This window comes from Anastrepha obliqua, chromosome 6 (assembly GCF_027943255.1).
Source record: "Anastrepha obliqua isolate idAnaObli1 chromosome 6, idAnaObli1_1.0, whole genome shotgun sequence".
Classification (NCBI taxonomy): Eukaryota; Metazoa; Arthropoda; class Insecta; order Diptera; family Tephritidae; genus Anastrepha; species Anastrepha obliqua.
In genome coordinates, this window is record NC_072897.1 from 22,366,166 (window position 1) to 22,510,344 (window position 144,179).

The following is a 144,179-nucleotide window of genomic DNA, read 5'->3' on the forward strand; positions in this document are numbered from 1 at the left end:
TTCTTGGATGAGAATGATGTCTTCTCTGAGGTCAGAGAGACGAAGAATGAGTGCTGCTGAGGCAGCCTTAGAGTGATGCAGATTAATCTGCAGCACCGTTAGATGAGCATTCAATGATTGTGGCGTTCGCGTCATCACCGCTATCTAAAAGTTTATCCTCGACCTCGAGTTGAATATTGAATAAGTGTCCCACAAGTTCGCTGTTTGATGCCGAGTCGAAGCTTGTGAGAGAGGCTTATCGAAATGCATCTCGGGGGCCGCCGTACTCTCTTCGGTGGGTGCGAGGATATTTTTCGGCTGATAGATCCAGATGGTAGTGGTGATGAACCCGAACGCCACAATCCCCTTGTGGTCGTCCAGTGCTTGAACGCTTTCCTGGTCCAGGGACAGCGTGACATGTCTGGAGTTTCCTGAAGACTCTTCCCCCTTAACTACCCTCCAGTTTTCGGTGGGTAGGTTCGGATTTGCGATCTTAAGTAGCTCCAGGATGGTTTCCGGATCAGGTGGCACTAGAGGTATTCTTTCCCTGCCGCAGGGTTTGTTGGGAATTTCACTCTTATTGACGAGCTAGAGATTCACCCCGGGCCATACCTCGCCGAGTCGGTCGAGGGCCTTGCCGTACAGGCTGACAGAGCGTTGATCTGAGCACGCGATCAACTTGACCCTTGCTTGGAACCATCCCGCATCAGAGCAGAGAGAAATTATGGCAGTTATGGCACGCGTGCAGTAACACTGCACAGCATGTTGTTCCCCCTATCATAGTTGTTGGTTGACGAGAACTAGGCTGGTTCGCGAGTAAGCTTTTACCAAGGCTATGACCTACTTAACCACAGAAGATAACTGCGGCGTACTCTATCCACCACCTCTACCCTTTCACAATAGATCAGCTCTGGTCGCAGTGCGTAATGGCCTTCTAATAATAATAATAATCCACCACCTGGGACGCGCCGCAATAGGTGCCCAATTAAAGGGTACATGGTCCTCATCTATTTTATTGTTATTTATCTCTCTATATTTCTTGTGATTCTTCCCCCCTCTTATTTCTCTAATGTGGCATAGTTTCTTCCACCTTCCAGTTCTATATCTTTTCTATTCTCATTTCATTTCTGTATATAATTTTCCTTTTTTGAACTTATTAGGTTCTGAATTTCTTTATACCTATCTTCCTGTATTTTGCCATCCAAAAAGTCAATGGGTTTATTCCTGTGGTACTATGGACTCTATTGTTGTGGAAACCTATTATCCCTATCATTTTGTCTTCTATAGTTTCATTCCTATTTCTTTCATCATTTCTTAGTAAACGTACTTACATAAGTGTTCGTTGAATGAATTGAATTTCACAAGGTCGAGCCAAGGAGCACCAGGAGATTTGGTGGCTCCTAAAACACTCAGGCTAAAGAGCCAATTGAATTTGAAGCTCTGGAAAGGGGGTAGATAGTCAAGGAGGGAAGAAGAAAAGTATCAGAGAAAGAGATAGGAAGGAATAGAGACAGAGATAGAGATAGTTAGTCCTGTGAGAATTTTCCAGATACTTTGGCAAATCTGTAAATATTCCACAGTTTTAGAGAACGAATATTACTCATTCTCATGACATCGGAACCCAATACTCGTAGCCTTGCTCTAGCAAAGGCAGGACACTCACAGCGAGAGTGCTCAGTGCTATCCGCCTCCTCCAAGCATGACAGGCATACCGGGTCCTCGATGATTCCAATGGTGGTCATATGCTGACCCCATAGGTTGTATTCTCTAATGATGCCGACCATCAACCGAATATCTTTCCTTCTAAGTTTTAGTAGAAAGTTTGACAGTTTTCTGTTCGGACTTGTCACAAAACACTTTGCAGTTCTGCAGCGTTCCAGACCGGACCTTCGCTCTTAATGTAGATTGCCTACATAACCGCTGATCCAATTCTTGATTCCTGCGGGACTGATTCCGATTATTGGCTCTGGCCCCTGTGGGGGCACCGCTGATCCACGGTTGGCCAATTCGTCGGCAATTTCGTTTCCTTGAACACCGAAGTGTCCCGGAACCCACCTGTTTTGTCTTGCGACAGAATTAAGCTTCTTCTTACATTCTTGAACAATCTTTGAGGTTTGCTTCGCGTTCTCCAGGGCCTTCAATGCAGCCTGACTGTCAGTGTTCGTTAATAGTATTGTAACCGTTCGATGTTTGCATTGGATGTGCGATTGCTATTAGATGTAAAGTTTATTTCAATGTTCTCCGCTTTCAAAAATTCTTGCACCGGAATAGCCTTAAATCCGAATTCGTTATCCCCTATAATTTTTTTACTTTGCCGTATGTATTTATAATTTGCAGTAATTGGTTTTAAACTCTGTCCAATTCCTTCCGTTAATTTGAAGGGCCATTGCGAATTCAGAGAACATCATTCACTATCATCTTTAATAAATGTAGTGTTCCGCGCATATGTACATACATATTTATGCACCGAAGCAACCATGACATACCTCACGAGCATCGCCTTATCATATTTCAAGCAATAATTAGGGAGTAAATATCCTAATGATCAAATTCCTGCCTAACAAATGTTAAAACATTTCTCTGTTGCATATGCGTGTACATTGTGTTTCAGCCTGCTGATGGCCTTCAAGGTCTTTCCTTGGATCTAGTGGTGGTAAACCAAACATAGCATCTAATTCCGGGCCTGAAGTAGTCGGAAAAGCTTCGGTGCAACAGATGGCCACAGTGCGTTGTAGTCTCTCCTGACTCCTATGAGAGAGATTCTACTCATCCAGAGCACTGATGCATAGGTGATAATAGGTCTTATCATAGCCGTGTAGATCCATAGGACCTTGCTAAGAGAAAGACCCCACGTTTTCCCAAAGACACCTTTGCACTGCCAGAAAGCTGTCAGTGCTTTGGATGTCTTTGTTTTAACGTGTGACTTCCAAAGAAGTTTACTATCAAGGATTACTCTAATATATTTGATTGCCTTGGATAGCGGGATTGGGATTCCTTTTAGCTTGGGTTGAACGAATTCATCAAGCTTCCTCCTTCTGGTGAAGAGGACAATACCAGTCTTGGTGGGACTTCCCGATAGCCCATTCGCACAGCACCAAGTGTCAATCCGATCCAGAGTTTTCTGCACTTTCCTGCAGATGTTCATAAGCGAAGGGCCTGTTACCAAGCAAGCAATATCGTCTGCATATCCTGAATCGTTTATAATGGTGAGTAGAGGATCGATTACCATGCACCAGAGCAATGGAGACATCACACCGCCTTGGGGCAACCACTATTAACCCCGGATGACACCAGCAGATCTTCCTCTGCTTGTATCGAGACGATTCTTTGGGCCAGCAACGAACGAATCCAATTCACTAGCACCCAGTCTATGCCGTGCCTACTAGCAGAGCTACACATACTGTCAAAAGTGGCATTATCAAACGCCCCCTCTATGTCTAAAAAGATGCCCATTGCGTAGTCCCTCCTGTCGATGGCCAGCTCTACCCTGGCAACAAGGTTTTGCAGTGCCGACTCGCAGGATTTTCCACTTTGATAGGCATGCTGAAACGGAGACAGAGGGTGAGCCTTCAGCGACTTCTCACGTATGCGCAATTCTACCAGTCGCTTGAGACTTTTCAGCATAAAAGAAGTCATGCTGATGGATCTTAAGCCTTTGGGGCTGGTGTAGTCGTCTCTTCCAACCTTTGGGATAAAGGCGACCCTCACCATCCTCCAAGAGCGTGGTATGTAGGCCCTTGACAGGCATGCAGAGAAGTTTTTCTTCAGGGCTACTGTCACGGACTCTGCGCCTTCCTTCAGCATGGCGGCCTATACATATGTCATTTGGGCCGGGCGACTTGTAGCCGCCAAAAGATTTAATGGCAAACCGAATGGCGGCCTCATTCACCACAGATCTGGCAACGTACCAGTAATGCCGAGAAGGTGTAGCAGTTCTGACAACCGCCTCTATCAATAAGGGCTGTTGCCGGCTGACGCTTATCTGATTACCAGGAAAGTGAGATTCCATCAGCAAGCTGAGGAACTTAAGGAACCGTCAGATTTCCTAAGTGACCCCTGCTTTGCAGTTGGGTCCCTTTTCAGGATCATAACCAATTTGGCCGTGTCACCCAGAGGTTCAATCAAGGAACGGGAGTCCGGTTAGGGAGAGGTTGAATTGGACAGGCTGACTCAAATCGTTCAGTTAGGGCAGCGTTGAGTTTCTCAACAGCCGCCTCAATGGTTAGTTCTCTTCGAAGTCTTGGTAGCATCAGGTCAAGGTCCCGCAACGCACCCCTAAACTACTGTCAGTCTGTTTTTCTGGGCATTTGTAGATCCTCGTCACACTGAAACTTAATGTACCTGTAGTCTGTGAGCCCTTGATATGTATGTCTAGGTAAGAGAACGCGATAAATTCGAATAGTCGAGAGCCCCGCCCATTGCACTCGCTGCTGCCCCAGACTGTATGCTTGGCATTAGCATCGCAACTTAGGATAATACCAAGATTGCGAACTTCACGAGACTAGTGGTGGCCCTTCCAGAGCATCGTAAGGAAAATAAGCAGATGCAATCACAAACTCCGGTCCTCCGCGTCTACCTCTATAACACACCTCAGCCGCTACTAGGTTTTGGCAACAGAATTGCTCAAGACCCGTCAAAGTGAGATGGGATTATACTATAAGATCGGTCCTAGGTCAACTCGAACCCCTGTCAAATAATAACGTGACCCCTTTCAACGTGCTTAAGCCACAGAGGCGGCCCCTAAAGACCCATTGCTGTTGACTGTTGTTATGTCACATACATTATTTGCTTCTAATCACCGACAAATTCTTATCGACCGCTGCTAAATTTACATAATTCAGTCCCTAACTGTTAACTTTTGGTGAAACATGTGCCTGTGGTGATTAATCTTCGTGAAACGAGTACCCCTCAAAATTCCACACGTTCCTGTCATTGAGACTTCTCTATACATTTACGTTCTCTTCAAATGCAGTAAACATAAACAGATATTTGGAAAATTTTTAGTCTCAGGCCTCACAGGGGAACTACCCCCTGTAATAATAAAAGGAAAACTTAAATTTATTGTGGACACTAGCGCCACACACTCTGTAGTTATTCCTGGCCTTTGTGATCCAAAATGGAAAATGAAACTCACAACAATAAACCTGAAAACTCTACAAAATAGAGTTAAAACTGTAACAATATACAAAGTACCACTATTTGGAGAATTGGGAAATATTTACTTAATAGAATGCAAATTTCTTGAAACTTATGACGGACAATTGGGAAATGACGTATTAAAAAATTACAAAGTCATATTAGATTACGACAAAAATCAATTGATTATGAACAATAAAATTATTTCACTTAACTTTCTGGGTCTAAATACAATACTATAAAATTCATTACCAGTACCGAACACGGTTTGGTTCATGTAAAAATCTGTTATAATACCAAGAGGGAACTTATACTTAAAGAAGGGGTATATGATTCACAAAATTTTGCCGTAACTCTTGACAACTGTCATCACTGCTCTGCTGTGATAAAACTAAGCCCTCAAGATTATTGTCCTCTAACTTACGAAAATTACTACATTTATGATGAAAAATTATACAATGATTTCCCAAGGGATCCACCCTCCAATTATTCAATCAGAATGGGCCACATGAACTCTGTAGAACGTGAAAAATTCTGCAAATTAATAAAAAAATATGTGGATGTATTCTATGATTCCAATTCTAAGTTAACATTTACGAACGTTATTGAACATCGAATAAACACAGTCGATGATAAACCTATCTTTACAAAATCATATCGCTACCCCTATATCGACAAACAAGAGGTACAGAAACAAATCCAATAGATGCTGAATAATAATATAATCCGACATCCTACTTCACAGTACTCAGCCCCTATTTTGATCGTACCAAAAAAGGACGATGCAAATGGCGTGTCGTAATCGATATCGTAAACTGAATAACAAAACTTTTGACGAAAAATACCCCATCCCTAATATGGAAGAAATATTATATAAACCAGGTCGGTGTATGTATTTCACAACTCTTGACCTTGCTAAAAGCTTCCATAAAGTTGAAATAGACGATAGAGATATGCACAAAACAGCATTCTCTGTGAAAGGAGGTGACTATGTATTTTTAACACTAGATTGCCCAAGGAAGTCATTTTGACTGCCTTTTTAGTTTCAATTAGAAAAACAATTACATATATAATGACACAATTTCTTAGAATTTTGTGACTTTTTGTACAACATATTATATATAGTAAATGCATTTCTTAATAATTGTAGTTACCTCCCCCTCCTTCATTTCCGTTATATTCATACGTGTTATACCTATTTTGCCGAAAAGTAGTCATTTTGACTAGTTAGGAAATTTTAAATAATCAAATGACTCATTGAATTGAGTAAATTTCTTATATGACCGGTCCGGCTCTGTACTGAAATAACAGTTTTCATTTTACCGTTAGAGCGTTTTTCGGTTGCCGCCACATGATAATTTGTCGGTTTGGCAGAATACTTGATAAGTTGCAGTTGCTCAATAAGCTAAAGTAGTACCTGTTATTCGAATCTTTATACAGTGATACTTGTCCTAAGAAATTGTTTATTTTATTTCTTGTGTTCCCTAAATTCATGAAAGAAATGTCGAATAGAAGTGAGTTATTGGAAAAACTAACGAACATACGTGAAGAGTGCTCCGATATAGAGTCAGATGCAACAAATTCTGAACTATCATCTGAAGATGAAGCGGACTATATTCAAAGTGAAACATCGGACACTGAAGATAGTGATGAAGAGTCGATCACCAATAATGGAAATAAAAGTGTCATCAATATGCCCAGGAAAAGGTGTAGGGTGCTAAATAGTGCAGACTCTGATGAAGAAACTGAAAATATCTTTCAGGAGACCGAAACAGCTGCGGATGGTACTGTATGGTCAAAATTTGACGAAGGTGGTATTCCTAGAAGGTTACCATCTACTTGTATTTTCAAGGAACATTATGGCAGATAATCCTATCAGTGCATTCTCGTTGATAATAGATAACTATATTATCAAACATATAAAAAAGTACACAGAAGAAGAAGGCCGCCGAAATTCGAGGAACGATTGGACAACATCATTACCGGAAATACATGCATTTATTGGGATTTTATATGCTCGTGGAGCTTACGAAGCAAAAAATTTAAAACTGAGTTATTTATGATCAGCAAAGAGGGGTCCCGAATTTTGTAGAAAAACTATGCCCAGAGAAAAGTTCAAGCAAATCCTACGATTTATTCGGTTTGACAGAAGAAGCGAAAGAAGTAGACGCCTACAAACAAATAATTTGGCCTTGGTTTCGGAAATATGGGACAAGTTCATTGAAAATAGTCAAGCTTGCTATCAACCAGGGCAAACAGCAATTATTTCCGTCAAAAGCCAGGAGCAGGTTTACCCAGTATATGCTTAATAAATCCAACAAATTTGGCATCAAATTCTGGCTTGCATCAGATGTAAGTAGCAAATATATTTTAAATTGTTTTCCTTATTTGGAGAAAGATGAACAACGACCATCGTCAATGCTTCTCAGTGAACACGATGTTCTGAAACTTGTCGAGCCGTATACAAACTGTGGAAGAAATATCACGACCGATAACTTTTTCACTAGCTTGTCACTCGCGACAAAATTATTGGCCAAAAAACAACTCTAGTTGGAACTATTAGAGCAAACAAAAGAGAACTCCCAAAGCAGCCAAACAAAGGAAGGATAAGATGCCTCGTTTTTCCACTCTGCTATATAAATCAGAGAATTGTGTTCTTGCACTATATAAAAGCAAACTAAATAAAAGAGTAGCTGTTCTAAGTTCTAAGCATAAATTTGTGAAAATTGATAAAAGTAATAAAAAAATGTTACCGGAATCTATACAATTTTATAACAGCACAAAATGTAGAGTTGATATGACGGATCAAAAAATGGCCATAAAATACACAGTTAAAGCTAGTTCTCGTAGATGGCCCCTCCAAATATTTTTCAATATTTTAGATTTGGCTGCAATAAATGCTTGGATCCTTTACAAAGAAGCGACAGGAATACAAATACAGCGAAAAGAGTTCTTCCTTCAATTGGCAGAATAGTTTTCCACTGAATACAGAGCTGCAAGACAGAAAAATTCATCAGAACATGAAGACCCACAAAGATCAACTGCAACGTCATAAAATGCAACGCAAAATTTGTCAAATACGACTTTGACACAAAAACAAAACAAATAATATATGTGCAAAATGTCAAAAATATGTTTGCGGAAGATGAACACATAAAAAGATTTCCACCTTAATTTGCATAAAATGTACAAATAAAAATGAATAAACTATTTTTTTTCCAACTGAAGTAAATTTGTTTTATTGTTAATATGTACCTACTAATAACTGTAAATAATATAAAAAATATTAAAAATTAACTTTAAACAAATTTCTTTACACATTAGTTATTCTTTCATAATGCAGTCATTTTGATTGCATTTGGGCAATATAGGTATATACAAACTTTCAGTCTTTCTAGTGTTAAGAATACCTTTCGGCTTAAAAAGAGCACCAGCCACGTTCCAGCGCTTGGTGAACGTAGTGCTGGGTGAGTTGTTAGGAAAAGTATGTTTGGTTTATCTAGATGACGTTATAATTTACTCTACGTCACTTGAAGAAAATCTGAATTCAATCATATTGGTATTAAACCGTATCAAGGAGGCCTACTTAAAAATCCAACCAGATAAGTGTGAGTTCTTGAAAAGGGAAACGGAATTCCTAGGGCATATGGTAACCCGAGATGGGGTAAACGACAAAAAGGTGGAACGCCTAGTAAACTACCCATTACCAAAAACCCCAAAAAAAATTAAACAATTTCTCGGACTCAGCGGGTATTACCGCAAGTTTGTAAAGGACTACGCAATGACTAAATACCTTAAAAATGACGTCAAATTGAATATAAACGACCTCGAATACTTAAAAAGTTTTAAAAACTTAAATCTATGCTGCCTAGTATCCGATTTTGATTTATCCAGATAATCACCCAATCTGCTTTGCGAGAAGAACGCTCAATGAGCATGAAATAAACTACAGTACCTACTATTGAAAAAGAACTCCTAGCTGTAATATGGACAGTAGGGTACTTTTGCCCTTATTTGTTTGGTAGAAAATTCACCACTCAAACTGACCACCAACCCTTACAATGGTTGTTTTCTATTAAAGAACCAAATTCCAAACTGATAAAATGGAGGCTGAAATTGGAAGAATACGATTACGACATTGTTTATAAACCCGAAATCAATAACGGGAATGCCAATGCATTATCCCGAACTACAGACAACAATCCTCAAATTAATACAATAGAAACCATTAAAGAAATTAGAGAAGTTGCAACACCGATAAATTTCTATAAAAATCAAATTATCATATCCAAAATTACATCTGGGTCTACCAGAATACGCATTAAGAAAGTATTCCGAAATACCAGAAGAACCTTTCACTTTAAATAACTTGACAATGCAACAGTAATAACTTTAATTAAAACACATTTTAATCCAACCCAATTAAATGCAATAATTGTAGACGAATCCTTTTTGGAGACATTCAGACACAGATACAATGATGCATAGATATATTGTATATACATATATAATTGGCGCGAACACCCTCTTTTAAGTGTTTGAACGAGCTCCTCCTCCTAATTTGTGGTATGCGACTTGATGTTATTCCACAAATGGAGGGACCGACCACCAAAAAAACCATATAAGATTACCGAAAAACGAAATAAACCAAGAAAATTGATTCATATTGACGTTTTTTATACTTTAGAGAAGAAGCAAATTTTTAACAATGATAGATAAGTTCCCTAAATGTGCTTTAGCTTTTCCGATAAACGGAAGAAGTTGTACAGAATTTAAAAGTAAAATATTACAAGTTATAAGTATGTTCGGAAAAATCGAAAAGATAATAGGGGACAACGAACTTGGATTTAAAGCTGCAGAAATACAGAAATTCTTAGAAAAGGAAAATATTACACACATATTATCACACATCTAACGCAGATATAGACAGATTGCATAATACTATAAAGGAGCATATACGCCTCTTGAGACATGATGAAAGGAATAAGGATGAAACAATGGAGGAAAAAATGATAAGAACTATAGGGTTCTGTAACAATATTGTACTATTCATAGTACCACTAATAATAGACCAATAGATTTTCTAATTGGTAAAATAAATCAAGAAAAGTATAAGGAAATACATGATTTAATTTAACAAAGAAAGAAAAATATATTAGTAAACTTAACAAAGATAGGACAGATATACAATTAGAAGAAGGAACCAATTATATTAAGGAAGTGAGAGGTGGAAAAAACCAATACAGGAAAATTAAAGCCGATAAGATAGACGATGATCATTTACAAACTGAACGGACCAGACACAAATACTACAAAAAACACATGAAACCTAAATGAAAATATCAAGACAGAAACAACCCTAACAACAATTGATAAGCTAACCAATTTTCTTTCAGATGACAAACTTAATATATACTTACTTTAACATTTCTCACAACCGTCACATTGCAATCAATAGACATTCAAGATTTAACTAACAATGACGTATATTTACCAATGAAAACAGATGAAGTTAAAGTCATAGAACATTATAGCAAAATAATCCACATTGTCAATACAACTTCCTATAAAAAGACTTTGGACTTAATATTGAAAAATATAATTACCTTGTATATAACCAACACCCAATCAAAGACCTTACTAGATACGACGAACAAAAACTTCCTTCTACTTGCAACTCAAATAGAAAACCTTACCCCACAGTTTAGAACAAAACGAGGACTTTTAAACATTCTAGGAAATGGTCGGAAACTTATAGCAGAAACTATGGATAGTGACGATGAGACCCAAATCAACGAATCCTTGAATGCAGTTTACAAAAACCAGCAAACTCTAACTGACATAACGGACAGTCTAAAATATTTCAATCATATGATGACCACTTAAATACAGAATATTACAAAATATATAAACAAAAATCAATTTCTAATAGAATATCTAAAAAACTTTAAAAACTCCCTACAGAATGGAATAGCAACTTTAGAAATAGAAGTCACATTTTTATCACATACCTATTTACCAAATAAACAATGATATCTCACTTTTAACCCTTTCGGCCCGAACGGGACTTATATGTCCCGGCAATGTTTGAAGATACCTACAATTTTGATGGGACAAAAGACTTTTATTTCACCCATTGCAACTATTAAACATATAAAATAATTTGTATTTCCGTTAGCGGCTTTCCGTACCGAAAGGGTTAAGAGACCACACCGATAATTATATTTTCCAGTAAACTTAGAATTATTCCTTCAGATATAATGCCAAAAACTGAACTAGACCTAATTAATGACTTCAGGAGCTACGTAAATATAAAAGTAGCCGTAGCTTTGCAAGGTTCTAATATCCTAATTATTCTCCTGATACCACAATATTCAAAAAATATTCTTTCAAAAGTCGATTCGAACCAACTCTAAATATTGATAATAACTCGGTGGCATTAAAAAATAAAGAAGTGCTTGTGGATTCACAAAATAATGTTTTTAATACAAATGTAACAGATAATATGAAGAAGAATTAAATTAAAGTAAACGATACTTGTTTAACAAAAATAATAAACGTTAAACAACCATTTTGCAATATGGAAAAACTGGAACAAACAATTTTAACTGAAGTCACACCTGGCTTTCTTGAATTCAAAAACTTTTTCAATAAATTTACACACAGCTGTAACAATATTATATGAGTATGACAGGAAATTTCTTGTTGAAATTTGAAAACTGTGAAGTAAATGCACTAAATACAACATTTCTAAATGTAAGAATTAAAGTTTATGATAAATTTATATTACCTAACATAATTACAAAAATTAATAAGAAACCAAATATTAACGCCAATTTAAAATTACAATCATTGAATATTAAACAAACAAAATATGAAGAAACTATAAAAACAATATTATATTATATGAGAACAAAAACTCAAACATAATCAATATAAATATAGATGTAATAATAATTACTTTAAGCATAATATTTTTGTAAGGAGAAATATGTCAATCTTAAAAGTTTCGTCGGAGCCTCAAGCTAACGGTGGGGGTGTTATAGTGACACCTAATCTCTATACTATATAATATAGTACCACCTCATTTTTTTTCTTATAAATAAACGTTTCCCTAACTTTCCGTACACGCACCAACATATTTTTTTTTTTTGGTTCACACGCAAAATTCATTAAGTTGCATTTTTCTAATTTTTATTTAATTTATTTTAATTGGTAAACAGTTCAGGGAATTGTGCAAGTGCATTGACATTTTCTTTGCAAGTTCAATTTTTTTTACGTTTCTTGTTTACCAAATTGCAAGTTCAATTTTTTTTACGTTTCCGTTGTTACCAATAATTTTGCAAAAGTAGTAAACAATTCACTAGAATTCACTATAATTGTTTACCAAAATAATTAATTCCCAGACATGACGAAAATGCTAAGAATGACATTTTGTCTTAATAAAAGACTTTTGAATTAATAACAATTGAGTTCAGTCTTCGTTTATCAATCATGTATTTAGTTATAAATAAATAAACTAATAAGTATTGTAAATAAAGTAAATTAAGATATTTTTCTTCTAACCGCCGCCGCGATGTGGTGAAATTTTTAACCTAGGTGATTACAGTGAATTCTCTCTCTGCACAGTTTTTGGCATCTGTAGGAAATCAAATTGACGAATGCACGACGACATTTTGCAAGGCATTTGAATGTGCATTTCTATGTTCCCTTAACAAATGAAATTTTAATCAATTTATATTTCCAAAAAAAATTAAATGTACATTCAAAGATAAACATATATTTGAATTATTAGCGCCAACATTTACAATCAAAGTAACTTTAATGTTCGTGGCTGTAATTTAAAAAGAAGATTACAATGTAAACAAAATACATTGAAAAATAGCCTAAAATAATTATTACACAGGGTGAACGATGTGAAGTATTACCTATTCAAAACACCATAACTTTTTTGTTTGAATTAGTTTTTAAATTAGTAAAATGATTACAATTTTAACATATTACTGTGGGCAAAAAGTAAGGTGAATTTATTTGTCAAACTTCGCGGGATTAAAATTTCGCTCTAGTTATTTTTTTCATGGGTTGGCAGCACTGTTAATAACATCTGGGACAACTTTCATGTGAATATCATTATCAGTAATATATTTACGCTTGTGTTTACCAAACGACCAAGAGTGCATTTTTCGATTTTTACAATGTCTGATTGGATTGAGCAGAGAAGTGCCATCAAATTTTGTTTGCGGAGTGAAATTTCGGCTGCGGAAACGTTTAGCATGTAGCAGAAGGCATTTGATGATTCGACCATGTCGCAGAAAAATGTTTATAAGTGGTACAAAGACTTCAAAGAGGGTTGAGAACGTGTTGATGACTTGGAGCGCTCCGGACGACCATCCACGTCAACAGATGACCAACACGTCAATAAAGTGAAGGAGTTAGTGCTCAAAAATCGTCGGTTGACTGTTAAAGACCTTACTGATATGATCGGAATATCAAAAGGATCTGTGAAAACCATTTTGAAAGACCATTTGGGCCTACGAAAAGTCAAATCTCGTTTGGTACCGAAAACTCTCAATTTCTTGGAAAAAAGTAAATTTCTTGGAAAAAACTTGTGTTTACCAAACGACCAAGAGTGCATTTTTCGATTTTTACAATGTCTGATTGGATTGAGAAGAGAAGTGCCATCAAATTTTGTTTGCGGAATGAAATTTCGGCTGCGGAAACGTTTAGCATGTTGCAGAAGGCATTTGGTGATTCGACCATGTCGCAGAAAATGTTTATAAGTGGTACAAAGACTTCAAAGAGGGTTGAGAACGTGTTGATGACTTGGAGCGCTCCGGACGACCATCGACGTCAACAGATGACCAACACGTCAATAAAGTGAAGGAGTTAGTGCTCAAAAATCGTCGGTTGACTGTTAAAGACCTTACTGATATGATCGGAATATCAGAAGGATCTGTGAATACCATTTGGGCCTACGAAAAGTCAAATCTCGTTTGGTACCGAAAACTCTCAATTTCTTGGAAAAAAGTCGTCGCGTTGATGTGTGTGAAACAATGCTTTCAGACTATCAGGACAAGCTCAAATGCATCATTACGGGGGATGAGACTTGGATTTATACTTACGACCCTGAAACAACCGACCAATCAAGCGAATATCGTGCTAAAGGCGAGGCCAGACCGAAAAGAGCACGTCAAAGTCGTTCAAAAATAAAGGTCATGATGACAGTTTTTTTCGATTTTCGTGGTGTGGTGCACTATGAGTTCCTTCCACCTGGCCAAACTGTTAATAAGGAATATTATTTGAGCGTTATGCATCGTTTACGTGAAGCAATTCGTCTAAAAAGACCAGAATTATGGGCCAACAACTCTTGGTTAATGATAATGCACCGTCTCACACTGCACTCGTTCTTCGTGACCGCACGAATGTGATCTTGAGGTATTTTGGCCCATTCTCGTATAATCGCCTTTTTCAGCGCATCCATACTGGCTGTTGACAAATGATATTTAAAATTTGTAATAAGTGGAATTACAACCCTGCTTGTGAACCAAAGTTGCGCACTCATTCTTCTTCGTTCTACTCTATTTTTCATTTGCATACGATCAGTCGAGGAAGAAGGGGTGCAAAACTGCGGTAAGTTTCTATATTTTATTAAAATACAGAATGTACAATATTAAATTGAATTTCAGAATAAACCATTCTTTGCCATTGAGTTAGTAGCAAACCCCTTTCATCTCATCGTAGCCGCGACATCTTTATTCGCAATTTTGATTATTTGCGATTAACTGCGTATTTTTCCCTGCCGTAAAAGAGTGAAAGTTTGGGGCCGTTTAAATGAATGATCCGGAGGAAACCATAGAAAAACGCTGCAGTCCTCGGCTCAACAAATTAGGACCAGAGTCAGGTGAAGTTCAGCCGAATTCCACCGCCATCATAATCGACGCCGCCTCCGCCGCCACCACGCATACCAACGCCACAACTGCTGCCAGCACGTATACAAACGTCACAAATATCGCCACTCTTCAAAGACAACTGGAAGAAGCACAGGTAAGATTAAGTGAACAAAACCGCCACTGCCAAAGGCTAGAGATTGCTTTGCGTAGCTTAGGTCATTTAGATAGTGCTACATCCATAGCCACGACAACAACAATACCCGTCGTTGCGTCATCGTTAGCACCCGCTATAGGTGCTCCGTTATATGAATTCCCAAATTTTTCATGTACTTCACGTATGCAAAAATTGTCGGTTAACGCAACAACAAATAACATCACGCCATCGACCATAAACAGTTATGCACATTTTGCGACGTCGACTATCACGAGCAGCGCTGCCAGGCCAGCAAGCCGCTGAAAACGGTGGTAGTTTTTTTTCGCTGCCGTCCTTAACTGCGAGCGCCGTCTTTGCGCCAACGTATTCAATAAAGGGCCAAACACACGCTACACTAGGTAATTCTGGCGTGCCGTTTACATCGTCGTCGATAATTTCGCCCCCTGTTTTTAATAATTATAACAGTATTGTTCATGGTCCTATGCCAACAAATGACTTAAACAATTTTTCATTTTTAAACAATTCTGCAACAGTACCACGGAAGTTGCAAGATTTACCCGAATTTAGCGGCGAGCCAGAAGACTGGCCAATTTTTTATACAGCCTACGTCCAATCGACTTCAATGTACAACTACACTAATCTGGAAAACAATCAACGGTTGCAGAAAGCTGTTAAAGGAGAAGCGCGGGAGGTGATTAAATCGCTTTTAATTCATCCAGACAATGCCAGCGCCGCCATAGAGCAACTCCGTTTTCGCTTTGGCCGACCCGAACAATTAATTCAGAGTCAGCTACGTCAAGCGAGGGATTTGCCTAATATTTCGGAGAATGCATTGTCCAAACTGGGACCCTTTTGCCACTGAAGTGAGAAACCTAGCAACATTCTTACAGTCAGCGAATGGACAACAACACATCGCCAATCCTACGCTATTAGAGGAACTATTAGCTAAGCTTCCTATGAGTAAGAAACTGGAGTGGGCCAGAGTCGCCGCCTCAATACAGCCGTATCCGACAATTGTACATTTTAGCGCTTGGGTAAGTGAACTTGCTAATCTGATATGTACAGTGCAAGACATCGACAATAAGGATCAAAAGCGTCGTGCGGTGTTACATACATCCGAAAAACAGTGTCCAGGTTATGCAGGTGTAACTCCCGTTAAGTGTCCATTATGCCAGGAGCAACATAAACTGCAAGATTGCCGTCGTTTTTTAAATGCTGCAGTGTCTAATAGATGGGAGTTCGCGAAGAAACATCGCGCTTGTTTTTCATGCTTGAACGTGGGCCATAACACGCGTAACTGTCGCCGTAAAAAGCTTTGTTTAGAAGAAGGATGCCAGCGTAGACACCACAGTTTATTGCACGAGGCCAATGCTATTACGCCGACCCTAAGTTTATTAAAGGAAGAAAAAGGTGACGTACGAGGAAACGTGTTGAGCTGCGCAAACGTTAGCAGCACTAAACCCAAGCTGCTCTTTCGTGTGCTTCCGGTAACCTTGTATGGCGATAATAAGCGCATCGATACGTACGCCCTATTGGATGAAGGTTCTTCAATTACGATGTTAGACAGTGATTTGGCCAAGGAGTTGGGAATACGCGGCCGTCGACATTCGTTAGATATACAATGGTTTGGAGGAAGAACAGCCCAAGAGTCGACTGAGGTTTTCAATATTGAAATTAGCGGTGTTGGTAAAAATAAGCGCTACCTACTGCGCGACGTGTATGCCGTAGCTAATCTAGGTTTGCCCATGCAGAGTTTAAGTCATAATGATTTAAAGAGCAGTGACAAATCAATTTCGTCTCTGCCTCTCCAGACGTATTTTGATGCTGTGCCTCAACTTTTAATTGGAATCGATCATGCACACTTAGGCTTGCCGATTGACATAAAAGGGGTTAGTCAGCAAGGTCCGTACGCTTGCAACATTAAACTAGGGTGGGTAGTTTTTGGTCCAACCAGTCGTGCGTCGTTAGCAACCCGCTCTTGTCTTTTTTTACGTACCCAAGAAATGCAAGAAGAAGAAGACATGCGTCAACTTGTGTTCGACTATTTCAATATTGAAAGTCTTGGCGTTAGATCTTCGCCACCTGTCGAAAGCAATGATGACGTCAGAGCTAAGATGTTACTTGAAAGCACAACTAAACAAGTGGGAGGCCGATTTCAAACAGGGCTATTATGGAAGGACGACAGCATACAACTGCCCGATAATTATACGGCTGCTCTACATAGGCTTGAAGGAATTGAGAGAACGCGACGAAACGTTCGCAACCGCGTACAAAGAGATCATTGATGGGTACCTAAGTAAAGGCTATGCTCGAAAGCTTACGCCCAAGAAATCGAGTATAACTTCATTCAGGAAATGGTACCTCCCACACTTCGGTGTCGTCAACCCAAATAAACCTCAAAAATTACGCCTTGTTTTTGACGCAGCGTCTCGATTTGAAGGGGTATCTCTGAACTCCAAGTTATTGAAGGGACCACAGCTCTACATATCACTACCTTCGATTTTATTTAATTTTAGAACACGTGCAGTTGCAGTTTGCGGAGATATTAAAGAGATGTTCCACCAGGTAGCTATACAGCCAGTAGACAGGTGTGCACAGCGTTTTCTTTGGCGTGATGGCGAAAATACTAAGCCACCTGAGGAGTACGAGATGCGAGTGATGATTTTCGGCGCCGCGTGCTCGCCTTGCTCGGCGCAATATGTCATGAGGCTGAACGCCAAGGAGCACCACAAAAGTCATCCTCGTGCAATTAAAGCTATTTTTGATCATCATTATATTGATGATTTTGTTGACAGTTTCGATGAAATTGAAGAGGCCGTAGATATCTCAAAGTAGGTTCGTGACATTCACAGCGATGGTGGATTCGAGTTACGTAGATTCGTATCGAACTCAGAGAAGGTAGTTAAAGAATTAAATGGTAGTACGGCAACGAAACAGATCGCAGTCGGTGAGAGCACAGAGAAGGTTCTTGGGTTATATTGGGAGTCAGCAACTGATAATTTTAAATCCAACCTGAAGTTCCATCGCATTGAACAAGCAGTAATCACAGGCGAAAGGAGTCCCACAAAAAGGGAACTTCTTAGTATTATTATGTCAATATTCGACCCGTTGGGATTTTTAAGTCACTTTACTGTTGCAGCCAAATCTCTAATGCGTGAAGTATGGCGTCGTGATGTCCGTTGGGATGAGCCCATCCCAAATGATGTGAATATAATATGGGAAAGGTGGCGCCAGCAGATGCACAAAGTAGCGGGATTTCGTGTGCCGCGATTCTACTTCCCACATGGTGCGCCTTCGGATTTGGAGCTGCATGTGTTCGTTGACGCTAGCGAATAGGCCTTCGCTGCTGTCGCCTACTGGAGGTCAAAAAAGTCGACTGGTGAAATTGGTGTTACGTTAGTTTGTGCGAAGACGAAGTGCGCTCCACTGAAGGCCGTAACCATTCCACGCCTGGAATTGCAAGCAGCCGTCTTGGGTGTACGTTTACGGAAATTGATATTGGAAAATCACCAAATACGCCGTGAACGATGCTTCCTATGGAGCGACTCCAGAACTATCTTGAAGTGGATTGGAAGCGAACATCGATGCTACAAACCGTATGTGGCGCACCGCGTTGCAGAGATTTTAGATGGGAGTGAAGTTCGCGAATGGCGATGGGTGCCAACGAAAGACAATGCAGCCGATGATGCGACAAGAAGCCGTGGGAGTGTTGATTTCTCACTAAAATCTCGCTGGCTACAGGGACCGAATTTTCTGAGACGCGATGAAGAGACGTGGCCTGCTGAAGAAAACATCAGCAAGATCTTTGTGGAAGCAGATGAAGAGCTCCGTTCTAAATTTTCTTTAATTGCCAACAACTATATTTTTATAGATTACAATTGTTTCTCAAATTTACTTAGATTAAAAAGAGCAGTAGCGTGGGTGCTTCGATTCATAAACCGCTGCCGTAAACGGGAGCTAAAATATCTGGAATATGGACTTACTGCTGTTGAACTGGAAGCCGCGGAGCACCTACTATGCCTACGCGTTCAATCGGAATCATTTACTTCGGAACGCAACAGTATCGAAATTGATAAAGCCATTCCAAATGACAGCGCATTAAAGGAACTTTCGCCATATCTGGACGACAGGGGGCTACTTCGTGTACAAGGGCGCATAGATGCAGCTAGCTTCTTACCGTATAACATCAGAAGGCCGATCATACTGCCGTATGGACACATATTTACGCATCTGGTCGTTAATTATCACCATTGCACAATGAAGCACCAGAATCACGAGGCGACTATAAGCAATATACGTCAGAAATACTGGATTCCCCGAATAAGGAAAATGCTACGACGTGTAATAGCCGGATGTAAATATTGTCAAGTCAGGAAGACAGAACCTCACGCGCCTATGATGGGTCCTCTACCAGAGGATCGTTTGAAGCCCTATGTACGACCATTTACTTATACGGGACTGGACTATTTTGGGCCTATTTCGGTTACTATCGGGCGGCGAACTGAAAAGCGTTGGGTCGCGTTGTTTACGTGCCTCACCGTGCGCGCAATCCACCTGGAAATCGCCCACGACTTATCAACGGATTCCTGTATAATAGTTATGCGCAACTTCATGAATCGGAGGGGGGTTCCAACACGTCTACGATCTGACAATGGGAAAAACTTCATCGGGGCCAACGAAGAAGCGAAACGTTTTCCTGATGTTTTTGACACTGAGCGAATACAAAATGAATTGTCAACCAAGGGAGTTGAATGGTTCTTCAACTGCCCCGCCAATCCATCTGAAGGAGGAATTTGGGAAAGAATGGTGCAGAGCGTTAAAAGGGTTCTTCGACATTCATTAAAAGAAAAGGCGCAATGTGAGCATGTCTTACAAAGCTTTCTGATAGAAGCGGAAAACATAGTAAACTCACGTCCATTGACGCATCTGCCCATCTCTCCCGACGAAGACGAACCATTAACGCCTAACCACTTCCTGATTGGCGTGGGTAATATCCCTAAAACTCCAACGGCCAACTCTCCTGGTGAAAAGATACCTTTATTACGCAAGCAATGGCTCATTGCACGAAGCCTAAGAGATGCATTTTGGAAGCGATGGGTACTGGAGTATCTACCAACGCTAACCCGAAGAGTTAAGTGGTGTGAACGAACCGCGCCTCTTAAAGAGGGTGATGTAGTATTTATTTGCGATCCGAATGTGCCAAGGATTCAGTGGCGACGTGGTATTGTTGAGCGTGTGTACACTGGCGCAGATGGTGTGGCTCGGCGTGCGGACGTGCGTACGGTTGGTGGACTTCTGCAACGGGCGGTATCTAAATTGGCAGTCCTGGATCTGGAAAGTGGTGAAGCTGATCGCTCCACGGGGGTGGGGGTGTTGACAAATGATATTTAAAATTTGTAATAAGTGGAATTACAACCCTGCTTGTGAACCAAAGTTGCGCACTCATTCTTCTTCGTTCTACTCTATTTTTCATTTGCATACGATCAGTCGAGGAAGAAGGGGTGCAAAACTGCGGTAAGTTTCTATATTTTATTAAAATACAGAATGTACAATATTAAATTGAATTTCAGAATAAACCATTCTTTGCCATTGAGTTAGTAGCAAACCCCTTTCATCTCATCGTAGCCGCGACACTGGCATATTTTTTAGTCCTCACCTTGCTCTCCAAAATGGACCAGAATAGTCCATCGGATTTGCGTCTGGCGAATTCAAAAGCCATTGTGTGGACGAAATGAAGTGTGGAACATGATTTTTTAACCATTCTTGGTTCACACGAGCTTTATGAGACGATGCCGAGTCCTTTTGGAACGTATAGGGTCTACGACCGAAATGTTTGCGTGTCCACGGCCCTAAGGCAGCTTCTAAAACATTTTCCCAATAATAAGTCGCATTCACTTTGACACCAGGCTCGATAAAAACGATTGGAGAGCGGCCATCAGCGTTTACAGCGGCCCAAACCATTACTTGCGATGGGAAATTGCTTCGAGTGGCCATACGTAGGCTCAAATTCTCGTACGAGCGTTCGGTCAAGTAAGTGCCCATTTACACGAGGAGACATCTGGAAGGGAAACATTTTGTTCGGGGGTGAAGGACGGCCGCGGAAGAGAGAAGGGAATTTGTCTCCTGTACTGGCGACACGCTTTGTGCTTCTTGTTCGTATTTCTTATCTTAAAGCAATTTTTGACAGTTGCTTCATTTGTTTTCTTCTTTTGTGTTAGAATGTTCTGAGTTATGTGTTGGTTTTCAATCGAACGGAACATAACAACGATGACAAACATCCGAACGTTGCTTGGGAAATGCATTTTTCCTAGTAAAGTAGGTATAATTTAAAATAGTTATGGGACATGTTTATGTTGAATTCTATTTTTTCCCTGCATTTCTAGATACTCAAGTTAATTTAAAGTTAATTATTTACATATGAAGTATTTTTAATTTAATTTTTTTTATTCAAGTACAAGAATTTATAAATATATTTCAATAAAAACAAATTATTTATTATTTAACCAGTTTGCATTTTTCATTCATATATAATATTTAAGAAACTGTTGTCGAACGCTCTCTGCTTTACATGTAAGCGCGCGCTAGAATACAGCCGAACCAGACGATGCTAAAGTATTAAATGTCAAAATGTTGCCGAAAACAATTTTGCCCGTGTGGCCGCGAATGAGACATGAAAATAGAATTTCCAGTGTCTCCCTTCCAGATGTCTCCGTGTGTAAATCCGGTGTAAACACGATGGTTTTGAGTGTTTATGAACTGCTCAATTGGGAAATTTTGTTCATCAGAAAACACAATGTTAGGAAATTCGCCCCGTTCGTGCAAGCGCACCAACTCCTTTGCTCTTTCGCACCGCACTTTTTGTTGCTGGGGTGCAAGATTGTGTGCTTTTTGTAACTTGTAAGCCTTGATCTTGGAGGGTTAATGAAATAGTGATTCGAATATATAGCCTATCCTATTTAAATGACAACCTCACCCACTGTCTCCTAGACTTGGTGCCCTCTGTTCCCGCTAATGAGGCAATGGCGACCGAGTAAGGGCGGAATAACTCTATCATTCTGGCGCAGAGTAAATGCTGTTGCCACGCCGATAAAATAATCTGCAACAAACTTGCCAATAGGCACGTGGACTTAGGGCTGATAAGCCCATTCTACGTAAAACGAATAAAAGTCATGATACCTTCACATAAGCCTTGAAAAAACTACAACCCTATCAGTAGAAGACCCACGCAACGTTTAAAGGACAACGAGATGAAATTCGGTTCATGGAATGTTCGCACAATGTTACAACCTGGAAAGATGGCAGAAGTAGTCGATGAAATAATGCGTTACAGCCTTGATGTGGTAGTTTTGCAAGAAATTCGATGGAAAGATTTCGGAGAACTACAAAAACGATATTACTCTTTGTTCTACAGTGGAAGTGAAAAAACTGGAGCAAGTGGAGTTGATTTTTGCGTCAGTAAAAAAATCAGCAAAAGCCTTATTTTTTTCAGCCTGTGGCAGATAGGCTATGTATTCTTAAACTCAAAGGCAAATTTCAGAGTGTAACAATACTCTCAATCTACGCTCGAACAGAAAATGAAAAAAAGATGCTTTCTACTACTTGCTTTCAAAAGAATGCAATAAAATTGCTGGCTCCAATGTTTTGCTAATATATTTTTAGGCGATTTCAATGCCAAAATTGGCAAGGCAGATTTTGTCAAAGAAGTCTGTGGAATGTACTCCTTGCACAACCTTACCAGTGAAAATGGGCAATATTTAATAAACTTCGCAAACGAAAATAACTTTCGAATCAGCAGTACTTCCTTACAAAATAAGCGCATTCAAACAAACATGGAAAATCTCTGGCAGCAACAAAGCAAACCAAATTGATCAGGTGTTGGTAGACAACAGGCATGCCACCTCAGTACTTGACGTACGCTCTCTGCGCGGAGCTTGCTGTGATTCTGATCACTACTTAATCAAAATCAAGATAAGACAACGTATGGCTTTAGTTGCAGCTAAACCTATTTTCAAGAAACAAAAACATAACATACCTAAACTTGTGTCAAATAAAAAAGTTAAGAGCAACTTTAAAGATGCGCTGAATGCGCAGTTTGCCGAACTTAATCCGAAAGGTACTTTGAAAGAATGGAGTTATGTAGTAAAGAAGATAACCAGTACTGCCAAAGAAATTCTTGGCTACTTGCCGAAGCAGACGAAAGAAGATTGGTTTGAAGAGGAGTGCAGAACGCTTATAAATATAATACAAAAAATGAAAGTTGGTGCAATTATATACATGGCATGCGGCACGCGCAGAGCACATGCTGAATATGCAATAAAAAGAAAAAATGCTAGAAAAGTTATATATAAAAAGAAAAGGGAATATTTGAAAGACAAGATCAAGGAAATAGAGCACAATTCAAAGTGTAAGGAAGTGCGTTTTTATCGGAAAATTAAAGATCGAACTGCAGCACTTCAACCCAGAATAAACATGTGCCTATCTGAAAACGGAGAAATATTACAAACAGATCAATAGATTTTAGAAAGATGGCGTAAGCATTTTAACGGCCTTTTAAATAAGAAACACCCGGACGTGAATTCACCTTGTGAACATATACATAGCTACGGCTGAAAACAGTATTCTGCCACCAACATTTGACGAAGTCGTTGTGGCTCTTAAGAAACTTCAAAACGGTAAAGCAAGCGGTGAAGACTCTATAGCGGCTGAGCCCTTAAAAGAAGGAGATGAACAAATGTATAAATATTTGTACCACTTAGTGATAGATGCATGGGAAAGATAATCTATACCCTCTGATTGGCTGGAGAGACAAGAGAGTATGTGAAAATTATCGTGGTATTTCACTGCTTAACTCTGCTTATAAGGTTTTTACTAATGTACTCTATCATCGTATCAATGAATATGCAGAGACCATTATTGAAGACTATCATTGTGGATTCCACAAGGGAAAATCCACAATCGACCAGTGCTTTGTCCTCAGCATCAATCTTTGAAAAACATCACGAATATGAAAAGGATATTCACTGCCTTTTTATAGATTTCAAACAAGCGTTTGATAGCGTCAGGAGAGATACAATTTTTTACGTACTGCTTAGCCTAGGAATTCCAGCAAAACTTATAAGGCTAATCATTGTTAAGCTCACGGATACAAAAGCAAAAGTAATCATCCAAGGGAAGCCCACAGAGTCATTCGCAATTGTATCTGGTGTCAAACAAGGTGATGCACTATGCTCTGTCATATTCAATTTGATGCTGCATTTTGGTATAAAAGAAGTCAACAAAGGTGGTATATTACTAATTAAAACAACGCAAATACCTATGTGCCTATACAGACGATATCGCCATTCTTTCGAGGAAGATGAACGACTTAAATGAAACCTTTTTAAAAATTGACAAAATTGCCGACGATATTGGCCTCTTCGTTAACGAGTGTAAAACGAAATACATGCTGAGATCAAGAGGGCACACAAATGTACTGAATCTTCATGTAGGTGCATATACTTTTGAAGCGGTGCAACAATTTAAATATCTAGGTGTTATGTTCACTTGTAGCGGTAACTCAACACCAGTAATCAAAGATCGCGTCAACGCTGCCAATAGAGCGTACTATTCACACCTTAGTTTGTTCGAAAGGAACATTTTAAGGAAAGTGTTCGGACCCATTAAAAATGAAGATGGCAGCTACAGATTAGGTACAACTTGGAATTGAACGAACTTATCCAAGACGAGGCAGCTGTGCGTTTTGTAAAGGCGCAGCGTATGCGGTTGCTAGGTCACCTGATCCATATGCCTGCTGAATCCGCTGTAAGGAAAGCCATGACTGGATAGACGCAGTAGGAAGCGATCTCACAGCAATGGGAATTCGCAACTACGAAGGAAAAGCAAGCCATAGAACACTTTGGAGAAGTTTTGTGAAGGAAGCTTTGACGCACCCCGCGTTGTAATGCGATGAATGATGATGAAGCCTTGACCTTGAACTCATTTTTCAATATGCGTCGAATGCTGTCTTGCGATATTTTCAGTTCTTTGGCCATTTTTCTTCCACTTCGACGTGGATTTCGTTCAAGTGGAGCCTTCACTTTCGGAACCATTTCTGGCGTTGTTGCGATTTTTTTTGGTCCACCTCCATAGCGTTTTGCAACGCTACCAGTATCATTGTAACGTTTTATAGTGCCATACACAAACATTTTATTCACTTTGAGGTCACTGAGCTCACGAACAATGGCTGGTTGGGATTTTCCTGCCAAATATAACGCAATCACACTATTCCGTTTGAATTCCATCACAGAAAAAAAATTCAACAAAACTGAGACGCAAATGCTTTTGATGGCTTATAAACAATATATTGAACGGTCATTAGAATAATTTTGACGTTGATGTCATGAGCTGTTTTACAGATACAACCAGTGTGAAGTTGGTAACACTTCAAATCGATTGAATTTGTCTTTATTGTGATGTACAATATTTGAAACTGTTCAGCGCCGCCGCGACTAAAATAATTATGACCGCTAAGGCTGCGCCAAGGCGAATTTATTACAGGTGACAGCAAACACATATAAGTAAACCCCTACATGTATTTGTTGTTGCGTTTGGTCCAACCATCACGTCAAAATCATCAAGCAAATGTAAGCATACGAATGTGAACATACCAATACATACAAACAAAGCATATCATTTTGACGTAAGCCATACCTACGGTGAAAAATTCAGCTGGGTGAATGCTGTCACCTTAATAAATACACCTTGAGCTGCGCCTATGAATGTATTTTATTCTTGTAGTCGCTAAGCATAGAATTTAAGCTTTGGAAACATACGCATGTGGAGGCATAAAGTGCGTGTCTAGTGTGTGCTGTTATACAGGGTGGGCCATATAGCGATTGCTTTTTCAACCACCTATTTTTTTGAGAATGGTAACACAAATGGCATGCCAAATATGTTCATAATTTACTTAAAGGTTTGACATTTACTAAAACCTATTTCCAAAGTGGTGAGTCTTCTTCTTCTTTTCTGATCTTCACATCGGTGGCTACGTTAACAAGCGAAATTGTCGGATTTGGGGCTCAGAAAATCCACACGTTACTGTAGAGAAGCAAATGCATCTACAACGAGTCACTGTTTTGTGCGGTTTTTGGTCTGGCGGCATCAGCGGGCCATTTTCTTTCGAAAATGAGCGAGGAGCCGCGGTTACAGTAAATGGCGATCGTTACCGTGACATGCTCAACGAGTTGTTTCCAAAAATTGAAGAGGATGACATGGACGACATTTGGTTTCAACAGGACGGTGCAACTTGTCACACTGCCAAAGTTACACTCGAACTTTTGGCTACCGTTTTTGAAAACCAAATAATCAGCCGAGATTCCAATATCAATTGGCCGCCTCGGAGCTGTGATTTAAGCCCGTTGGACTTTTGTGGGGAGCCGTTAAGGACAAATGCTATGCGAACTATCCAGAGACGAAATCGAAGTTGCCATTCATGAATTTGGGGCCCAAACAATCGAAAGTGTGCTTAAAAATTGGGTTGATCGAATGGCCTACTGTAAAGCCTGTCACGTGACAGTCATATGAACGATATTATTTTTCATTCATAAATGACAATGTTCAATCTTCAAAATAAAAAAAGTTTGAAAAAATATTGATTAGTGTTTTTTTTAGCCGATTCAAAACGCATATTTTACATGGCCCACCCTACATATGTGAACTTTTCAACGCATAATGCTGTGCCTATAAATGGGCGCTGGATACCTTTGACATTTTTCCGGATCCTAATATTTTTTCTGTGGCAAGTGCACACGGTCGCATATGTGTAAATTCACAAATTTAAATTTGCATATACCATCTTTCTGTGTGCCTGGTAATGAAGCGCTTTCTATAGAGGATTTCGATTTGGTGAAGGGAATTGAACAAAGTTTTACAGAGCTCCTAACAGACATAATATACTGTGTACATACATATATAATTTTGGGCGATTTGGAAAAAAATTGAATAGATAGTCTCATATTAAAAAGCTACTAATATTCTTTGCTTCCAATCACCAACAAATTCTTATCGACTGCTTCTAAATTTACATAATTCCGTCCCTTACTGTTAACTTTTGGTGAAAAATGTGTCTGTGTTCCCGTCATTGAGACTTCTCTAACATTAACGTTCTCTGGCTGTTACACGTTAATGTATAGAGAAGTTACACGAGCTACGAATAGTGTGAATTGTCAAAAATGAAGTCTAACCACCGACGGAGTGTGGTGAAACGTTTAACAGAGCTGATTACAGCGAATTCTCTCTTTAGTATATAGGCTCTGCACAGTTTTTGGCTTTTGTGGGAAATCAAATTGGCGAATAGCCGACGGCATTTTGCAAGGAATTTGCTTGTGAATTTTTATGTTCCCTTGATAACTGAAGATTTATTCAATTTATGCTTTCAAACAAATTTACTAAATGATTATTGATGAATGATTTTATTAGATGCGCCAACATTTCAAATGAAAGCACCTTTAATGTTTTGATATAATTAAAAAAAATACATTATAAAACGACCTCTCACATTTTGGTATGTGCGTTTTAGTAAATTTAAAAAACAAATTTGATGAAGATTGTTACGCCAAATGGCTTAGAATTTTAATTACTACTTTAATTTTATATATTTAATTTAATTTTAATCATTAGTATTAGAATTTGTTAAATTCCATAATTTCTTGTAACGTTTCAAATTAAGTTTACTGTTTTCTAAAAATACTGTTCAATTTTCGTACATAAAAATAGCACTATATATGTATAAACACCTATATTACATAAACGTAACAGAGCAATACATATTTACTATAATTACATAAATATGAACTTAATCCGTTAGGCTAAAACATTATAAAAACTTGAATTCTGAAATAAACAAATCACTTGTAAAGTTACCACCGAACGCGTTCGCATTTTATTTAACAGGCAATTGTTGTGCTCGCGCATCCCTCCCACGTAAAATAATTTCTCTTAAAAACGCTTAAGAATTTTCATGGCGCCCGAGCAGGGACTAAGTGCGTGAAAACATAATTATAAAATTAAACATAATTAATCCGCTTGTGCTAAAAAAAAAAAAATAATAAATTGGTGAACATAATCGGAAATTATTTCCAAATACACAAAACAATAAACACATAAAAACAATAAGTGCTTTAATTAGTAACAACAATTGCCTGCGCGTTTATATTTTTGCAAGTCGGTTTTCGCGTCGAGTGACAAAAACAAACAAACAAACATAAAAACCACCCTCACTAAAAAAGGTTCAGTGTCTAAATTAAAAGCAATAAAAAGTACATAGGTACAATACATAGTGTATATTTGTGAATACATACGGAGAGAAGCGGTATCAGCGGCAATACAGTGTCCCGTTTATGGAATAGGACACAGTGAAAAAAAAAAAAAAAAAATTCTTAAATTATAATAAATAAAAGAATAAACTAAAATACACAGTGCAAAGCTAAAACAAAGCTAAAACAGTGCAGTGTTCTCGGCCAAAAATAAGGCAATTTTATAAAAAAAAAAAAAAACAGTGGAATTCACCGCTGCTCATTTGCAGTTCGTCGCCATCGTCAATATCAGTTACTGCCATACTCGCCGCTGCTCTCATCGCTGTAACCGTCGCTGCTACTCTGGTCACTGCTGCTGCCGTCATCGCCCGCTGTCGCTGCGATTCCTACCGCTGGTTCTGTCGCCGCCAGGAATGACCTGCACCTGCATCCTTTGCAAAAGGAAAGTTAAGGCTTCCAATAAGCCTATACAGGTAACAAGTGCAATAAATTGAAAGTTGTGGTTGTTGTTGATAAACACTCTCAATTTTTTGCATCCCCTTTTCACTTTCTTGCATATATATACATACATATATATGTACACACACCCATATGTGTACATGTACCATATATACAATTATCTATACAAATATACGTATATAAAACTCCGCGAAAGTGAAACAAGGGTACGTTGGGATTTGATAATAAAGGGTGTGACCTTAAATGCGAAATCGTCAATAAATTTAAAAAACAAAATTAAATAAATTGAATACCTTTTTTTCGAACAATAAGTTCAATTAAATTAAAATTAATATATTATAAAGTTAAATAAATTTGTCGTAAATACGGATTATTTAATATACAAGAAAATAATTCAAACAAAAATCGATTTTTCGCAAATCTGTTGAACAATTTTCGTAGTGTTGTGCTACTGTGCTTGCTCATCCTTTCGTGGCCTGACCACAGCCTTGTCCAACAGCTATTTTTCGTTTTTCTGATTGAGATTTGTGCAGGCTATTCAGCCATCTTTTCGTTTTCGTTTTTTCAGCCACAAACTCTCACAGATATTTTTTCGTTTCTGTGGGCATTGAGCAAATTTTTCGGGAGTTTAAATAATTTAACTCAAAATGAGCAAGCCAAAGACAGCAGTTCCAAGTCTCTCTCCAAGTAAGGAGATTATGGAATTGAAATCACTAAAGCGCCAGCGAACTGTTGCGAAAAATAGTATAGTGCGCATAAAAACGGGTCTCCTCGATAAAACAATGTCGTTAGATCCAATTGAATTGGAGTGTCGACTGGACATTTTGAACTCTCATAGCGATAAGCTTATGAAGTGTCAGTCGAAAATTGAAGAAATCGACGAGGAAGACATAGCCCGTGGGGAGTTAGAGGACCTAATAGTGGAAACTAAGTCCGTTATAAAATCTATTCTGGCGAGAAATAAATCGTCAATAGCCGAAACATCATTTGTTGCACCTCACAGCTCGCGACTACCGAAAATGTCGCTACCGAAATTTAAAGGGGAATATTCAGAATTTAAAAATTTTATGAGTCTGTTCGAGAGTTTGGTGCACAACGATCCTACAATCCCAGAAATTGAGAAATTTAATCACTTGGTTAACTGTCTGTCTGGTGAAGCTTTGGGAACGGTAAAGGCCTTCCAAATGTTGGACGAAAATTATTCGAAGGCGTTGGCTAGTCTCAAAAAAGTTTATGACAATAAATGCTTAATATTTTTCGACACAATTTCCAAACTTTTTGAACTGCCAACTATCCCAAAGCCATCTGCGCTTTCATTGCGCACAATGATTGATACAGTGTCGGCTGTTTACGACTCGTGGCTGTCGTTAGGTGACGAGAAAAACATCACAAACGCTATCATAATTCATCTGGTAATGTCAAAAGTTGACACCGTTACTCGGTCAAAGTGGGAGGAACAGTTGGATTATGATAAGCTGCCATTATGGCGTGAGTGTGAGGCAGCATTAAATAAACGCTACCAACATTTATCTGCCGATGAAGCCTCAACGTCGAGGCTCAAGCCGTCAAGAAGTCACAGCATTCAGAAACCCCACCTTCATGCGGGAAGGACGAAAGCTGCCTTAGTGACTTCAAATATAAAACAGCCGGTGTGTCCGCACTGTAAATCAAATGATCATAGTATACCCGCGTGTCCTACTTTTAAAACTCTCTCTGCTCAGCAGCGATTTCAGTTTGCTAAATCAGTCCCCTTATGCATAAATTGTTTGCGAAAGGGGCACTCAGTTTCAAAGTGCAAAGCGGATCGGTGTCGTGTTTGCAACCGTTCGCATCACACGTTGCTGCACCAGTACCCTGTATCCTTTGCAACTGCACCACAACTTTCGACCTCGCATGCCATGCACACGACGAGTACGCCAGATCGGGTTATGTTGGCTACAGCCGTAGTCAACGTAAAAGGTAGCTCCGGAGAGTACCTTGCTGCACGAGCCTTGCTGGATTCTGGATCTCAGGTGAATTTCATGACAGAGGATTTGGCGCAGAAATTACGAATTCGTCGCGAAAGTACGACCTTAAATATTATCGGCATCGGAAATGCAACCAAAAAAGTAAGGACGAAATTAAATACGTTTGTAAAATCGCGGGTCAATAATTATGAGTTTTCGGCACAGTTTTGGATAATGCGATCCATTTCAGCCAGCCATCCAGATCGTAACGTAAATATTAATGGCTGGAAAATTCCTAAAAACATTAGCTTAGCGGACCCAGAATTTTATAAGGCTCAAAAGGTAGATCTTTTGTTAGGTGCTGAAACATTTTTCGAGCTTTTAGCTGTAGGCCAGATCAAGGCCAGCCCCAATCACCCAACATTGCAAAAGACACTTTTAGGCTGGGTTGTGTCTGGCAAATACGCCTCCAACCAACGTCCTCCTCCCACAGTCAGTAGCACATTATGCCATACTGAACAAGATCTAGCAAATATAGATTCCATTGCCCAAAGGTTCTGGGCGATGGAAGAAATACCTTCAGGGGCTAGTTCGACAAAATTCACACCTGAACAAATAGAGTGTGAAAAATTTTTCGTAAAAACTACTAAAGTTTTGCCTTCAGGAAGGCTTCAAGTAAGACTGCCTTTCAAAGATGACCGTAAGTTGCTCGGTAATTCCTATGAAACCGCGTCTCGGCGGTTTCAGGCCCTGGAGAGAAAGACCTTGAAAGATCCAGAACTTCGTCAAATGTATCTGGACTTCATGAATGAATACATCGAATTGGGTCACATGAGCCCAACAAATAATAAGACCCCGAGTGAGCCACACTACTTCATTCCGCATCAATGCGTTCTTCGGCCTGAAAGTACGACGACTAAATTACGTGTTGTTTTCGACGCATCAAGTCGTACCTCTTCTCAAATTGCGTTGAATGAAATCTTGATGGTTGGGCCGACCATTCAAGAAGAGCTGTATTCAACACTTCTTCGTTTTCGCTTGCATAAATATGCATTTACGGCGGACATTACTAAAATGTACCGCCAAATTCTCATGCACGAAGAAGACAAAAACTTTCAGCTTGTAGTGTGGAGACGGCATCCATCTGAGCCACTTCAAATCTTTCGACTTAACACCATAACATACGGCACTGCGCCTGCTCCATTTCTCGCTACACGGTGTTTACAAATGCTCAGCGATGCCAATACACATATGTATCCACTCGGCTCAAAGGCAATAAAAAGAGATTTTTATGTAGACGACCTGCTTACAGGATCCGATAATTTTGAATCTCTAGATCTTATTAGAAGTGAGGTAGTTAAAATATTAAACTCGGCAGGATTCAATTTATCTAAGTGGTTTTCAAATCACCCATCATTTTTCGATTGTGAGAGTTCTGAGAAGGCCTTAAACTTCAATCACACAGACTCCACAAAAACACTTGGAATCCATTGGTTGCCGAAGGAAGATTTGTTTCGGTTTGTCTTAAATGACAACTTTACCAGTTTACGAGCCACTAAGCGAAACATATTATCAGTTTCGGCTCGTCTTTTCGATCCTCTTGGTTTACTTGCCCCACTAGTTACCAAAGCAAAAATCTTATTGCAAGAGCTTTGGCTGCAAAGACTAGATTGGGATGAGTCGATTCCATTGCACCTCGACACCAGCTGGGAAAATTTCAAAGCCAATCTACTGCAGCTACCATCAATAAGCATTCCTCGGTTTGTACACACCGAGTCGAGTGCAAGCTGCCAAATTCATGGCTTTGCCGACGCCTCAATACGAGCGTATGGCTGCTGTATATACATACGTAGCCATTCGGCTGGTGGAACGAAATGTACGCTGCTTACTGCAAAGTCTAGAGTGGCTCCGCTGAAGACTAAATCTCTTCCGCGTCTAGAGCTCTCGGCAGCCCACTTGCTGGCCAAATTATGGTCACGAATAGCGCCAATGTTGAGTCGGCCAATTGAAAATATAAACTTCTGGACAGACTCCGAAATTGTTTTGCATTGGATCAAGACGCATCCATCTGTACTACAGACCTTTGTTGCAAACAGAGTGTCCGAAATCCAAGAGTTGACGGATAAAGCTACTTGGCGACATGTGCCAACTAAGCAAAATCCCGCGGATCAAGTGTCTCGGGGTTGCAACGTGGACGAATTGAATAATTCTATCTGGTTTAGCGGTCCACAGTTCCTCCTAGAACACCCTGCGTTATGGCCAAACAAACACCCACTTCCAGCTCTCTCCAGGAGACGAAGCATTAGAGAAGAAACGGAACGCAACAGTTTTAGTTGTTCAAGCAAATGAATCGCATCCAATTATGGAACTCACCAAAAGAGTATCTTCTCATCAAAAACTGCTTCGTATTGTCGCTTACATATTAAGATGGATAAAACGCATTAGAAACCCATCTGCGACATTCACACAAATGCTGACGGCTGAGGATATTAAATTAAGTTTCCTCAAAGTCATTCAGGTGGTTCAACATGTTGAATATGGTGAAGAAATTATGAAACTCCCCAAAGGTACCACCCTACCCTCAAGTTTGCAAAAACTTAATCCATTTTTGCACAACTACTCGGAATTGTCGCTGTCGTTTAATTTACTCCGAGTAGGAGGCCGCCTATTAAATGCGCCTCTCCCATATGATGCCAAGTTCCCACTGCTCTTAAGCAAGAACTCGCACTTCGTTACCACATACTTACGGTACCTACATTTTCGAAATCACCATGCTGGAGCAAAGGCATTGGTAGCGCTTCTCTGAGACCGCATTTGGCTGGTCAATGCTCGAGAAGCTTGTAGTCGTACCGTTCGAAACTGCACACACTGCTTTCATTATAAGCCGAAGCTGCAAACCCAAATAATGGGAAATTTGCCTGCCGATAGGCTTCGTGCACTACGACCCTTTCTAATATGTGGAGTAGATTTTTGTGGTCCCGTATATACTACATTGAAAATACGTGGTAGACCCCCAGTAAAAACATATATCGCAGTGTTCGTTTGTTTCACTTCAAAGGCAGTACATTTAGAACTAGTAACAGACTTGTCTTCTAATTGTTTTATTTTCGCCCTAAAAAGGTTCATTGGACGCCGAGGAATGCCGCGGAAAATATACAGCGACAACGCCACCAACTTCGTCGGCGCCGATCGCAAGCTTCGCGAGCTGAGGGATGCTTTCGAGGCCCAACAACCGGAAGTACAGAAGTACGCAACGGACGAAGGATTCACCTTCGCCTTTATACCACCCAGGGCACCGCACTTCGGCGGGTTATGGGAGGCGGCAGTGAAGTCCGCCAAACACCTTCTCGTGCGCGCAATCGGCAACGCGCTGCTCACCGCCGAAGAACTACAGACGCTGCTCGTCGAGGTCGAGGCCATACTCAACTCGCGACCCTTGGTACCACTGAGTCAGGACCCGAACGATGGAGAGGCCCTAACACCAGCGCACCTACTAGTTGGGTGCCCCCTTCGAGCGCTGCCACCAGCCCAAGTATCGATGGACCCAATGCGTTGCTGCGACAGATGGCAACTTGTCTGTTGTCTCAAGCAACAGTTTTGGCGACTGTGGTCCAGGAACTACCTGTTGGGTCTTCAACAGAGGAACAAGTGGTTGCATCCGAAGCGTAACCTCGAGCTGAACGACCTCGTCCTGGTTCAGGAAGACAACACACCACCGCAGCAATGGGTGCTCGGCCGCGTCGCCGCAACCGTAACAGGGCAAGACGGCAAAGTCCGCGTAGCAGACGTGGCAACCAAAGCGGGCGTAATTAAACGCCCCGTTCACAAGCTCGCCGTACTGCCATTAGACGTTGAAGGACCATGAGCCTTTCAAGGTGGCCGGTGTTACGCCAAATGGCTTAGAATTTTAATTACTACTTTAATTTTATATATTTAATTTAATTTTAATCATTATTATTAGAATTTGTTAAATTCCATAATTTCTTGTAACGTTTCAAATTAAGTTTACTGTTTTCTAAAAATACTGTTCAATTTTCGTACATAAAAATAGCACTATATATGTATAAACACCTATATTACATAAACGTAACAGAGCAATACATATTTACTATAATTACATAAATATGAACTTAATCCGTTAGGCTAAAACATTATAAAAACTTGAATTCTGAAATAAACAAATCACTTGTAAAGTTACCACCGAACGCGTTCGCATTTTATTTAACAGGCAATTGTTGTGTTCGCGCATCCTTCCCACGTAAAATAATTTCTCTTAAAAACGCTTAAGAATTTTCAAAGATTTTTACTAATTTTTTGAGTCGAAATTAATTGATAAAGCATACAAGTGCTTTGGTATATTGACATATGTTTGTATATGTATATCAATATATACATACATATATTATGTTAGTCATGTTTGAGCAAAAGTTTTATTTGATAATCAATTTTTATAGTGTTACATATGTACATATGTGCACACACTGCAGCAACAATGACCTATCTCACGTCGCAGCGCCTTATATTTCATGCAATAATTAGGGAGTAAATATCTTAATGATCAAATTCCTGCCTAACAAATGCTATGTACAAATTGTATGTACGTACATACATAACATACCTTCTACTCAAATATGAACGAGACGTTATCAATAAAACGGTCCGCGGATGACATATGGCAAAAATAAATTTTTTGTTTTTTGGTAGGACTGTTATAAGCTTACATGGCAAATTTCATCGTGATATGTCAGATAGTTTGTTTTCTGTGCTACTGTAAACAAGTCAAGCTCGAGTGTGTTCTTCGAATTTAACGATGGAAATTCAAGTCGAACAAAGAATTTGTTTGAAATTTTGTTATTCCAACAAAATTTCGGCTTCAGACGCCTTAAAAATGTTGCAGACAACCTATGGGGACTCTCCTCTATCGCGTGCACGTGTTTTCCAGTGGTACAAATCGTTCAAAGAGGGCCGTACAGAGGGCCCAAAAAACCACGCCAAAGTCGCTCAAAAATTAAGGTTATGCTGACTGTTTTTTTTTCGATTACGAAGGTGTGGTGCACTCGGAGTTCCTTCCGCAAGACTGATCGGTTAACGCTGAATATTATTTAGACGTTTTAAAGCGTTTGCGCGAGAACATTCGTCTTAAAAGGAAGGAATTGTGAGACAACAAGTCATGGTTCTTGCATCACGATAATGCACCAGCTCACACATCACGTCTTGTTCGCGATTATTTGAACAAAAATAATGTTAATATCGTTCCGCAAGCACCGTATTCGCCCGATATGGCTCCATGTGACTTTTTCCTGTTTCCCAAGCTCAAGTTGCCGCTCCGTGGAGAACATTTTGAGACAATTGAAGTCATAAAAGAGAATTCGAAGAACACACTTGAGCTTGACTTGTTTACAGTAGCACAGAAAACAAACTATGTGACATATCACGATGAAATTTGCCATGTAAGCTTATAACAGTCCTACCAAAAAACAAAAAATTTATTTTTGCCATATGTCATCCGCGGACCGTTTCATTGATAACGTCTATTTCATATTTGAGCAGAAGGTATATGTGTTTTGACATATACATATATAATATACATATGTATAACATATCCCTTAATCCCTTCAAACAAATCAAAAAATTCTTTATAGAGGACGCTTCATTATCAGGCACACAGGCAGATGGCATATGCAAATTTAAGTGTCAGAATTTTTTATACATATGCTATATTATGGCAACTACAGGGTGGGCCTAATAAGACCTACTAATACCTTTTTTATTTTTTGATATATTTAACCCTAGTACACACACCCGGGTACAAATATATCCACTTCAACTTTGAAGTGTTGTAACTTTTGAACCGCTATACCTCTATACCGCTAACTTCGGATCTAGGAAGATTATTTAGTTCTGAGTTCAAATTCAAAATTTGAACCAGATCGGACCATTGGTTCAGGAGCTACAGCCTTCCAAACACATTAGATACGTAAACACACACCCGGGTTACGTTTGTACCCCAATAGGAAAAATCCTCGTAATAATAAAAAAAAACATTTTTTATATTATTTTTTTATTTGAAAAATTAAAAATATTCATTTCACACATTATTTTATTGACCTTTATTATAAAAATTATAAAAATGCATCTTATATCTAAGGAAAATCATGGCAAATAGAGCAATTTGTTGATGTGACCGAATGTTCAAGACACATTGGCTTCTTACATTTGGCGCACAGCTTTCTGGTTTTTCTACGGCGTTTTTCCTCCTGTGCGTAACATAAATAGCAAGATCCGGGGACACAGGTTTTGGCGTGCGCACTGCGGCAGATGTTGATGCTGCTGTTGACACCATTGATTCCAGCGGTCGGTTGAAATATGCTTCAATAGCAATTTTAGTCGAAAAATTTCGCGTCACTTGACGATTTATGGCTCTGGCTTCAATAATGGGCATACACAATGCTTCAGCTAAGCTGCGCAGGATCTGCTTACGCTTGTTGTTTGTTCTCCAAGGCAACATAGGGTTATTCAAATCGTAAACAATGTAGGCTGCAAGAGCTGTAATGTCCAACATGTTGAAGAACATCGCTAGTGGCCATCGTTTTGTTTGTCTTTGTGTTGGATATTCCGCAAACATTTGGTCCATTCGATCAACACCACCTTTGGTACGATTATAATATTCAATTATTTCAGGTTTCCCACTGTCAGCTATTTCAGCATCATTATGCATGGTCGAAAGCAAAATTACTGCTTTATTTTTTTTGGGAACATAAGAGCACATTGTCACATTATTTTTGAAGCCAAATGTCGTTGAACCAATTGTCCTGTTTTTGTTCTGCTTCATTTCTTGAGGAATATATGATTTGGGCTAATTATCGGTGTCGAGGTCATTATCAGTATGAGTATGGTCATTATCTGTAAATAAATATTGTCTTTTAATGTTGCATGGATGAATATTTTTTAACAGTCCTTTTTTATATTTAGGTTGTTGTTTGTGCCTAACTGCTTTGTAGTTCTTTATGAATCCCTCACGTCTTTTTTCTTTATAGTCCTCTCTTTTTGAATTAAGTTTATCAATTTTCTTTCTTTTGCATTCTTCTAAGTTTTGTTTAATTTTTCCTAGATCTAAACGTCCTTCCTGAACGTCATTTGGTGCACATTTAATACTTGAGTGATACCTTTCGTTATAATTTCTGATTGTTCGTTGAGTTAATTGTTGGATAGGTAAATTTTTATTAGTTTGGTACAAAATCCTAAACTTTTCTGCCATCGTATTATGAAATCTTTCTATATCGGCATTTCCTGTATGGCTGTTGGGCTTAGATAAATGTAATTCGATTCCTTGTTCTGTTAGAAATTCTCTTATCCTTATTGTCTTAAATTCATTGTCTGCTATTATTTTATCTGGTTTTCCTATTTTAGTGATATGTTCTTCTAGTTTTTCTATTATAGTCATGTGATTTCTGTCATTCAGTGGATACGCTGCGCCAAATTTTGAAAATTTATCTATAGTCGTTAAAAAGGTAAATCCTTTGATTACGTATGTATCCATGTGTATGATTTGGTTTTTATCTGAAGGAGTTTCTGTATAATGAAATTTATTTTTAATCGGATGTCGTTCATACTTTACTTGTTGGCAAATGTCACATTGATTAATTACCACTTGGACGAGTTCCATGAGTTTTGGAAAATATATTATATTTTTGACTTTATTATAAGTTTCTTGTATGCCAGAGGGCATATTCTCTCTTACATGGTACAATGATATTTGTCGTACTACTTCCACCTCAGTTTCAATGTCCTGTGCTCTCATGGTGCACTCAGTAAAATTAATTTGGCTATCGTTTGAATACATATCTATAAGCTCCTCTTGTACTATATTATAGTTGTTTTCGGGTAGTTCCGAAAATATCCCTATTTTCCCTTTTGAAATGTATCTTCTAAAAATGTCTCCCATTAGGTTAAAGTCACTTTCTGCAATAAAAATAATTCTTTTCCTATGTACTTCTTTAAATTCTTCTGTTTTATTATTTGTTAATATTATTTATCACAATTTCTTCTTTTATAAAAAAATGATCACCCAATTCTTCCTCGGCTGAATGTACTGTTGCCATTGTAACATCATCTTCTACATTGTTAACTGAAAAAAAAATTTAAAATATTGGTATTTTCACCCCCGCTTTTTCTGAAATAGTGTCCGCACAATTTTCTAGTCTACTTGAAAAATCTGCCACTTTATTTTCTTTTCCTTTTAGGTATTCTATCTCAAATTGGTATTCTCCTAATTTTAATAGCTATCGCTGGTGCCTAGGTGTCATGTCTTTTCCTTTGTATTTGGAATGGAGATATTTAATTGGCTGGTGATCAGTAAGGATTTTAAATTTTTTACCATAGATGTAAGGCCTAAAATAATTTACACTCCACATTATTGCTGGGAATTCTTTATCCGTTGCAGAATATTTTGAAGTGAAAACTTCTTTAGAATCGTTGGGAGTGATTTGAGGAAAAGTGAAACGAAAAAGCGACCCTCTTGGCTACGAAGCGTTATATTATATGTTGATATAAACGTAGCGACGAACTTAATAAAAATAACTTTTATTTTTTCTTGTGATTCGAACCAAGGATTTTGGATCGGAAGCTCACATTGCTAGTCGCTCGGCTACCGCGCCATGCTGTCGTCGCTGGCCTGAAAGTTATTTAGTTACGAAGCGTTATATTATATGTTGATATAAATATTATGTGTTGATATAAATAATTTTTGTGAGCGTGTAATTCTCAAAAGGTTTATTAGAAAATCTATTGACTAGGTAGTGTGGTATCTGTTCTTATCAGCTTAACATCTGATAGATCCTCCATCGGAGGACACCAAATGTTAAACGGATTTTTGGAAATGGGCGGAGTGTTTTAGAGACTTGCTCTCCACCTCTACCACGGGTTGGCCCGGTATTGCAGTACCGCCGGGATTTCGGCCTTGAATAAATACAAGAAGAAATATACTAATACATTTAGCTTTGGTGGGAAGAGGCATAAATTTTTATATGAATACAAGTAGACGAAAATGGAATTTATTTTTTTTTTTGAAATTTGCATTGTAGGACATTTCTGATTATTTATTGAAAACAGTTTTTTGGTTTAGATACTGAAAGTCAGTTTAAGTGAATCGGTATAAATATTTCGTACATTAATTTTTGTGAGCGTGTAATTCTCAAAAGGTTTATTAGAAAATCTATTGACTAGGTAGTGTGGTATCTGTTTTTATCAGCGTAACATCTGATAGATCCTCCATCGGAGGACAACAAATGTTAAACTGATTTTTGGAAATGGGCGGAGTGTTTTAGGGGCTTGCTCTCCACCTCTGACACGGGTTGGCGCGGTATTGCAGTACCGCTGGGATTTCGGCCTTGAATAAATACAAGAAGAAATATATTAATACATTTAGCTTTGGTGGGAAGAGACATAAATTTTTATATGAATACAAGTAGACGAAAATGGATTTTTTTTTTTTAATTTGCATTGCAGGACATTTCTGATTATTTATTGAAAACAGTTTTTTTTTTATTAAAATTGATTATAGAAGAAAATTAAATTTTTTCCAAGGTGAATTCATACACTAAGCTAAGTAAAACGTTTCGTAATTCAATTTTATGTTGACATCCAAATGTACACGACGGAAGAAAAAAATAACAAATCAGCTGTGTTATTGCTACCACCTCCAAAAGATTCCCCTTGATTTTTCATATAAAAATTATAAATATCATCACTTGTGACAACTGTACCCAGTCGGTCGACAGTGTGTGAATCATCTTTAAATTCTGCAAGAATACCCTAACCTGCGCAGCGCACAGTAAAATCGACACAAAGCTGAGCGCAGAGCACAATCGTACAAACACACTAACGTACATACATACATATATACGCTCGAATACATTTTCTTACTGTGCTCAGCCAAGGCTGGTAGTCATGCACTGTGGCGATATGAACGCACAAATGCACATACACAGGCACGAACATGAAATCAAACAGCTCGCCGTGTTTAAGTGAATCGGTATAAATATTTCGTACATTAATTTTTGTGAGCGTGTAATTCTCAAAAGGTTTATTAGAAAATGTAATGACAAGGTAGTTTGTTGGTTGTGTATGGTTATCGCTTCTCGGCCTTATGGCTAAGATCAAAGTGATCAAATGGGCGGAGTGTTTTAGGAGCTTGCTCCACCTCTGCCACGGTTGGCCCGGTATTGCAGTACCGCCGGGATTTCGGCCTTGAATAAATACAAGAAGAAATATACAAATACATTTAGCTTTGGTGGGAAGAGACATAAATTTTTATATGAATACAAGTAGACGAAAATGGAAGAAATTTGTAAGTCTGTTTCTTCGGTCCGTTTGGGTATTTTTTTTGACAACATCGAAACCAAAGCATTTGTATCATATTTTATCTATCATAAGCCACTCGTACATTTGTTGAAATTGAAAACATTGAGGATGAATAATGATAAAATGAAGAAAATAAAATATGAACTTTATAGCAATATTATAATGAACCTATAATTATCCCGCTCCTAATGCTGCTTTCGTCTTATTCTCTCTCAGTTTGTTTTACGGAAGGTTTCACTTCTATCGAGTCTAACCGTTAGACTGGTATTTTTTATTTTCTCATGGTTATTTAATGTTCTTGAAGCGTAGCACACTGGGTGACCTTCTTGCGATAGTACCGCACCAATCGCATAGTTAAATGCATCCGTTGTCAATGTGAATTGTCTATTGAAATCGGGATAACATAGAATAGGATGTGTACTTATTAATGTTTTTAACTTTTCGAAAGCTTCAATGTTTGTTGGGTCTTTTACATTAATTTTTGTACCTTTCTTTAAGTATTTTGTTATCGGTTGGGCTACTTTCGCATAATCTTTTATGAACTTGCGATAACAACCTGTTATTCCCAAAAAACTTTTTGTCTGTTTTTCGGTTTTGGGTAATTCTAAGTTTTGGATAATTGTAATTTTATTTGGATTTGGTTTCATGCCATCCTTTGTTAAAATGTGCCCTAAAAATTCTGTTTTTTTTTTAGAAAATTGCATTTGCTAAACTTGTATCTTCAAATTTTTACTTTCGAGAATTATGAAAATGTCTCTTATTGCTATAATATGCTCAGTTAAAGAAGTACTAAAGCTTAGTATATCATCTAAGTATATGTTACCACACAGGTTTTGTTAATATGATCTCTCAAGATTTCATTCATCAGCCGTTGCAATGTGGCTGGCGCATTTTTAAGACTAAATGGCATCCTTATAAATTCATATAGACCATGAGGAGTTACGAAGGCAGTTTTTTCTCTGTCTTCCTCCTTTACTAAAATCTGATGATAGCCTTTCGCTAAGTCTAATGTCGTAAAATATTGCGCTCTACCTAATTTGTCTAGAATTGAGTCTATATTGGGTAAAGGATATTTGTCGTCTAAGGTTATTTCATTAAGCTTTCTATAATCAATAACTATTCTATATTTTTTTTCGCCTGAATTATCCGATTTTTTTGGGTACGACTATAAGTGGGCTTGCATATCTTGAATGGTTTTTTCTAATTATACCTTGTTCCTCCATTTCTGTGATCTGCTTCCTTACTTCTGCTTAGTGTTGAGGTGGGTATCTATATAGCTTTGAATAGATTTGCTGTTGTGTAATGGTTTTTATCTCATGCTGAATTTCTGTTGTATTAGTTAATACATCGCCTTCTCTAAACAATAATTTGTTATATCGGTTTAGCAATTTTATAATTTCACTACGTTCTTCATTATTTAAATGATTTAATTGAAGCCTTTCGAATTTAGGATCACCAGTTTCAAGCATGTAAATTTGATTAAATTTATAGGTATGGGTTATTAATAAAATAAGATATTTTTCCATTTAGTGTTATTTGTCGTTTTTCTATATTTATTTGGGCATTTAAAAAGTTTAATATATCGATACCTATAATGAAATCATAAGTTCTCCCTTTTAATGGGGTGATCTTCCAACGAATCCTGGCATTGTTAGGTAAATTAAATTGCTCCGGGCTTTTTGTATGTACTTCATAATTTATTGTATCTTTATTTGTACTAAATGTTATGGGATATTTTAATTTATATATATCAAATTAATTTATTTCCTTATTAATTAAACTGAGACTGGCATCTGTATGTATTAGTGCTACGTATTCTTTATTTACGATCTTTAATGTTATCTTTGGCAGGCATTCAGTGGCTGCCTCGTAAAAAAATGGTATTATTAATTTCAGGTCCTTCTGGGCTTTGCCTATCCATGTTTAAGCGATCTTGGCCAAACTTATGATTAGGGTGTCCTGCCACTCGAGGATTGCTATAACACCTTTCAATATTGTCCATTTCCATGGGTTCCGTGCGGTTTTGTCTAGGCGGTTGCCAGCGAACTTGGTTGGAAAACGGCCTAGCGTGTCCCACTTGTGGCACACGTTGGAAATGTCTTGGGGTGTTATTATTTCTTTTATCATTTTGGAATCTGTATCTTCCCGAATTATTTAAAGGATTATTAAAAGCGTTTTGCTCTTCGCGCCTATAAAAATCATTAGTCCACTTATTTCTTTCTTGAAATTGTAGGTTTTTTACAAGTAGACGAAAATGGAATTTTTTTTTTAATTTGCATTGCAGGACATTTCTGATTATTTATTGAAAACAGTTTTTTTTTATTAAAATTGATTATAGAAGAAAATTAAATTTTTTCCAAGGTGAATTCATACACTAAGCTAAGTAAAACGTTTCGTAATTCAATTTTATGTTGACATCCAAATGTACACGACGGAAGAAAAAAATAACAAATCAGCTGTGTTATTGCTACCACCTCCAAAAGATTCCCCTTGATTTTTCATATAAAAATTATAAATATCATCACTTGTGACAACTGTACCCAGTCGGTCGACAGTGTGTGAATCATCTTTAACCCTCTAGTGCATAACAGTGCCTTTAGGCAATGCTTGCTTTGCAATAGAATTTTGAATTATTATGTAACTTTTTTATTTGAAAAGTTAAACGGGCATATTTTATACAGTTTTATGACTCTTTTTTGATATGCAAAGTTTTTACTTCACTCGCCATTATGTAATGAATGGCAGTTGTCCGCGAGAAACTGAGGATTGAGCATGCATAAAATAGTTGTGTGAAAAGTGTAAACTTTTAAGTATTTGTTCGCTGTTAATTTATATAAAGAAAGTGATAAAAAAATTCAGGTAAGTTATTTCATGTATTTTCAATGATATTCAGTTGTCAAAAGTGTTAGCTTTATGTATACTTCATTAGGGTGACTTTTCAAAGTTTCAATGCCTAAAGGCACCAGCATGCAGTTACCATGTGAATACTCTTTTGTAACGAACTTCTCTCTTTTGAAAATTTTAGAGTTAAAATGAATGGTTGGAAAGAAAAAATGCAAAACAAGGTTTCAAGTTTGACTGAAAAAGAAATTGAGGAGTTTCTGAACACTATTGATCTTATAGATGAGGAAGGCAGTGGTGACGTGGTCTCAACGGATGATGAAGATATAGATGACGGTATCAACTTGGTTGACAAATTCAGTTTTGGCTGTGGCGAACTGGGCATAAGTGTATCAGATCTAAATTTAACTTTGGTTACGCCTACAGCTTCCGTAGCTAGGGAAGAATCAAGTGAAAATTTACATGGTGACAGTACACCACCAGCTCCTCCAAAAAGGCCTAAGACGTGCGCAGGGGTCAGTAGTTATATATTCAGGAGATTTGATGGAAATGTTGTCCAGATGCGACAGAAGGATGAGGAAATAAGCAAAATAGTGTGGAAAAAAAAGCATGAAAGTTCATGAAGATCAAATCAAATTCCAATGCCCGGATATGTCTGGTTTCGTACAATTAACTACTCCATATAAGTGTTTTTGCTACTTTGCTGATGAACATTTTTTTTCTACTATTGCAAATGAAACGAACTTATACGCGAGGCAGAAACTGATAGATACATCTTTTGTATGTACGGCTAATGATATTCGGCGCTATATTGTAATACTTATTTTTATGTCAGTTTATAAATATCCAAGTGTTCGGTCATATTGGGGCCGACATGGTTTTGGGGCTATTCGTACAACAATGCCTGTAAACCGTTTCGAGGAGATAAATAGATTCATACACTTCGCTGATAATGCACAACGACCGGAAAAAAGCTCCGAGGATTATGACGTCATTTATAACGTGAGAAGGGTCATTGATCATTTCAATATAAAGTTTTCTTCTATTCCAATGCCTCAAAGATTACACGGTGTGGCAAAAAAAAAAAAATTAAATATACTTTTATGGAGACCTAGCACGATTTGTGGCTATAGAAAAACTAAAAAAAATGGTATAGGAGAAATTTCCAATACACCCCCAAAATCTCATTTTATGGCCACAAAACCGTTTTTCAGTAGGTTGATGTGAAGAATCACTCCTAACTTCGCCAATTTCCATCCGATTTCGAATTTGTTGTTTTAGTTCGAAAGAACAAAAACAAGCCTTTTTGGCAGTGTGTTGACAATTTTTCTGAAATGACAACTGACGAGACTGTAGACGGAAGTATTCGGAATTTTTTTATTTTTTCTCTATTTTTTCAACTTTGACATCATTTTTGCGATATTATCCGATATTGAGGATGTTTTTTAGTACACTACTGTTATAGTGAATTTAATTCTGCGTCGAATGAGCTATATTTGACTGTAATTGAATTAAAATTCATAAAGTTGTGCGAGTTTTAAGATTTATTTTTTTTACTAATTTTATAGCAAGTGTCAGTATAAACACATCATCAGTACGAAACAGTACCCTTACTATCTTTTTGAGTGGGATAGCCGTGCCCCGAATCGCTATGCAAAATCTGAATGGCCAACACGTCAACTCTACAAAATTGGTCAAAAAAATGTTTTGAACCCTCCACTTGTCCGACCAGAAAATGTTATCTTGCCACCACTGCTCCTGAAACTTGGGTATGCGAAGCAGTCTAAAGTCTAAACTAAAAGTCGATGGCGAAGCGTTCCGTCACCTGAAAGAAGTTGCATTCCCTAAAGTCAGCGATGCAAAGCTAAAAGGAGGTAACACATTATTCTCATATTTGTTAATAGTAGTTTACAGTTTATTACAATTTTAGGGATCCTTGTCGGGCCTCAGATTCGAAAACTCATGCGAGATGAGAAATTTACGAGTAAGCTCAGTGCAGTGGAAAGACGGGCATGGGAAAGTTTTAAATCATTGTGTGAGAAGTTCCTTGGAAATAACAAGAACTCTGATTATGTTGAAGTCGTCAAAGAGTTTTTGAGTGCGTACAAAAAAATGGAATGCAATATGTCCATCAAGATACACTTCCTGCACTCACATTTGAATTTTTTCCCGGAAAACCTGGGCCAGATGAGCGATGAACAGGGTGAACGATTTCACCAGGAGATAGGAGTAATCGAAAAACGTTTTCAAGGGAAGAACTCCATCAACATGCTTGCTGATTACTGCTGGTCCTTGAAACGTAAAACCAGTGATGACTCTTATAAATGGAGCAGGTCTAGCAAACATTTTTGAAATGAAGATTAGTTTTTCCCGACATCTTTTAAAATTTTAAACCTGTACTGTTTCGTACTGATGATGTGTTAATACTGACATTTGCTATAAAATTAGTAAACAAAATAAAATCTTAAAACTCGCACAACTTTATGAATTTTAATTCAATTACAGTCAAATATAGCTCATTCGACGCAGAATTAAATTCACTATAACAGTAGTGTACTAAAAAACATCCTCAATATCGGATAATATCGCAAAAATGATGTCAAAGTTGAAAAAATAGAGAAAAAATAAAAAAATTCCGAATACTTCCGCTTACAGTCTCGTCAGTTGTCATTTCAGAAAAATTGTCAACACACTGTCAAAAAGGCTTGTTTTTGTTCTTTCGAACTAAAAAAACAAATTCGAAATCGGATGGAAATTGGCGAAGTTAGGAGGGATTGTTCACATCAACCTACTGAAAAACGGTTTTATGGCCATAAAATGAGATTTTGGGGGTGTATTGGAAATTTCTCCTATACCATGTTTCTTAGTTTTACTATACCTACAAGTTGTGCTAGGTCTCCATAAAAGTATATTTTCACTGTCGCACAGTGTTATGCGTTGACGAACAAATGTGCGCAACCAAAATGACGAAAACAAGCATTAGGCAATATATGCCTAATAAGCCACATAAATGGGGGTTTAAACTATTTGTTTTATGTGATACTAGTGGATTTTCATATCAGTTTGAATTATATTCCGACGCTGGCGATAATAAAATGGAGGAAGAAGTTCCAGATTTAGGCGCCTCATCGAATGTGGTTGTAAGGTTATCAAAAAACATCACCGAATTTGCAAACCACATACTTTATTTTGACAATTTTTACACGTCGCTGGGCTTAGTACTTTATCTGGAAAGCAGGGGTATCCATAGCTTAGGAACAATTCGCGCCAATCGTATCATGAATTGTAAACTGGCTACTGACTCTGATTTGAAGCAAAATAAGCGCGAGCGTGGTTATTCTGAAGAATTTGTTGGGTCAGCTTATGGAATCGATATATCAACGGTATTGTGGAATGATAATGGAAGCGTCCGTTTTGCTTCAACTTACGTGGGTATACAACCACACGGCTCCAGTACAGATACATGTTTGCAAAAATCTCGTCGATGGAATCGACGACAAACATTTTACGCATACATTGATTGTCCACCTGATGGATAGCCTGATTGGCCGATATAAGATCCGCATAAAGACCCAGAAGTGGACGACCCGTATTTTTTATCATTTGTTAGACATGACATTAGTTAATGCGTATGTTCTTTACAATCGTATTAATTCATTGCAACACGAACGCTTGACTCTGGCTGAATTTCGATGTGAAGTGGCAGAAGCTCTCACTAAAATAGGCCAGGATTCAGTCAAAGGCAGAGGAAGGCCATCAAACTCAAGCAAAGTGGAAAGTTTTGTTGTCGGTAAAAAAAAAGTTATATGCCAATATCAGATGTACGTTTTGATAACGTTGGTCACTGGTGTCAATTTCGAGATCGCTCTGCAAAATTCCATTGTAAAAATAAACCTTGTAATTCGCAGACGCAATCTTATTGTGAAAAATGCGATATTCCATTATGTAATTCATCCACAAAGAACTGTTTCAAAGAATTTCATACCAAGAAATAACTAATTCAAATACAAGTACATACATAAGAAAGTCAAACCAATCATATAATATATATATGATATTTATAAATATATGTATTTATATATCTAATGTACATCTTAATGCAGGCAAAGATAAAAACGAATTAAATTATTAAAAAAAAGTAATAAAAAAAATATAACTGAACGATCAAAAACGAAAATATGTGTATACTTTGATACGGTACAATGATACCTTAACTGCATGACAGTGCCTTTTGGCAAAAATTTCTTTTCCTAATTTTTGGCAAAACTGTAGGTAAAATATCAAAAGCGATGACGGATTCGTATTCTCTGACGCTGAATTAAGCGAAGAAAATTTTTAAATTAAAAATTAAAAAATTATGCACTAGAGGGTTAAATTCTGCCCTAACCTGCGCAGCGCACAGTAAAATCGACACAAAGCTGAGCGCAGAGCACAATCGTACAAACACACTAACGTACATACATACATATATACGCTCGAATACATTTTCTTACTGTGCTCAGCCAAGGCTGGTAGTCATGCACTGTGGCGATATGAACGCACAAATGCACATACACAGGCACGAACATGAAATCAAACAGCTCGCCGTGTTTAAGTGAATCGGTATAAATATTTCGTACATTAATTTTTGTGAGCGTGTAATTCTCAAAAGGTTTATTAGAAAATGTAATGACAAGGTAGTTTGTTGGTTGTGTATGGTTATCGCTTCTCGGCCTTATGGCTAAGATCAAAGTGATCAAATGGGCGGAGTGTTTTAGGAGCTTGCTCCACCTCTGCCACGGGTTGGCCCGGTATTGCAGTACCGCCGGGATTTCGGCCTTGAATAAATACAAGAAGAAATATACAAATACATTTAGCTTTGGTGGGAAGAGACATAAATTTTTATATGAATACAAGTAGACGAAAATGGAAGAAATTTGTAAGTCTGTTTCTTCGGTCCGTTTGGGTATTTTTTTTGACAACATCGAAACCAAAGCATTTGTATCATATTTTATCTATCATAAGCCACTCGTACATTTGTTGAAATTGAAAACATTGAGGATGAATAATGATAAAATGAAGAAAATAAAATATGAACTTTATAGCAATATTATAATGAACCTATAATTATCCCGCTCCTAATGCTGCTTTCGTCTTAATCTCTCTCAGTTTGTTTTACGGAAGGTTTCACTTCTATCGAGTCTAACCGTTAGACTGGTATTTTTTATTTTCTCATGGTTATTTAATGTTCTTGAAGCGTAGCACACTGGGTGACCTTCTTGCGATAGTACCGCACCAATCGCATAGTTAAATGCATCCGTTGTCAATGTGAATTGTCTATTGAAATCGGGATAACATAGAATAGGATGTGTACTTATTAATGTTTTTAACTTTTCGAAAGCTTCAATGTTTGTTGGGTCTTTTACATTAATTTTTGTACCTTTCTTTAAGTATTTTGTTATCGGTTGGGCTACTTTCGCATAATCTTTTATGAACTTGCGATAACAACCTGTTATTCCCAAAAAACTTTTTGTCTGTTTTTCGGTTTTGGGTAATTCTAAGTTTTGGATAATTGTAATTTTATTTGGGTTTGGTTTCATGCCATCCTTTGTTAAAATGTGCCCTAAAAATTCTGTTTTTTTTTTTAGAAAATTGCATTTGCTAAACTTGTATCTTCAAATTTTTACTTTCGAGAATTATGAAAATGTCTCTTATTGCTATAATATGCTCAGTTAAAGAAGTACTAAAGCTTAGTATATCATCTAAGTATATGTTACCACACAGGTTTTGTTAATATAATCTCTCAAGATTTCATTCATCAGCCGTTGCAATGTGGCTGGCGCATTTTTAAGACTAAATGGCATCCTTATAAATTCATATAGACCATGAGGAGTTACGAAGGCAGTTTTTTCTCTGTCTTCCTCCTTTACTAAAATCTGATGATAGCCTTTCGCTAAGTCTAATGTCGTAAAATATTGCGCTCTACCTAATTTGTCTAGAATTGAGTCTATATTGGGTAAAGGATATTTGTCGTCTAAGGTTATTTCATTAAGCTTTCTATAATCAATAACTATTCTATATTTTTTTTCGCCTGAATTATCCGTTTTTTTTTGGGTACGACTATAAGTGGGCTTGCATATCTTGAATGGTTTTTTCTAATTATACCTTGTTCCTCCATTTCTGTGATCTGCTTCCTTACTTCTGCTTAGTGTTGAGGTGGGTATCTATATAGCTTTGAATAGATTTGCTGTTGTGTAATGGTTTTTATCTCATGCTGAATTTCTGTTGTATTAGTTAATACATCGCCTTCTCTAAACAATAATTTGTTATATCGGTTTAGCAATTTTATAATTTCACTACGTTCTTCATTATTTAAATGATTTAATTGAAGCCTTTCGAATTTAGGATCACCAGTTTCAAGCATGTAAATTTGATTAAATTTATAGGTATGGGTTATTAATAAAATAAGATATTTTTCCATTTAGTGTTATTTGTCGTTTTTCTATATTTATTTGGGCATTTAAAAAGTTTAATATATCGATACCTATAATGAAATCATAAGTTCTCCCTTTTAATGGGGTGATCTTCCAACGAATCCTGGCATTGTTAGGTAAATTAAATTGCTTCGGGCTTTTTGTATGTACTTCATAATTTATTGTATCTTTATTTGTACTAAATGTTATGGGATATTTTAATTTATATATATCAAATTAATTTATTTCCTTATTAATTAAACTGAGACTGGCATCTGTATGTATTAGTGCTACGTATTCTTTATTTACGATCTTTAATGTTATCTTTGGCAGGCATTCAGTGGCTGCCTCGTAAAAAAATGGTATTATTAATTTCAGGTCCGTCTGGGCTTTGCCTATCCATGTTTAAGCGATCTTGGCCAAACTTATGATTAGGGTGTCCTGCCACTCGAGGATTGCTATAACACCTTTCAATATTGTCCATTTCCATGAGTTCCGTGCGGTTTTGTCTAGGCGGTTGCCAGCGAACTTGGTTGGAAAACGGCCTAGCGTGTCCCACTGGACGTTGGAAATGTCTTGGGGTGCTATTATTTCTTTTATCATTTTGGAATCTGTATCTTCCCGAATTATTTAAAGGATTATTAAAAGCGTTTTGCTCTTCGCGCCTATAAAAATCATTAGTCCACTTATTTCTTTCTTGAAATTGTAGGTTATTTCTTTCATCCCTATTTTGATTACTATATGTCCTATTCTGATTATTATAAGATGTTTTATTATGAAATTGTCCTTTATGTTTTTCTTCTCTTCCGAATCTCTTGTATTCGGGTCTTATGCACGTGTCTTCAAACCTCTTTGATTCATTATAAGCAAAATATCTTTTAATTGTCTTTGTTCGTAAATTTTGTCGAGTAATGTCCCTTGGGTCATCTCTTTCATTGTATTCACTAAGAAGCTGTCTATGTTTGTCAAGTGTATGCCAAGTTCACCACTATAATATACTATTAACTCGTCAGTTTTATCTATACTAATATTATAAAGAGGAAAACTTTGTTTGTTTGTTTGTTTGTAACGAATAGGCTCAAAAACTACTGGACCGATTTTAAAAATTCTTTGACCATTCGAAAACTACATTATCCAGGCGTAACATGGATTACATTTTATTTTGGAAAAAAATAGGGTTCCGTAAGATATTTGGATTTTTCGGACACAAACTGAAAAAAATCTTATATATAAAATAAAGTCAACTTTTTGTGTGTGTTCGCTAACCGGCCGTGTCTGCACCGAATTAAACCAAACTTACACACATAGTTAAGAAGGTATTGAAGATGGTTTCCGTATAGTTTGGATACATATTGGTGGATAGGGCTCGAGATATAGGTCAAAACGTGGACCCGGGTAACCTTCGGATGTGTATGTACAATATGGATATCAAATGGAAGCTGTTGGTGAATGCTTTAGTTCAGAGTATTTTTCATGCCGCTCCGTGACTAGGGTCTCGAGATAGAGACCAAAACGTGGACCATAGAATGTGTATGTACAATATGGGTATCAAATGGAAGCTGTTGGTGAATGCTTTAGTACAGAGTATTTTTCATGCCGCTCCGTGACTGGGGTCTCGAGATATAGGTCAAAACGTGGACCCGGGTAACCTGTTGGTGAATGCTTTAGTTCAGAGTATTTCCATCAGCTCCGTGACTAGGGTCTCGAGATAGAGACCAAAACGTGGACCCTAGAATGTGTTTGTACAATACGGATATCAAATGAAAGCTGTTGATAAGTGCTTTAATACGGGGTAATTTTCATACCTATTGATGACTAGGGTCTCGAGATATAGGTCAAAACGTGGACCCGGGTAACCTTCGGACGTGTATGTACAATATGGGTATCAAATGGAAGCTGTTGGTGAATGCTTTAGTTCAGAGTATTTTTCATGCCGCTCCGTGACTAGGATCTCGAGATAGAGACCAAAACGTGGAGCCTAGAATGTGTTTGTACAATATGGATATCAAATTGAAGCTGTTGGTGATTGCCTTAGTACAGAGTATTTTTCATGCCGCTACGTGACTGGGGTCTCGAGATATAGGTCAAAACGTGGACCCGGGTAACCTTTGGTTGTGTATGTACAATATAGGTATCAAATGAAAGCTGTTGATAAGTGCTTTAATACGGGGTAATTTTCATACCTATTGATGACTAGGGTCTCGAAATATATGCCAAAACGTGGACCCGCCGTGTCTTTGCACCGAATTAAACCAAACTTATGCACATTGTTAAGTAAGTATTGAAAATGGGTTTCGTAAAGTTTGGTTGTAATTCGGTGCAGTGGCAACGGGTACAGCGTTCTTTTGAGCCAGCCATAATGTCGCTTACTTTTTTAACGCTTGGGGCGGAACTGAACTGTCAAATTGACAGTGTGAGTTACAATGTGTCAATATTTCTTTCTGATTTGGATGCCATAAGGAAAAAACGTAAGTGCAACATGTAAAAATTGTTTGTGAATTTTTTCGGAGTGGATTTTGGAACAGTGAATAATTTCTTACGAAATTTGAGAATTTAATGTGAAATCCGAATGAAATTATGTGTTCGTGGAAAGAACAATTTTTTTCGTTTTTTTTTTTTTTTAAATATAAATGGATAATGGTTAAAAAAGCTCCAATGCTTAATAAAACATATAAATTGAAACGAAAAATTCATGGATGATCAGGAAAAAAGACGATTGTTTATTCATATGCGTTGATTTGAAATTTAAAAAGAATCTTCTTTTTTCCTGATTTTCAATTTATATTTTATATTTACTCAAAAACAAATAGAAAAACAAAAAATATTGTTTATGCCAAAGCGCTTGAATAAAGAATAAAGAAATAAATAATATGAAAACCATATATTTTCTGTTCTAAACCATATCTATTCTATTTTAGTGTGCCCAGCGAAGGGGGCCGGGTTTGCTAGTACTTAATATTCTGAATTACGGTAATTAACTCACTTACCGTATTGACTCGTAAATTGGCAACTCGCTTGTAAATTTCATGAGGCTCTGTGTCTGGTTTGTACCTCAATTTTAATGTATCTTTAATGAGTTTCCAATTGTCCGGTTCCGGGATGTTAATAATTGCATTTTTAGCTTCTCCTTGGATTGTTTTGTAATATATTGTTCTCACTGCTTCTTTTTTTATGTCCTTCATCTTCGAGCGTTGATATTAAGTATTCTACGCTACTAAAAAATGAGTTTATGGTTATATCTCCGTGTCCTGTGAATGCTGGAAGGTGGATGATGTTTTTCAATATTCTTTCTAGTCTGTTTGATCCTGTTGCTGTCTTTGTTGTAAATCTATGTAGGCCAATCTTAATTGCTCGAGTTGCTGCTCCCTTCTTGCAAGCTGCTGTACCAGATCTACAGGGGTCATTTCTTGCTGGGCCTGCTCCATTCTTCTCTTATCAAGTTCTCTCTGCCTGGCTTGCCGAATTTTAGTGTTTTTCTTGTGGCCGTTTACAAGAAATTTTTCACTTTCCTTTGTGGCTTTCACTCAGATTTTCACTTGAGTGTTTGCTGCACCTTTTCAATTGGTTATCGCTTAGTGGTTAGTACTCGGATTTTCTTTTCCTGTGTATTCACTGCACTTTATCTTTTGTGGTGTTCAATTTTCTTTGTACTGAATAAATGTTCACTGCACTTTTCTGTTAAGTTATACGTTACGTATGTTAAGTTATACCCTGGAGGGTCCGGTCAACTCCTGAGTTGGCTACAGATTCGCAGGATTAGTTTTGGGTGTTATAAAATTTTTAGTTTTTGCACTGCCCGTATTTCGTATCACTGGATCCTTTTATGTCTTAAAGGATCCTACCGACTGCGCCAATTTTATATTTTACTCAGGCAGGAGAATTTTTTAAAAAGAATAGAAAGAATAACTTTTGTCTTGAAGGGCTTCTCAAAAACTCATTTATTACTTGTTCAATTATTACAGTCAGACTTAAACTAATGTACATATGTAATTGCTTATTTGGCATTTAATATTTAATTTTACAAAATTATTGTTAATGTCTTATTCAGCATTTCCTTTCCCACACTTTGTCAAGCAAGTTAAACTGTCTTAAAATATGACCTTGTCTTTGGAATTGAATATGTAACTCCCGCGGCTCCGTACATATGTATATATGCATCAATATATGTATGTAAATATGTCTTTATAAACGCTCGACAACCGCAGATGCTGTGCGTCAAGTGCGCGCATGAGCATACAGTAACTTGCAGAAAACTAGTTACATAAGTAGCTTATAAAAAAGTTCTGTGTCGGACAGTGCACAAAAACATATGCATACCTATATCTGCAAGGTTAGAAACTTGCTCTGAAATTAGAGTATTTGAAGGTTACTGTACACATTTGAAGGTTACTGTACATACAATGCTGTGCCTATGAATGTGCGCTGGATTTCTTGAGAAGTTTTAGGGAATCGTAATATTTTTTGTTGTCGCAAGTGTACATACTTACACACAGCATATATGTATATATGCGCATATGTAAATAAATTCAAATATTTAAATTTGCATATGCCATCTTTCTGTGTGCCCTGTAATCAATCAATTCTCTATGAAGGATTTGATTTGGTTGAAGTGAATTCAATAAAGTTTTACTGAAGATTCCTTGGGCAGACATAATATATTATATGTATGTAATTTTGGATAGTTTGCTCTTTCTAAGTCACTATTGAACTTAGCATACATACATATGTATTTGTTTTCTACTTACACGTTAACATTCCTTGTTCCTTCATACAAACGAATTTTACTCAACTGCTGCTTAATTTGGCCAGTTGAGTATATTTTTTTTTAACTTTTGGTAGAAAAGATGTGCGCAAATCTTTCTTTTAACGTTGATGTCTGTTCACTGCAAAAACACCTTGATCGCTACGAGAGAGCTGAAATCGCCGCTGATGCATACCAGCGCAAAAGGGAGAAGACTTACGGTGCCTGCTGAATATTATTTGTAGCTCAACTAATACGAGTGCTATGCTACCTGAGGTCAAGAGCATTTTTCGAATACGCTTATCTACCAACACAAACACTGACCCTCCGGTTATTATAAAGTTCAGCTCTCCAAAGAAGAAGCGAGTATTTCTCAGTTCGATTGGCCTTTTTAATCACAACAACGGCAAATTGGCACGCCGGCAAAGTGTAAGTCACTGGGCAATATTACGGGTGCTTTGTAAGAGAAGAAAAGGGCTAAAAATATGCCAGATCAATGTTCAGAGCCTATGTAGCAAAATTGGCGTGTTTAAATACTATGTACTTTGAGAATTCATTGACATTGTGTGCATATCAGAAACATGGTTCACTTCGCATATGTGTGATGAACTCTTTGCAGTCAAAGTGACATAATTTACAGACATGATAGACAAGGGCATGGAGGAGGAGTGACGATTCTTGTGAGGTAGTTATTGAAATGTTTTGTGAAGTCCAAATCTGGCGTAGATTTTTGTGTTGAATATGTTGTGTTGTTTGTCGAAATTGTTTGTAATAATTTTAAAGTTCTTGTTGGTACTTCGTACCGTCCAAATAAAAATTGTTGCTGGGGATTTCAACTGTAATTTGTTGCTTGAACACTGCGAATTTTATTATATATATTTTCCAATAACAGGTGTTATTTTGAATAGCCCTCTATTTCGGTCGATTTCACTTTTGAAGCTGTCATTTTTTGATATTTGACAAGTAGAAACTATGCCATTAATAAAAATGGAACGATACACGCTTAAACAACGCATTGAAATTATTCAAATTCCCTACAAAAATGGTGAAAATTTGGCAGAGACGGTTCGTAAAACTCGAAAGTTTTTGGGTCATCGTGAAGCACCTTGTCGGGCCGCAATACAAAAATTAGTGGAAAAATTCGAGCTGTTGGGACAAATTAGTGATGTGAAGAAGAGGAATCGTTCAAAAACAGCCGAAAATATTGCTGGTTTAGCCGAAAGGGATGAAAAAACCCAGGCTTGTCCATGCCTCGTCGTTCTTTGGAAATAGGCATTCCACAAACGTCACCACACCATAAAGATTTGGGTCTTAAGGCTTATAAAGTCCAGTTAACACAAGAACTCAAGCGGGCCAATCATCAACAACGTCGTGTCTTTGCTGATTGCGTCGTTGAAATGCATGAAAATTATCCGGAATTCCATCGAAAAATCATCTTGAGGGATGAGGCCCATTTCCACCTCGGTGGTTTCGTCAACAGGCAAAATTGTCGGATATGGGGCTCAGAAAATCCAAGAGTTATTGTTGAAAAGCCTCTCAAAGCCTCCTCAAAGTATGACTGTTTGGTGCGGTTTATGGTCCGGCGGAGTCATTAGACCTTACTTTTTCGAAAATGAAGCTGGAGTAACAGTTACGAACTATCGAGAGATAATTAACAGTTTTTTATTGCCGGAATTGGATGGTATTGATCTGGACAACATTTATTTTCAACAAGACGGCGCTACGTGCCACACAACCAACGAAACCATTCTTTGAAAATCAAAGTAATACCTCTTATTGGAAAACCCTATATATGTATGGTCATATAATAAAATTCGTTTTAAGTTATTATAAAAGTGGTCAATGAGAGATACACTACTATTGGCAAAGTGCTTTGGTGTTACTGAATTCACCCGTAGGAGACCAAAAGCGCTCATTATGTCAGTTACGCAGTGTTGAAAAACAAATTACAGTTGAAATCACCAGCAACAATAATATCCTCATAAGATAACGATAATTTTTCAATGGTATTCGATATATGTATGACCAATTATTTATGCCTTCTTTTTCCAAACCTGACTTAATTTTTTAACGTTTGGCTTCAGTGTCATTACAACTGATGACGTTCAGCTCTTTAGCTTTAGATATTTTAAAAATATAGATTATGTTAGGCTTAACAGTGACGTAAATAAAATTTACTGGCACTCTGTAAAAAATATGATATCTACCGACAATCAAATGCAATATTTGTAGAAGAATTTAGTAAATCTATTTAACGATTACGTTCCAAACAAGACAATGATTAAGCGAGATTATGACAACATTTGGTTTAATTCGGAAATTAAAAAAAGCTATAGGGATAATCGGTGGACGAGATACAAAACATACGATTGTCACAATCAGTTTTTAGCTATGAGGAAATAATGGTTAGAAATGCCAAATCCAATTACTTTGCATTGGCAAACGTTTAGTATTACTAGCCACACTAGATATTAGAAATGCTTTTAACAATTTAAGTTGGGACGATGTAATTTAAGCCTTAGAGGCACAATTCAAGATCCTGAATAATCTATTCAAGATTATTCGTAGCTATCTAAGCAATAGCGTACTCTTATACGAAATGCGAGAAGGATGCAAGACTAAACAAATAACAGCAGGTACGGCTCAATGATCAATACATAGACCTTAACTTTGGAATATAAGTTACGATGAAATCCTTCGAATAGAGATGCCTGAGGATGTGCATTTAATAATCGCAGCTGTAATAATCGCTCGAAGCCAAAAGGAAGGTAAAGCAGGTGATGATCCGAGTTCAGACATGGCTAGAGGACCATGGATTAAAGCTGGCCAAAGAGAAAACAGAGCTAATCCTTCTAACCAACAGACGTAACCCATTAGAAGTAGATATACAAGTACTCGATGCCACTTTATTGACAAAAAGAGTGGTGAAATACTTAGGAGTGCAATTAGACACAAGGCTAATTTACTGGCGCATATACTTAAATCACGATGCCACAAAAGTTGCCAAAGGAAACGGGATGTTAAGTAAGCTCATGGCAAACCTTGGAGGTCCAACGCAGATCCAACGAAATTTTTAATGGACATGGTCAACTCGAATCTCTTATACGGATGCGAAATATGGGCAGATTCGCTAAGAGTGCAATGCCGGGGGAAAACTCTGCAATCCATGCAACGCACCTTCGCTCTCAGAGTGGCTTCTTCATCCAGAATAGTATCTGAAGCAGCGGTGAAAATTAGGTAGAAAGAAAGCATTGTGTGGTTAACTATTACCTTACACAGTTCTTGTCCGGACATGGGTCCTTTCTCATGGGAAAAGTGAGCCTACCAAACGGTTTATATGCGGGGCACACCTTCCTTAAATGCGAGAGCTGGAACATAGAGAGAACAGGTCTGCAACAAGCTATTGGTGTATTTACACCTGAAGAAATTATCGAGAAAATGATGATGCAGTGGAAAGTTATGCTGAAGAGCATTGGGCATAGATTTCTCAAAACACGTGACCGTAGACGCAGGGTGAGTATGTAAGTGTCCTTCTTAGGACACAATATTGGCCCTCTACCTCGAAGCAATGCGAAGGCAGGCCCGGGGTGGAGGGAAAAATGCAAGAGAAGAGGATGGATACTTTCAGTGGAATCACCACACACATAGTAGCGACGTATGGTGCCAAGGCATTTTTAACCCAACCTCTCCGCCAAAAACAAAAAAAAGGGCAATCGGCTGCAAACAAACTTGGCAAAGAATTAAAACCATTGGTCTGGTTAAAAGTAAAGTGAAAAGTTGCCAAATCTTTTTACATCGTGGCTCAATAAATGAAAAATTTGTAAATATTTCGGCACTTCGAGTCACGAACACTAACATACATAGATTTTTCTAGCTCTCTACCAAATTATCTAAAATTTAGCTTTTCGTGTGTTCATCAGTCCGACGTCGTTGAATGTTTTCTCTCGATCAAGACCACTTGACTTGCTGTTTTTCTAAAAGCTGTTCTATTGATTCTACTTCCATAGATTATTATTGTTTATTAAAATATATTTAAAATTATATAATAGATTCATCTAATCATTCATCCCAAAATGTTGGAAAACCGCTAAAAGTTTTCCCATCCCTAAAGCCGACGGTGAACTTAGGCCAATTGCACTTTCACTCTAACTTTCATTAATCATGCATAAATAGTTGAGCGCTTTTCTTTCTAAGAACTCTATTTTACACAAACGGCAATCAGGTTTTCAAAAAGGACATAATTGTATAACTGCACTGATTGACGTCATCGAAGATATTCGTGAGTCCATTGACGATAAAAAAGTCTTTCTTACCCTACTTGGCCACTCAAAGGCATTCGATTCAGTTATTCATAGTATCTTATTGGCAAAACTCGACACATTTTTTGGGGTTTCCTCTTCTTCTATGCAGTTAATTGCCTCTTTTCCAAAAAAAAATAAGTCACAAGCTGTCTGTAGTGGGTCATTGATATCATCTGTTTTAGAATTGCACAGGGGAGTTCCGTGAGGATCTATTGTACATCATCGACCTATCAGCAATCCTTACCGAAATACACACTCACTTGTATGCAGATGATGTCCAGATTAATCGATCTTGCAATCTCAATGAAATAGATGACTTATCTTAAAATCAACCAAAATTTATGTCGCATAAACAAATAGGCATCCGACAATGCACTAACTCTCAATCCAAAGAAGTCTCCGGTGCTTGTTATCTCCAGAAGGCCCAACGACGCTTCACTTTTCCAAAAGTCTTATTTGACGGCATTACTATTAATTATGTGCATAGGGCTAAAAATCTCGGGATCCTTTTCAACCAAGGATCAACTTGGGATAGTCACGTAAATTTAGTCGTAGGTAAGATGTACGGAATGCTTCGTGCGCTCTGGTCCACCCTACACTTTACTCCTCTACGCATTCCAATCTTAATTGTTCAAACATATAGGGTTTTTCAGTAAGAGCGCTTCAACTTTTGAACTTTTTTGAATAAAACACAAACGGTTTTACTTTTTTAACTAATTTTTTTTTATTATCGAGTTTGAACATATACATTTAAGTATGAAATTCGATTTCTTTTGCATGACCACCGCGTACATGTTTTACGAAGTCCAATCGTTGAACCCAATTTTCGACCACTCTTTTGCATAAATCGGCCGAAATTCCAGCAATTTCGCGTTCAATATTGGCTCTGAGCTCACAAATCGTCGCCGGCTTGTTACTGTAGACCAATGACTTCACATAACCCCAAAACGGGACGGCTTGTTAAATGGACCGTAAAATGGCCGTAATGCTCTTAAAGTAGCAGCAACAGAACGATTATTTTCATAAAAAATTTGCACGATTTGCAATCGTTGCTCAAGTGTGTAGCGTTCCATGATGAAATGTATACTAATGAAGTTTACAAATGACAAGCGAAAAATAAAAAATATTGCCGTGTTCGCCCTCCCTATCGGAACAAAGTTGAAGCGCGCCTATTGAATAACCCTATATTTTATGCCATCGTTATTATATGGTTGTGAAGTCTTTGTTAATTGTGGTTATGGCCGTAAACATAAGCTGAGTGTTTTGTTTAATAATATTACTCGTTACGTGCTCAGCATCAAGGGAAGAGACCGCGTTTCTCATCTCTCTTCTCTTCCATGTCCTTGGAGAAGCTTTTTCAGTTTTTCAGTTTAGATCCCTCTTACTTTTGCACAAAATCTACTACTTGAAAGTACCTGAGTACCTAGCCCTCAGAATAACTGCCACGAAGTCAGTGAGAAACTATAAACTTTTCACTGCTAGATACAAAACCCAAATGTCGGAAACACAGTTTTTGGTGCATTTGACTCATCTCAGGAACTCTCTTCTCCAAAATTTAGTATCTGTTAGTACCATGAAAACAATTGGCCGCGAACTTCAGAAATGTATTAGTACTAAGAGAGATGACTAATAACACTGCGTTACAAAAACGAACTTTTTTTCTGTCCTATGAACCAAATATACTTTTTCGGAAAGGGGAGAAAAAATAAAAATGAACGTGTATCGGCGATTTTCATGTACACGTCAGAATTTTTTTTTAATGTGTAAAATATAGAGCTCGTAGTCCGCCTATGTGAAAAACTTCGGATCAATTTTTAACCCTTTCTCCGTGATCCAATCGCGCTGAATTTCTGCAGGCAGACTCGTGGAAATGTTTTTATTATGTAAAATTAAAAAAAAAAATTTATCAATTCTCAGATTTTCTTGAAATTTTTTTTTCTAAAAAAAAATTGTTTCTAAATTTTCGGCATAACTTGAAGGGACTCCAAATTTTTAAACAACTTATTAACCTTTAATTTATTGTTTCATAAAACACACTCTGTGTGCTGTTTGTGTGTTTGCTACAGTTCCGGAAGTTCCGATCATCTGACAGTTGCGCTACTAGGAGACGTATACTTTGACAATTGTTTTAAGTTCTGTTGCGCGAAAACGTCTTTCTGTATATTTCATCTTACGAAAAATGCAGTGCTCGACTCGAAAAAACTTTTGTTACGTTTGTGGCTTATTCGCACCAAGTAAAAATTTTAAAAATATTATGAAAACAGTGGTTAATTCGTTTCAGAACATATTCAAGACTGCTTATGTTCCTTACTTGTGGTATACTCCGGAAGTCGTGTGCGACTATTGCTATAGAAATTTATGCAAGTTTACTGATGGAAGGTCAAAAATAAAGTACTCTGTACCAACAATTTGGCTACCACGTACGGAGCACACGCCGCAACAAAATTCGCTACGCTAATGTAGGATCGGTTATTCCAACGGTTCTGTACTCACCAGAAGAACGTATAGCGGCTTCAATGGAGATTTTTGATGATGTCCCCGAATTAAGGGATGGAGAACCAACAGTAGCACCAACAATGCTATCAACATTTCTTGCATCGAATGCGAGATGCGGGGAACCAGAAGTATTGGAATTTGTACCAACACCCAGTGAACTTGGGACTGCAGTGCCGCATTTAGTAACGCAAGCCGACTTCAATGACCTTGTACGAGAAGGAAATTCGTCAAAGAGAACAGCCGAACTCTTTGCATCACGCTCTAAGCAGTGGAATATAGTGGTGGCTGATTTAAAAATAACAGCCGCTCGTGATCGACGTAGCAGTATTCCACAAAAAGTGCGAAACAGGTGTTTTACTCAAAAATTCTTTACTCAAAAACAATTCATTTTAGCTACTGGGCATTCAGCTCAATTGAAGTTTGAGGTGTCCTCTTGATTTGGAAGAAGTTTAAAAAAACACTTTTTGAAATATTGAATTTCGAAAAAATTTCGAATTTTTTTTTTTTGCAAAATAAAAAATGTTCAACTACTTTGTTGCAATTGTTTCTACATGAAGTCGCTCGTACAAGTATTGTAATTACGATCATTTTGAACCAAGAATCATTAAAATAAGTTCATTTCTGACTAAGTTATGAGCATTAAAAAAAAAAAGTTTCTTATATAATTAAAAAAAGCGATTTTTAGGCGAAAAACAATATTGCCGATAATTCTTAAAAAAAAATTTTCCGGCGAACAAAAAAATACGTGTCTCATTATTTTGACCAGAGAGCAACTTATTTGAGTTACATTGAAATTGAAGAACATGTCCCGAATAGCCCGGTTGAATTGAAATGGTATCAGTAATGTTAATTTGATTTGTTTTGATTATCGCGTACACCCTGTTTTTGGATGTTTGGGCGAGCTCCTCCTCCTATTTGTGGTGTTCGTCTTGATGTTGTTCCACAGTTGGCAGTGCTTTAGCTATTAAGTACCATAATTATTTATCCCTTAGCAATGTGTTTTTTAGCACATGCCACGAATTAAGATCTCTTTCAACCAGTATGAATAACTTTGCTAATCCGCTTTTCCAAACACCAGCTTTTGTGGGCCGTTCCACTACATTAACATAACTCATTCTTCGAATTCCTGTGTCCATACTTTCACTGGCATCGGCTTAGAATCATCAATAATTCTAATGGAATCCCCTAAATCACGTAATGCCATCGCAAATTTCGGTGATTGATATGTTGCACTATTACTCATGCGCGTGCCATTGTGTGTGCGCCTCCGTTGTTTGCCTTTTGGATTCGTCGTTTTTCGCATATGCAGCTGAAGGAAAGCTGTAGTGGTTTGTAACTTCACCCCGATTTACTCTCAATTAGCTGTTGTTCTCGCTCTCCGTGTCGTCATTATTATCATCTGCTTCATCTTCATTCTTATCAGCTTCAGGGGGCAAATTATTTCTCGTAAAGCTTCCCGTTAGCTAGATTATAGACGATTCCTAGCGCGTTGTAAATGGTTACTGGATCGCGACGCGTTCGTTCAAATTTGCATCCACGTATCGTGTTTTAAGCTCGAATTCTACGCTGCCTTCGTTGTAGGCAAAGCCGCGGAACTCTCTGGGTCGTTGGTGTCGTTGCTTTCGCTTTCAAAATTGTACCTATGTAGCGTGGTTATTTTGCCTTTACTGCCACTGCGCAGGTTACTTTAACTCTTAGCTATCCAGTATGCTTTTGTAACGTACCTGACCAGTAGGGTCCAACAGACACATCACCTAAATTTAGGGCATATGAAGAAAAACCAATTTATTTTTAATGCAACGGAAGTATTTATCGTTTAATATTAAACTTTTATTACATGTTACAGGACAAATGTGACATCAGATTATTGAGCAGCTTCCTGATTTGATCCTACTATACCTACACATTTTCCATCGCGGCTAAGTGATATCGCTATAGACCTTTCTTGTTTCGTCTGCGAATATGAGATGCTATTAATTTGGCTGCAATTCCTCGTAGAAAAAGTTTTATCTTTTTTTTCTTTCCGAATGAGGATTTCAATTTTTCCATAAAATGAGCGATGAAATGCCAACCATATCTATAATATTTTGAAATAATGCAATCGGCCATATATTTGTTTTTCGCCGAACTGAATATTCATGAACCATCTGGTCACATGAACCGCCTCCCTTAGTGGAATTATAGTACAAATTTACTTGAAACTTAATTTTTTTGTTCACATCTGTTTCTTTTGAATGATGCATTGTAGACAAGAAAATGACTGCACGATTTTTTTTTCGGTACATCCGAAACCAATGTCATATTTTTATAAAAACCGAAGGCATTAGATTCGATGTCACGATTTGTGTTAGGTTCAAAATTTGGTGGTATACAAGCTTTATTTTTGCGGAATGTTCCAACAACTGTGAGTCCATTTTGTGTCAAAGATTTTGCTACATCAAGACTAGTAAAATAATTATCAAAAGTAATATTTCTACCACATCGGAAGTATGATTCACATAACTGGTTCCCCTGTTGTCCTTCTTTTCCAAGATATGGATTATCATATAGAGGGTAGCTAGTTTTACTGTCGCAGATCCACCCAATTTGTATGCCATATTTATCAGGTTTGCTGGATAGATATTGTTTGAATGACATCCATCCTCGAAAAGGTATAAGATGTTCACCAATAGTGAGATTTCCTCCTGGTAAATACAACTTTTCTGAACTCCCATATTTTTCTAACAGGTGCAAGTTTATCTTTTCACTTCCTCAGAGATCTAGTGTTTTAATCATCGAATCTTAAGAATCGCAGTAAGGTAGCTGATCTATTTTTTCCCATCGTAGTTCGAAATATCATATTGCAGAAATTTGGTTCCCAGTATTCTCTAAAATCTACACCTCCCTGCTTGTTGACGCCTGTTACCACTAAAAGACCAAAAATGATTGTCTAATTTATCGTTATGTTTCCATTGATTTTGTAACACTCGAGATGCTTTCGCATTGGTATATTTCACATGGAGTTCCAATATGTGATCGTTGAAAAAAGGTTGAAACTATCTATCTCATCAATAATAATTTGGCCTGAAGGAAGAATACTACCGCGAATTATTTTGCGCCCAGGCGTTTGTTTGTCGAATTCTGACTTCCAAGTAGTTCGTCCCCTCCTTTATTAGTATCAATTGTGACGTATTCTTGTAGTCGTGCATCATCACTCTCATTACATAATTGTTCAGCGTAGTTTTCAGATGGTAGTTCTGTTTTGTCACTTTCACGGAAATGCGTTAAAAACAGACACTATTGAACTCCCCTATTGTATCTAGCAGACACCTGTGGGTTGGTGAGTTAGTACTTTAGTTTATTGCCAATAAATATTAAACTGTATCTGTAAGAAATATTTTAAATGCATTTTTAAATGTACATATAAAAATCTTTGGTTAGATTAGACCAAAACTGAATTTTCAAAAATTAATACTTTCGTTTTTATAAGACCAAGAAATCAAAATCGTGTCCACTAGACACTTATGGGTAGTTAAGGGTTAAATGGAATCGTTGATATCGAACCGTTAATAGCGTGAATACAAAACAATTTGAAATATCTAAAACCACTTAGGTCGTTTGTTATTCTAATTAATGAATATTTGAAAAAGATAATAGAACAAAACTTAAGCACGTCTTAACTTGGTACGCGTTAGTCTTCGACTAGTTGTTATTATATATGTTGATATGCAACATGTTGTCGCTTTACAGCCATGCTGAACCTTTCAACTCCCTCATACATATGTTTTCATTGAGGAATTTTGGTGATTTCTATAGAAAATTAAAAGGCGTTTGTCGAATCACATATTATTCATGTATATTTATTATTGTAAATTTATTTTTATTTTGTTGATTTCTAATATTGCTACAAATATCGTTGCAAGATTTAAACGCCAAACTTTAGTTAGTATTGCTGGATATTCACGATGTAAGTTTTTCGGATTAGAAGCAGTCTTTCGTCGGGCTCTGAGTTGGTTTTTTGGAGACTAAGACAAATAAGATTAGCCTCCGGTCTCGGGGGAAAATAGAGGGAGTTTCATATTAAGTAATAATTGGTTAGATTCATATAGTTCTGTTTGACAGCAAGTTTTTTCTATATCTTGAGAGCTACATCAATGGTGCCAAGTAATTACAAGCTAAGGTTTGGCTCATATGTATTTGTGGCTAGCTCCCTCTCTGGGTGAGTTCAGGTTTATTAGGTATACAGTTAGTAAGTGCCTATTAAATAACGTAATAAGATATTCTAACACATATTTTTTTTATATAGGAAACACCTTACGTAATGATGCATTACGGCAAAAATTTTACTGGTAATGAGCGATTCTTTGGATTTTGTGTGGACATACTAGAGCTGATAGCGCGTAATATTGGTTTTGACTACATTCTTGACTTGGTACCTGATCGAAAGTATGGCGCTCAAGACCCATTTACAGGTGAATGGAACGGTATGGTGGCGCAGCTGATGAAATATGTAAGCAACACAATAATTTTTTCAAGTCAAACGAATGAGAAAAAAATTCAAATTATATGTGCGACGCGATTTCATTCATAAGGCTTTCTTAACTGGCTTCTCAGTACCGCATCCTGTCAACCAAATTTCCAAAGAGCTTGGTCATGGTTTCCGGCTGCATTATGCTGATGGGGTATAAATCGTACGACAAGGATCTGCATACCTTCTGCATCAGCCGCATGACTTTGATCTTTCAATTTAAGCACACAAAAATATCTGGCAGCTCCTTTCACAAGCGCCTAGCCTGAACTCGTGGTTTTGGCTTAGATTAGAAATGGGCATTTAGTTGCTCTCATAGATCAAATCTTACGGTGTTTACAAATACCATAGTAGCATCCATTTGTCAGTGTATGTACAATATATAAATTCACATGTCAGTGTATGTATATAATTCACGCAATTACACGTTTGTATTTGTATATAATCAAAATCGGGCGGCCGCCGTAGCCGAATGGGCTTGTGCGTCACTACCATTCGGAATTCAGAGAGAGCGTAGGTTCGAATCTCGTTGAAACACCAAAATGAGGGAAATCATTTTTGTAATAGCGGTCGCCCCTCGGCAGGTAATGGCAAACCTCCGAATGTATTTCTCGCATGAAAAAGCTCCTCAGAAAAAAACAGCTGCAGTTCGGAGTCGGCTTAAAACTGTAGGTTTCTTCATTTGTGAAACAACATCAAGACTCACGCCACAAATAGCAGCTCGGCCAAACGCCCAAAAAGGGTGTACGCGCCAATTATACTATATATATCGACTTGTTGATGTTGGCCCATATATACTTTTGCTCCATGTTTGTTGATTTTCGGGGTCATCATCAAATCGGCGCTTACACCTTTTTTCGGTGTTTGGCCGACCTCCTCCTATTTGTGGTGTGCGTCTTGATGTTGTTCCACAAATAGAGGGACCTACAGTTTCAAGCTGACTCCGAACGGCAGATATTTTTATGAAGAGCTTTTTCATGGCAGAAATATACTCGGAGGTTTGCCATTGCCTGCTGAGGGCGACCGCTATTAGGAGCAATTTTTTCTTCATTGTGGTGTTTCATCATACACAAATAAAAAGTAAAAAGGAATTGAAAAAGAAAGAAACGCCTATGTAGAATAATGGATCAAATACTATGAAAAAAGCTTCGGATCTGCTAGCATTGAATTTGACAGAATCAGCTGATAGGCTCACGAAACCCGCTATTTCCACACGTATTCACACACTCCTCCAATCAGTCGTTGTTCAGACGGCATTGAACCAACATAAGCGAAGACTGAGCTGATTTTTTCGTATATCACAAAACAATCTCAGTTTATTTGCTAACACAGCGGATTCTGTCGAATTCGCTCAGAGTCGAATAACGGTCTGTTAATGAGCACATGTTATCAATTCTTTTCATCATGAATCTGTCATCCCTGGTTAACTGGCTCTAAACGAATTTGGCAGAATCAAAGAATGGACTGACGTAGCAAGAGTTATGCATCGGCTTGTTTACTAAAAAACTCTAAACGAATTTGGCAGAATCAGGTGATGGACTGACGTAGCAAGAGTTATGCATCGATTTGTTTACTAAAAAACTGAGATTGTGGTGGTGACACACAAAAAAAAAAACATAAAAACAACCTCCGCCCATGTTGCGTTGTTTCCGTCTGAACACCGAGAGATTGGGCGAGTAGGAGAACATGTGTGAAATAAACGGCAGATATTGCTTGCTAAAGGTCCTTTGGTGTGGTAGGAGAAGTTCCTCGCAAAATTTTGTTTTTCACCATAGCTATTCGTATATTATGTATATTTGAAGTGTAATATGTAACATACCGTTCGGCTCTGAGCGAATTTAATAGCTGGGCTGACGTCACTTGTGATGTATTTAACAAAACAGATACCAAACAAATCAGCACAGCAAATGGTCATATCATGTCAACCGTTTATTTACAAATACGGCGAATACAAACGTACGAAAGTGCGTAGTTTTATTGTGGATTATTTAAAATGAGTTTTTGTTTAACTAATACGCACATTTGTATTCACCGTAAACAAACAGTCGACATGGTATGACTAAAATTTTTTTTTACAATAGCTATCAAGCAAACCTTGAACTCTATCATTCTTATGTATACTTTTTATATATATTTAGTAAAGCGTTTTTCAGTAAGAGCGCTTCAACTTTTTTTTTGAATAAAACACAAACGGTTTGACTTTTTTAACTAATTTTTTTTTTTATTATTAGGTTGAACATATACATTTAAGTATGAAATTAGATTTCTTTTGACCACCGCGTGCACGTTTTACGAAGTCCAATCGTTGAACCCAATTTTCGACCACTCTTTTGCATAAATCGGCCGAAATTCCAGCAATTTCGCGTTCAATATTGGCTCTGAGCTCACAAATCGTCGCCGGCTTGTTACTGCAGACCAATGACTTCACATAACCCCAAAGAAAATCACACGAGCGCGGCGGCCATTCGACCGGTCCATTTCTGGAAATATTGCGCTCATCGAACTTACTCTTCAACAAATCAATTGTAGCGTGTGCTGTGTGGTTTGTGGCCCCGTCCTGTTGAAACCACATGTCTTCTAAGTCCATACCATTCAATTGCGGCCAAAAATAATCGTTTATCATGTCGCGGTATCGATTTCCATTCACAGTAACGTGGCGATCGTTCTCGTCAACGAAAAAATATGGGCCAATCACGCCGCCGGCATGTAAACCGCACCAAACAGTGATTTTTTCGGGATGCGACGGTGCCTCATGAATCACGTGTGGATTGCTTTCTGCCCAGTAACGCATATTTTGCTTGTTGAGTGAGCTTCATCACTGAAGATGATTTTTTGGAAAAAATCTGGATCTGGTAGCAGCAACAGAACGATTATTTTCATAAAAAATTTGCACGATTTGCAATCGTTGCTCAGGTGTGTAGCGTTCCATGATGAAATGTATACTAATGAAGTTTACAAATGACAAGCGAAAAATAAAAAATATTGCGTCGTTCGCCCTCCCTATCGGAAAAAATTTGAAGCGCACCTATTGAAAAACGCATTATATCTGGGAAGCAAACAGGATTGGTGAGCGCAGAACAGCTGAGATTGTGCTGGGGATAGTATCAGAAAAGAGTCAATACAACCTAATTGTTTTGTTGATATCTGAAAAACAACTTATTGGAAGAAAGTAAGAGCCAAGGCGAATCTACTCAAGGTGGCCGCAGAAGAACAAAAGCACAAAGTTACATGTATTTTGTTTTTGCTTTTTGGACACAAGTGTCAAAATAATTATTTCCAAGGCTCATTGGGTTGTAAATAATAAAGATATGCAAACAAAGCATTTCGAGTGTCGCGTTAAATTGTTCGAAGCATTGAAAAGAGATTCAGCCCCCTGCTGGTTAATTTCAATAACCGAGTCTAGGAAAACCAGCCCATCGCCCTCAGCAGCATCTGCACCTATCATACGTGAACGTATTAATCCTTCACTAGCTCTAGCTATAGATAAGACCTGAAATATAAATTGAATCACATACAGGGTTTGATTGAAAAGTAATGAACCGTATTTTTTTAATAGACAAACGGATAGACAAACATTTGGGTGGCAGACCATAGATATTTCAACAGGAGTCGGCACCGTCTGGTTAAAACACAACATTCCGAACTTCATAACGTCCACAAAATGGCTCTCAAATACAGCAGACGCGAATCTGATCGATTATTCCTTTTGGGTCATTATGGAGAGCAAGATCCGGACTAAAAGATTCACTAGTTTAGAGGCACTGAAAAAATCCATTGTCCGCGAGTGGGCCGAAATACCTGCGAGTCACATTCGGGCAGCTTGCCATGCGTTTCTGCCTGTAATTGGCCAAGATATCTCAAACTTCCTCGCGCTATAGCGCTGCACTCCAGAAGAAAGTGCTTTGGAGTGTTCTGAGATTGGTCGCAAAAACGGCAGGAGTCCGCAGACCAAATCCCGATAATGGTCAGATGACTTCGCAGTCTGCAGTGGCCGTTGGTGTCTGTGAGGATTCTCAGATTATCCTTGAAGAGGGTTTTGCGTTTTTTATACCTTTTTTATACCATTCAAGTACCACTGAGGATTTGATCTCACAGAACAGTAGGACTATGATTGCCGTCTGACTGTCACTCAGAATGACAGTTTGCTCGTTCTGGACATTCCTTTCTAAGTTTATCTCTGGACATAGACAAATGGCGTACTTCTCCTCTTGGAAGATGCTTGGAAAACTGCCCATCGGCACACATCAGTTGGTTCTGGGGTCGTAACATCCAGGGCCTATGCCTTCTGGGGTCTTCGAGCCATCTTTGTACCAGTGCAAGGAACACTCTTGGAGTTTCTTTTCAAATGCAGGTCTTCTCCAGTTTAACTTATTCTTCAGTTGATTTCTAAACTTCTTTTCGAATTTGATCACCTTAGTGAAATCATCTGAGGGTGGCTCGGTTAGTGGGATCTGCAGCCCTTCCACTTCCGTGTTTTTAGAAGAATCAGGGTACGCTTGGCGATTGCTGAATGACTATATGAAGCGGTGTCAGCTCGAGCATCACCTCCATCGCAGCTGAAGGACAGGTGCGCATCGCTTTCGTGATGCACCCGCATGATAAGCGCTGAAGCTAAGTTAGTGTGACCGAACTGTCGAGGCAGTGACTCTCAATGCCCAAGCGCCCACTCCATATATCACCATCGGTCTTATTATCATGATGTAGAACCATCTCAGGATTCTTGGATTACAGCCCAAGATTTTCCTGCAAAAGTTTGCAGATCATGACACCTTTTATTGCACCAGCATGTCGTTTTCAGTTAAGCTTTGCATCAGGACAAGTCCAAGATACTTCACTTCGCTCTTTTTCTGGTGAAAAGGGTGATGGCTGTTTTGGACGGGTTTATGTTCACACCTGCCCCAGCACACCATGTTTTTGTCAGGTCTAAAGCTCTGCAATATGTCGCGAAGAGTGTTTTCGGACCCGCCTCTCGCTCTATTTACATCGTCATCCGCATATCCGCAGGCTGTTGCGGCTTCGGCTATCCTTGTCTGATGCAGGGACTTTATCCATCTGCAGATGGGTCCCAGCACGCTTCTCTTTTCTAGTTCACGACATACTCATAAGTCGGAGGCATTATCGAAAGCTCTTTCGATATCGAGGAAGGCACAGGAAACTGTTTCCTCATTGTCAAAGTCACTCTGGATCTCCATACATAGCTGTGTCCCTAGACTTTCCTGCCCCGTACGCATGTTGGTTTTGATGGAAAGGTGTTATACGCAGAATGTTTGATCTGATTTCATTATCGATAATCCTCTGCATTGCTTTTAATACAAAGGAGGTGGGACTGGTTGGTCTGAAGCACTTAGCCAGTGAATAGTCCTGTTTTTCTACTTTTGGTTTTTTTTTTTTTTTGGGAAGGAGGTTAAAATCAAAATGTCACAAACATCATCAAAGGCACCGTCGCACCAGTGGTATGTGGGGCATGCTACCACTGACACTATAACACTCCTCCTCCTCGGCTGATTTCCACCCTGGGACCGCTGTAAACATTTCATCAAGGTGGAGCCGCGTTTATGTCTATTGACACAACCAGGTACCTGCGTCCAGGTCCTTCTCCTGTGGGCGTATGGAGATCTGACGTCAGCGATGGTGTCCACGCCCCCACTGTTTTCATAAGTGGTTCTGGAGGAAATGGAAAATCGGGAAATTTGCGATAGCGCAGTATTTACGAACTACCGTCTTGTCTTCTGTCTGATATTATTGTGAGTGATTGACTCAAGAATGGTTCCATGAGTAGAAGTCCACGCAAGTGGGGAAAGTTATTGATCGCCATTCGAAAAGCTGCAATCACAACAGACAGTCAGAAGATTCGCCACTCGACTCTCACTCCTGCTCTCAGAGAGTACTGCCCAACAAACCGGCATGCACGAACAATGGACCAACATTTCTCGTTCTCTACGTACCGCCGCTGAAGAAGAAATCGGATTCCGGCGAGCCCGAAAAAACAATTGGTACGACGAGGAATGTCATGCTGCCGCAGAAAGAAAGGATGCCGCCTATAGAGCCACGCTGCGATCGGGCGCAACGCGAACCATGTGGGCTCGCTACAGAGAGCTAAAAAAGGAAGATAGACGTATTATCCGACAGAAGAAACAAGAGGCCGAAATACGTGAGTGCGAGGAGCTTGAAGTGCTGGCCAATAGGAACAACGCCCGAAAATTCTACCAGAAAGTTTGGCGGCTTACAGAAGGTTTTAAGACCGGGGCGTTTTCCTGTAAGAACAAAGACGGCGATCTGGTGACTGACGTACAGAGCAATCTTAAATTATGGAGGGAACACTTCTCGCAACTGTTAAATAGTGATAGCTACGCATGTCACAGAGAAAGTGAAAATCCAAATACCCCAATCGTTGACGACGGAGTTGTCGTTCCGCTACACGTCCATGACGAGGTGAGAATAGCGATGACACGCCTAAAGAACAACAAGTCGCGGGCGCCGACGGACTGTCGGCTGAGCTTTTCAAACATGGGGACGAGGAGCTGGCAAGGTACATGTATCAGCTCCTATGCAAAATATGGTCGGATGAAAGCATGCCTGACGATTGGAATTTAAGTGTGATCGGCCCAATCCATAAGAAGGGCGATCCTGCAATTTGTACCAATTACCGCGGGATTAGTCTTCATAATATCGCCTATAAGGTTCTGGCGAGCGTATTGTGTGAAAGGCTGAAGCCCACCGTCAACCAACTGATTGGACCTTAACATTGTGGCTTCAGATCTGGAAAGTCTACCATCGACCAAATATTCACAATACGCCAAATCTTGGAAAAGACAGTGCATTCGACAGTACGGAAAGGAGTTACCTGTATGCCGCGATGTCTGAATTTGGTATCCCCGCAAAACTAATACGGCTATGTAAGATGACGCTGCTCAACAACAGCAGCGCCGTCAGAATTGGGAAGGACGTCTCCGAGCCGTTTGATACCAAACGAGGTTTCAGACAGGGTGCCTCGCTGTCGTATGACTTCTTTAACCTGATGTTGGAGAGCATCGTACGAGCCGCAGAACTGAATCGCTCAGGCACAATATTTTATAAGAGCGTACAATTGTTGGCGTATGCCGATGATTTTGACATTATCGGCCTTAACGACCGCGCTGTTAGTTCTACCTTCTCCACACTGGATAAAGAGGCAAAGCGAATGGGTCTGGTGGTGAACGAGGACAAAACGAAGTACCTCCGGTCTTCAAACAAACAGTCGGCGCACTCGCGAATCGGCACCCGCGTCACTGTTGACAGATATAATTTTGAGGTTGTAAAAGGCTTCGTGTATTTAGGAACCAGCATTAACACCGATAACAATGTCAGCCTTGGAATCCAACGCATAATCTCTCTTGCCAACAAGTGCTACTTTGGACTAAGTAGGCAACTGAGCAGTTAAGTCCTCTCTCGACGAACAAAACTAACACTCTACAAGGCTCTCATCATGCCCGTCCTAACGTATGGCGCAGAAGCTTGGACGATGACAACATACGATGAAGCGACGCTTGGAGTGTTTGAGAGAAAGATTCTGCGCAAGAGTTTTGGACCTTTGTACGTTGGCAACGGCGAATATCGCAGGCGATGGAACGATGAGCTGTATGAGCTCTACGGCGACATAGACATAGCGCAGCGAATAAAGAACTGGCTGGGTCATGTTGTCCGAATGGATACAAACGCTCCGGCTCTTAAAGTATGCGATGCGGTACCAGCTGGTGGTAGCAGAGGAAGAGGAAGGCCTCCTCTGCGTTGGAAAGATCAGGTGGAGAAGGAATTGGCTACACATGATGTATCCAATTGGCGCCGGTGAGCACGAGAAAGAAACGACTGGCGCGCTTTGTTAAACTCGGCCAAAATCGCGTAAGCAGTTATAGCGCCAATTAAGAAGAAGAAGAAGATTGACTCAAGTGTCTGTGTTTGTCGTCATTCTGTCCGGAAACAGTACATCTCCATTTCGTAATTGCAACTGTAGCTGCTGTTGCTGGGTCTTGCGCTCCCATTCGATGAATTGGAGTCGTAGCATAATTTTTCCAGCAAACGCTCGAACCGCCACCCATTTAGCACTGGATGAGCACATGTCCTGTACGATGTCATTAGGACTAGCTGAGTGTCCCAAAACCCTTTCAAGTATTGAACGTTCTCGTGCGAAGCGATCACAATGAAAAGCCTCGTGTTCCGCGCTCCCGATTGCATTAGGAAAGCTTGAGCAGAATGGGCTTTCTGCCATAAAGCAGCCATGACCGGTGAGTATCTGCGTAAAGTAATAATCAGTTTCACCATGCTTTCTTTTTACCCACTGCTCGAGATGTGATATTAATTTGTACGTCCAGCGCCCTTTAAGTGACTCTTCCCATCTTCTTTGCCACTCATACATAGATCGCTCTCGTTCGATGGCTTTTTCTATTGCCGTTGGTTTAGTTCCTTGCTCGCTATAGAGGCGGCGAAGCTCTCTTGCGTGAATATCAACTGGCAATTTTCCGGCTACAACACATATTGCGTCGTCTGATACCGTTCTATATGCACATGAAATCCGCCTGTGTGTGCGCACCACTTCACGCATGTGAATGTTCTTTGCTTCTGCCCATACCGGTGCCGCATAGAGTATGATTGAGTCCACGACTGTTGATAACAATTTTCTTTTTTCCCCTTGTGGACCACCTATATTCGGTAGTATTTTTGTGAGAGCGCCCATTACCGCCGCTGATTTGTTATTAACTGCTGCTATATGTTGCTTAAAGCTCAATCTCGTGTCGATCATTACTCCTAGGTATTTTATTGCTTCCTTTGAGAGTATCTCGTGTCCACCAACTGAGAGTTTCATGGTCGCCTTTTTCTTCCTAGCACTGCCTCCACTATCAGCACTGCCTCCGTTTTTTGGGCTGCCAGCTCTAGACCTGTATTGCTGAGCCAACGCTGTACTCTCGTTGCCGCATCATTGCATTTTGCTTCTAGATGATCCAGTCGCTTGTCAACTACAACTAGCGCAATGTCGTCCGCACAACCTACGATTGTTGTTTTTGCTGGAAGTTTTAATTTCAGAACCCCGTCATACATAATATTCCAAAGAGTTGGCCCCAAAACCGATCCTTGTGGAACTCCCTCTGTGACTTCATCTGTTTTTGAGTCATCATCAGTGTCATACCGTAAAATTCGTTTGCTGAAATAGCTTCGGATAATGCTCAGTAAGTAGCTTAGTATCTTCAAATTTTCCAGAGACAGCAGTATGTTGGACCAATTTGCCGAGTTGAACGCGTTTTTTTATATCCAGCGTTATGACTGCGCAGAGCTTCATTGCAGTGTGTCCTCCGCTAATAGCTTCCCGGGCTATGTTTGTTACGATTCGGATCGCATCTAATGTTGATCTTGCACGCCGGAAACCAAATTGGTTATCGAAGAGACCACCAGAGCTTTCTAAGTATTCCTGGAGCAGATCACATATGATACGCTCTAATATTTTTCCTGTTGTGTCGAACATGCATAAAGGTCTGTATGCGGCTGGGTGATCAGGTTGTTTTCCTGGCTTAAAAAGCAAAACTAAGCGCTGTAGCTTCCATATGGTTGGAAAGGTTCCTTCTTCTAGGCATGTGGTATAATATATAAGTCTGCAAATATTTGCGGGTTTGCCCGCATAGCTACCTTTAGTGCATTATTTGGGACGCCGTCGGGACCAGGAGCCTTGCAGTCTTTAATGCATTTCAGCGTTTGCAAAATAACGTCTGTTGATGCTCGTGGAACGTTTCTGCTTGTGTTGACAGTATATTCCTGATCACTACTTTGTGGGGGAAATAGTGCCAGTACTATTTGCTCTAAAAGAATCGGATACGTTGGCTGTGGTGGTCTTGGCCCTCTCACGTTTTGCATCACAGTTTTATATGCCATGCCCCAGGGATCGTCGTCTGCACTGTCTCGCATTTCCTTAAATCAATTGTTTTTGCTTTTCCGAATAGCCTTCTTAAGGTGAAATTTTCGTGTACGATATTCTGCGTGCCGCTCGTTATGGTTTGGTCGATGGCGCGCTCTTTGTCCCTTTCTTCGTGCTTTGTTGCAGGCTTTCCGAAGGTCGGCTATTTCGGTAGTCCACCAGTAAGCGGGTTTCTGTTTGTTGTTGTACCGACACCTCCGCTTCGACGCATCACACGCGAGTTCTATTTGTGCGGCCATTTGTTACGCTATTCTTTCTGCACTCACGCAGGAAAGGGAGGCGTTCTCCCAAGCTGATTTAAACGCTACGGGGTCGAATGCCGTTCGTTTCCATTTTTGCTGCCACTTTGATTTCACAAACTGCTGCGTCTCCCTGCCTATTTCAATAACTATAGCTAGATGATCACTATGCGTGTATATAGATTCGTCTACTCTCCATTTGATACTTCTCGCCGTTATACAGTCTGCAAAGGCTAAGTCAATTATGGAGCGCCCTCTACTACAATCAAACGTGTATATTCCGGGGGTGTTTAGGTCCATTGCCGTGAAGGTTTCTCCCACCAACCGCCCTCTTTGAGTTGTGTATGCGCTCCCCCACGTTCTTGACCATGCGTTGAAATCTCCTGTGATGAGTATTGGGCGCTTACCTCTTAGCTGAACTTCTATAGCAGTCATTATGCGCTCAAACGCCTCAAGTGACCAACTCGGTGGTCCATAGCAGCTTACGTAGTAGATGCCCTCTAGTTTCAGCCATGTATATCCGCTACTAGGCGTGATCATCTTGGATTGGGGAAGTTTATCACTCATCACCCAAATCACCGTCTGCTTCTCCGAATCTACTACCCAGTTATCAGGGTCAATATTTTTAAAGGGTTCCGATATTAGCGCTACATCTATATTGTTTTTTGCAGCGTTTTGCCAAAGTAGGTCATGGGCTTCTCGGCAGTGGTTGGTATTCAGTTGGAGTACCTTCATGTTTTTATACTGCGTACCGCTTCTTGATAGCGGGGGCATTTCCCCATGCGCCCAGCATTTATAGCATATTTTTGGTGATATAATTTCTGTGACGCGACTGCGAATCCATCCCACTTGAACGTGTCCGAGCGTCAGTACCTTTTTGGCGTCATCTGCGTGGAGTAATATGTAGACCGATTCTGTGCCCCCATGGGTGTTGCGCCTACTCTTAATTGAGCTTTAATCTGGCTTTTTCACTTGTGCCTGTTCTGCGATTGCGCTTAAAAGCTCTTCGTTCGTGGTCAGACCAGGGATAAGTCCTTTGCATTGGATTGTAATGGTGTGAGTTCTTAAATTGACGATAGCGACATCCTTTAGAGCATTTTCAAAAGCTGTATGATAGCTTGCTGTTTCGACGTCCTTGCTTCCCTTGAGCTCAATAAGCAGTCCTCCTTTTTGGGTTTTTACCTTTTCACCGAGATCCATGAATTCTACGCTATTTTTTACCTTTCGTTGCATATCCGCATATGTCACATCCTTTGACTTTTTCTCGATTACGATCGCATCTGACCTAGCTCGGATGGATTTGCTACCATTTTTTTTCTTGAAGGTTTTTTCCGCACTTTCGTCCACCCTTCCTTTGACCCAATACTTTCCGTATTTTGAGAAAGAAGATTATTGCTGTCATTCTTTCTTTTTTCACAGATGGGGACTTGGTTGTTGCCTGCGCTGCAGTGGCTTTCGGGCTAACCTTTTCTCTCAGCCTTTTTGCTGACAGAACCGCGCCACTTAGGGCTAAGCTTGCTGTTTTCTGTGCTGGGGCAGAAATTGTCAGAGCCCTGTGCTCTTCGGCTTCAATCTTTGTGATTACGTCGGTATGGGTTCGCTTTATAATGCTGCACATCCTCCTAATGTCCCCATGGACATTTTTGCATGGTTAAACGTATGATAGGAGGCCATCTATCTCATTGCCTAAGTGTTCGACAAGCGCATACAATGCATTTGGTTTGGGCACTGTGGCAATGCCTTGCACTTCATTGTCCGTCTTCTGTTTTTCTTTCTGTTGTGGCAGTTCTGTAGAATCATTTTCGCCGAGATGTGATTTTGGCGTTCCGACCAAGACACCGATGATACTACTTGATTGCGCTGCTATTCTGTTTCCGCGACGCTGGCTACCGGTGGGCATGGGTCTTTCATTCTCCTTTGTATTTTCCATAGTTGCTGATGCTTGTGGAGGAGACCGTCTAATCACAGAGCTCCTCTTAAATGCGTTTGCAGCTTCACCTGTCGGCGGGTGAGCATTTCTGTCTACATCAGGTACATGCGCCCCATCATTGATGGTTTTTGAGTTTTTGTTTGTAATAAATTTGTTCATGCTAATATATATGGGCCCCAACTCACAACCGCTATCTTGTACGTAGTTACCGCGTGTACGTAGTTACCGTAAGTCCCATAGTTATCTATGTAAACAGGGAGGCCATGCAAAGGTTGACTTTGGCCCTTATGGGGTCCAGAGTTCAGAGCCAGACTTCAAGGCGGAATTAATGGGAAGCCATCTCAACCCAACCTACGTGGTCACTGAAGACTACGCGCTTTGAGCGCTTTGTGAGACCTGCCATGCTTGAAAGGGACGGAGGAGGCTATGAACCCTTCTGAAAGCCATTTTTGCAAGATTTCACTCCTCATACTCAGGTAACAGAGATTCAAAGCCCCAGCCGTTATTCACGTTTAGCGATTAGTACAGCCGCTCCTTATGAGTCAAACGCTTCAAGAATTTTTGGGTTGCCTGTTTTGGTCCGCGAGTGGTATTTTATTTCCCACCTACCCTGCATATCTGCTGAGCGTTCCCCTATCCGCCACCTGGGGACACGTTCGAAGACAGTCCGGAGACAGGCCTACTCTCTATCTCACCACATGTATATATGCAATCTATCTTTTTCCTTAGCTACAGTTTTATGGAGCCTAGCTGCAATAGGTGTTGAGGTAATTTCCTCACAGTACTTTCTGAAACTACCCCTCTTTGCTTTCCTAATTTCCTACTATATGCGGTTAGAAGTGTAGCGTATTCGTCCCAGCACCCGGTGCGATTGGTTTTATTACATTGCCGTCGCCCCGCCTTCTGAAAGGCTGAGAGTTCCTTCGACAACCATGATGTATTGCTTCGGTCTCAGGACAGCTGCATTGAAAGGCAGTAGTAATGAACCGTTAAGACTCTCTACTTTTTCTTCCAGCATTCTATAGTTAGTGCCTGACCGCTTACTCATGTTGGGAATATTTATGCTTAGCAGATTTCTAAACTTGCCCCAGTCTGTGCTCCTCGGGTTTCTTCTTTTACATCAAGGACCTCTTGTCTGTTACAAAAATCGATGTACACCCAAAAATTTGTATATATAAATCGTTACTAACAATAAATTCAAGTAGGGACTCACCTCATCTGTTGCAGCCGGTGCTCCCCCACGCCTCGTTGTCTGCATTGGCGTCACATCCTAACAGGAGGGGTAGCTTTCTTCTGCTACAATAGCTTACCAGCCTCCGTACCTCCTCTGGGCGAACGCGAATATTATCCCCCGCAAAGTATGCCATAACGATGTCTTTCACCGTCCATCAGCAGCTGTTCATGGATTGCAACCGGGTCCCGGCTCAAGAACTCTGTATTCCAAAAATAGTTAGTGTTTCTATTTAACACTACGCATGCTCTAGGTCTCTCGCCCGAGATCTCAAATTACCTTTTTGTTGTTGTTATTTAGGTAACCAACTTGGTCTCATTGGGCGCTTGAGCCAGTATTATGCCCAGATATCAACAATACCAACAAACAACAGTTTTCTCTCAAACCAACCGCTTGCGGTCCGATCAAGCGGCATTATGCACTCGCGTGAGAGTAAAGGGGCAAAAGAAACATACTTAAACAGGATGAATTTTTATGCTCTGACTGTAGTTTCTCTCTGAACAGTCACAACAAACACCAATACCACAACGACAGTAGCAATTTCAACAGCAGCAACAACAACAACAGCATCATCAGTATCCAACCCAATTGGCAAAATGTCAACGACACTAAACACACGCCTTAATGCAATAGGCAGCAACGCACAAAAAGAAATGCAAACTACAGCCTACTCGCAGCTCGCTTGAAAAAGTCCCCAATAATGCAAATAAAAGACAGAAACAACATTCCACCAAACAACAACAACTAACATACTGGTTGAGCCGATCAACTGAGAATAGATTCGACATATTTGCTCAAGAGAGCGATTTGGAAGAAACTATAGGGTGGGCCATGTAAAATTTGCTTTTTGAATCGGCTATAAAAAAAAACTAATCAATATTTTTTCAGACTTTTTTTTTGTTTTGAAGATTGAACATTGTCATTTATGAATAAAAATTAATATCGCTCAAATGACTGCCACGACTGGCTTTACAGTAGGCCATTCGATCAACCAAATTTTTAAGCACATTTTCGATTGTTTGTCCAATTTCATGAATGGCAACTTCGATTTCGTGTTTTAAAGCATCAATCGTCTCTGGACTGTTCGCAAAGCATTTGTCCTTAACTGCTCCCCACAAAAAATAGTCCAACGGGCTTAAATCACAGCTCCGAGGCGGTCAATTGATATCGGAATTTCGGCTGATTATTCGGTTTTCAAAAACGGTAGCCAAAAGTTCGAGTGTAACTTTGGCAGTGTCACAAGTTGCACCGTCCTGTTGAAACCAAATGTCGTCCATGTCATCCTCTTCAATTTTTGGAAATAACTTGTTGAGCATGTCACGGTAACGCTCGCCATTTACTCTAACCGCGGCTCCTCGCTCATTTTCGAAAAAAAAATGGCCCGATGATGCCGCCAGACAAAAAATCGCACCAAACAGTGACTCGTTGTGAATGCATTTGCTTCTCTACAGTAACGTGTGGATTTTCTAAGCCCCAAATCCGACAATTTCGCTTGTTGACGTAGCCACCGATGTGAAAATCAGAAAAGAAGAAGAAGACTCACCACTTTGGAAAAAGGTTTTCAATATTTCCCAATTTTGTTCAAGCGTATAGCGTCCCATTTCTAAAATGTCAAACTTTTAAGTAAATTATGAACACATTTGACATGTCATTGGTGTTACCATTCTCAAAAAAATAGGTGGTTCAAAAAGCAAACGCTATATGGCCCACCCTGTACCAACAAAGAGCAATAAAGGCCGCTACCATTGAAGACTGTCGACCAAAAGAAACGACCAAAGTGACCACCTATTTCTGTGCAGAACGTGCAATACTTAAGCACATTAATCAATGCTTTGAATTATAGCATTCAAAACAACTCACTACACATCAACCACAAAACTTCTAAAAGAACGAAACACACAATATTACACATTTCATCCAAAGAAAGAAAAATGATATAAGGTTATACTACGAAATATGCATCACTCTACAGATAATTATGACATTATATCTGAGCTCACTGAATAAATGTAGTTACTAACATACACAACATTTAAAAAAAATGGGACAAAACAACCATTTTCTATCTTCTTTGTGGAGCATAAACTTAATGAAAATAACGAAGATATATACAACTTGACGAGCTTACTTCACTCTAAAATAAAATTTTAACCTCCGCATTAGAAAAGGACTTTGCCCCAGTGCATCAATTGCCAAAAATATGGGCATACAAACAATTATTGCACAAGAAGTCCAGTCTGCGTTAAATGTGCAGGCCCGCACAAAACTGCGAGTTTTACTATTAATATAAATGACGATATCATTAAATGTGTCCTATGTAAAGAGAAACACACTGTAAACTGCAAAGGCTGCATGGCCTACAAATCCCTAAGAACACAACGTTTGCCAACTCTGCGAAAAAAGGAAATGCCTGCTCCACAAACAAGCCCAAATCAGCAAAACGACACAAACGAATACACTAGAAAAATCTCAGGGACTTATGCACAAGTAGTAGCATAGACAACAAGTAACAAAGTAACAAATAAAACAAATATATACCTCAAAACGATGATACACAAGAATTGAAAACAATGAGAACTCAGCTAATCAATAAAATGCCGAACATAATGAACATCATATAACTTGTCATCATCAAAATGGATGATCAAAGAAAATTACTTGACTATAGCCGTTGGGAATGCAAACGGACTAAGCCAAAATATACAGAAAACTCAAAACTTCATCAGATCAGACAAAACAGCATTGACGTACTAATTGTATCAGAAACACATTTTAGTAAGAAATCCAGGATATAAATATTTTTTGTACCAATCATCCTGACAATAAAGCACACGAAGGCACAGCTATTATTTGTATTAAGACAAAATATTACATATATGTAACGAAATGGAAGAATTCAAAATGGACTATCTAGGACTAGGAGGCTTTTATGGAAATAATGGAACAAAGCCTGAACAGGAAAATCCCATTAAAAACTACCAACGATATTGAAACTGCAATAGCTTTTTTAATGACACGACTATTATGTCACTAAGCTGATCTCCACCGACTATACAATTTCAAAATATTGTCAACGACACAGAAAGGGTAGTATGAAAGAGACCGCGAGAGCGTACGCACGTATACGGAAAATATAGAAGAACCGCATCACTTCAAATTCATTTTCATTAAATTCACTAAAATAAATTGTAACAATATTCATATTCATTCTCATTAAATACTTTTATTAAATGTAACCACTTGGTGTTCTGGCGTTTACACCTCAGAAGTGGGATTTTATCTCAAAAGCCTACAAAAGTAACGACGAAAGCGAAAAACGAACTCAAGGAAACGCTTTATCAACAAAGTCGGCGTTAAAAAGTACTCGTGCATCTAAGTGAAGCAGAGAAAACGTTCACTTGCTACATATGTATGTACGCTGCAGTTGCTAAGGTTTCAGCAGCAGCGCAGTAGAAGTGGGGGGAAAAAGGAAAAAGCAAGCAAAGAAAGAAGTTGCAAAGAGAGACGCAACAGAGTGACGGCGAAGCAAAGAACAGTCGCGAAGAGGAAGAAAAAGAACAAGCTCGTATAATCAAGAGTTTTTAGTGAATGTTTGGAAAGACAGCCATGAATAAAGTAAAACTGAGCTCTGTAAAAGTAGTGCAGTTGGATAAATTGCTACAAAATCAGAACATTTATGTTGTTGGGAATAAAGGGGACAAATTAGTAAAGTTGGCTGAAATATATCCAGATGATGAAATAGATGTGGACGAAGTTGAAGTCGGCGGTGAAAATACAGGTGCTCGTCGTAAAATGGACGAATTACGCGGTATGATATTGCAACTGACAAAGACGGTGAGCGATTTGGTAACCTCATGTGAAAGGCCAGATGCAAGTGCAAGTGCAGCACAAGGGACTGTAAGTATTTCGTCAACGCCATCAAATGAAAGTGCTGTCGGAAACGCAACACGAGCAACACGAGCAGCTGTCCACAATCAAAAAAGTAATTTGCGTTAAATTTATGCTTTAATGGCTAGGAGAATTTCATCAAGTCATCCCCAAAGGGGACGCTGAGGAATCTCAAGCGCCTAGCCGCCAAAGCCGGACATTTGCAGAGAAAGTGTTCCACAGTCTCTTTCTCTGTAGGATCCCCACAGCTTCTGCAATGGGGGTTGTACGGAATTCCAAGCTTCTCCGCGTGAGTGCCGATCACCCAGTGGCCAGTGATCACCGCAATGAGTTTGGAAATTGAATGGCGGGGGTTCCCATCACCTTAAGCGTTCTGTTTATATCGTATTGCGGCCATAGTGCTTTTGAAATGGCACACGATGAGACAGACCTCCATCTGTCTTGCGCTTTTTTAGAAAGAAGTTGTGTAGTTTCCCTTTAACGATGGCCAAGGGGATACCGATGTCTGAGAAGAGGGCAGCTGGATTCGGTTCTGCCGCCCCCTTCCTGGCAAGCTCATCGGCAATTTCATTTCCCTCTATATTCCTGTGCCCAGGAACCCAGATGAGGGAAATGTTTCCTGCACGTTCGAGGCGTTTAAGCTCCTCCTGACAGGAGTTCACGAGAAGAGAGCTGCAATGCGGCGACGACAGTGCCTTGATTGCAGCTTGGCTATCGGAAAAAATATTTATGTCTCCCTCCCAACAGCGATCCCGAAGCATTTTGCATGCCTGCAGGATCGCGAAGACCTCTGCTTGAAAGACGCTGCTTGTCTCCGGCAGTTTATAGGAGACCGAAATGTTGGCTGATTTGGAGTAGACCCCCGCTCCCACTCCAGACTCCATTTTGGATCCGTCAGTGAAAACAGAGGCCTCTATATCCGCAACAACTCTCCCCTCTTTCCAATCTTGCCTGCTCGGAAAGATAGCCCTAGCACAGCCCTCAAAGTACAGTTTGCGGATGGAGAGGTCGGTGCGAATATCAGAGAAGGAAGGGGAGATCTGCTTCAAGATGCTGCTATGCCCTACAGGGAGTTGTCTCCAAAGGCCAAACTCCTTAAGCCACTAGTCATAGCACTCTGAGCAGCAATGGATTTAACCTGCGGATCCACAGGAATTAACCGGAGAATAACGTTGAGCGCAGCGGTGGGACATGTTCGACAGGCAGTGATGCCCACACATGCAGTTCTCTGCACTCTCTCTAATTTAGTGAAGCTGTAGCCCTTCTGAAGAGCTAACCACCAGATCCAAGGCTCCTGTATCAGGCAGACATCGATGTCCTCCTCCCGGAGGGTGATTCGTAGGTTATCTGTGGCTAGTTTGGAATGACGAAGGTTAATTTGTAATACTTTTAACAAACTGTTCAAAAGTGTTACTTACCTTTACGACTGCTCCCCCAGTTCAGAAACTGCGTCCGTCCCAGACAGCCGCAGATCGTCGAGCAGCTTCTTGGTGTCATCCCCCAATTTCTCCAAGTCATCGTCCAGGGCGACAGAGGCGGGGAAGACCTTCACTTTGGCCAACCTGAGGCCAAAGCGAAGTTTGAACTGCTGTTTTTCGAGTGCCTCCAGCGACTCGTTGTTAATCAGCAGTAATATGGCTGAGCTATGCTGCTGAGGTTCTTCTACTTTGATGACAGACCAGTTATCCATAGGAACCTCAGGATTCTGTAGCTTGAAACACGGGACAATTTCCGAGCTGTCCACCTCCATTTTCGGCAACCAGATTCTGGCTCGTTGTCGCCTGGGAATTTCTGAGGCAGGGATGAGCTTTAGCGAAAGCCCTTCCCAGGCGTTGCTAACCGTAGCAAGGCTCTTCTCCAGAAACTCTTTCGAGTACTGATTGGCACATTTTATCACCCTACAGCCTCGACAGATTTCACCCGAGTCGAAGAGAGGTGCTGGCCCTTTTTTATCCATGAGGTGTCTGACGACCATACCCGATAGTCGTCCCTCAATGGCATCCCAAAGGAGTAACAACGCTCTTCCACTTTTGATTTTTGCGTCCTCGAAGGCAACTTGGAGATGATCTCTGGCCACCTCACTGTAAGCCGCCCTCGAGGCCGCGCCTGCCGCACTGGTTGAAGGGCCCCCAGACCACTGCGTTGAGGAGTATTTGCTCCTTTTGGCCACACGTCCACTCACATCCTGTGAGCGGTTACGTTTATCCGAGCTCCGTGCCAGTTTTGTCTGTTGTTGTGGTTGTTGTTGTGGCTGGTTTAATTTTGCTGCGGACGCGGCCTCGTACTCTCTGATCGCGGCCTCGTACTTCACACGGTCCTCAGCGTCCCGCTCGTGCGCTTTACCGGCTTTTTCATTCTTGGCAATCTTTGCCAGAATGAATTTTGCCCTCAGGTAGCGCGCTTTGAGCAGGGTACTGGACGACTTCTTATTCTTCTTCTTTTTGGTGACCTTCGCAGTGGTCACCGGGACATCACTGCCAGGGGTCACCTTGGCGGCCTTACCAGAGGCCCCCAAGGAAACCTTTCCAGAGGCCGCCTTGATTACCTCACCAGAGGTCGTCTTGGTAGCCGACTGGAGAAGGCTTGGTCTTAGAAGCGGGGTGCTGTGTTTTGCACCGCTCGAACATGGCTCGACGATCGTTTCCTGGCTGGAGGCCAGAAGATCGTCCTCGGAGAGAGTGCCCAGCACACTCCTTAACTTCTTCTTTAACTTCTTAACTTCTTCTTTTGTTTGTGTATTTTTTTTAGAATCCATTAGCTTTTTGGTCCCACAAGTAGGCACGGAAGGGGTGGTCCGCCACGGCAGAGCCGGCATGCCGTGGTAAGGCACTTAATACAACCGAGCTAGCCTGGGCGTCGGAGGGGACCGTTAAAGACTGGTTGTTTAGACACTACCAGCCATGCAGCTCTCGGCACGGGTACCTCGACACCTTAGCTTAAAGTGCTGACAAGGTTATACCGCCTTGTCACCGGTCGACAGAGCCTCGTTAGCGAAAACAGGGAGTACCAAGTCCAAGGCATCAGGTCCTGGACAGTGGGTAGAGGTTGCCAATTGGAGAGGAGTGTCTATATTGTTCGCATCACTTTCCCGTCTAACCCCCCTACGAGAAAGGTAACAACGATAAAAATTCCGGATCAACGAATGAGAGAAAACTCAAATGTTACAACTGCAATCAATACAGGCACATTGCGTCAAAATGTCAGCAACCACGACGAAAGCAGAAGTGTACGAAGTGCAACAAGGTAGGCCACGATGCACAAGCATGCCACAATGGAAAACCGACTGCTGCGAAATTAGTGGACGACTCCAAACGTGTTATCAGTACAGCAAGTAAAGATGTTACATGGAATGGCAAGCAACTTAGAAGTTTACTAGGCACAGGAAGTGACGTACCGTTAGTAGCAGCATCAAAGGTTCCAAGTGGCATGCCAAGATTTCCGTCTACGACACGACTTCAGTGGAACAGTTATATCAAGCAACGAGTTCGTCGAAGCAGTGTTAGTCATCGATGGAATCTCGATATTAACCTCTTTTTATATCGCCGCAGATGTAATTGGTTGGGATATATTGTGCAAAGGAAGTTTCAGGCTAACCATCGAGTCGAGCGTCATGAAGGTTTATCAACGACGAGATCTGTCTTTTAACGTAAACGAAGTTGTAAACGAGGTAGATCTTCAAATGTGTGTCGCAGAAATACGATAGTTGTTTTACTGAGGATTTGTCCGATTTGAGACGATGCCAGACGACAGAGATGGAAATCATCGTCAACACCGACCAACCGCTATACCAACGTCCAACCTTATCCAAAATCGTGAATGAGTTACTTGAACGTGGCATTATCAGGCCAGGCTCGTCAGTGCATGCAACACCGGTGATTCCCGTTAAGAAGTCCAATGGAGAGGATGGGATGTGGGGTGACATTGAGACCATCAAAGTGTTATTTTATGGCTACCAGAATCCAGTTTTTGCGACACATCGTAAGCGAAGAAGGTATCCAACCAGGAGAAGAGAAAACCAAATGCATTAAAGAATTTCCTCAACCACGTACAACGACCGAAGTTAGACAATTTCTGGGTTTAACCGGATATTTCCGGAAGTTCGTCAAAAGGTACAGCGTCATAGTGAAGCCATTAGCAAGTTTGCTGAAAATAAATGCAAAATACCAGTGGTCCAAAGAGCAAGAGGAATCGTGCACGAAGCTTAATAACCCAGCCTGTTCTAGTTGTGTTTGACACTATAAAAAACCACGAAGTGCACACTGACGCAAGCGTAATTGGAGTGTCAGGAATCTTGTTACAGTCCGATAACGAGAATTGGAAGCCGGTCCAATGCTGTAGTTGCCAGTGTAGCGCAGCCGAATCACAATATCCAAGTCATGAGTTGGAGGTCCTCGCGATTGTGGAATCGTTGGAAAGATTCAGGGTGTATCTTCTTGGCACAACCTTCGTGGTGCGGACTAATTGTAATGCCGTAGTGACGACCAAAAAGGTTGCACCATTGTGGCCACGCATAGCCAGGTGGTGGCTACGTCTGCAGGAGCTCGACTTCTCTTGTGAGCATCGACCAGGTACTGAAATGCAGCATGTCGATACGCTAAGTAGATTGCCAGCAGAAGGACCGTCATGTCCATCAACAGCCGCGGATATGGTATTATCCATCAGTAAAACTATGGAACCAGGGGATTGGGTATCCACCATACAACTACAAGATAAAAAAATACGACGAATTTGCGCAGTTATCAAATGTGAAGAGGAGACAAGGGAAGTTGAGCTAAAGCAGCTGAAAGAGGATTATGCCATGCGAAATTCATGGTTATTCCGAAAAGTGGAGGAACATTACAAACTCGTTGTTCCACAGTCAGTACGATGGCGAGTAGTGAAAGCAAGTCATAACGATGCAAGGCATTTTGCCCTGAAAAAAATTAAACCGCCTTAGAAAACTTTTCTGGTTCCCACGAATGCGACGTTACGTAAAATTTTATATTGCGGCTTCCGAAGAATGTTGTTTGAATAAGTGCAAGGGAGGTAAGAGGGAGAATGAACTTCATTTTGCCGACGTACTACCGATCCCATTCAGACGTTTGCACATCGACCATGTGGGTCCATTTCGCAGGAGTAAATCGAAAAGCGTATACGTGGTGGTTATTGTTTGCGGATTCAGCATATATGTACTGCTCAAAGCTGTCAGAAATAGTAAGAGTGAGCCAGTAATCAAAGCAATGGAGGAAAGAATGGCTATTTTCGGACAACCATTGTGTGTTACCTCGGATCGTGGTACAGCCTTCACGTCGAAGCTGTTCGAGAGATTTCCCAACCAAAAAGGCATCCAGCATGTCAAAAACCCTATAGGAACTCCAAGAGGAAATGGGCAGGCTGTGCGCGCGAATAAAACTTTATTGAACGCTTTAAGATGTACAGTGGAAAATAACAAGGTATGGGATGAATCATTGATGGCAATCCAATGGAGGCTAAACTCGCAAAAGAATGAGGTAACGAAATATACCCCAAACGAACTAGTGTTCTATTTCGATCCAAGGGATGTTAGTCACAACCGAATGATCCGAGATATGCATGATGAAGTTGTCCATGTGCCAGACATGGAGGAGAAACGCGACATAGCAGCTTCCAATATTATGACCGAACGTAATAAATGGGAAGAGAGATACAAACGATATCAAAAACCACACAAGAACAAAGTTGGCGACTTGGAGGTGATTGACAATGTGTCCACAGCTACGGGTTAATCCCACAAACTCGATCCTGTGTACAAGGGTCCATACCAGGTGACGAAGGTATTAAACTCGTGGAAGATTTACCTGACCCGATCATCTCAAACCATGGTGCGCTAATAGTCCAGAATTAGACATTCATAATGGCGAAAGGCCCTTGCCCTGGAAAGACGAGGAGTCAGGAAAGGTCGAGCTGTCAACGACACAGAAAGGGTAGGATGAAAGAGTGCACGAGAGCGTACGCACGTATACGGAAGATATAGAAGAACCGCATCACTTCATATTCATTTTCATTACATTCACTAAAATATATTGTAACAATATTCATTTTCATTCTCATTAAATACTTTTATTAAATATAACCACTTGGTGTTCTGGCGTTTACACTATAAAATACATATAACATTTCTGACGCAATAAAAAAGAAACTAAAGCAAAAGAGAAAACTGAGAAAAAAATGACAGACTACAAGATTTCCAGATAACAAAAAACAACTTAACTAACTAACTAAAGAAAGTAAAGAACTATTGAAACATGAAAAATACAAAAAACTAAACAATTACCTTAAATATATATATAAATAATATTGACGCATGAAAATCTACAAACTATTAATTGTGGAAGGCGACAAAAAAGATGGTCTGAGCTACAATACACCTCCCACCAATAAAAAACACAAACGTACTATGGGCCCGAACATCATCGGTAAAAGCGACTATTTTAGCTCAACATTTTAAAAAAATATTTCGAAATGAAAATAAGACCGACCTCGATTTGACTCATACAACGAGGAAATCATTAAAAAAAAAATACTAACAGAGATAAAACAATTAATTTGGACATTAAAAAACAAAAACTACCCTGAATATGACCTCGTGTCGAGGAAAAGTGCAAAGCAAATGCCCGAGAGGGCAATCGTTTGTCTTAGGAACGTTAAACGATGCTATAACTCTCCAATACTTCCCAAAGATATGGAAAATGGCCGAAATCAATGCGTCGTCGTACCAACCAATAAGTCTGCTGCCGACAATATCAAAAATGTTTGAGAAGCTACTCTTTGAACGTATAGAGCCTATCATAACAAAAATAAATTTAATTCCCCAACATCAGTTCGGGTTTAGACGAAAACATTCGACAACAAGTGCACAAAGTCACTCACAAAATTAATACAGACTTCAAAAATAAACAAGTATGCGTGGCTGTATACATATACAATATATCTCGACGTAGCTAAAGCCTTTGACAAAGAATGGCACCCTGGAATAATGCGAAAACTCCAATCTTTGTTGCCAAATGACTACTTTCAAAAGTTACATCCAAGATAGAAAACTTTATGTTAAGTATAACGACGCATGTTCATACATTGAACCTATGAACGCAGCTATTTTCCAAGGCAGTGCATTGACCTACTCTGTATCTCATCTACACCGCTGACTTACCGGAACCGTCTTCTGGAAATAGCATGATTCCGACGTTTGCAGATGACACTGTACTAATTGCTCTTATAGAGACCCGAATATAGCAAAACGACGTAAACGAAACTCTGGATTGGTTTAAAGAATGGTATTTATATAGAAATTAATGGCAACAAAACAATTCAAGCCAATTACACGAACATAAAGGTAACCATGGACTCATTAAAGATTAGTAACTCAAAACAAATCAAAGATGGATTAGCGTTAACACCTGTGAAATTGCTTGGCAAACATGGCCATGGCTAAACTTACGTCTGTCCAAGAGTATTATAAAGCTGAGTAGACTTCTAATCAGGACCTTAGTAGGGGCCCTCACAGGACATTGTCTCATAGGAAATCATGCAAGGAGATTAGCCGCTTACATGCATGATTTCTGTCGTAGCTGCAGAAATGAAGAGTAGTTGGAAACAATTCAACACCTTTTTTGCACATGCCCAGCTCTAGCCAGAAGCAGGAACCGATTTTTAAAATCCTACTTCCTAACGAATATAGATAATCTATACACTTTAGGTATCAACAACCTTTTACGCTTTGTCAAAAGCACAGGATGGTTCAATATGGAGAGGGAAATGTAGCCCAGCCCCCGCGGCTCACAACGGACCCATTTCGTGGTCTAAGTGTCATCGTTGTCTCTATGTGCGATGCGGCTGCCAAACCTAGCCTAACCTAACTCTGACGCGAATACTGATACGAAAGCTAAATACTTAGGCATTACAATTGACTCTAAACTAAACTGGAAGGACCATATAATAAAAAAAAGAAATTAAATTAAAACTCGCTTTCGGCAACTGTACCTGCTGATAGACCCTAGTCAAAGCTCTCGCTGTCTACAAAACGACAATTGCACCAAATTTGGAAGTATGGTATACAAGTTTCGAAACAGCGCCTAAATCCAAGTTGAGAATACTGCAACGTGCCTAGACGAAGATACTTAGCACAATAATAAATGGACCATGGTATATACCAAACGTTGAGATTCACCGCGACTTAAACATCGACACAGTAGACGAGGCAATACAAACTGGGGGCAGAAGGCACATAAGCAGACTTCCGACGCAAATCCGACGATGAAGAAGTATCCCGCTGAAAAAAAGTTCAATGAGAAGGGACTTAAACGATAAACACTATAATAACAAGAAATATATTTATGCACTTATCTAAATTGTCATAGCAAATATCTTAAAAATAAATTACATATTCCTAAATGATCCTGAAGAACAATGACCTTTACAATCACTTAACTATCCAAACATCTGTAAAACAAATTACATATTGTCAATATAGGAAAGTGTAATATTTTTGAAAGCCATACAAAAACAAGATACTGGGTCTGTGGTTATTGACCCACTCGTTTTCTTAGCATCTAGGGCTGGTTCGTGGTACATCCCACGGCTGGTCGATGGTTTACCATCCTCACGCGAGTGTTCCTTAAAGAGCGACACTTCCGCCTCCGAGAGCCTCGCGAAGAGATGTTTGCCCAGCTTCTTCCTGCCCTTTTTGTTCTTGTTGTTGTTAGTATTATTTTTGTCTTTGTTTTTTTAGTTTTTATTATTGTTCATCTTGCTCGTACGAAAAAGGCAAGACAAGCTCGGCAGTCTTCAAATTTTTTGGCGATCTCTGGATTAGGAGGTGGCAGCTCTTGGTCATCGTTCTCAAGCGGTACCTGACATGAGGGTGGGTTATCATTTGAACGACAATTCCTCCTGGTGTTTGGATTTTTTTTGAGATTCGATTATGCTCCAGCACCGTGTCAAGGTGCCTGCCGTAGCAGGAGCGGTGCTTCAATAGATAGGTTCATTTCTACATCAGGTTCCTCATCTGCAGCGAGTTCGACTGGGTAATTTGCTCGGATGGTGAGAACATCTATTGATTCCGACAGCTCAGTTCTATCACCCTGAACATTTCCAGTGCTTGGAAAAAGCTCAGTATTCCGTGCTGTATACAAGTTATGGAAGAAATGATATTTAAAGTTATAAGTGACATTAAATATTTTACCTAAGATGTATTACCGAAGCTTGTATTTGAATTCATATGGTGTCGTGTGATCCCTCAGACCTCCTTTGCTACGGATGGCTCCAAAGAAATACTCGAGTACATTTTGTTTTAGCCGGTGAGTTAAAATATATTCCACATTTGACTTTTTGCTAACAAAGCGCTATCTAGCGCTCTGTTTGTCATTAATATTCCTTTTAGAAACCATTCTAACCCTTTCTTATTGGAACGGCATTAATTGGTTCATTTGTGCCAGTACTTTTACTTGGTTCGAAATATCTGTTCCAAAAAGTTCCTTTAATTATGGAATAATTGTTAAAAGGATGTATAATACTTTTCCAGGATAACAGAAAGTATTTTTATTTGAATTCGGGATATCAAACCAAACGTTAACAGGTATAAATTCAACTGTATCCATGGGCTTATATAGCTCAAACCTTACATAACACATGGATTGAAAAGCGACCAGCCAGAAGTCACTGGGAGCCAAATCTGGCGAATACGGTGGAAGTGGGAGCAATTCGAAGTTCAATTCATGTAGTTTTCCTATTGTTTTAATTGAATTGTGAGCGGTGCGTTGTCTTGAAGAAACAAAACAGTAAGCAAACGCTGCACTCACTTTGAATAGAGCTTTCTCATAGTCAAATGATCATGCAATATAAAGCCAACGCGTTCTCTTGATATCTTTACGGTGTCAGCTAATTCACGTAACTTCACTTTTCAATCATTCAAAACTATTTTGAGGATTTTTTGATGTTACCACCTCATTTGGACGTCTATTGTGTTGTGCATCATCGGTGTATCTGCGACTATGTTTGAAGTCAGCAAACCATCGTATTATTGTTGTTTCTGATGGAGCGTAGTATTCATAACATTTTTTAAGTCATTGTTTCGCTAGAACGGTGCGATCTTAATGTTAGGCCTGGGACTTTTCAGGACATGTGTTATATTAAAACAAAGTATCTGTGAACTTAAAACTTGAAATCTGTCACTTACTTTAGTTTTGTATTATTTGAATTTCCTTGCACAATGTTCGTAAATTTGCAACGGTGGATGATATGGAACAGAGTCCAGCAACAAGCTGCTCCACTCCAACCGCGTTTCCACCAATTTGGGTACTTAAAAATGTTTTTATTATGCAAACTAATAACACAATATTAATTCGATATCAATTCGAAATATCCAAATATTTCTTTTTTTGTTTTTTATTTCTTAGCATTTAATTTAACTGTCACAATTATTTTGAATAACAATGAAATATGTAAACAAAGCACAAATTCGCCTTGGTACAAACATTTGAGAGAAGTAAGTTCGCCCCAGCGGAACTAATCAGCTGTTGTACTGATATTACCAGAGAATGCACGTATTTATATTTATAGAGAAGGAAAAGAACGTAAATTCATACGAATGTACGTTCTTTAGAGAAGGCTCAGGAACGAGCCCGACGTAAATGTCAAATGCTAACAAAACGCAGCTAAGAAATGTTTATTATGATATTTTTACACGACTGGGAAAAAGTTAACATACGAGAGTTAGCATAACGGACCGTAGTCTACAGAATTAAATATAGTGTTTATATCTATACTCATATTATAAAGAGGAAAACTTTGTTTGTTTGTTTGTTTGTTTGTAACGAATAGGCTCAAAAACTACTGGACCGATTTTAAAAATTCTTTCACCATTCGAAAACTACATTATCCACGAGTAACATGGATTACATTTTATTTTGGAAAAAATAGGGTTCCGTAAGATATTTGGATTTTTAGGACACAAACTGAAAAAAATCTTATATCTATACTAATATTATAAAGAGGAAAACTTTGTTTGTTTGTTTGTTTGTTTGTAACGAATAGGCTCAAAAACTACTGGACAGATTTTAAAAATTCTGTCACCATTCGAAAACTACATTATCCACGAGTAACATGGATTACATTTTATTTTGGAAAAAAATAGGGTTCCGTAAGATATTTGGATTTTTAGGACACAAACTGAAAAAAATCTTATATATAAAATAAAGTCAACTTTTTGTGTGTGTTCGCTAACCGGGCGTGTCTGCACCGACTTAAACCAAACTTACACACATTGTTAAGAAGGTATTGAAGATGGTTTCCGTATAGTTTGGATACATATTGGTGGATAGGGCTCGAGATATAGGTCAAAACGTGGACCCGGGTAACCTTCGGATGTGTATGTACAATATGGGTATCAAATGGAAGCTGTTGGTGAATGCTTTAGTTCAGAGTATTTCCATCCGCTCCGTGACTAGGGTCTCGAGATAGAGACCAAAACGTGGACCCTAGAATGTGTATGTACAATATGGGTATCAAATGGAAGCTGTTGGTGAATGCTTTAGTTCAGAGTGTTTCCATCCGCTCCGTGACTGGGGTCTCGAGATAGAGACCAAAACGTGGACCCTAGAATGTGTTTGTACAATATGGATATCAAATTGAAGCTGTTGGTGAATGCTTTAGTACAGAGTATTTTTCATGCCGCTCCGTGACTGGGGTCTCGAGATATAGGTCAAAACGGGGACCCGGATAACCTTTGGTTGTGTATGTACAATATGGGTATCAAACGAAAGCTGTTGATAAGTGCTTTAATACGGGGTAATTTTCATACCTATTGATGACTAGGGTCTCGAAATATATGCCAAAACGTGGACGCGCCGTGTCTTTGCACCGAATTAAACCAAACTTATACACATTGTTAAGGAGGTATTGAAGATGGTTTCCGTATAGTTTGGATACCTATTGGTAGATAGGGTCTCGAGATATAGGTCAAAACGTGGACCCGGGTAACCTTTGGTTGTGTATGTACAATATGGGTATAAAATGAAAGCTGTTGATAAGTGCTTTAATACGGGGTAATTTTCATACCTATTGATGACTAGGGCCTGGAAATATATGCCAAAACGTGGACCCGCCGTGTCTTTGCACCGAATTAAATCAAACTTACACACATTGTTAAGGAGGTATTGAAGATGGTTTCCGTATAGTTTGGATACATATTGGTGGATAGGGCTCGAGATATAGGTCAAAACGTGGAGCCGGGTAACCTTCGGATGTGTATGTACAATATGGGTATCAAATGGAAGCTGTTGGTGAATGCTTTAGTTCAGAGTATTTCCATCCGCTCCGTGACTAGGGTCTCGAGATAGAGACCAAAACGTGGACCCTAGAATGTGTTTGTACAATATGGATATCAAATTGAAGCTGTTGGTGAATGCTTTAGTACAGAGTATTTTTCATGCCGCTCCGTGACTGGGGTCTCGAGATATAGGTCAAAACGTGGACCCGGATAACCTTTGGTTGTGTATGTACAATATGGGTATCAAACGAAAGCTGTTGCTAAGTGCTTTAATACGGGGTAATTTTCATACCTAATGATGACTTCTTCTTCTTAATTGGCGCGATAACCGCTTACGCGGTTTTGGCCGAGATTAACAAAGCGCCCCAGTCGTTTCTTTCTCGTGCTAACCGGCGCCAATTGGACACACCAAGTGAAGCCAAGTCCTTCTCCACCTGATCTTTCCAACGCAGAGGAGGCCTTCCTCTTCCTCTGCTACCACCAGCTGGTACCGCATCGAATACTTTCAAAGCCGGAGCGTTTGTATCCATTCGGACGACATGACCCAGCCAACGAAGCCGCTGGATCTTGATTCGCTGCGCTATGCCTATGTCGTCGTAAAGCTCATACAGCTCATCGTTCCATCGTCTGCGATATTCGCCGTTGCCAACGTGCAAAGGTCCAAAAATCTTACGCAGAATCTTTCTCTCGAACACTCCAAGCGTCGCTTCATCGGATGTTGTCATCGTCCAAGCTTCTGCGCCATACGTTAGGACGGGCATGATGAGAGTCTTGTAGAGTGTTAATTTTGTTCGTCGAGAGAGGACTTTACTGCTCAATTGCCTGCTTAGTCCAAAGTAGCACTTGTTGGCAAGAGAGATTCTACGTTGGATTTCAAGGCTGACATTGTTATCGGTGTTAATGCTGGTTCCTAAATACACGAAGTCTTTTACAACCTGGTTTTCGTATAGTTTGGATACCTATTGGTGGATAGGGCTCGAGATATAAGTCAAAACGTGGACCCGGGTAACCTTCGGATGTGTATGTACAATATGGGTATCAAATGGAAGCTGTTGGTGAATGCTTTAGTTCAGAGTATTTCCATCCGCTCCGTGACTAGGGTCTCGAAATATATGCCAAAACGTGGACCCGCCGTGTCTTTGCACCGAATTAAACCTAACTTACACACATTGTTAAGTAAGTATTGAAAATGGGTTTCGTAAAGTTTGGTTGTAATTCGGAGCAGTGGCAACGGGTACAGCGTTCTTTTCAGCCAGCCATAATGTTGCTTACTTTTTTAACGCTTGGGGCGGAACTGAACTGTCAAATTGACAGTGTGAGTTACAATGTGTCAATATTTCCTTCTGATTTGGATGCCATAAGGAAAAAACGTAAGTGCAACATGTAAAAATTGTTTGTGAATTTTTTTGGAGTGGATTTTGGAACAGTGAATAATTTCTTACGAAATTTGAGAATTTAGTGTGAAATCCGAATGAAATTATGTGTTCGTGGGAAAAACAATTTTTTTCGTTTTTTTTTTGAAAAATATAAATGGATAATGGTTAAAAAAGCTCCAATGCTTAATAAAACATATAAATTGAAACGAAAAATGCATGGATGATCAGGAAAAAAGACGATTGTTTATTCATATGCGTTGATTTGAAATTTAAAAACAATCTTCCTTTTTCGTGATTTTCAATTTATATTTTATATTTACTCAAAAACAAAGCGCTTGAATAAAGAATAAAGAAATAAATAATATGAAAACCATATATTTTCTGTTGTAAACCATATCTATTCTATTTTAGTGTGCCCAGCGAAGGGGGCCGGGTTTGCTAGTTGAATATAAAATGCCATGATTTGGTGTTGGCAGAGCAAAATAACAACGCGCTTGTACATTTTTCGCTCATACTTCATTGCCGTCGCCATTTTGCATGCGCAAATGAATTATTTCTTGTGAGATGAATAAATTATTACTAAATATACATATATGTATGTATGTAAGTTTGAAAGTACGAATGTTAAATCTTAAGTATCCAATTAGCTTAATTGCATTGATATTAAGTGTATTACCAAAATTATTTCAAAATATCTAAATAAAAATTAACTAAATAAATTATCAGAGAACGTAAATTCGCATATTAAGCAGGTAAAAAACAAATCAAAAGTCAATTGAAGGTTTGTATTACTCTTAAATAACGGTTAATTGAAACAAACGAAATAAGCTGTGACGACGATTTTGCAAGAGCTTTTGTTGTTGCTATATATTTTCTTCTTTGATAATATTTTTGAATTTTGTTTTTGTCCCGTTACACGAAGAAGTGAATAAAGAATAAAATGCAAAAAGTTTTTTTTTGTAATATTGCATTTTTGTTGTTTATTTTTCAATGAGAGGTAAAAATATTGTCTCACACGAAATAAGCTGTGAGTCACTGTATATATTTGAAATTTTCCAAATCATTCAAAATTATATACATATGTATGTTATGTCTGTCTGTCTGGTGTCTGTAAAACTTTGTTGAATCCCTTCAACTGAATCAAAATCCTCTATAGAAAACGCTTCATTACCAGGCGCACTGGAAGATGGCATATGCAAATGTAAATTTGTGAATTTATATATGTACATATGCGCATATGTATATGCTGTGTGTATGTATGCTCACTACAGACAGCTCAAAATAAAACGGTAAACTTCTCAAGAAATCCAGCTCGCACTCATAGGCGCAGCGCATATTCATAGGCACAGCATTGTACATATACACATATTTACGTACATATATTGATGCATACATATGTACGATGCCGCGGGCACTCGACTGGTCAAAAAATCAAGATTTGCCAAATACATATTGGCAAATAATTCTACGCGAAATATTCCAATATTGACTATTCTCGAATGGTCGAGAAAATTGGGATATGGGCGGCTCGTTTTATGAATGGAAGTACTTTGCTCGTAGAAATATGAGCTCGAACCTATCAATGAATTTTTTTTTTGTTGTGCTTTTTAATATTTGAAACTGTTCAGCGCCGTCGCGGGTAAATAATCATGGCCGCTGCGACTGCGCCTATGAATTCATTTTGTTCTTGTAGTCGCTAGGCTTAGAATTCTAGTTTTAGAAACATAGGCATGTAGAGACATAAAGTGAGTGTGTGCGGTTATATGTACATACATGTGTATATACGAATATGCATTGTTTTGCTTAGAATACAAACTTCTACGCACAAACATTGTCCCAATATATGTATTCATATATGCATGCATACATATGTATGTATATGTGAACGCATATGGTTTAGATGAGATTTTTGCATACATACTGGGTGGGCCATATCTTCTTCTTCTTAATTGGCGCGATAACCGCTTACGCGATTTTGGCCGAGTTTAACAAAGCGCGCCAGTCGTTTCTTTCGATGGTAGACTTTCCAGGTCTGAAGCCACACTGATGAGGACCAATCAATTGGTTGACGGTGGGCTTCAGGCTTTCACACAATACGCTCGCTAGAACCTTATAGGCGATATTTAGTAGACTAATCCCGCGGTAATTAACACAGATTGCAGGATCGCCCTTCTCATGGATTGGGCAGAGCACACTTAAGTTCCAATCGGCAGGCATGCTTTCACCCGACCATATTTTGCATAGGAGCTGATGCATGCTCTTACCAGCTCCTCGCCGCCATGTTTGAATACCTCAGCCGGCAGTCCGTCGGCGCCCGCGGCTTTGTTGTTCTTTAGCCGCGTTATCGCTATTCTCACCTCGTCATGATCGGGTAGCGGAACGACAATTCCGTCGTCAACGATTGGGGTATCGGGATCTTCACATTCTCGGTTCGAGAAGTGTTCCCTCCATAATTTAAGATTGCTCTGTACGTCAGTCACCAGATCGCCGTCTTTGTTCTTACAGGAAAACGCCCCGGTCTTAAAACCTTCTGTAAGTCGCCGAACTTTCTGGTAGAATTTTCGGGCGTTGTTCCGTTTGGCCAGCATCTCAAGCTCCTCGCACTCACGTATTTCGGCCTCTTGTTTCTTCTGTCGGATAATACGTCTATCTTCCTTTTTTAGCTCTCTGTAGCGAGCCCACATGGTTCGCGTTGCGCCCGATCGCAGCGTGGCTCTATAGGCGGCATCCTTTCTTTCTGCGGCAGCATGACATTCCTCGTCGTACCAATTGTTTTTTCGGGCTCGCCGGAATCCGATTTCTTCTTCAGCGGCGGTACGTAGAGAACGAGAAATGTTGCTCCATTGTTCGTGCATGCCTGTTTGTTGGGCAGTACTCTCTCAGAGCAGGAGTGAGAGTCGAGTGGCGAATCTTCTGGCTGTCTATTGCGATTGCAGTTTTTCAATGACGAACATTCTTTGCGTAGGTAGATGTACGTTTTTTCCTGCACAGAGGCGTGTGCGCAGTTTGGCTGCAACAAGGTAGTGCGAAGTCGATCAGCCTCTGTCCGTTACCGGATGTTTCGTTGTGCAGGCTGAATTTTCCGACTGTGGGACCGAAAATTCCCTCCTTGCCCACCCTGGCGTTGAAGTCGCCAAGCACGATTTTTATGTGCGATTGCGCTCCTTTACATGACAACTGTAGTAAACGTCACAAGGCCCTACTCTTTTCTTGCCTTGTCCCGTCCATCGCATCTCTTGAATGGCAGTGATGTCAGCCTTTACTCTCACGAGGACATGAACCAGCCGGGCAGTGGCACCTTCCCCATTGAGGGACCGGACATTCCAGGTGCATGCCCTCAAATCGTAATCCTTATTTCGTTTGCAGTGGTCGTCATCAGTATAGGGAGGTCTCATCCGAGGCTTTTTTAAACTTTTCATTGGGGGGATTTTTAAGTGGCGGGTCCCAAACCCAACGCACAACCAGCTATCCTGGAATGTTTCGCCCTCTCACGTTAGCTCACCCCCGAACGGGTGTTCGGAAGCTACCCAGAGGATACGTGGGCTAATCCCGGACGTTGTGAGCTGCTTGAACCATATGCAGAAGAATCGTCCTGGCCATTCCCAAGTGAATAGCGATCAGTAACTTTCCCCACTTGCGTGGACTTCTACACATGGAACCATCCTCCATATAGCGTTTGCTTTTTGAACCACCTATTTTTTTGAGAATGGTAACACAAATGACTGTCAAATGTGTTCATAATTTACTTAAAAAATTTGACATTTACGAAATGGGACGCTATACGCTTGAACAAAATTGGGAAATATTGAAAACCTTTTTCCAAAGTGGTGAGTCTTCTTCTTCTTTTCTGATGAAGCTCATTTTCACATCAGTGGCTACGTCAATAAGCAAAATTGTCGGATTTGGGCCTCAGAAAATCCACACGTTGCTGTAGAGAAGCAAATGCATTCACAACGAGTCACTGTTTGGTGCGGTTTTTGGTCTGGCGGCATCATCGGGACATTTTCTTTCGAAAATGATCGAGGCGCCGCGGTTACAGTAAATGGCGAATGTTACCGTGACATGCTCAACAAGTTGTTTCTAAAAATTGAAGAGGATGATATGGACGACATTTGGTTTCAACAGGACGGTGCAACTTGTCACACTGCCAAAGTTACACTCGAACTTTTGGTTACCGTTTTTGAAAACCGAATAATCAGCCGAAATTCCGATATCAATTGGCCGCCTCGGAGCTGTGATGTAAGCCCGTTGGACTATGTTTTGTGGGGAGCCGTTAAGGACAAATGCTTTGCGAACAGTCCAGAGACGATTGATGCTTTAAAACACGAAGTCGAAGTTGCCATTCATGAATTTGGGGCCCAAACAATCGAAAGTGCGCTTAAAAATTGGGTTGATCGAATGGCCTACTGTAAAGCCAGTCGTGGCAGTCATTTGAACGATATTATTTTTCATTCATAAATGACAATGTTCAATCTTCAAAATAAAAAAAAAAGTTTGAAAAAATATTGATTAGTGTTTTTTTATAGCCTATTCAAAAAGCAAATTTTACATGGCCCACCCTGTATATTAGAAATATGCTTGCATGTGTCTGTCTATTTGCTCTTGAATTTTTTATTTGTAGATATGCATATGAGCTGTGTTATGAGGCAGGTCAAGATTTTTTTCTGCCCACATGCAGTTAGTAACAGAAGTAAGTAAGCACCGGACACGTTTTCAATTTCCCCCCAATCGTTTCCTTCAAACAACCTAAGTTATAACAAAATTGTATTTTATTTACATTAATGAAATACAAAAGTCATATTTGATCCAAATAGTGAGAACATTTTAAAAAGGAACAAAATTATAGTTTTTTATATTAAACTTTATAAAAATGCATGTCTCAAAAGTAAGTATAAAGTTCATCATATTATTAATTTGTGAAATCAAAAACATAATTAAAATCAAATCCTAGTATTTGGTAGGATTATCATTAGACTTTACAATCGCTTTAAGACGTGATGGCATTGATTTCACCAAGTTTTCAGTTACAGCTGTTGGTATTTTATTCCATTCCTCTTAAAGTACGTTTTTCAGTTGCTCCTTATTTTTAATCGGATATTTACGTATTTTCCACTTTAAATGTTCCCTTAAATGTTCGATTGGGTTGGTATCCGGGGACTGTGGCGGTGTTTTCAACTGTTTTCGCACATTGTATAACAGCCACTCTCGTACAATGTTGGATGTGTGCTTGGGGTCATTATCCTGTTGGAAGATAAACGTTGCTCCAAGGCCCAATTTCGTAGCGCTTTCTTTTAAATTATTTTTCAAAATATTTAAATAACCATATCGATCTATAATTTTTTCGATAAATACCAAGTTTGCAACCCCGTTCGCAGCTACACATCCCCAAACCATCACAGAGCCCCCTCCATGCTTCACAGTGCCGGTCATATTGTTTGGATCCAATTCCGCGTTAACTTTTCTCCAAACTTTTTCATGGCCATCAGATCCACATGGCCAATAGTTTGGGTGCTAAATTGTTTTCCAGTCTCATTCTCAACTTCAGATTTCAATTTGGGGGCACTTATAATATCTTGGGGTTTGTCCTGATTTTCCGTTGGACTAAGTTTTTTTCTCTGGGACTTAAGAGCGGCGGACGCCCATAACGCTCTTTATTAGTGGTGCTTCCCGCACTTTTATATTTATTCACAGTCTTTTGAACTGTAGCAAAACTCCTATCTCTCAAACGACCGATTTCTCGTAATGATTTATGTTCCTTGTGATATATTATATTATAATCAGTGTTTTTAAATCATCATAAAGCTCTTTTCCTTTTGGTGCCATTACTAAATATATCGCAAAAATTAATACAAAACGTACTTCTCTAAATTTTTATACTCACTTTAATTATTTCCTTTTAATAGTTTTAACTTTTTTAATCAATGCGTAAAAGTAAATGTTATGTTAACTGAACAATGGTTTGCTGTATACCAACTTTTGTGACATAAATTTCGCTGGCATCAAAGACAAAGCAAAGCGTGGATAACGGTACCTAAAATGTACAGCTAAATTAAGGTGCATATGAAAGCTTTTCCCAGTACACAATTACCATGTGTAAAATATTTTGATTACATATTAAGGAAAGCGTTAGCGTCAAACGATTCCATAAATCAGGCTCCTGTATACTTATTTATGTTACTAACTGTAAATATGGATGGTACATAGATGTTATATGATACATATGTATTCGACGCTTTGTAGTATACGAATATACATATAATATGTTCATCATTATGTAAAAAGTGCGACATATTGTTGAATACTAACCCTTGATGTTGTTGTTGTTGTTGTAGCAGTATCTTCGGCCTGTCAGTGTAGTGTAATTACCGGTCGTCTTCGTCTAGCTCATCTAACGGTAGGCCCATGAAACTGGCAGTTTCGACGGGTTGGGTCCAGAGGGAGAGAGGTGTTAGATGAGTGGGTTTGATGGGGCATGTGAAGAGGTGGTTAGTGTCGTGCGGGGTACCTTCACATGCTGGACATATGTTTAGTATGTCGGGGTCGATTCTGGATAGGTAGGAGTTTAACCTGCTACAATATCCAGAACGTAATTGTGCCAAGATTACGCGAGACTCTCGAGGAAGCTGGAGCTCTTCGTCTGCGATAGGTGGTGGTTGGACTCCGATAACGGCATTCGGGGGTCGGGAGCTTAAGAAGGTGGTAAGGGTCTCCCGATGAATGTCGTTAATTGCCTGTCTGTATACTGTCTGATCCTGGAGTGGTCTGTCCGTTTTGTCCTGGATCTCGTCCACGTAGTTGAGGAAGTGTCTCCTGATGTGCCTGGGAGGTGGCTCAGGCTCGAGTAGGTGTCTGCATGGGTGAGGCCTACGGTGACACCCAAGCAGAAACTGCTTGCCGAGCATTTTGTTGTGCTCCTTAACCGGGAGCATGTGCGCCTCGTCATGCAAGTGTTGGATAGGGGACATCAGGAGACATTCTGTCGCGCTCCTGATGGCAGTATTCTGGCAGGTCTGAAGCTTCGTCCACTGCGTATCACTGGTTCCAGGCGACCAGACAGGCGCGGCATAGTTCAGAACCGGTCGGCCTATTGCTTTGAAAGTCGACAGCAACATTTCTTTGTCTTTGCCCCAAGTGCTGCCGGCGAGCGACTTGAGGACCTTGTTGCGATTCTGTACTCTCGTTGCAATAGCGGTTGTGTGCGCTGAGAAGGAGAGCAAGCTGTCAAAGGTGACTCCCAAAATTCTGGGGTTGTTTACCGTCGGAGGGGGGTAATGGGAAAGTGATGCGAACAATATAGCCACTCCTCTCCAATTGGCAACCTCTACCCACTGTCCAGGACCTGATGCCCTGGACTTGGTACTCCCTGTTTTCGCTAACGAGGCTCTGTCGACCGGTGACAAGGCGGTATATCCTTGTCAGCACTTTAAGCTAAGGTGTCGAGGTACCCGTGCCGAGAGCTGCATGGCTGGTAGTGTCTAAACAACCAGTCTTTAACGGTCCCCTCCGACGCCCAGGCTAGGTCGGTTGTATTAAGCGCCTTACCACGGCATGCCGGCTCTGCCGTGGCGGACCACCCCTTCCGTGCCTACTCGTGGGACCAACTAGCAAATGGAATCTGAAAACAAAAATAAAAAAACAAACGAAGTAGAAAAGGAGTTGACGGAGAGTGTGCTGGGCACTCTCTCCGAGGACGATCTTCTGGCCTCCAGCCAGGAAACGATCGTCGAGCCACATTCGAGCGGTGCTAAACATAGTACCCCGCTTCTACGACCAAGCCTTCTCCAGTCGGCTACCAAGACGACCTCTGGTGAGGTAATCAAGGCGGCCTCTGGAAAGGTTTCCTTGGGGGCCTCTGGTAAGGCCGCCAAGGTGACCCCTGGCAATGCCCCGGCGACCACTGCGAAGGTCACCAAAAAGAAGAAGAAGTCGTCCGGTACCCTGCTCAAAGCGCGCTACCTGAGGGCGAAATTCATTCTGGCAAAGATTGCCAAGAATGAACAAGCCGGTAAAGCGCACGAGCGGGACGCTGAGGACCGTGTGAAGTACGAGGCCGCGATCAGAGAGAACGAGGCCGCGTCTGCAGCAAAATTAATCCAGCCACAACAACAACCACAACAACAGCCAAAACCGGCACGGAGCTCGGCCAAACGTAACCGCTCACAGGATGTGAGTGAACGTGTGGCCAAAAGGAGCAAACACTCCTCAACCCAGGGGGCTGGGGGCCCTTCAACCAGTGCGGCAGGCGCGGCCTCGAGGGCGGCTTATAGTGAGGTGGCCAGAGACCATCTCCAAGTTGCCCTCGTCGACGCAAAAACCAAAAGTGGAAAAGCGGTGTTACCCCTTTGGGATGCCATTGAGGGACGGCTATCGGGGATGGTCGTCAGACACCTCATGGACAAAAAAGGGCCAGCACCTCTCTTCGACTCGGGTGAAATCTGTCGAGGCTGTAGGGTGATTAAATGTGCCAATCAGTACTCGAAGGAATTTCTGGAGAAGAGCCTTGCTACGGTTAGCAACGCCTGGGAGGGGCTTTCGCTAAAGCTCATCCCTGCCTCAGAAATTCCTAGGCGACCACGAGCCAGAATCTGGCTGCCGAAAATGGAGCTGGACAGTTCGGAAATTGTCCCGTGTCTCAAGCTCCAGAATCCTGAGGTTCCTATGGATGACTGGTCAGTCATCAAAGTAGAAGAACCTCAGCAGCATAGCTCAGCCATATTACTGCTGATTAACAGCGAGTCGCTGGAGGCTCTCGAAAAACAGCAGTTCAAACTTCGCTTTGGCCTCAGGTTGGCCAAAGTGAAGGTCTTCCCCGCCTCTGTCGCCCTGGACGATGACCTGGAGAAATTGGGGGATGACACCAAGAAGCTGCTCGACGATCTGCGGCTGTCTGGGACGGACGCAGATTCCGAACTGGGGGAGCAGTCATAAAGGTAAGTAACACTTTTGAACAGTCTGTTAAAAGTATTACAAATTAACCTTCGTCATTCCAAACTAGCCACAGATAACCCAAGAGTCACCCTCCGGGAGGAGGACATAGATGTCTGCCTGATACAGGAGCCTTGGATCTGGCAGCATAAAATCATGGGACTGAGAGACAGATCCTATGACCTCTTTTATGTCCATACTGATGGTAAGCCTAGGGCCTGTATCCTAGTAAGGAACACAATTAATGCCTTTTTGCTATCTAATTTCAGTTCACCGGATGTGACTGCGGTCAGGGTGGAACCATCCAGTGGCAGTTGCTTCTGCCTGGTATCTGCCTACATGGCCCACGACAGATCGGCGCCTCCTGAGGAGTTGCAGCATCTAGTGGATACTCTTCTGCCCAAGAAGGAGAACATCCTGATCGGATGCGATGCCAATGCCAGACACAGCATTTGGGGCAGCAGCGAGATCAATGAACGGGGTGAGTCTCTTTTTGATTTTATACTAAGCCGTAATTTACTTATCTGTAACAAGGGCAACACCCCAACTTTTGTCTTCCCGGCATCGGGAACATCAAACGGTTGGGAGGAAGTTCTTGACATCTCTCTTTCTACGAACTCATCTGCTGTTAGGGTTGAAAATTGGACGGTCTCCCAGAGGAACTCGTTTTCGGACCACAGGTTGATCCTCTACGAAATCGATTTCATTCGGGAGACCTTGCTACCCCGCAGAAACCCTAAACGAACAGACTGGTCTCTTTTCCACAGGGTTTTCTGCAAGCAGCTGAATAGGAGTAAGTTCTTGACTACCACTAAGGAACAACTGGACGCGCAAGTTAGACACTTAGAAGGGTCTTATCAGACTGCCTTCAAAGTAGCCTGCCCAGTATCCTTTAGCAAGAAAGACTTTCCTCCCTGGTGGAGCAACACGCTGACCGACTTGAAAGAGAAGGTTAGGAGAGTCTTCAACAAATGTTATCAAACAAGGAACTTTCAAGATTACCGGGATATTTTGAAAGTTTATAAGAAAGCCATTAGAGATGCGAAGCGCAACTCTTGGAAAGAGTACTGCGAATCCATCGAATCCGTAAAAGACTCGGCCAGACTCAGCAGGATCCTATCCAAGGACCACTCCTGTAAAACTCTTGTCAAAAGAGAGAACGGGGAGTGGGCTGAATCTGCAGGCGAATTCTTAAAAATCCTTATGCCCATTTCCCGGAAAACTCTATTGATCCGGTCTGTAACGAAGACCCGAACCGGCAGGAGGGGTCACCTGTGATGCCCCCGGCACCGGTCTTGTCCGTCAACAGAATATACTGGGCAATCGAGAGTTTTTCCCCTTTCAAATCTCCAGGCATCGATGGTATCATGCCAGTAATGCTTCAGAAGACTAAGACCGTGGTGGTTCCCGTTCTTCAAAAGATCTTCTCGGCGTGTATCTCGCTGAACCACGTTCCTGCTAGCTGGAAGAAAACCAAAGTGGTCTTCATTCCTAAGGCAGGAAGGAGGGGCCACGTCCTGGCCAAGGACTTTAGACCTATAAGTCTTACCTCCTTTATTCTCAAGGTGTTTGAAAGAGTGATCGACTGTCACATCCGAGAGCACTGTGAAACCAGACTTTCTCCAGCCCAACACGCCTACCGAAAAGGGAAATCTACCGAGTCAGCCTTACATGAGGTAGTAGGGACTGTAGAGAAATCTCTGGAGGGGAAACAATTAACTTTGGCGGCCTTTATAGACATAGAGGGCGCCTTTAATAACATTACGGCGGAGTCAATTGTCACGGCTCTAAGCAGGCTAGGGGTAGAAACACCTATCTACCGCTGGATCTCGTCCCTACTTGGTGGTAGGGAAATAAATGCGGTGGCAGGAGGGGCTAGAATCACCAGATTCGTACATAGGGGCACACCGCAGAGCGGCGTCCTCTCGCCCCTCCTTTGGCTAGTAGCTGTAGATGAAGCCTTAACTCGTTTAAACAGGGGGGGGGGTAAAGGTGGTGGCATATGCCGATGACTTGGTCCTGATGGTCTCAGGTCCCTTCCCATCAGTAATGGCTGAAATTTTGGAAGGTGCACTGGCTACACTCAGCAGGTGGGCCGCCAGTTGCGGTCTCAGAGTCAACTCTGACAAAACGGAGTTGATGCTATTCACCAGAAAATACAAGCCTCCGCTGTTTAAGCTTCCTAGACTTAACCGACTAGACTTAACCGATTAGACTAACTTAATAACCAGTGTCTTACACTCTCATCGGAAGTCAAGTATCTTGGTGTAATACTTGACCCCAAGCTCCACTGGAAGCTGCACATAGAAAATCGAGTTAAGAAGGCTAATATAGCCTTCTATGCCTGTAAATCTATGTTCGGCAAAAAATGGGGCCTCAAGCCACGTGTCGTACTCTGGATGTACAACTTAGTGGTTCTGCCAATTTTGACATACGGTTGCCTAGTTTGGTGGTTAGCTCTTCAGAAGGGCTACAACTTCACTAAATTAGAGAGAGTGCAGAGAACTGCATGTGTGGGCATCACTGGTGCCTGCAGAACATGTCCCACCGCTGCGCTCAACGTTATACTCCACTTAATTCCTGTGGATCTGCAAGTTAAATCCATTGCTGCTCAGAGTGCTATCAGACTGAGGGAGTTTGGCCTCTGGAGACAACTCCCTGTAGGGCATAGCAGCATCTTGAAGCAGATCTCCCCTTCCTTCTCTGATATTCGCACCGACCTCTCCATCCGCAAACTGTGCTTTGAGGGTTGTGCTAGGGCTATCTTTCCGAGCAGGCAAGATTGGAAAGAGGGGAGAGTTGTTGCGGATATAGATGCCTCTGTTTTCACTGACGGATCCAAAATGGAGTCTGGAGTGGGAGCGGGGGTCTACTCCAAATCAGCCAACATCTCGGTCTCCTATAAACTGCCGGAGACAAGCAGCGTCTTTCAAGCAGAGGTCTTCGCGATCCTGCAGGCATGCAAAATGCTTCGGGATCGCTGTTGGGAGGGAGACTTAAAAATTTTTTCCGATAGCCATGCTGCAATCAAGGCACTGTCGTCGCCGCATTGCAGCTCTCTTCTCGTAAACTCCTGTAAGGAGGAACTTAAACGCCTCGAACGGGCAGGAAACATCTCCCTCATCTGGGTTCCTGGGCACAGGAATATAGAGGGAAATGAAATTGCCGATGAACTTGCCAGGAAGGGGGCGGCAGAACCGAGTCCAGGTGCCCTCTTCTCAGACATCGGTATCCCCTTGGCCGTCGTTAAAGGGAAACTACACAACTTCTTTCTAAGAAAAGCGCAAGACAGATGGAGGTCTGTCTCATCATGTGCCATTTCAAAAGCACTATGGCCTCAATATGACATAAACAGAACGCTTAAGGTGATGGGAACCCCCCGCCACTCAATTTCCAAACTCATCGCGGTGATTACTGGCCACTGGGTGATCGGTACTCACGCGGAGAAGCTTGGAATTCCGTATAACCCCCATTGCAGAAGCTGTGGGGATCCTACAGAGAAAGAGACTGTGGTACACTTTCTCTGCAGATGTCCGGCTTTGGCGGCTAGGCGCTTGAGATTCCTCAGCGTTCCCTTTGGGGATGACTTGACGAAATTCTCCAGCCTAGATCCCTTTTCTCTCCTCCGCTACATCAACAGCACTGGATGGCTGTAGACGGTCTTATCTCCTTCCTTAATCCTTTCACAGGTAGTGGTCCACTCTATGGTATCAAAACGGCACGTAAGTGCTACTTGTAGCGTACCTGGGGTACTCTTGCCATCTTACCTACCTACCTACCTACAGTCGGTATTGGTGTATCATCGACGTGCACCTGAAGTGGCAGCTTGACCTCCTTTGTCCAGGTGGTGAAAAGGGTCGCCGTGGATTTAGTGGGAGAAAGTTTTAAGTTTCTCGCAGTGAAGAAGCGAGAAAGGTGGGCGAGGTAGTCGTTTACTTTTGAGCATAGGCCATCAATGTCATTGCCCGACGCCATTATCGTGCAGTCGTCGGCATATGAGACCAGTGAGACTCCCTCTGGTGGCTGGGGGAGTTTCGAAATATAGAAATTAAAAAGCAAGGGTGAAAGGACACCACCCTGCGGTACTCCTTGCTTTATTTTTCTCTGTTTTGAGGTTTGGTCTCGAAGTATTACCGACGAGTGACGACCACTCAGGTAGTTCGCGGTCCACCTCTTCAGCCCTGGCAGGAGTGTCGACTGTATAAATGTCATCTAGTAGCGTGGCGTGGCTGACTGTGTCGAAAGCCTTTTGTAGGTCCAACACTACTAGGACAGTCCTCTCGCAGGGGTGGTTTTGGTTTAGTCCGCGGTTTACCTGGGTGTTTATGACGGTGAGTGCCGTGGTCGTACTGTGCACTCTACGGAAACCATGCTGGTGTGGGGCTGGAGTCAGGTGTTCAGTGAGGAGTGGGAGTAGAAGGGCTTCAAGTGTCTTCACTACTGGGGAAAGGAGAGTTATCGGACGATAAGACTCCCCTTGGTTGGCGGGTTTCCCTGGCTTCAGCAGTGGGACCACTCTCCCTAATTTCCACTTATCAGGAATGATGAGAGTGGCCATAAACAGGTTGAAGACCTTTGTGAGGTAATCTACTCCCAATGGACCCAGCTTTTTCAACATCAGCATGTTTAGTCCGTCGGGGCCAATGGCTTAAGATGGTTGCATTTGTTTGATGGTCCCCTGAACCTCGTCGCTGGTGAAAGCAAGCGGTGCACTGTTGTAGGGCAGTTTGTACAGCCGTCTGGTGGCACAACGTTTGAATCTGTCGACCGGAGGATGCAATATAAATTGCCGGCTAAAATAGCTCGCGCATCTCTTCGGGTCCGACGAAGTACGACCGTTGAAGGTGATATCCACCTTGTCGTTGTGCTTCGTCGGGTTCGACAGGGACCTTACGGTGGACCAGAGCTTGCTCACACCAGAGGTGAAGTTACAGGATTTCAGATGCTCTACCCATTTGGTCCGCTTATGTTGGGTGACCAGTTGCCGGATCTCCGAATTGAGATCCTTTATACGAGGATCCCCGGGATCAGCCTGGCGTAGGCGGTCACGCTCGTTTGCCATAACGGCTGCTTGGGACGTAATTCCCGGATCCGTCCAGCAGGTATGAAGCGAGCCGCGGCGGCTGTAATCGCCTTGCGGAATGCGCGTTCGCCTGCGCGCACATCGGTGGGAGTGGGTAGGGCTGCGAAGATGTTCTCAGTAAATTCCGCGAATCTGGTCCAATCAGCTTTGTTGAAGTTGATGTATGACCGCGGAAACAAAGTCGGCAGGTCTCTCGATCGAGATGATAATGGGCAAGTGGTCTGATGCAAGCGATAGCATAGGTCGCCAGGTTATGCTATTTATCAGTCCAGCGCTAACAATTGTTATATCAGGCGAGCTGCTACAATTGCCCACTACCCTAGTGGGGGCGTCGTCGTTTACAGTGCTGAACGTCGAATCGTCTATCTGCTCTGCCAATAGCTGTCCCCTACGATCATTTGGCAGGCTTGAATGCCAAAGATCGTGATGCGCGTTAAAGTCACCTACTACCAATCGGTTTACTCCCCTGATGAGCGCACCAATATCGGGGAGATATCCTGCCGGGCAGCAGGTGACAGGGGATATGTAAATATTGTAAATTTTGAGCTCGGCATCGCCCGGCCGGACAGCTATACCTTGACGTTCTAAGGTGCTGTCCCTGCGGTCGATGCCTTCATCAATAAGACGATACTGCACTGAATGGTGTACTATGAACGCTAGGCCACCACCGTTGTCTCGCTTGCGGTCCTTTCGGTGCACGCTGTAGCCGTCCCTGGTAATCAGGGGGGAGCTAGCGTGCAGTTTTGTCTCCTGGACCGCAGCTATCTTGATTCCGAACCGACTCATGAAGTCGACTATCTCGTCAATCTTGCTCGTGAGTCCGTTGCAGTTCAGTTGCAGAAGCTTGAAGCTTCGCGGGAGTGTCGTCGTTATTCGGGGGGTGAGGGATGCGTGATGTTGTCTGCGTTGGTCCTGCTGTGCGTTCCGCAAAATGGGGAATGGCCTGATGTTGACAGTTGGCCGCGCCACGGGGGGCGGTTGCGGGTGCAGAGCTCTGCAGCAGGGGGCAACGTAGTCGCGTGTCCACTCACGGGTAGTGTGCAGGCCGGAGCACCTCCGAAAATGACACCAGCCACTGCAGGAATTGCATTGGACAGTTGTCATGTTCCGAGGAACTACGGTCTGGCACACGGAGCAGACTGTGCGGGGGACCAAGAGCTGCTGGTTTGTCCCCGCACTGGGGTAGGAGCTGGGTGGGTTGGAGAGGGAGTTGTGTTGCTCTTGGGGGCTCCTGACCGTTGAGGTGTTGTTAGTGGCGGCAGTGTGATGTGCCGGCACTGAGGGCAGTGTAGCCGTGGAGGCGGGGACCGCCTGTGAGCGGGAGCAACACGTGGCCACATACCTTGTGGACCACTCCCTATGTGTCTTAAGGTCTGAGCAGGTCTTAAGATGGCACCACCCGTTGCACTGGTTTTACCTAACCGAGGTGGAGTTCGGGTGGAGCCGTTTGTGGCAGATGCAGCAGTAGAATACTTCAGGTCCGGGGTTGGGTTCAACGCCAGCCCGGAAGAGAAGTATTTGGAGCAAACTGGCTGCAATGAATTGCTCCTGTGACGAAAGATTTAGGGTAAAATACGGTTCACTAGACAGGGCTAGTGTACTGGGGCGGCAGCCCATGGTCGGGAATAAAAACCCGAGTCATTCCGGTAACGTAGAACCGGCTGCCCTTGATGTAAATGAATGGTTTACAAAGTTAATTTTTAATGTCGATATTTTGAAATAATTATGATAATATATTTAATATCAATACAATTTAGTTAATTAGATACTTAAAACTTCACATTCATGCATTCATATACTTAGAATTAATTTATTCATCTCACAAGAAATAATCTATTTGCGTATGCAAACTGCCGTCGGCAAATAAGCATGAAAGAAAAATGTACAAGTTTGCCGTTATATTATTTTCGCCTAACACTAAATCCAGATAACGTTAATGTATAGAGATGTCTCAATGACAGGAACGCATGGAATTTTGACGGGTACTCGTTTTGCGCGCGGAGTTCACCACAGCCATATTTTCCACCAAAAGTTAACAGAAATATACTCAACTGGTCAAATTAAACAGCAGTTGAGTAAAGTTCGTTTATATGAAGGAAGAAAGAACGTTAACCCTGTAGGGCTAGCTACAGGTACTTTTTATCAATTGAAGAACTACATACGCAAAGTAATATACTAATTAACTATTTGCCTACTATCAGTTAACATAAAATAATTGTTTCGAAATTTTTGTACTAGTATTGAAATGTCCGACACAGAACTTTTTTATAAGCTACTTATGTAGTTTTCTGCAAGTTACTGTATGCTCATGCGCGCACTTGACGCACAAACGCTGCGGTTGTCGAGCATTTTTAAAGACATATTTACATACATACATATATTGATGCATACATATGTACGGAGCCGCGGGCACTCGACTGGTCAAAAATTCAAGATTTACCAAATATTGGCAAATAATTCTACGCGAAATATTCAAATATTGACTATTTTCGCGGCTCGTTTTATGAATGAAAGTACTTTGCTCGTAGAAATATGAGCTCGAAGTTATCAATGAATTTTTTGATGATGAGTTTGTGTTGAAGCTGTTCAGCGCCGCCGCGACTATTTTAGGCTGTTTAGCACCATGGCAACTACAATGATGGCCGCTACGGCTGCACCTATGAATTCACTTTGTTCTTGTAGTCGCTTGGCATAGAATTTTAGCTTTGAACGACATACGCATTTTGAGGAATAAAGTGAGTGCCCTGTGTGTGCGATTTTATGTACATGCATATGTGTATATTAATAAGCATTGTTTTCGTGGAAGTTCAGAAAACAAATATGTACATACCTACATAGGCTAGGCCAGTGGTCGCCAACCCGTCGATCGCGAGCTACCGGTAGCTCGCAAAGGCAATTCTGGTAGCTCGCGCTGCTCACGTTGCAAAAAATCCAAAAGTCTGAAAATCATACCAGTATTAGCAAATTTCAGAAATTTTCATAATAAATAGATAAACAGCGGCAACACTGCGGTAAGCGATTTCGCGCCGACAAACACGACGCGAAGTCGCGTCTCTATTTTGGCTTTATACATACGCAATGCACGTCGACATTGCGCTCAGTTTAATACTGAACGGCATTATCAACGTTCTGCGTGCAGCGGTTGGGTTAGAGTTCGAAACATTATGGCAAGCAGTAGAAGAAGGCGAAGACATACCATTTCCATTCGGAATGGGAAGAACAATACTTCTTCACAGAAGTTAAAGGCAAAAGTGTTTGTTTGTTATGTAATACATCTGTCTCAGTTCCTAAAAAAGGAAATATTGAGAGGCATCATAAAACTGTACATTCGAATTTTGAGAAGGCATTCCCGTTAAATTCTGCCACCAGAAAAGAAAAACTGAGACATTTAAAAATCCAGTTAATTGGACAACAGTCAATATTTTTGAAAACAATCGACAAAAATAAGGCTGCAACTGAAGCATCTTATCGTGTTTCCCAGGAAATTTTCTAAACTGGAACAACGTTATGAAACTGGTGGTGAAAATTGTGAACAAGATTAGAGCTCAAGCGTTACAAAGAAGGTTATTTAAAACCTTGGCTGATGAAATTGACAGTCAATACGGAGAGCTACCTCTTCACTCTGAAGTGCGATGGTTAAGCAGAGGACGAGTGCTCAAACGTTTCAATGATGTGCTGCCTGCAAAATGTATTTGGACTTTAGTAAGTAAAGATAAGTATTCAGTTTTATGTCGTGTTGCGTTGAAAGTGAAAGCGTTATTCAGTTCAACTTATTTGTGTGAATCTTCTTTTTCCAATATGAAATTTATTAAAAATAAATACCGCAATCGGCTTACAGATATACATTTGGATAACTGTATTCGAATGACTGTATCAAATTATACTGCAAATATTTAAAAAATTATCGATGAGTCAGAATGTCAACCTTCTCATTCAATATACTCTTTTTATCTGCCCATATTTTATTTATATAATCATGTACTATTACTGTTTTGTTGTTTTTTTAAGTCGCTTGTGATTTGCTATTATGACTGCAAAAAGTTTTGTTACGATTGATAGGTGTGAACATGGATGTAGTTATGCATAAGTATAAGCACTATAAGTCATAAGTTTATTATATATAATATAGAACGTATATTAGTAAAATAAATACATGTATTGTATGTCGAATATAACTGTGTATTATTTAATTTATGTTGGTTTGTGCAAGTAGCTCGCTGTTTATTTAAAAATCTTGAAAGTAGCTCAACACATTGAAAAGGTTGGCGATCACTGGGCTAGGCCACGATTCTACAGGGTGGGCCAAATAAGACCCACTAATGTTAAACACAAATAACTTTTGCAATAATCATTTATTTTGGTTAATTGTTTTTATACATTGAATATATTTTATGGAAATTATGTATGAAATATTACATCAGACAAATGTCCACCATTGTCCTCGATACAAAGATTGGCTCTTTTTAACGCGTTTGCCATTACACCACATAATGCTTCTAGTTGAAGGGTCAGTATTTCGTCTCGAATATTTTGCTTCAGCTGTCTAAGTGTCTGGTTTATTAAGATACACTTTGTCTTTCAAATATCCCCATAAAAAGAAGTCGGACGCAGTCAAATCTGGCGAACGAGGTAGTCAAGGGAAATATTAATTTTTGGATTCGCCAAAAATTTTACTCAGCAGGTCCATAGTTTGCCTAGCAGTATGCGCAGTTGCTCCATCTTGATGAAACCACAAATTAGGATACTGCTCCGCCATTGGCCGCAAAATATGTTCAAGCAATGTTCTGTAAGAAGCTCCTGATATCGATTCCGGCGGTTCATCCTCATTTTCGAAGAAATATGGACCGATAACTCTACTGGCCATAACACCGCACCAAACAGTACATTTAGATGGGTGCAACTGATGTTCGTGTGTTGCCCTTGGATTTTCAGAGCCCCACAATCTACAGTTTTGTTTGTTGACATAACCATTTAAATGGAAATGTGCTTCATCCGACATCAGAACATTATGTAAAAAATTAATTTGTGTGGCTAATTGTGTAAAACGAATAGCGTATTGTAGTCGTTGTTGGTGGTCTTGCGGTAGGGCTCCATAATAAATTTCCAACAATTCAATTATAACCTACAAAAAGAGAAATTAAATATATACAAAAAAATAAAAAAGGTATTTGTGCTTAACATTAGTAGGTCTTATTTGGCCCACCCTGTTGTTGCCATAGTTTAGCATGTGTATAAAAAATTCAGATATTTAAATTTGCATATGCCATCTTCCTGTGTGCCTGGTAATGAAGCGTTCTCTATAAAGAATTTTTTTATTTGTGTGAAGGGATTAAGGGTTATGTTATACATATGTATATTATATACGTATATGTCAAAACACATATATGTACGTACATAGGCTAAATGGTGGAAGCAACACCGAAGAGGCCTCGTGAGGATAACTCTACACGGCGAAAGACGCCTCCAAAAAGGAGCAAATAACATAGGGCTGAGCTTAGGCTACTGTGGGGGTCAGCAAGGTGGCGGATGGCTGAACGGCCTATAGATATGTAGGTTAGCTGCGAATACTTAATAAGCAGTCCCCGACCAAAAGCGGCAGAAATGGAGGGCATAGTTGAAAAGGCTATACTGCTCGGTGAAATCTCTGTGACGGGGCGAGTCGATACCGCCCAAAAATAAGTGTCGCCCAGAAATAAAATCCTAAAGCATCTGACTCAAATTGAGCGGCTTCTTAGGCAGCGTCTGCCTCCATGTTAGGAGCGGCTGAACGAGCACCTGTCAGTAGGTCTAAAATGATATGGGTAGGATCCCTGAATAATAAAACATGGATGGTTATAAGAAAGATGTTAAAGTTACGGTGCAGGGTGTAAAAAGCCCAGTGCCGGCGGTTTTGAGGAGTGAGCAAGCAGGCTCCCGGCCGTCGATTTCCAACGACTGCAATGATACGATGGTGGTACACTTGGCTAACGTATCAGATAATACTACAAGGAAAATGGATAGCCCAGCTATAAATCCCTTCCAACGGGCATCAAAGCTGGCACGAACCCCAGAGAAGACATCACCTATGGTGCGTGATAAAAGATCAAGGTCATCTCCACCCGCCTTAAGCGAAAATAGACATGCAGAGACACCAGCCCAAGCCGAACGGGACTACCTTGCTAAACTAGGAGAGAGCATTAACAAACTCTCCGAATTGATGCGACATCCTCAGCGCTCGATAAATAATAGTATGCGGGACCTTCTTAGTACTATTACGAAGCTGCATGCATGTGCTAAAGTGGAAAACGCAGAGCTAAGGAAGGAAGCTAGCCAGAACATGGTGTCAAAAAAAATGGTGGAAGCAACACCGAAGAGGCCTCGTGAGGATAACTCTACACGGCGAAAGACGCCCCCAAAAAGGAGCAGAATATCGCAGGAACTGGCCAGAAAAGCTGACGTTAGTACGCCCGGTGAAACGGATAAAAGTCCAGCTAAAACTGCGAGGGTGGAAACTCCAAGAGACGAGAACTGGGTGAAAGTCAAGTACAAGATGCGAAAGAGCAAAGATAAGAGCAAGAAGAAGAGGAATCCCACTCCGAGACTTGATGCCATAGTTATCACAAAAACTGGCAACATGTCATATAGCGACATATTGAGGGCGGTCAAAAAAGATGATGGTCTCCAGCAGCTTGGTGAAAACGTGTCTCGAATCAGAAAGACAGCCAAAGGAGAGATACTGCTGCAACTTATAAGAGCACAGACAGGGCAAGCCCGAGAAAACAAAGAAGGGATTGCAAAGTTACTGGGAGATCAGGCGGAAATAAAAGCGTTGACACAGGAGCAGTCACTAGAAATACGGGATCTAGACGAAATAACTACGAAGGATGACCTAGTCGAAGCCATCCGCTCACAAGTCAAGGAACTCAGTAACTTCAGCGGAAGCGCAATTAAAAATTTAAGAACGGCATATGCAGGTACCCAAACAGCCGCTATACGCCTTCCAGCGCTAGAAGCAGGGTACTTACTGAACGCAGGAAAAATCAAGGTTGGATGGGTTGTTTGCAGAATCCGTGAAAAACTGAACCTTACGAAGTGTTATAGATGCCTAGAATATGGACATACTGCAACTAAATGTACAAATCCTGAAGACAGGAGTGAGTGCTGTATGAAATCTGGTGGGAAAGGTCATTTCGCAAAAACGTGTGAAAGCGAACCTTTTTGTATTGTGTGCAATAAAGCCGGAAGGTCAAACTTCAAGCACCAAATGGGTAGCAAAAACTGCCCCATCTACCAGACAGCATGTAAAACAAAAAGAAAATGAGGGTGATCCAAATAAATTTAAAAATCACTGCAGGGAAGCGCAAGATCTTCTAACGCAAACAATGCACGAACAGCACGCAGACGTGGCGGTAATATGTGAACAATATAACAAGCCAGACGCTGGAATGTGGGTTTCGGATGCAACAAGGAAGACAGCCATATGGGTCCTAGGAGATAAGACTATCCAAGAGGTGCAAATTGCAGACAAAACCAGCTACACTAGAGCAAAAATTTCTGGTGTACATATATATAGCTGTTATATACCGCCGGGCCTACCTCAATCAGCATTTGAAAAGATTCTTGACGAACTGGTCAGAGAAGCCCTGACAACAACGCCAAACTTAATAGCTGGAGACTTCAATGCATGGGCCTTAGATTGGGGAAGTAAGTGTACAAACCAACGAGGGAAAGCACTTCTCAAAGCCTTCTCCTTACTTGACGTTGTGTTATTAAACACTGGAAGAAAAAACACTTTCGAAAAGAATGGCAGATTTGCGACATTTATACCCACAGCGACCACTTGGCCATAATGATTGAAATAATGCATCCGAAACAAAGTAAAGGAAAGAACAAGCCAGCTAAAAAAGCCCAGACAAAAGGGTGGAAGATCGAAACCATGGACGAAGAGATTTTTAAGCTTATGTTAAACGCTCATCCAACTAACATAAACGACGCGAATGAGCAAGCTCAACTACTGGTAACACGCCTGACCAAAGCCTGCGATGCTGCAATGATCAGGAAAAAACACACCTATATACGGAAACCGGCATACTGGTGGAACAGCGATATAGCTGAACTCAGAGGCGCTTGCCACAAAGCTAGACGTCAATACCAAAGAAGCAGAGGAACAAGTGAAAATGAAAGGCTGCGGGAAATCTTCAAAATGAAACGCAAGGGCCTACAAAATGCGATTAAAAAAAGCAAGGCTTCCTGGTTCAAAGAACTTTGTGCCAAAGCTGATGAAAATCCGTGGGGAGGAGCGTATAAGTTGGTGATGTCTACGATCAGTGGTTGCAAAAGAAAATCGCCGACTTGTCCTATTATCTTAAAAAAGGTTGTGGAAACCCTTTTTCCAAGACAAGAAGATGAACAAGAATACCGACTAACAGCAGACGCATCTTTTATTACAGATATAGCTACTGTTACGGAAACAGAGGTAAATACAGCCCTGGGTCCTGGACTAGACGGAATACCAAACGGAGCTCTTAAACTCGCACTGAAAGAAGATGCAAAACCCTTCTCGGAGACATATCAAAAGTGCTTTCGAGATGGTGTCTTCCCAAAAATCTGGAAACAGCAACGACTGGTCCTTTTGCCGAAACCTAACAAGACGCCGGGTCAACCAAGCTCGTATCGACCCCTCTGTATGATTGATACGATGGGAAAAATCTTAGAACGGCTTATTGCTGATCGTTTGGAGCAGCACGTTACTGAAAAAGAAGGCTTGTCCGACAACCAATATGGTTTCCGCAGGGGGCGCTCGACAATTGGTGCAACAAAAAAACTTACATCAATAGCGGAAAAGGCCATTGAAGGATCAAGATGGATGAATGGTACCAAGGAGTATTGCGCCGTCATAACATTGGACGTAAAAAATGCTTTTAATTCTGCATGCTGGTCCCACATTATGCAAGCTTTAGGGAACCTGGACACGCCACCATATCTATTGCGTTTGATAAGAAGCTACCTGTCTGATAGAATACTACTCTATGACACAGACGAAGGAGTTAAGCAATATAGAGTAACTGGGGGAGTACCGCAAGGCTCTGTGCTGGGCCCTCTGTTGTGGAATGTGCTCTACGATGGAATCCTCCGCATCCCTATACCAAAAGCAGCCCAATTAATCGGATACGCGGATGATATTGCGTTGGCAATAGTTGCAAAGGAACTTCATCAAATCAAGACTGTATGCAGTGCTACAGTTCACAAACTAAAAAACTGGCTTTCATCGCCAAACTTACAGCTTGCGGGCCAAAAAACTGAAGCAGTTTTGATTACAAGCAGGAAAAAAATTGAAAACATCACACTAAGCATAGACGGGCATAACATCAGCACCCAACCGTACCTGAAATACTTGGGAGTCATGATTGATGCACGTCTAAACTTCAAAGTGCACATTGAAAAAGCTTGTGAGAAAGCGGGTAAACACGGCGCTATCTCGAATAATGGCTAACATAGGCGGGCCAAGCTAGAACAGAAGGCTACTACTGGCAAAAGTTACCCAATCCATTGTAATATATGCTGCACCGGTATGGGGACAAGCGCTAAAAAACGAGACATACGGCAAGAGTACAAAATCTCTGTTTCGACTGAGCGTTATTAGAGTCGCAAGCGCTTTTCGCACTGTATCCCATGAAGCTATTGGGGTAATCTCTGGCATAATGCCCCCAGATATAATGGCTCTGGAAAGTAAGAGAATATATGACAAGAGCCGAAGCCTTGGCAGGCCGTTAATAGATGAGGAGCGCAAAGAAATCAGATACGAGAGTCTATCTAAATGGCAAAGACGCTGGGATATAACAACCAAAGGGAGATGGACACACCGACTCATAAGTGATGTGCAGGCATGGGTTGATAGAAAACATCGGCTTTTATATGACGCAATTCCTGACAGGACATGGTTGTTTTAGAGAGTACCTCCATAAATATGGCCATGAAGAAGTATGGGATGGTATCAAAAATTTGTCAGCGTTCGTACTCAATGATTTGAGACAAATGGAGAGAAGGCGAAAAAGCGAAAGCATAGCAATAGCTGAAATTCCATAGTAGTAGATGTAGTACCTTTTCCTGTAGTAGTAGATGTAGTAACTTACGGTTGCGCTGTAGGACCACTTGCTAGATAAATTTATTTGGATGCAGGTAAACTGACGATACCAGACATAGAAACTTACGTTTCTGTGGTATGGACAGAGACATGGTGGGTGGGGGAGTACTGTTATGACAGGGGTGGCTCTCTCATCAGATGACCTAAACAGTGGGTGGTAACAAGCAGATGCTACTTTCGACGGATTGCATCAGGACAATAACGGACATTGAGCTTAGTGCTCAAACCGCCTCCCGACGAATACTTAACGGTTGTACGGGGGGATCGGTACTTTGACGGTAGGAGGTTTAGTTCGGGTTAAAGTCCCACACTGACGGGGTTAGGCTTTCGATGCTTCCTCCTCGTAAAAAAAAAAAAAAAAAAAAAAAATAGGCTAGGGTATCAAGTGTACATACGCACATGCAAATATGTACATTCATATGCAAAAGATAATTGTTTTAGCATTTGTTAGGCAGAAATTTTATCATTAAGGTACTAACTTCATCAGTCTTTCTTCAGTGCGGATGTGTTTTTTCTTACGCTCCAATATCTACCAAATATCTGTGTTTAAAGAAATAATAAAAATACAACAACCAGCGAAATAGACGCTTTAACCAAAATATTGCAGATCGCAATACAGTTTGGATCAACAAAAACAATCAAACTAAAAGAATAAATAAAACAAAAATCAAGTAAAGTTAATATCCTGTTATGCCAGTACAGCGAACACCAGCTACACCGAGTTATGCTCGTAGTGACAACAAACTCCCACCGGATAAAAAAAATCTCAGTGCACTCTGTCAAACGTGTTTGCTCAGTGCGCGTAGTCAAAAAATACCAAGTGAGAGTAAAAATGACTCCTCTCTTACCGCCTTAATGTGCAGTCAACAAACGAAAAACGCCGCATCACCTGTGAATCCGGCAGATGCGCTCTCTTGGACTGCTCAATGCACTACCCCAATCACTCCACTATCCCCAAGTGCGTCTCTCTCCAACAAAAATAAATATACCTATACTATTCCGACTTCACACTCTGATGAGACATCCACTAAAAAGTCTACAACAACAATAACAACACAAAGACAATACATAACTACCGCAGTATCAACAGCCACAACAACAATCGTGTATACTACCACAACAGCGATCGCCTCCACAACTGCATCACTAACAACAAACACGCAAGTACTATATGCAAATAATTTAAATTATACCAACTGTAAAGAGCAGCTTAGTCAAAAAAGAAATCGTGAAACACGATCACCAAACAAACAAACAGAAGAGCTTAAGAGCAGCAAAAAACATAAACCCTAAGGACAAAATACAACATAGACAACACTAAAAGGGTACTGGCTGGGCAATCCAGCCTCTTCAAACAAGTTTGCTCTCCTAGCGGACGACGATATATTAGAAGAACAAAGCGACAGTGGGACAGTTCCGAATACCAGCCAACAAACTCTACGCATGCAAAAACCTCCACCTATATACGTTCAGAATGTCGAAAATATAAAAGCTCCAGCTGACGCGTTGAATTCGATACCAAATATATTTTACGAAATGAAAGTAAAGGGTGTTTTTTTTAGAGGTTAGGTTTTCAAGTTGGCACTACTTTTTGACAGCTGTCACTTGATTTATGCTCACTTTGGTTTGCCATTTCATAATGAATAGACTTACACCTGAACAACCTTTGCAAATCGTGCAAATTTATTACGAAAATAATGGTTCGGTTCGCGCGGTTCGAAAATAATGGTTTTTGTTCAGCGATGAAGCTCACATTTGGTTGAATGGATATGTCAATAAGCAAAATTGTCGCATTTGGAGTGAACATAATCCACAAGCCATTGCTGAGACGCCGTTACAAAAAGTCACTGTTTGGTGTGCTCTATGGGCAGAGGGAATCATTGGTCCATATTTCTTTAAAAATGAAGCCGGCCATAATGTTACAGTCATTGGAGAGCGCTATAGAACCATGATTAATGACTTTTTCGTGCCTGAATGGGACGATGTTGATGTGGACGACCTTTGGTTACAACAAGACGGCGCTACATGCCATACAGCCAACGCAACAATCGATTTATTGAAGGAAACTTTTGGTGAGCGCATTATCTCGCGCCGTGGACCTGTGGCGTGACCTCCAAGATCGTGCGATATAACACCGCTGGACTATTTCTTGTGGGGCTATGTGAAGTCGCTTGTCTACGCAGATAAGCCCGAGACGATTGACGTCTTGGAAGAGAATATTCGGCACGTTATTGCTGACATTCGGCCCCAATTGCTGCAAAAAGTGGTCGAAAATTGGGCCACTCGGCTGGAATTTATTCGAGCCTGCCGCGGCGGCCACTTGCCCGAAATCATTTTTAAAACATAATGGCAAACCCTTATCTTTATAATAAAGCTAAATTCTTGGCCATAACATTAAATTATATACGTTTTATTTCATCTTGAAAACCTAACCTCTAAAAAAAACACCCTTTACTTAGCAAAAACGAAATAAAATTACAAGCAAGAGAGTCTTTATACTATAAAAAAATGATAGAACTACTTAAACAAAAACAAACAAAATACTACACGTTTAGACCAAAAGATTAACGAGGATTTAAAGTAATACTACGTAATATGCACTATTCAACTGACACAGAAGAAATTAAACAAGAGCTAGCTGAGTTAGGTCACGAAATAACAAACATTCATAACATACAAATAACGCAGAACGCAAAAAACAACCACTTTCACTATTTTCACTTGAATTAAAAACAAAGGATAATAACAAAGAAATTTATAGTATAACTAATCTTCTACATTGCAAAATTAGTTTTGAACCACCCCGCCAAAAAAGAATAGTACCACAATGTACAAACTGCCACAGATACGGCCATACGATAAATTATTGTCAAATAGACCCAGCGTGCGTAAAATGTGCAGGCAAACACAAAACAATTATGTGTTCAATTAAAGACAATCAGACTTATTGTAAACTTCGCGTGAATGCAATTCCCAATGGAAAAATTCCCACATTTGTTCTGTTCTCATTGTGAACTTCACATGTGAAAAATCTCCCATTTTCGAAAAATTAGCCTAACCGTCAACAAATTTTTTTCCACGTGAATGTATAGAATTTGTTCGCAAAACTGAAAGTGGGGAACAACATTCGATAAAATGTAAGGATTGTTTATTGCTTATTAAACTTAGTTAAGAATTATTTTATATCACATTAGGTCTATAAACAAAACTCAGTTGACTTTCTCAGTAAGCACTATGGCCGAAAATCCTGAAATAGGAAAGGGCTTCCAAAAAAAAAAATAAATAAAGATAAAGTGCTGGCCTTTTGGAAGAAATTGAACAATTCCCTCAATAGCATGGGCCCACCATCAAAATCAATCTCCGAAGGGAAAAAGGTGACTATCAATGCAATGTGGCTATGGAAAGTGCCATAATTTATATAGCCATTGCTTACAGGTTTGAATTGATCAAAAACGATACGTACGAAACAAGGCTGTCGAAAATATGTACCAAAAATAGGAAAAAGACCATAGGAGGACCTTGCAAGCAACATGTTTTTTCTGTATTAAAAATAAATAATTGGAGCGTACATTTCTGTTAGGTGTTTGGCCGAGCTCCTCCTCCTATTTGTGGTGTGCGTCTTGATGTTGTTCCACAAATGGAGGGACCTACAGTTTCAAGCCGACTCCGAACGGCAGATATTTTTATGAGGAGCTTTTTCATGGCAGAAATACACTCGGAGGTTTGCCATTGACTGCCAAGGGCGACCGCTATTAGAAAAATGTTTTTTTTTATTAATTTAGCTTCCACCGAGATTCGAACCAACGATTTCTCTGTGAATTCCGAATGGTAATCACGCACCAACCCATTCGGCTACGGCGGCCGGCGTATTCTGTATTAGAACAGTCAATTTTGGATATAACTGCGTCAGTAGCAGCTGCGGAAGGTGTCGAAGATGGCAAGCCTTTTGGTTTGAATGCAACGAAATCAACTGGTAAGCAACGTGAAAATAACAGTAGTGATGAATACAACAGCTCTAGTGAGGACTCTGAAGTGGAATGTAGTTGCATGGACAATAGCTTGGACGAAAATAGCACCGAAACTGGCGGTGACACGCAAAGGGAAGGTGCTTTGCCTGCACAAAAAACCAGCCAGCAAACTCGCAAGAAAATTTACACTTCGGAGCTATTAAACATTGAACTAGATGTTCAAAAAGAAATGATTGACAACGTTAGAAAGGGCTTGGAAATCCAGAGTCATCACCATACTGAAATAGAAGGCCACTTAAAGGAATTAAACCAAGGCCTCGAAAACTTTCAAAATATTCAAAACAGTTTACTAAAGGAAACAAAACGCCACAATTCGGAAATTGAACGGCTCAGAAAAATTGAAGTTGACCGTAAACTCATACTTAAATACAGCCAAATCGAGGTTCAAAATTTGAAAATACTAGCTGCAAAGAAAAGATTAGTCATTAATTAGAACGTTTCGAACGTTTTTGTAAAAAAAATGAATTTTATGTATTTTATTTTTTCAAATTGGTAAAGCAAGATTAACAATAAAGCCGCTTTTGAGCTAATACAAATCAGACATTTCTTTGAAGAGTGTCATTCAATTATAAAAACATTTTGTCATAAATTTACATAAGGCAATTGCATATATTTGCTCTAATAAGCTTAGCCTCATTGAGGTATGATGAATGCGATTCAGATTCTTCAAACTGCACGTGTTCAGAAATTTCCGGTTGAGAAGCTCTATTTGAAATAAAAGGTGTGTCATCGCACCGATACTTTAAGCATATATTGTGCAACGCGCAACAGACATTAGTAATTTGAGCTGCTTTCTTAGGCGAATAATGTAGCTCCCTGTCTCCTAGTACACACCTCCATCTATTTTTTAAGACGCCATTGGTCCTTTCCACAATGTTACGTCCACGTGCATGAACCTCATTAAATTTGCTTTCTGTGGAGCCCTCTTCCGCTGATCTGTAGGGTGTTAGCAACCAAGGCTCCAGTGGATATCCAGCGTCGCCTATAAACAAAATTTGATTTTGGGACTTACAGATTTCATTAAAATTTTACCTAGCAGCCAAACATTTCTAGTAAGTAATCCTAGAAAGTAATCCTGCTCCATTGAAACCGTCAATTCACTTGTATTCCAAATTAATGAGTCAGGGCAGGCTCCAGCGTGTGTAGCATCGACGTATCTTATTGCCATTTTCTTATCTCATACCTGCAGATAAAATTATTAACATGCGTAAAAGCATACACAAACTTTACCAATCTACCAGCGAAACATTCATACTATAGTAACCCTTTCTGTTATAATATAAGTGTTTATTAATTCTAGGGCCTATAATTCTAACGTGTGTGCCATCTATGCAGCCAATAATGCCTGGGATATTAAATTGTTGATGAAAATCCAAAGCAATTTCACGCATTTCGTCTTTAGTAGGCTATTTTATCCACTGATTGTAAAGGCACTCCTCAAAAACATTCAATACTTCAGACAAGACGTGGCTAAAACTTGACTGCGATAAGCCAACATCCACTTGCCTCCCTACTCCTTTTTGGTATGCTCCTTCACCAAAAAATCTTAGAGCAGATGAAAGCTTTATGACTGTGTCTATTGCAAAACATTTACGTGCCACTGGCAGACCACTGTGCAATACATCCAACAAATATAATATTTGAACGCCGGCTTATTTATTCTATACAATTGGTGAAAGCTATGTATAAATAGTTAAAACGCGATTATTTATTCGGTTTACGAGTATAATTATAATTATTCTTAATAAATAAATCAATCGATATAATGTCGATCTCTGAAACTCATGCAACTGACAAAACTTTTGTTAACATACCGAACTACGAGAGGTGCCTTTTATATGTCGGGATTAGAGAACAAAAACAAATTTTAATCATCGAAAATCACTTTATTGTTTTTCAAAATATTCTCCATGAAGATGTATACACTTTTGCATGCGTTTGAACCAATTGTCGAAGCACTTTTGCCACTCTGAATGAGGTACCTTCAAAACATGCATTCTGAATGCCGCAACCGCTTCTTCAGGAGTCGAAAAACGTTGACCTCTCAGTTTGTTTTTTACGTACGGGAATAAAAAGAAGTCATTCGGTGCCAAGTCAGGACTATACGGCGAATGACCCATTAATTCGATGTTTTGGGTGCTCAAAAATGCAGTTGTTTGAGCCGATGTGTGAGAGCTCGCATTGTCCTGGTGAAGAGTGATCCGTCTTTGGCGATTGGTTTTCCTAATTTCTTGGAAGACAACTGGCAAACAAATGGTTGTGTACCACTCAGAATTTACTGTTGCGACATGTCCAGTTTTTCCGAAAAAAAGGCGCCCATTTGCTTGGAAGTGCTTCGTGCGCGAACCACTTTTGTTAGATTTGGCTCATCTTGAAACACCCATACAGTCGACTGCTGTTTACTTTCGGGCTCATACGCGTAAATCCATGATTCATTACCTGTCACGATGTCATAGACGTGTTTCGAAGCCCCGCGATCGTATTTTTTGAGCATTTCCTTCGACCAATCGACACGAGCCTTTTTTTGAGCGATTGACAAATTGTGTGGCATCCAACGCGAACAAATTTTTTTGACAGTCAAATGTTTATGCAATATTGAATGTATGCTGGTCCCCCTAATGCCTAAGATTGTCTCAATCTCACGATAGGTCACATGACGATCTTGCAATATCAGTTCGCGCACAGCATCAATGGTTTTCGGAACAACAACTGATTTTGGACGACCTTCACGAAATTCGTCTTGGAGTGAACTACGACCACAATTGAATTCACCACACCATCGATAAACACTGGTCCTTGATGGAGCTTTAACGCCAAAAAATGAATTAAGTTCATCCATGCAATGTTGCTGAGTTAATCCACGACGAAAGTTGTAAAAATAATCGCACGAAAATGTTCACGATTCAACTCCATTTTTGGACCGAGATTAATCTTTTAAGTTACTGTAAACAACACAAATAGCGCTGGTATTTCAAAACATTCTGAGTACGTAAAAGCCCAAAAATGTCAAACTTCTCGAAACAACTGTCAGTTGCCAGATTGCAACACCAGGGTTGCCAAATCCCGACATATAAAAGGCACCCCTCGTATAATATACATTACACAAATGAACCCGACAACAAAGCGCACGGTGGGACAGCAATTATTATCAAAAGAAATATTATATACATTGAACTGGAGGTATACAGAGAAAAAAAAATCCAAGCCACCACAATAGCCATAGAAGACACAAAAGGGCAAATAGCAATATCTGCAGTCTACTGTCCCCCCAAATATAACAACACAAAAGAACAATACCTGCATTATTTAAAATCGCTAGGGAATCGATACTTAGCCGGAGGAGACTACAATGCTAAAAATATACTTTGGGGGTCAAGGTTAACAAATAAAAAAGGGAGGCAATTAATTGAAGCTATTAGAAAAAATAATAGTCGGTTTATTAGCACAGGTGAGCCAACCTACTGGCCAACAGATACGAAAAAACAACCGGACTTAATTGACTTTTGCATAATTAAAAATATGCCATATGAAAATCTGACAATAAAATCATGTTTAAAGCTATCCTCAGACCATTCACCATTAATTATGACCTTACTTGGACCTATTGAAATAAAACAATCTCTGGGCCTATATAGTTCTAGAACGAATTGGACTAATGCTTGCCAAATACTAGAGCAAAAACTCAAAACAAATATATCACTGAAAACTCAAGATGAAATTGACTCCGCTATTGTATATTTCAATGATAACATAATACAAGCAGTTGTTTCTTCTACACCAACACTGAAAATGACAAATAAAGAAAATACCCCAATTTACATTAAAGAGAAAATCGGCCAAAAAAGAAAACTCCGCAAAAAATGGAAAACGACCAGACATCCAATAGATAAAACCAAACTTAATAAAGCGACAATTGAGCTAAAAACATTACTTCTAAAACACAAGCAGAGTAAACTTCGAAATTATATGGCAAACCTGGGAACAGCAGCATCTACAAATTACTCCTTATGGAAAGCAACAAAACACATTAATGGCGCTGAAATACATAAACCTCCCATCAAAACAGAAGCCGGCACATGGGCAAAAATAAGCAAAGAAAAAGCCGACACCCTAGCCAGACACTTCTTACACACATTTACAAGCGAAATGGATAATCAAAACAATGACATTAAATTTGATAACATAATAAACGTTCCGCAAATCAAAACAAGAAAGACCACCATAAGCGAAATTAAAATTCAAATAAGACAGCTAAACGATAAAAAAGCTCCAGGACTTGATCTAATAAATGGAAAAATTTTTAAAGAGTTACCTGAAATAGCATTGCAATTCATAAGAAATATATTTAATTGCATGTTACAGACTATATACTTCTCACAACTATGGAAAATTGCTCAAATTACCGCCATACCCAAACCAGGAAGAGATGCCACCAAAACTGCCTCATATCGACCCATCAGCCTATTGCCAATTCTTTCAAAAGTGTTTGAAAAAATATTGTTCGACCGACTGCAACCAATTTTGACAGCAAAAAAAGTGATACCAAGCTATCAATTCGGATTTAGACGGCAACACTCAACAGTCCAACAAATCCACGGGGTTGCTAACAAAATACTTAACGATATGAATGACAAAAAATATTGTGTAGCTGTATACTTCTACATTGCAAAAGCCTTTGATAAAGTTTGGCATAAAGGACTTTTGCATAAGCTCAAACGAATCTTTCCACAGAACTACTTTGAACTTTTGAAGAGCTACATAACTGATCGAAAATTTTATATAAGATATGAAGACGAATATTCCGATATTCTACCAATGACAGCTGGAGTACCGCAAGGCAGTGTATTAGGTCCTCTCTTATATCTAATATACATCGCAGATGTGCCAACTCCGACAACAGATAATACAATGATAGCAATGTTCGCGGATGATACTGTATTAATGGCATCAAACAATGACGAAAAACTGGCGTCCTTTACACTTCAAAAATTAATAAACAATACAGTAAATTGGTTTGACGAATGGGGTATAGAAGTTAATAAAGACAAAACTATACAAGTTATATATACAAACAAAAAGACATCAAAATATAATCTTACCTTAAAAAACAACAAAATAAAAATCTGCCCAGCAGCAAAATATCTTGGAATAACTATTGACGAAAAACTAACATGGAAGCAGCATATCATTAACAAACGAAATCAAATCAAGAATAAGTACCGGCAATTAAGTTGGCTAATCGGACGAGCATCAAAACTATCACTGTATAATAAAGTGACTATATACAAAACAATTATTACTCCTATCTGGAAATACGGAATAGAAATATGGGGAACGGCTAAAAACACAAATATTCAGCTCATACAGCGAACACAATCCAAAATATTACGAAATATAACAAATGCTGGTTGGTTTATTTCCAATGAAGCCATACATCGTGACTTAAACGTAGACACTATCCAAGAAACAATCACCAAATGTAGCACTAAGCATATACAGCGACTGTTAGTCCACCAAAACGAACAAATGCGTAAAATAGTACCGGCAGAAAATATCAAACGAAGATTAAGGCAACTCACACCGACTGATCTAACTATAAGATTTATAGTGTAATTACAAAAAACAATAATAATAATAACAGATTCTTCTTACATTGGTAAAAGAACATAATATACCCTAATTGTACAAAAATTACATATTACATATATAACAGAGTGTAATATATAAAGGGGAGATATAAAAAAAAAGTATTTACTCCCTAATTATTGCATGAAACGCATGAGGAAGGTCATGGACAGTACATAAATATGCGTGCAACACTATATTTAATAAAGATACAATTAAACTTAGTTGTCCCATATATGTATGAATGCAAATACGTTTATTTGAAAATTTCCTTTATTTATTTCAAAGTTTTATACTATCTACATAGAAAATGCATGCGTCCAAATGCATGTATATTATTCCCTGTAATAAAATGTTAATTGAAAAAAAATTTCGTTTGCCAAAGCAAAAAATAAATGCATATTCAAACGTATATCTGACCAAATCATGGCATTTTATATTTCAATGCAAACGCTATGCAGAGAACGTTAATCTATAGAGAAGTCTCACGGACTACGAATAGTGTGAATTGTCAAAAATGAAGTCTAACCACCACCGGGGTGTGGTGAAACGTTTAACAGAGCTGATTACAGTGAATTCTCACTTTAGTATATACATATTGGAGGTTGAATTAGTTTTAAAGGTGACACACAGATGGCGCTATTTATCACTTTATCGCGTTGGCAATACTGAATATATATTCATGACAAAGCCTCATCCCTAGGCTTTGTTTATCAGTATCTGTCATTTCGCTGAAGTATAAACAACGCAGTGTTTTCGTGCTCCGAGTATGTCAACTTTCGTGCCGTCGAAACGCAATTTGCGGGAAGCTTTGCTTTTCTGCTTCAATTTAAAAAAAATACAGCCCAAGCCCGTGAATTGCTGCAGGAGGCCTACCCAGACCATACTCCGTCGATTTCATCATGTGAGTACTGGTTTCGACGATTCAAAAGTGGTGATTTTCACACTGAAGACAAGGAGCGTCTTGGCCAGCCCAAAAAGTTCGAGGACGCGGAATTGGGGGAATTGGTAAACGAGGACTCGTGCCAAACCCAAGAAGAGCTTGCTGAATCATTGGGCGTTGATAAACCAACCGTTTGCAAGCGTCTAAAAGCGATGGGAATGATCCAAAAGCAAGGACATTGGGTCCCGTACGAGTTGAAGCTGCGCGACGTCGAACGGCGATTTTTTACGTGCGAATTGCTGATCGAGCGACAAAATCGGAAGGGTTTTTTGCATCGGGTGGTGACTGGCGACAAAAATGGATCCACTACGATAACCCAAAACGCAAAAAATCATGGGGTTTGCCCGGCCACGCATCAACGTCGACGGCCAAGCAGAATATTCACGGCAAGAAAATCATGCTCTGCATTTGGTGGGATCAGGTCGGCGTCGTATATTTTGAGCTGCTCCAACCGGGCGAAACAATCACGGGGGATCGTTACCGACTGCAATTGATGCGTTTAAGCCGGGCATTGAAAGAAAAACGGCCGGAAACGGTAAAAAGGCACGACAAGGTTATTTTGCAACATGACAACGCTCGGCCGCATGTTGCTCAATCTGTCAAAAAATACCTTGGAACGCTTGGCTGGGAAGTGTTACCCCACCCGCCGTATAGTCCAGACATAGCTCCCTCCGATTATCATTTGTTCCGGCATATGAGTCTCGATTTGGCGTACCAGCGGTTCTCCTCGTACGAGGCTACCAAAATATGGGTTGAGTCATGGATAGCCAAGCAGCGGCCAGAATTTTGGAGAAACGGCATCCGGAAATTGCCCGAAAGATGGGCGAAAGTTGTAGCTAGAGATGGCCAATACTTCGAATAAAATATTTTGTACCGTTTTTTCACAATAAAGCCCCAAATCTTCGAAAAAAACCTGTAAAACTAATTCAACCTCCCAATATATATTGGCTCTGCACAGTTTTTGGCTTCTGTAGGAAATCAAATTGACGAATAGCCGACGGCATTTTGCAAGGAATTTGCTTGTGCATTTCTATTTTCTCTTGATAAACGAAAATTTATTTAATTTCGAACAAATAAAATTGATAGATGAATGAATATGATTTGAATTCATTGTATGCGCCAACATTTAAAATCAAAGTTACTGTAATTTTTGTTGATTTAATTTACAAAAATACAATATAAAACGACCTCAGACTTTGGTGTGTGCGTTTTAGTAAATTTATAACTAAACAAATTTGATGAAGATTTTTACTAATTTTTTGAGTCGAAATTATTTCATAGAGCATACAAGTGTTCTGATATATATATATACCATCAATACATACATATATTATGTTAGTTATGTTTGTGCAAAAGTTAATCATTATGTATTATGAATTCAGAATTTTACTTTCAAATTAATTAAAAATTAATTATATCTTTCCACTACTTCAATTTATTTAAGATTTCAATTAATTACTTTTATTTTCCTTAATTAAACACTTTAATAATTTAAAATTTTATTAATTTTTTATTTCAAAATTATTTACTTGTATATTTTTTCCTTTTCCTCTTATGCAGAATAACTTTTTTCAAATTCAAAACTTACATTATTAACAATATACTTTTCATCTCACAGCCAGTTTGGAGTTGTCCTTTTTGCCCCTGTTTTATAGCTACTGGTGATCCTTACTCGGCTTCCTCGTGAAGATGTCCCTAGGTTGAAAAACTCCGGGGAAGTTGGTCCTATGATGATTAGGTGGAGATGGCACACAGATTTTTCATAATAAAGTTCACGGTTGCAGTTTATTTGTTTTTTATTATTAAAAGTAATATTAATTTTTTGCACGTATTTTGTACTTTTGTTATTTAACATATTTTTCCTTTTATCCATGACCTATCTCACGACGCATCGCCTTATCATATTATAGTTACATTTGAATATGCGTTTATTTTGTTCCTTTGGCAAACGATTTTATTTTCAATTTACATTTTATTAAAGGGAATAATATATGTGTGCATTTTCTCGATGCTATAAAACTTTGAAATAAATAAAGGAAAACTTCAAAGAAACGTAGTTGCATGTATGGGTATACTAAGTTCAATTGCATCTTTAATAATTATAGTGTTGCGCGCATATGTATGCACAGTAGTTTACACTTATGCAGTAGTATCCAAACTCATCATCAAATCGTAGTGGTGGTTTTCCGTTTCTCTATTCATCGCAATCCAAAAATTCCTCACGTCCTTCAACTTTTATATCATCATTACTGTTCACTTTATCTATCTTAGTCTTGTCCGGGGACTCCGAAGTATTCAATTTTCTTTCTCTTTCTTCTTCTGTCTTTTCATCACTCTCATCTTCAAATCCACATAATGTCACATCTTCTTCTATTATATCACAATGTCTTGCTATTATTACTTTGTTGTTAATCAATACTCTATATCCAGTGTAACTATGTATATCCAAGTAAAATTCCTGTTTCTGCTTTCTTGTCCCATTTAGAATTCCTCCGTTCTTCTGATATTCGAACAAACACTCTACTGCCATACATTTTCAGGCTTTGTCTTGAAAAATATTTCATATGGTGTTTTTCTCTCTACAGTGTTAGTTAAAGTCCTATTCTTCAAATATGCTGCTGTCTTGATTACTTCGGGCCTATATTTTCTGTTAAGTTTAGCTTCTGATAAAAGACATCTTCCCATGTCCATTAAGGAACGATGGTAACGCTCAGCTGTACCATTTAACTCGCGCACATAAGCTGGACAAGGTTTTATGAGTATTCCTTTCTCTCTGGCAAACTGAAAAACTCTAGCATTAATGTACTCCTTGCCATTGTCCCAATGTAGTTCTTTTACAACATCAAGCAATCATATACCTCATCTTCTGTGCGGATACAATAAACTTTAACCAGTTTGCTATATTCATCAATAAAGCTTAAAAAGTATTTTTCTCCATGGTTTCCTGTAGTTTGGTGTGGGCCATTAAAATCTGTGTGGACAATCTGTAGTATTTCTTCAGCTTTTCTTCTGTTATTGTGAAAAGGTAAGTTATGCATTTTATTTTCTATACATGTAGCACACTTGAAATATTCTGGTTCTATCTCTTTAGGTAATCCATCCAATGATTAATTTTTGCACATTATTTCCAAGTTATTAAAGTTGATATGTCCTAACTTGTGGTGTAGTTTTTCTTTTGTAGTCATCTGACTTTTACTAATATTAATATAGCTTCCATCATACTATCATTTACATAACTTTTCATTTTATATAGTGTCGCATCCTTGATTACAACAGCTTTTAAATCTCCAAAGGGGTTGTATATTTTAGATAACCTTCCTTTAGATGAAACTGAATTTTTATCTGTAATTCTTGAGTAGCTAAGTAAATTTGCCTTCATTTTTTTTACATACAACACATTTGTCAGCTTTACCTCAGATCTTTGTCCATAAACCGGGAAATAAACATTGATGTTACCAACTTTTGTTGCCTCTAATATTCTTCCATCTCCAATTGTATTTCTTCTGATTTCTTCAATGTTTCACTGGTCTCAAAATACTCATCGGTATTAACTATGTGGTCCGTGCAACCACTATCAAAAATCCACTATCTTTGTCCCCTTTTAGTACATTTCTCTGTGTCCGTTTTTGTATTATTTGTAAAAGTAGTATGAAAACTATTTCCATAATGCTCATGATTGTATCTTTGTTGATTGTTGTTATTTTGTCCACGCCCTCTATTCAAATTTCTTGTATTGTAAGTTCCACGACCTCTTTTTGTTGAAAGTCCTCGACCTGTATTCCCATTGTATATATGACTGCGACCTCTTTTTCCTCAGTCTCATTGTAAATGACCAGGCTTTCCACAGTTAAAACAATTTACACCTCTCGGGTATGATGATGACGGCCTGGCTTCAGCTCGGAAAGCATTTGAGCTGTCATTTGTTGCCTCACTAGATTTTTCTTCAGCACATTTAAGCTTAATTTTACTTATCAAATAGTCAACCGTTCTATCCTTCTCTGGCAGTACATCAATGAAATCACCTATGTGAATATAACTTGGCGGCATGGATTTCAGCATGTAAGAGTTACACGATTCTCCCCGCAACAGATTTGTAGCAGCATACAGGATTCTCCACGCAACTTTTCATTACCGCAACGGATTTATAGCTGCATACAGGATTCTTCCCGCATCAATTTCATTATTGGTCCTTCCCGCAACATTATTGGCCCTTCCCGCATCATTATTGGTCCTTCGAGCCGGATAATAGTCACTCCGCCTGCCTTTTGCATATACGCATTCGATTGTGTACATACATACGTACATACGAATAGCAAAAGGCGTAACTAATATCAAGAAAATTATTTAATTATTAAATATCGAATTCTACTACAACGCGCGATTCCGCTCTCAATGCCATTAAACGGTATATGGCAAAAAGTATTGATGAGGCATTCACACATGCGAGTTACCTCCAGTTATTGAGTGAACAGTGGGATTTTTTTAACGTTGCTCAAGACGCTGTAGAAATAACTTGTGGTGCCCATGTTATTGAAATTGAAGAAAATGTGCTTATCCAAGCCGAAACTTGGTATTCTTCAGCTTTAGCTAACTTTAGCCGCGTGAAAAATTATCGTACTAAATCGCAAGATAGCTCCACAAATGCACCTGTACCCGCGGCTATACGTTTAGCAAAAATGGAGCTACGCACATTCTCCGGTGACTCTACAGAGTGGATTGGTTTTTTTGACGCGTTTTCTTCGTTAGTCGAAAGTAACTCTGCTTTATCGGATGGACAAAAGATGCACTACCTCCGACTCTGCTTGAAAGGTGACGCGTTGAAAATTATCAGTGGTTTTAAAATATGTGACGTAAATTACGTTGAAGCTTGGGGTCTATTAACATCGCGATATAAGGTTATTCGTGTAATTGTGAAATCTCATCTTCGCGCGTTGGCCGATATTAAAAGGGCTTCCCATGACAATGCTGACGCAGTCAAAGGTGCAATTGATACGTTCCAACAGCATATTCGTGAGCTTAAAGCGTTGGGTCGTCCGATTGAGTTTTGGGATGATTGGTTGGTACATGAGGTAGTCAGTAAATTGGCATTCGAAACGCGTAAGCAGTGTGAGTTATCGCTCGTTAGTGATGATCCTCCATCTTTTGAGCAACTAATACCATTTTTAGAGATAAGATGTCGATCGTTATCAATGCTTTCGTCGTCAACAACATCAGTACGAAATAAGGTTAAAAATGCATCAGCAAACAAGTCGACAAATGTGTTCCACGCGGTATCAGAACAAAAAAACGTGTGTGCATATTGTAGTGGACCTCATAAAATTTACAGTTGTGAAAAAATTCGTGAGTTAGATTTGTCCACAAAATCACAGTTCGTGAAGCAAGGTCGCATATGCTTCAACTGCTTAAGTTCAGGTCACTACGTATAAAGACCGTTGTAAGAGTGCTTCCACTTGCCGCATGTGTAAATAACGTCATCACACCCTGTTGCAGGGTGCTTTGCCTTCAACGACCTTTAAAGCAGTGAATAATTACATCAGCAACACGTCACATCCGTTGTGCGCTGCTGACGCCACATCAAAGGTAGGCGCAAAAACTTTTGAACTTCCAGCAAGCGTCGACGTACCACGCGTCTCTTCATGTTTGAACTCAAGCTTCAGTCCACCCGTAGCGGTAGAAAGAGTTGTGCTGTTATCCACCGCATTAGTGAAGGTACGCGACTGCTCGCGCATGCTTCCTTTGTGACCGAGGCGTGTGTGCAACGCTTGGGCTCGCCGCGATCAACATCTGAAGTTAACATTACTGGAATTGGGTCAGCGCAAGGAGGACGAGCTAGAGGTGAAGTATCACTTTCTCTTCCTATTTTCTCTACAAATCAATACTTCACTGTCAAAACGTTAATTTTGTCTTAAATTACGAGCGACTTGCCAACACAGACTATAGCTACTTCATCGTGGCCGCATATCCGAGGTTTGTTTTTAGCCGATCCGCACTTTATTAAGCTTGGGCAGGTCGATATATTAATTGCTATGGACGTCATGGATCAACTGATCTGTACAGAACTTCGTAAGGGTCTATCTGGCACGCCTATGGCTCAACTAACGATCTTTGGGTGGACTCTGTTTGGAAGCGTGAATGGATCTGAGCCTGATATGCCACGCGTACAGTCATTACATTGCGATGTTCAATTGGGTCGAGCATTGAAAAAGTTGTGGGAGTTGGAGGAAGCACCGCAAAAAACATATCTTACGCATGAGGAGGTGCTCTGCAAATACCACTGTCTAAGATTATGAAGTTATTTAAACTATGTCATTTGAATTACCCTGTTATTATTACCTCAGAGAACGTAAATTCATAGAGAAGGCGCAGGAACGAATGGACAGGTTAAATGTCAAAACACATCAAAACGAGGGTAGGAAATTAACAGAAGAGAGTTAACATAGCGGAGCGTAGTCAACAGAAATAAATATAGCGTTTGCATTGAAATGTAAAATGCCATGATTTGGTGTTAGGGAAAAGAAAATAACAGAAGACTTGTACATTTTTCTTACATGCTTATTTGCCGTCGGCATTTTGCATGCGCAAATACATTATTTCTTGTGAGATGAATAAATTAATTCTAAGTAACGCAATAGCACCGTAGGCCTAAGTAGCTAGTGTGCTCTATCAATTAGTGTTATATTTCATATTTCTCTAATAAATAATAATAATAGTAATTCTAAGTACATATATGCATGCATGAATTTAGGTCTATTATCAAAATTATTCAAATATCATAACACAAAAAATAACTTTGTAAACCATTCATTTACATCAAGGTTTATTATTCAGCAAAGTGTTGAATTAATATAACATCTACCATCCATATTATTAATATCCATTAAAATGGTGCACAAATGACTTGCTTATTACAAAGCAACAAGTCACACATTGCATGTGACACTGTTTGTGATGACAAAAAGCAATGTAGGCACACAACTTGAACAGCAACGAAGAAAAATTGTCCTCAACAAGCAATACTACTTCGGCTCTATCGACAGTACACGAATTGCACGACGCTGCTTATATGCTTGCATGGCAATGGTAGAAAAACATTCTCATACAAGCTTTGCCGAAAGACATCAAGTACAATGTGTGAATTGGTGTCATATGTATGTATGTACGTAGTGTGTATTAGCACACCTTCGAGATGTATGAAAATTGCAAACATACACATTTCTTCGTTCCCCGCGCACTTTTGCGTATTAAGGGGAGAATATTAACAAATAACGGTCAACTTTCGATGAATAATTTTTAAAGCTACTGAAGTTATGAAATAAGACAGCTTTTAGTAAATTTAAAATCCAATAAACTGCGCAGAAGAATATTTGCAGGCAAAGTGTAAGTTACATTCAAATATTAATCAGAATTTAATTTTTATTCTACAAAACCATCATACCAAACATTAACTGCCTATTTGATTTTAAAATATCAGGAATTCATGAAAGTAAATAATCCACATCTGACACAATTCACTTGTTTGAATTGAATTGTTTTTCATTGCCTTTCAGTGTCATTGCTTTTCTTGCTATGTTGCCGAAATATGTGTGTAGTGACAATGCTGAGAGAGAAACAAGTCATGCAAAAGCATGATTTGTGTTTCTCTCTAGCTGCTATTGCCTGTTACTGTTAGTTGAGAACAAAACACTGCATTGTTGTGTGAATTTAGCAAATGACTTGAAAGCACATATATGTCGACTTGTGCAGCACTTTAATATCCATATTCATGTGGGCAGAAAAACACATGACTTGCCTCAAAACCCAGCTCATACACCTCTCATACACATCTACATATAAAGAATTCAAAGCAAATAGACAAACGTATGCAAACATATTTCTAATATACATACATATGTATGCAAAAATCACATTTCTCTTTCATGCTTATTTCCCGTAGGCATTTCGCATGCGCAAATGGATTATTTCTTGTGAGATGAATAAATTAATTCTAAGTACATACAGTCGAACTTCGATAACTCGAACTATGACATGCCACAAAAAAAATCGAGCTATCAAGATTTCGAGTTATCAAATATAATATACATATGTACATACATACATAAAAATCCATAAACAAAATAAAAGCTGATGGAAAAATAAAACAATCCATAAAACTCAAGGGTTAGAAAACAATTTTATTGATAAAACAGTACATGCTTCAAATTATGTATAGTTGCTATATAATATTGTATGTGTATATTTTAAAATTATATATACATAATTAATAACATTGTATGAATAGATGTATAGCTTCCATTCCTTTAAAGTAAAAAAGTCAGTTATTTGGGATTGACGAGAGGATTTTTTATTCTGATCTTCAAAAAAAGCTTCAATATTATTTAAACCATTGTACAGAGAATCCGTTGTATGTTCATTGGTTTTTAAATATGACCGCAAAATCTTGAACGAATTTGCAACTAGCTCGATTGAAACTGGTTGCACCATATCATCTTGCAAATCATCTTCTATATCACTTTCGCTATCAAGCTCAAAATCGGATTTAGATCCCAATGGCTCCACAATATCTTCATCCGTGGGAAACTTTGAAGTAACAATATCGTCATCCACATGCATAAAATCATTAAAAGTGACACCTTCTGTACCTTTGATATTTTGCCAAGCTTCATATTCATTCTGCAGTTGAATTTCTTCCTTACTCCTTTCTTTTATGTGTTCGCTTATAAAAACCAAAAGAATGTCATCTTCTTCCTCCCATTCAGAAAATTAACCGAAGCCGGCTTTTCTAAAACAATTAGAGATGATTTCAGGCTTAACATCGATATTCCATGCATTAGTTATTTCATCAACACAGTCCATTAATGTAATGTTAAGATTTTTGTTTACTTCAAAGCATTTTATAGTATTTTTTAAAATTCTGCGACGATAATGACATTTTAAATTTTGTATGACACCTTGATCGAGTGGTTGTAATTTTGATGTCATATTCGGGGGAAAAAATGCAAGTTCGATAAACTTTACAGCTACATCTTTTTTTCGCGCACCCATTTCTACTTCCTTTAATAGTTTAAATTTTTCGTCAATAAATAAAGTTTTTAAACAACGTTTTGATGACATGTCAACAGAGTTTATTTTCGCGTAAGAACTACTAATAAAATACCTGTGGTCTTAAACAGTGCAGCGACCCAACTGCTGACATCTGTTTGCTATAAAATAAGCAACACGTAATAAGGGGATTCCCCTGGAAATTCGACTTATCAAAGCTGGCGCCAAATATTCTGTTCGAGTTATCAAGATATTCGAGTAATAGAAGTTCGAGGTATCAAGTAAAAATTACACACAATTCTCACTCTAAACGTCATTGCCAAGCAATTTGATTCGAGATATCAAATATTCGAGATATCGAAGTTCGACTTATTGAGGTTCGACTGTATATGCATGCATGAGTGTGAAATTTTAAGTATGTAATTAACTAAATTGTATTGATATTAAGTGCATTATCAAAATAATTTTAAAATATCCACATTAAAAATTGGCTTTGTAAACCATTCATTTGCATCAACGGTTACACTGTGGTACAAAAAAAAAGTTGCAAAAAAACTTTGGATCGGACATGGTGAGGGTTGTAGCTTATGAAAAACTGAAAAGAATGGTATGTATTAAATTTTTAATACACCCTCAAAATCTCGTTTTAGAGCCAAAAAACCGTTTTTAGGCATATTCATGTACAAAATACATCGTATCTTTGTCATTTTTTGACGAAATTAAAATTTTTTTTTTTCGTTTTCCAGCTAAAAGTTTAACCTTTCCAACCGTGAAAGAATTTTTTTATTATCTTTTGAATTCATGGAGATAGAGACCAAAAACTTTCAAAAAATTTGATTTTTTTACTTATTTTTCAACTTTGAGACTAGTTGGTAGCTTTAATTTTATATAAAACATCTATTTTCTCTTACTACATCAAAAGTGTATTTAATTTTGCTTTTAATGACCCCTAATTCAAAAGAATTCGTTAGAAATTATCCAAGGAATTGCGTTTATAAGATTATAGTCACTTTACTAGTTTTACAAGTAATGTGATATTTTTTCTATTCTTACTTCCTCGTATTTTTTTTTTGCATTTTATGCACTTTTCTATACTTTTTCCACAAAATTATCAGTGTGTAGAGTTTAATAATATGTTTGTCTGATACTATAGAATAATAATAATAATTGTAATGGTGACCAGTAACATTTGTTTGGCAAAAATAGCAATCTTCTTCTTTATGATAAGTTTGATTTTTCCATATCATTGGACTCAAAAGTTGTAGATGATTGTTATTCTTTTTTGATTTTGCTAGTTTTAATTTTGAAGAACAAGCCACACAAATATACTCTGGTTCATACCATTTACTAGTTCCGTATGCGCGGTTAAAAATTTCATTATACACTAGAACCATTGCTTTATTGTTTTCAAATTTTAAACGATGCTTCTTATCTATAAACCAGCCGCAAATGTAGCAAAAGCTATTTCGATTTTCGCAAATCATTTCTGGTCACACGTTTTTTGTATCTTTAGCACATAAACGACATGACAGTTCCGTTTTATTGATTGATGAAGGAGTCCTATGCTACAATGGAGAAAATACTTCAAATGATAAAATATAATGATCATAAGTGGCGAATTGTTGCAGATTTAAAAGTTTTAACAATTTTGTTCGGCATGCAAGATGGATATACCAAAAATCTATACTATTTTTGTGAGTGGGATAGTCGAGCACCGAATAAGTATGAAAAAACAGAGATGCCCTCAATGCATTTCCCTCAATAAGATTGAGGGAAAATTTATTATTATTCTATAGTATCAGATAAACATATTATTAAGCTCTACACACTGATAATTTTGTGGAAAAAGTATAGAAAAGTGCATAAAATGCAAAAAAAAATACGAGGAAGTAAGAATAGAAAAAATATCACATTACTTGTAAAACTAGTAAAGTGACTATAATCTTATAAACGCAATTCCTTGGATAATTTCTAACGAATTCTTTTGAATTAGGGGTCATTAAAAGCAAAATTAAATACACTTTTGATGTAGTAAGAGAAAATAGATGTTTTATATAAAATTAAAGCTACCAACTAGTCTCAAAGTTGAAAAATAAGTAAAAAAATCAAATTTTTTGAAAGTTTTTGGTCTCTATCTCCATGAATTCAAAAGATAATAAAAAAATTCTTTCACGGTTGGAAAGGTTAAACTTTTAGCTGGAAAATGAAAAAAAAAATTTTAATTTCGTCAAAAAATGACAAAGATACGATGTATTTTGTACATGAATATGCCTAAAAACGGTTTTTTGGCTCTAAAACGAGATTTTGAGGGTGTATTCAAAATTTAATACATACCATTCTTTTCAGTTTTTCATAAGCTACAACCCTCACCATGTCCGATCCAAAGTTTTTTTGCAATTTTTTTTTTTGTACCACAGTGTTATTATTCAACAATATGTGTCCTTACTAAATAGATATAACATCTACCATCCATATTCATGTGGGCAGAAAAAAATCTTGACCTGCCTCAAAACACAGCAAATAGACAAACGTTTGCAAACATATTCCTAACATATGCAAAAAAACTCATCTAAACGGTATTCGCGTACATATATGTACATACATATGTATGTATGTATGCATATACATATAAATACATATGTTGGGACAATGTACATATGTACGTAAAAGTTTCTATTCTAAGCAAAACAATGAATATTCGTATATACATATAACCGCACATATGTACTTACTTTATGCCTCTACATGTGTATGCTTCCAAAACTAAAATTCTAAGCCTAGCGACTACAACAACAAAATGCATTCCTAGGCGTAGCTGTTGCCGCCATGATTATTTACCCGCGACGGCGCTGAACAGTTTCAAATATTAAAAAGCACAACAAAAACAAATTCATTGATAAGTTCGAGCTCATATTTCTACGAGCAAAGTACTTTCATTCATAAAACGAGCCGCCCATATGCCAATTTTCA

At 39.6% G+C, this 144,179-nt stretch overlaps 4 protein-coding genes, 2 non-coding genes and 2 pseudogenes across 6 annotated transcripts; 7 read left to right on the forward strand and 1 right to left on the reverse strand.

Annotated features, from left to right (window-relative positions):
- The first annotated feature begins 28,715 nt into the window (after positions 1 to 28,715).
- LOC129250051 (uncharacterized) lies at positions 28,716 to 34,531 on the forward strand. The gene is made up of 2 exons (XM_054889694.1): positions 28,716 to 28,924; positions 33,977 to 34,531. Exons 1-2 carry the CDS (start codon positions 28,865 to 28,867, stop codon positions 34,523 to 34,525), a joined length of 609 nt encoding a protein of 202 aa, XP_054745669.1. The 5' UTR covers positions 28,716 to 28,864; the 3' UTR covers positions 34,526 to 34,531.
- Positions 34,532 to 39,627: 5,096 nt separating this feature from the next.
- Positions 39,628 to 39,823, forward strand: LOC129250912 (U2 spliceosomal RNA). Its single transcript, XR_008582848.1, has one exon. It is a non-coding gene; the product is annotated as a U2 spliceosomal RNA (small nuclear RNA).
- Positions 39,824 to 40,057: 234 nt separating this feature from the next.
- On the forward strand, positions 40,058 to 40,253 carry LOC129250943 (U2 spliceosomal RNA). Its single transcript, XR_008582869.1, has one exon. It is a non-coding gene; the product is annotated as a U2 spliceosomal RNA (small nuclear RNA).
- A 734-nt stretch (positions 40,254 to 40,987) lies between these two features.
- Positions 40,988 to 41,111, forward strand: LOC129251027 (U2 spliceosomal RNA; annotated as a pseudogene).
- A 4,562-nt stretch (positions 41,112 to 45,673) lies between these two features.
- On the forward strand, positions 45,674 to 46,478 carry LOC129250843 (uncharacterized). Its single transcript, XM_054890440.1, has 2 exons — positions 45,674 to 45,933; positions 45,990 to 46,478. The coding sequence occupies exons 1-2, from the start codon at positions 45,831 to 45,833 to the stop codon at positions 46,409 to 46,411; spliced, it is 525 nt and encodes a 174-aa protein (XP_054746415.1). The 5' UTR covers positions 45,674 to 45,830; the 3' UTR covers positions 46,412 to 46,478.
- A 2,281-nt stretch (positions 46,479 to 48,759) lies between these two features.
- Positions 48,760 to 48,885, forward strand: LOC129251019 (U2 spliceosomal RNA; annotated as a pseudogene).
- Positions 48,886 to 66,334: 17,449 nt separating this feature from the next.
- LOC129250041 (glutamate receptor ionotropic, kainate 2-like) lies at positions 66,335 to 97,929 on the forward strand. Its single transcript, XM_054889687.1, has 2 exons — positions 66,335 to 66,538; positions 97,855 to 97,929. The coding sequence occupies exons 1-2, from the start codon at positions 66,350 to 66,352 to the stop codon at positions 97,903 to 97,905; spliced, it is 240 nt and encodes a 79-aa protein (XP_054745662.1). The 5' UTR covers positions 66,335 to 66,349; the 3' UTR covers positions 97,906 to 97,929.
- A 42,435-nt stretch (positions 97,930 to 140,364) lies between these two features.
- LOC129250231 (uncharacterized) lies at positions 140,365 to 140,894 on the reverse strand. Its single transcript, XM_054889866.1, has 3 exons — positions 140,810 to 140,894; positions 140,424 to 140,747; positions 140,365 to 140,382 (listed from the first exon to the last, which is right to left on the reverse strand). Exons 1-3 carry the CDS (start codon positions 140,837 to 140,839, stop codon positions 140,365 to 140,367), a joined length of 372 nt encoding a protein of 123 aa, XP_054745841.1. The 5' UTR covers positions 140,840 to 140,894.
- Between the last annotated feature and the right edge of the window lie 3,285 nt (positions 140,895 to 144,179).

What these genes read in the sequence shown, in the direction of transcription:
- LOC129250051 (XM_054889694.1), top strand. Translation starts at nt 28,865, where the DNA reads ATGACCTGCACCTGCATCCTTTGCAAAAGGAAAGTTAAGGCTTCCAAT. An exon ending in CTTCCAATAAGCCTATACAG is followed by an intron (nt 28,925 to 33,976) that starts GTAACAAGTGCA and finishes CGCCCTAAAAAG; the next exon opens with GTTCATTGGACGCCGAGGAA.
- LOC129250231 (XM_054889866.1), bottom strand. Translation starts at nt 140,839, where the DNA reads ATGAATATGAAGCTTGGCAAAATATCAAAG. An exon ending in AGCTTGGCAAAATATCAAAG is followed by an intron (nt 140,748 to 140,809) that starts GTACAGAAGGTG and finishes GTTACTTCAAAG; the next exon opens with TTTCCCACGGATGAAGATAT.
- LOC129250041 (XM_054889687.1), top strand. Translation starts at nt 66,350, where the DNA reads ATGATGCATTACGGCAAAAATTTTACTGGTAATGAGCGATTCTTTGGA. An exon ending in TGGCGCAGCTGATGAAATAT is followed by an intron (nt 66,539 to 97,854) that starts GTAAGCAACACA and finishes ATTCTATTTTAG; the next exon opens with TGTGCCCAGCGAAGGGGGCC.
- LOC129250843 (XM_054890440.1), top strand. Translation starts at nt 45,831, where the DNA reads ATGCGAAGCAGTCTAAAGTCTAAACTAAAAGTCGATGGCGAAGCGTTC. An exon ending in CGATGCAAAGCTAAAAGGAG is followed by an intron (nt 45,934 to 45,989) that starts GTAACACATTAT and finishes TTACAATTTTAG; the next exon opens with GGATCCTTGTCGGGCCTCAG.